The sequence below is a fragment of the Paramacrobiotus metropolitanus genome, unplaced genomic scaffold (genome assembly GCF_019649055.1).
Source record: "Paramacrobiotus metropolitanus isolate TYO unplaced genomic scaffold, Prichtersi_v1.0 Parri_scaffold0000052, whole genome shotgun sequence".
Classification (NCBI taxonomy): Eukaryota; Metazoa; Tardigrada; class Eutardigrada; order Parachela; family Macrobiotidae; genus Paramacrobiotus; species Paramacrobiotus metropolitanus.
Genome location: NW_026570272.1, coordinates 492,259 through 631,315, shown reverse-complemented (window position 1 = coordinate 631,315; position 139,057 = coordinate 492,259). Strand labels below are relative to the sequence as shown.

The 139,057-nt window shown below is 44.2% G+C and overlaps 17 protein-coding genes and 1 long non-coding RNA gene across 32 annotated transcripts; 10 read left to right on the top strand and 8 right to left on the bottom strand.

Moving 5' to 3' along the window:
• The first annotated feature begins 1,101 nt into the window (after positions 1-1,101).
• On the top strand, positions 1,102-4,637 carry LOC129592386 (thyrotropin-releasing hormone receptor-like). Its single transcript, XM_055488405.1, has 4 exons — positions 1,102-1,410; positions 2,191-2,345; positions 2,615-3,137; positions 4,593-4,637. Exons 1-4 carry the CDS (start codon positions 1,102-1,104, stop codon positions 4,635-4,637), a joined length of 1,032 nt encoding a protein of 343 aa, XP_055344380.1.
• A 5,462-nt stretch (positions 4,638-10,099) lies between these two features.
• LOC129592484 (uncharacterized) lies at positions 10,100-11,929 on the top strand. The gene is made up of 4 exons (XM_055488530.1): positions 10,100-10,227; positions 10,445-10,579; positions 11,436-11,530; positions 11,746-11,929. The coding sequence occupies exons 1-4, from the start codon at positions 10,182-10,184 to the stop codon at positions 11,848-11,850; spliced, it is 381 nt and encodes a 126-aa protein (XP_055344505.1). The 5' UTR covers positions 10,100-10,181; the 3' UTR covers positions 11,851-11,929.
• An 11,585-nt stretch (positions 11,930-23,514) lies between these two features.
• Positions 23,515-27,439, bottom strand: LOC129592437 (kelch-like protein diablo). Its single transcript, XM_055488477.1, has 7 exons — positions 27,106-27,439; positions 26,685-26,961; positions 26,305-26,605; positions 25,193-25,804; positions 24,687-24,755; positions 24,392-24,581; positions 23,515-24,320 (listed from the first exon to the last, which is right to left on the bottom strand). The coding sequence occupies exons 1-7, from the start codon at positions 27,327-27,329 to the stop codon at positions 24,308-24,310; spliced, it is 1,686 nt and encodes a 561-aa protein (XP_055344452.1). The 5' UTR covers positions 27,330-27,439; the 3' UTR covers positions 23,515-24,307.
• A 348-nt stretch (positions 27,440-27,787) lies between these two features.
• Positions 27,788-29,877, bottom strand: LOC129592444 (uncharacterized). Its single transcript, XM_055488484.1, has 2 exons — positions 29,565-29,877; positions 27,788-29,481 (listed from the first exon to the last, which is right to left on the bottom strand). Exon 2 carries the CDS (start codon positions 29,465-29,467, stop codon positions 27,968-27,970), a length of 1,500 nt encoding a protein of 499 aa, XP_055344459.1. The 5' UTR covers positions 29,468-29,481; positions 29,565-29,877; the 3' UTR covers positions 27,788-27,967.
• A 1,193-nt stretch (positions 29,878-31,070) lies between these two features.
• Positions 31,071-31,967, top strand: LOC129592449 (whey acidic protein-like). The gene is made up of 4 exons (XM_055488489.1): positions 31,071-31,231; positions 31,295-31,329; positions 31,474-31,576; positions 31,666-31,967. The coding sequence occupies exons 1-4, from the start codon at positions 31,168-31,170 to the stop codon at positions 31,815-31,817; spliced, it is 354 nt and encodes a 117-aa protein (XP_055344464.1). The 5' UTR covers positions 31,071-31,167; the 3' UTR covers positions 31,818-31,967.
• A 794-nt stretch (positions 31,968-32,761) lies between these two features.
• LOC129592492 (integrin beta-PS-like) lies at positions 32,762-50,920 on the bottom strand. Its single transcript, XM_055488537.1, has 21 exons — positions 50,665-50,920; positions 48,761-48,947; positions 47,928-48,025; positions 46,884-46,997; positions 46,379-46,442; positions 45,176-45,307; positions 44,631-44,727; positions 44,250-44,334; positions 43,848-43,934; positions 43,628-43,711; positions 42,868-42,954; positions 41,903-42,088; positions 41,199-41,333; positions 40,543-40,838; positions 39,781-39,850; positions 39,632-39,713; positions 38,012-38,121; positions 37,295-37,547; positions 36,099-36,221; positions 35,526-35,692; positions 32,762-33,388 (listed from the first exon to the last, which is right to left on the bottom strand). The coding sequence occupies exons 2-21, from the start codon at positions 48,852-48,854 to the stop codon at positions 33,323-33,325; spliced, it is 2,430 nt and encodes an 809-aa protein (XP_055344512.1). The 5' UTR covers positions 48,855-48,947; positions 50,665-50,920; the 3' UTR covers positions 32,762-33,322.
• A 623-nt stretch (positions 50,921-51,543) lies between these two features.
• LOC129592419 (uncharacterized) lies at positions 51,544-54,441 on the bottom strand. Its single transcript, XM_055488447.1, has 3 exons — positions 54,026-54,441; positions 52,500-53,627; positions 51,544-52,132 (listed from the first exon to the last, which is right to left on the bottom strand). The coding sequence occupies exons 1-3, from the start codon at positions 54,309-54,311 to the stop codon at positions 51,822-51,824; spliced, it is 1,725 nt and encodes a 574-aa protein (XP_055344422.1). The 5' UTR covers positions 54,312-54,441; the 3' UTR covers positions 51,544-51,821.
• A 740-nt stretch (positions 54,442-55,181) lies between these two features.
• On the bottom strand, positions 55,182-61,063 carry LOC129592425 (growth hormone secretagogue receptor type 1-like). Of its 2 annotated transcripts, XM_055488455.1 has the most exons (5): positions 61,036-61,063; positions 59,180-59,286; positions 56,491-58,516; positions 55,673-56,040; positions 55,182-55,599 (listed from the first exon to the last, which is right to left on the bottom strand). In XM_055488455.1, the coding sequence occupies exons 3-5, from the start codon at positions 56,990-56,992 to the stop codon at positions 55,411-55,413; spliced, it is 1,059 nt and encodes a 352-aa protein (XP_055344430.1). In that variant the 5' UTR covers positions 56,993-58,516; positions 59,180-59,286; positions 61,036-61,063; the 3' UTR covers positions 55,182-55,410. The 2 variants fall into 2 exon arrangements, with proteins under 2 accessions (XP_055344430.1, XP_055344431.1); XM_055488456.1 differs by lacking the exons at positions 59,180-59,286; positions 61,036-61,063 and having other exon boundaries at positions 56,491-57,635; positions 57,868-57,895.
• A 1,108-nt stretch (positions 61,064-62,171) lies between these two features.
• Positions 62,172-75,866, bottom strand: LOC129592421 (uncharacterized). Of its 6 annotated transcripts, none has more exons than XM_055488452.1 (9): positions 75,653-75,866; positions 75,390-75,496; positions 75,177-75,259; positions 74,698-74,757; positions 74,374-74,555; positions 63,324-64,194; positions 62,983-63,260; positions 62,800-62,916; positions 62,172-62,731 (listed from the first exon to the last, which is right to left on the bottom strand). In XM_055488452.1, the coding sequence occupies exons 6-9, from the start codon at positions 64,187-64,189 to the stop codon at positions 62,418-62,420; spliced, it is 1,575 nt and encodes a 524-aa protein (XP_055344427.1). In that variant the 5' UTR covers positions 64,190-64,194; positions 74,374-74,555; positions 74,698-74,757; positions 75,177-75,259; positions 75,390-75,496; positions 75,653-75,866; the 3' UTR covers positions 62,172-62,417. The 6 variants fall into 6 exon arrangements, 4 of the variants coding, with proteins under 4 accessions (XP_055344427.1, XP_055344426.1, XP_055344428.1 ...); XM_055488451.1 differs by having other exon boundaries at positions 75,329-75,486; XM_055488453.1 differs by having other exon boundaries at positions 74,664-74,757; positions 75,390-75,486.
• LOC129592424 (uncharacterized) lies at positions 66,862-73,498 on the bottom strand. The gene is made up of 2 exons (XM_055488454.1): positions 67,049-73,498; positions 66,862-66,988 (listed from the first exon to the last, which is right to left on the bottom strand). The coding sequence occupies exon 1, from the start codon at positions 71,427-71,429 to the stop codon at positions 70,356-70,358; it is 1,074 nt and encodes a 357-aa protein (XP_055344429.1). The 5' UTR covers positions 71,430-73,498; the 3' UTR covers positions 66,862-66,988; positions 67,049-70,355.
• A 940-nt stretch (positions 75,867-76,806) lies between the features above and the next one.
• Positions 76,807-79,181, top strand: LOC129592429 (uncharacterized). 5 transcript variants are annotated; one of them, XR_008690972.1, is made up of 4 exons: positions 76,807-77,063; positions 77,406-77,696; positions 77,758-78,270; positions 78,429-79,181. XR_008690972.1 is itself a non-coding variant. In XM_055488462.1 (4 exons), coding segments are annotated over exons 2-4 (870 nt in total). In that variant the 5' UTR covers positions 76,865-76,900; positions 76,968-77,062; the 3' UTR covers positions 78,490-79,181. The 5 variants fall into 5 exon arrangements, 4 of the variants coding, with proteins under 4 accessions (XP_055344439.1, XP_055344438.1, XP_055344437.1 ...); XM_055488462.1 differs by having other exon boundaries at positions 76,865-76,900; positions 76,968-77,063; positions 77,463-78,270; XM_055488464.1 differs by having other exon boundaries at positions 77,410-78,270.
• A 1,373-nt stretch (positions 79,182-80,554) lies between these two features.
• LOC129592362 (uncharacterized) lies at positions 80,555-83,129 on the top strand. 2 transcript variants are annotated; one of them, XM_055488376.1, is made up of 3 exons: positions 80,555-81,026; positions 81,095-82,187; positions 82,446-83,129. In XM_055488376.1, the coding sequence occupies exons 1-3, from the start codon at positions 80,627-80,629 to the stop codon at positions 82,939-82,941; spliced, it is 1,989 nt and encodes a 662-aa protein (XP_055344351.1). In that variant the 5' UTR covers positions 80,555-80,626; the 3' UTR covers positions 82,942-83,129. The 2 variants fall into 2 exon arrangements, with proteins under 2 accessions (XP_055344351.1, XP_055344352.1); XM_055488377.1 differs by having other exon boundaries at positions 81,085-82,187.
• A 1,934-nt stretch (positions 83,130-85,063) lies between these two features.
• On the bottom strand, positions 85,064-86,198 carry LOC129592363 (uncharacterized). Its single transcript, XM_055488378.1, has 3 exons — positions 86,069-86,198; positions 85,515-85,796; positions 85,064-85,443 (listed from the first exon to the last, which is right to left on the bottom strand). Exons 1-3 carry the CDS (start codon positions 86,129-86,131, stop codon positions 85,204-85,206), a joined length of 585 nt encoding a protein of 194 aa, XP_055344353.1. The 5' UTR covers positions 86,132-86,198; the 3' UTR covers positions 85,064-85,203.
• Positions 86,199-89,487: 3,289 nt separating this feature from the next.
• LOC129592427 (uncharacterized) lies at positions 89,488-92,797 on the top strand. The gene is made up of 4 exons (XR_008690971.1): positions 89,488-89,817; positions 90,085-90,198; positions 90,500-90,617; positions 90,695-92,797. It is a non-coding gene; the product is annotated as an uncharacterized LOC129592427 (long non-coding RNA).
• Positions 92,798-93,715: 918 nt separating this feature from the next.
• On the top strand, positions 93,716-99,198 carry LOC129592426 (uncharacterized). Of its 2 annotated transcripts, XM_055488459.1 has the most exons (8): positions 93,716-93,952; positions 94,008-94,061; positions 94,134-94,244; positions 94,462-94,513; positions 94,580-95,375; positions 96,808-96,921; positions 97,248-97,374; positions 97,463-99,198. In XM_055488459.1, the coding sequence occupies exons 5-8, from the start codon at positions 95,357-95,359 to the stop codon at positions 98,973-98,975; spliced, it is 1,773 nt and encodes a 590-aa protein (XP_055344434.1). In that variant the 5' UTR covers positions 93,716-93,952; positions 94,008-94,061; positions 94,134-94,244; positions 94,462-94,513; positions 94,580-95,356; the 3' UTR covers positions 98,976-99,198. The 2 variants fall into 2 exon arrangements, with proteins under 2 accessions (XP_055344434.1, XP_055344433.1); XM_055488458.1 differs by lacking the exons at positions 93,716-93,952; positions 94,008-94,061; positions 94,134-94,244; positions 94,462-94,513; positions 94,580-95,375 and adding an exon at positions 96,164-96,456.
• A 4,483-nt stretch (positions 99,199-103,681) lies between these two features.
• On the top strand, positions 103,682-105,349 carry LOC129592450 (uncharacterized). Of its 3 annotated transcripts, none has more exons than XM_055488490.1 (3): positions 103,682-104,013; positions 104,151-104,195; positions 104,535-105,349. In XM_055488490.1, exons 1-3 carry the CDS (start codon positions 103,776-103,778, stop codon positions 105,089-105,091), a joined length of 840 nt encoding a protein of 279 aa, XP_055344465.1. In that variant the 5' UTR covers positions 103,682-103,775; the 3' UTR covers positions 105,092-105,349. The 3 variants fall into 3 exon arrangements, with proteins under 3 accessions (XP_055344465.1, XP_055344469.1, XP_055344468.1); XM_055488494.1 differs by having other exon boundaries at positions 104,117-104,195; XM_055488493.1 differs by lacking the exon at positions 104,151-104,195.
• Positions 105,350-108,385: 3,036 nt separating this feature from the next.
• On the top strand, positions 108,386-134,530 carry LOC129592385 (uncharacterized). Its single transcript, XM_055488404.1, has 3 exons — positions 108,386-108,517; positions 132,854-133,856; positions 133,919-134,530. Exons 2-3 carry the CDS (start codon positions 132,954-132,956, stop codon positions 134,108-134,110), a joined length of 1,095 nt encoding a protein of 364 aa, XP_055344379.1. The 5' UTR covers positions 108,386-108,517; positions 132,854-132,953; the 3' UTR covers positions 134,111-134,530.
• Positions 134,531-135,087: 557 nt separating this feature from the next.
• Positions 135,088-136,123, top strand: LOC129592384 (12-(S)-hydroxy-5,8,10,14-eicosatetraenoic acid receptor-like). Its single transcript, XM_055488403.1, has 2 exons — positions 135,088-135,582; positions 135,941-136,123. The coding sequence occupies exons 1-2, from the start codon at positions 135,088-135,090 to the stop codon at positions 136,121-136,123; spliced, it is 678 nt and encodes a 225-aa protein (XP_055344378.1).
• Positions 136,124-139,057: the final 2,934 nt, after the last annotated feature.

Here is a 139,057-nt window from a genome sequence, read left to right as displayed (position 1 = left end):
ATTCGAAACAATTATAATACACAAACTGGGTAAGACATGCATTTTTTTGAGGGAGCATAACTGTGGGACGCCCGACGCCGAAACGACAGTTTTCGTAGTAAATGCAACACCTACTCGGTACTTCTAGCAATGGATACGAGTAAATTTGGCCGGTTGATATGCCGGTATGGTGTAATACTGTCCATAAGGAGATACTGTAACTTTTTGCAACAGAATAAAAAGGGGTACCGTGCTCAGGTACCCAGGATGAGGATACGCTTTGTGCCTTGCATGGTCGTTTTGTTAAAGAAGGTAAATAACATCCGTACGCAGTTCCAGAAATGCTGTACCCAGTTGATACTGCGGCAAATGCTATTCGACACAGACATATTTTTCTCGCAGTTTAACCTGCCTCATCAATGCCATGCTGTCAAAAGAAGGATAATTCACATGCAGCTCTTAAACTATACCCCCTAGGGCCTGATTCGGCAGTAATCGGAGGCGTAAAAGATGCTCATTCTGTGACCCCATGCGCGTCAAACATACTCTTAATCGGTTAATCGGTATGGTACGTCCATACCGATTAACGCGTCCAGGCTCTCCAACATAAACATGTGACTGTAGTATAGTCACATTAGTCAGTCATTTAGAAAAGAGCAATATTTGTATTGCGCACTATAATGTCTTATCCGACCGGGCGGGTATGCTTTGATGAACACGCGTAGGTACTTCATAAAAAATCAATGAATGAACTGGATACACTGGCGCATACTGCGCCCGTTGGAGCACGAAACGCCACTGTCTTTGTCTTACATTCCGGGTGGGCTCGTTTTATTTACAGTCTTATGCCTAGTCTGTTGCGTCGTGCATCCCAAACACTGCTCATTTCCGCGATTATACGTACGCCGACCCACGAACTAGAACGGCTTCTTGATCTACAGTATCTGTTTCCTTCGTACAGCTTGCCAGTTTTTTTCATACAAGTTGCAAGAGTGCAAGATAGAGCACTAATTCACTGACACCATGAGCTTTTCAGCGGCATTATGGCATTGTAGCGGCGGTTGTCGTTTATTGATAGTACTTTGTTTGCTGCCGGTATACCCGGCTAATCTCATACTACCAATGAGTGCAACATTCACCGAAGATGAGTTGGCCATCCTCTTACGAATTTACAACCAGCTGGCTAACAATACGAACGTCGACGAAAAGCTTTTGTTGGATTTTATGGCCCAAAACATGGATATGTTTTCTAATGTTTCTGCGGATGTGTTTCCGTTTGAGGAGCCAGTTAATGAGTTGACACTATCGTTTCGCATTACTGCAACAACGATGCATTCAGCCATTTTTTTACTGGGAGTGTCTGGTAACTCGCTGCTTGTCGCGGTGGCACATAGATCTGCTTTTCTCAAGCAGCCGATGTATATCTACTTGGTAAGCATATAGATTTGTGTTCCTGTTTGGTGAGCTGTTCAACATTTTTGATAAGTGATAATATGGAAAATCTTTTACTGATTTAAACTGGACAGGTACGTTCATGTAACAAGGGGTTCCTAAATGTTTCAAAAGATTAGAAAAATCGTTCCTCTTCAAAGCAAACGAAAAAAGCAGTTGTAGCCAGCTAAACATTGATAACTGGCAGTGAAAACTGGAACATCAAGGTTTAATAAAATTATAAAATGTATGTCACAGTTATGAGTCTGAGAAGCACCGCTGTGTGCACCGCTGCAACTGCGATAAAAGAAAGCCGTTGGCAAGTGCACACTTGCCAACGGCTTTCTTTTATCGCAGTTGCAGCCATTTTGTCAGATTGTAGGACCTGTTCTATTGCTTTGAGTAGATTTTTATAATTTTTATTGTTACGACACAAGAGCAGACAACACCGAAGGGACTTCAAGTATGGTCGAACCAAAAAATTACAGTTATATGTTAATGCAATCGCCTAAGACAGATCACCGGATTTGTGTAGAAATTTAAAAACAGGTACATACTGACATCCAGAACTGTAAGGTTAACAGCAAGAATGCATTTTCAAGACGACGCAATAACCGCATATCCATGGTCGGCTGTCCAATCACACTCTCTCCCTTGAAACTTCGATGTGAAAAACGTGGCCAGCACAATATTAAATTTCTTTTATAAGTAAGATGTTCTTTGAATATGAATAAAATTCTCCGTTTCCATTCTGTCGGTAATGCTGTACGGATTTCTTAGGTATCGATGGCCTATGCCGATCTACTGGTCTGTTTGACGGCCATTCCAGAAGCCATTGTGTCTTACCATTTTCAAAACCAGTGGTTTCTTGGCCAAGTGGGCTGTTCCGTATTTGTTTTCCTCAATTTTTTCGGGATTAATGCCGGGGTCGCCAGGTAATGTGGACATCAGAACTTCAACGTCTATCACATATTCGGAAATCGGACCGCAGTTAAACGCGTTGCCTTCCGGAAAACTTCGCTGTTCAAACGCATTTGATCTTTCTTTTATTTAAATCGAAAAATGTAGCACTTGCTTTGAATTTTATATTACAAGTTACCTTCCATTAACAATGCAATCTTGCACACATGTATGTCGACGTTGTTAACGTTATTGTGAAATAAATCTCACGTCTCTATTTTCTTCACGAGAATTTGTTTTACAGCATGACCATGATGACCTTTGAGCGCTACCTTGCCATTTGCCGTCCATTGCTAGCCCGCAAAATGTGCACCGTGGAGCGCACGCGCAAGATCATCATCTGCTTATGGATCGCCACCGCAGTCTACTGCTCACCCTGGCTCGGTCTCACCAAAACAAAAGCCATTGAAGACATAGACTGGGAGATCTGCGATTTTCGCTTAACGCAAGGATACTACATAATAATTTTTGGAGCGGATTTGTTGTTATTTTACTGCACTCCGCTGTTGGCAGCGCTAATAATCTACGTAAGGATCGACGAGACATTGCGCAAACGTGAAACGGCGATTAATGTTTTGATTAACACGGTGGAGGACTGGAAACTCTCAGGGGAGTCAACGATGCGGCATAATGATAAGCAAGAGCCCAGCAAGCCAATTTTGTCCACCTATGGCAGCGCTGTAATTAACGGCAAAGGTTATATCTGTGTTTTTAGTCGGATTGAATTAGTAATAGCTCAACGCAAGCGAATCAGAGCCCGTATACAGGTAAGCGTAAACATGTACGCAGCTCGCTACATAAATTTGAAAACGACAACGTATCAGCAAGCACTGGTGACCTTTTACACATGACCCGCAAAGACGTGACACTGACAAGGCACTTTCTAGGTCGTGCGAATGCTTTTTGCGACCGTATTAATATTTGCAATTGCCTGGCTGCCATTCCGTGGGCTGTTATGGTACAACACCTTTGCTGTCACACCCTGGATCAATGAATGGTACTCCTTGTTCGTCAAGACACTGATTTATCTCAACTCGGCGATAAATCCAGTTTTGTATAACATTATGAGTGCGAGGTTCCGGAGAGCATTTTATCAGATTATCACTTGCAAAAGTATGAGCATTCATAACAAAATTGTTGCTGGACTGAGTCTATAAGTACAACTAATCATCGAATTTCGTAGAAGCACGCCAATCGACCAAGAAAGCCAATGGCCATTGATTGAGTTGCGCGCTTTTCGCGTATCTTTGACAAGGTTCAGTTATTACTCGTAACACAGGTCTCCTTAGGTACGGTAAAGCAGTATGTTGACCATCAGTCATGATAATATTGGTGATATTTTCTACTTAAAAAACCTCATGTTGTCATACTGCTGCCCAAAGGGCTACCCGCACAATGTGCATTTTTGTGCCGCCGAAGACGTATAACTTATTAGTCCTATGCTTAAAGTGGGAAAATGAACACTCCCATATTACGAGCATAACTACAAACTTTTTTACTGAACGTTTCAATGTATACAGTGGTATTCATAGTCTTAAACGAAACCGTTAAGCGCACGAAAAACAACAAGTTCGTAAGGATTGTAAAAATACAGGGGCAGTAACATTACTTCCTGATTCCGGGATTTCTACTGCCGCTGCGCACCGTGGACTTTTAGTGAGAACCTTATCGGACAACTTCCACTATGCGCTTAAAATGTGTCCAGTTAGTCAAATTCGTCCATCAGTTTATTTACACAATATTTCCACAATATTTTTATTTGTTTTTATACTGTAAAATTGGTTTGCTTGTTATTCTACTATCTACGATTAATAATGAAATTTTATGACCTGATCATGAGCTATTACAGTTATGGCGATGCATGTGTGGCTGTCATTATCATTGGTTGCTTTAGAGTAAACTGAATGGAAAAACCGTATTAAATACGGGTATCACTATGCAGTTTCCTTCAGACTTGGACGACGGGTGACTCGCGTCGCACCTCTGGGTGACTTTCTTGCCGTGCTGCTCATTCTGCAACCGCTTACGCTGTTTAGCGGCGAAATGGTTTTCCAAGCAGGCAATACCACCATATCACCCAGCAATGCAACACTAAATTGGCCCTGGACGACATCGCTGTACCTTTTCGGCATTGCTTCCAAAACGACACTAACTTGATAATAATAAGGTGCGAAAAATTCAGGATATACGAAATCGAAATTTCATGTAAACTGTGAATGCAGCTGCAGGACTTCTACGGGAAGAAAATCGCACCATTCTACCAATGATAACTAAACTGCACCGTCCTGGCTGGACAATCGGTGAACCCGGGCTGAATGCAGAACTAAATTCTTTATTTTTGACATCCCCCGCCTTTATTTATGTTATTAGTTTGAAAACCCCATTCTACTTAGAAGAATTTTTATAAAATTAAGTGCCAGCCCATCAGATGAAGTGTAAAAATGAACTTTATGCGTAAAAATCGTGGCTGGTTTCATTCGTAGTTTTTAACCGCTAGTTTCATTCATTGAGCCGGATAATCAGCAAATCTGCATTTGACTTTATGCACTCCCGTTTTACAGGTTAGCATGCGAACAGTTTGGTAAACATCTGTTTATCTGTATGAATTAGTTTTGCGGCAGATTCCAGGCGATAGCCGAATCGTGACCAGCGTAACTATATGTGGTATACGACGGAGATCAGTCGTAGCATATACAAGCGCGTAGCTCCACTTTTCGCTTCAGCTTCGATTTTCCATTGGAAAAGAACTTGTAGCGGTGCCCCCGCCTAACTGGTCAGCTGAATGTACTTATACATTCCACTCAGCTTAGCCCATGCAAGCCAGTTTGGTAAGTGGTGTGTGACGGTGGACTTGTTTCCCTAGATTCACCATATGTGACACCACTGACATGTAAGAAAAATGTGTATAGACTGTAGAACGTAGACCATTTAACTCTAGAAAAATTGTTGAAAAAAAGGGGAAGGTTCCAGAACTTATTTCTGGCAGGGGAAACTGGGCAGAGAGGGAGTAGAATGTAGCCTTCCAAGGGCCGCACGACGTTCAGCGAGAAAGTTGCTGACTGCGTTGTCCACAAAGCTAAAGGCGTATATTTACTATGGCTTAAGATTGTCCCGTCACATCTTACTGCGCTGTGAGAATCGCAGATCGGTTGTATGGAAAACTGTTCTCTGCATTTCAGCGTAATAAACATTAAAACATTAATTCTGGATTGTATTAGTTCTACATTAATTTAATTATCTGTCGGAATCTGCCGCATTCCGCTCACACTGGTATGTTTAATCGTTGTTTGAAGTAATTCTTTTCTAGTTCAAATTTTGTAGTTATAAACATATTAATTTGAGATATCTGTTACCAATTCAATTTGATATTCATGTTCAAATGTCTGAGAGAACGTTGATTGTGGCAGAGAACTTCCAGTTTTCGAGCAACGTCAGAGGATCCTCTTACGTTGCTCGAAAACTGCCGTGCCGTTTGCTTGCTTCACGTACGCCGGACTTCTTTCGTTCTTTATCCCTCTGTTCTGAAACAGCGTTTCAACATCCTGGTTGATGTATTCAGTCCCGTTGTCCGTGCGCATCGACAACACCTTTCTACCAGTTTCTCTTTCTCCTGTGATAATGAGTTCTTTGAATGCATTAGCCACAGAGTGCTTACTTGGTAGTGTATGGACCATTCTGTATCCGCTGCTTCCATCTTTGAACATCAAGAGGTCCTTCCCAGGAGTCTGCGCCCATATGACACACATCACTATGACACGTCGCTGGCGTGTCCAAGTCGTTGGTGCCAAATTCCCACAGGCTGCGCCTTCAGCGCACCTCCATTTGGCGGCACCACACGTATGAAAGGTCGGTACGTTGCACGGTCACCTCGCACTCCACCCAGGAACGGCTTGCCATCTTTGCTGATTGTCATCTTGCCTTTAGCGTGGGAAAATGCGAACCCTTCTCGATCCAAGGTCACCGTGGACAGCAGCGTAGTGTCGCATGCATCTGGTGCATAGAAGACATTCTTCCAATCCACTTCGCGCCACTGCTTCCCATCGACGGACACTTCGACGTCAATCGTGCCAATATGGGTGGCCTTGATGCTCTGACTTTTTTCAACCACGAACGATTTGGGAACATCTAGCTTAACTAGAGTTTTAAATCAGTTGTATTTATTCGTGATATGGTCACTTGCCCCACTATCGGCGATGATCACATCCTCACTTCCAGTCGCATGCATGGCTGACACCATCATCGATTCTTTCTTGTAGGCGTGACCGGACTTGTCCTGTCGCTTGTTGGTGACTGTTTCCCTTTTGGCTTGGACCAACAATCTGCCTCCTTATGACCCGCATTGCCGCAGTTGTGGCAACTTCCGGTGAATTTCTTTTTCGCTCCAGTTGGTAGTCGCTTACCTTTTGCGTACAGCGACTCACCAGCTGGACTGGATCCGCTTCCTTCTCCCTGTCCCTTCATCATCTTTTCCGCTAGGAGCAACCTTTCCCGGAACTTGGACATCTCAGGATTAGGACCGGCCATCATGTTCCACGACGACACAAACGAGGCGTACAGTTTGGGCAAGCTGGCCAGCGTCTTACCGATCAACCAGGTGTCGGTAACCTTTTCCGGCTTCCAGCACGCGTCTATCTTTGCCGCTAGAACATACAATGATGCCATGAATGTATTTGCGTCGTCTACCTCCTTCCACTTGACTTCGAAAATCTCGGTCATCGCCGAAATCAAGTCGTTATCAGTCTTCGGCTCTTTCAGCTCTTGGATCCTCTTCAGAATCTCAGCGGACGTCTTGCAGTCCCGACACTGACTGAAGGTGGTATCATCCACAGTGGCACGCAAAATGCTTCTGGGTTTTCCATCGGCAGCTATCCACTTCAGGTGGTGCTCATGCGCTGCTTTATCCGTTGCCGAATCCTGGGGCATCGTTAGTGTCCCTTTCACAACGAACCACAAAGACTCACCAGTCAACACGTCCTCCACTTGAACCCTCCATCGCGAGTAATTGGAGTCGTTTAACTCGGTGACCTTTATACTCTTCAACTGCGCTATTGTAGTATCCACGCAACAATGATAAAACAAACTGAACACTGCTTAGAGACAAGCAGTCTCATAATCTGATACAATTAAGGTGGTTTTGGTAGTTTGCTTTAATGAAGAGTAATTCAAGTGTCGTTAACATTGTAATTGTAGCATCTTATATACTCAGTAAAACAGTCAGATTGACTAAACTTCTGAGTAACAACTTCGCCATTAAGGCCGGTGTATGACAAAGGGGCTGGGTGCCAACATGAGTAACAGACATTGGTAACGGTTACACTCATAAATTCTAACATCTATATTGATTATGTGCGCACTCTATACAGCTTTCTCACAAGCACTCTAGTACTGTCCAGTTTTTTGACATTTTCTGTCCGCATCGTTTTACAACTCGACGTTGTGTTGTACAATATATGAGGAAACAGGTGCACGCATAATAACAGTTTTCCATGACATTCTTATAAGAAGTTTGCAAACTGTGAATGTTCTGGTAGCCCCAGTTCAAATTTACGATGGCCAAGTAAGCAGATAGTTCTCAAAGGGACAGTTATGGTGGACAGGCAGCATTTGTGGTAATCCGTAATATTACATATTAAAGCTGCGAACTCCTTGCAGCATAAGCCGGCTCATGAACAGTTATCTTGAAGGCAACTTGACAACAGAATCCGTGGAGAATCTGGTAATCTCCACCCCACCAGCAGCTTAAAATCAGCTCATTATTGACTCCACGTGGTTACACTGTTACATGGACACTCTGGCAGGTAAGGTCTCTTACTATCACCAAAGCTGTCTGTATCCTGAACACTGGCCTGCTTATTTTCCACGCAGTGGACCACCCGTCCTACATGACCAACTTTACCGTCTCTATCTTGGCGTTATATTTTGCCGTCACTGCATCTATATGATCGGTGTGCAGCCGTGGCAGTTATACGCAGATCTGTTGGACGTCTGTGATCACAGACGTCGATACATCTATTTCTAGGTTTTTTTGGCTGGATCAAGTGCATACTGTATACGTACTGCTTGCGAGTGGTCAGCGTGATCCCGTTATGGGCACACGTTCAGATGGCCGTCAACCGGATGGTGGCGTTTCGTTTCCCACTTTCCAGTGTTCTACCGCAAACATAACACCAGGAAAACCGCGTTAATGATCTGGCATATGGATCATGCGTGGATGGATCATGCGTGGATGGATCATGCGTGGATCATGCGCACCATTACGCTGGCATATGGATCATGCGCTGATAATCTCGCGGCAATTTACCATTGGCGCTAAGTGGACAATGTCATCAATCGAATAATCCCAATGTGTCTGGTTGTTTATCTCTACGCATACGTTTTTGTTCGACATCTCCTTAAAAAATACAGATACACACCCGATTTAGGAGGCAATTTGTGACTCCGGAGACGCCGTTAAACAGTCGCTTATAACACGGAAGCACTCCCGGGTAACGATTGCGAGAGTCACATGACATCTACTGTAAATCGCCCCAGGCGAGAATTGTAGAACGGGCCAGAACCGCGCAGTTTCTCATCTCATCTTATGCTTCGGTAATTGTCTGTTGCGTTCCGGTCAGTATAACGTATTTTGTCCTTACGTTCTTTCATATCCGTGTTTCCACTTTCCAACTAATGGTACTTTGTCGGTCATGCATTTTTTAGCCTGCAGATCCTCTGCGATCCTGTAATCTGGGTATTGCATTCTCCCCCTTACGGTGCGACTGCCGAAAACAGCCAGAATAGCGGCAAATAAGAAAGATGTTTCTCTTATCATTTAAAAATAGTACTTACTGCTAACGATAAAATACAATAAAGTGGCAGTGATGGGTCACAGAAGGACAGAATACAATTTCGTTAGTAAGCGAAAAGCATCTCATCCATGTAATGATGAATCAAATCACCTATTTGTGTATATCATTCGCACGACGTTTTTCAGCATCGCTAAACATCGGTTTTTCCCATGAGGTTTTCCGAAAGGTTTTGATGAGAAGAAACGCTGAGATACACTTGTCTTTGTTTCTGAAATGCTAAAATATAATATTCAATAACGTTTAAGTATCCGTGCAATAAAACTCCTCAAAGAGCCTAAAATGCTTGCCACTAGTAATTATGGCAGATACTGCGGCGGTGTGTGTTACGCTGTTAGCACTTAAGGAAAATATTGAAAAAATTTTCAAAGCGCATTAATACGAGTATCAGCATGCACATGCATTGATTATGATATATGCAATAGCTAGCGCTCACGCACAGAAACACAGATTATCGTTAAATCACAACTGTTGTCCAAATGATAAACCGTATTACTAACCGTAAATTCACTAACTCTACCCTACTCGCAATTCTTCAAGCCACCAGAACGATGTACGAGCGACCTACCTGCAGAAAAAATGAGTTTGCTCTCATTGTGTTTGTTAAAAATGCCATATAATAAACTGTTTGGCTGCTGCTGTACACGGCTGTTCTCAAGTGATACTGCTGACTGCCAACATTCACAAAAGCAAACGAGCAACAGACAGTTATACTTGCAATTTTCTTTGAACTGCATGCCACGACTTCCATGAGAGTGCATTACCTCTAAAAGACAACGGACGCACAGTCGCACAGAAAACATACGCCATAGTAAACATCGCTCTACGCCACAATTATATCAACTTTAACGAAGCCAGCTCGAATTTTCTTCTGCAGGGGTCTGCAAGCAACGATCGTTTTCAACTCAGGCTTAAGACAACAAATTAATATTAGCACTGCGGACGAACTGACAGAGATTGCTTATAATGTTGTCTTTTCCAGTTTTAGTCAGTTGGATTGTTCTGATATCAGGTGTTTCCATCAAATTTTGCTTGGAGTAATATCATGTTTTGTGTAATTTGCTAGCGTTTCTGCAGTATGATTAGGGAATGTACTTTGTGCGGTTTATGGAATATACCTTGCAACTGCTAACGCACTAACAATCTCCCAGCCGCTCTGTTTTCCTAACATACGCAGATTCTATAATACAAAGACTACGAAAAGAATAAAGGTTGCATTTTCCTTTTAGTGTCTGTCACCCTGTTATGTCAGCCTCCCACCGATTACTCTCCGGCATCGACCGATGCACCGCTGACTACGACGCCAGCACAGTATCCTTGGAGTTGTGCCGCGGACACGCATCCGAGCTTGATCGCATGCGGCAGTAAGTGAGAAGTCACATCATTTGTTGATGAATTCCGTTGTAGCCAGTGTCCATGTCAGCCAGTCCAACAACAAAAATTTCTAAAACACCTCACATGAAAATTCAAATGAATAATTTTAGAGAGACAGCGAAACAGCCGACGCCATAACTATCAAAAAAGTTATTACAGAAAATTATGCGGACAATTAAGCATAAAGGCAGCATGCGATTCACGATATTATCGGCGCGCATCCAATGGTAAAACAACTGCACATTGTCTTCGCACACCCCGTTGTAGGGCGTTATAGGACGGTAACGATATGGTATGCTGCACACAAATCCCGGCAACGAGATAACATGGACAAATGCGACAGTGCCAAAGCAGATAGCCACAGCGGCTTTTCTGGTATGATGGGCGCGGTAGAAAACGGGATAACGAATGGCTATTAAACGGTTGACGGCCATCTGGACGTGCGCCCACACCGGTACTACGCTGATGATGCGTTGGCAGTAGTTGAGGAAGATACATACCGACCAGCCGTAGATTCCAATATTGATGTTGTAGAACTCGGCGTACAACAGCCACGACGGGACACCAATCATGTATATACAATTAGCGACAAACAGCGCCAAAACATATACGGTGAAGTTGGTTATACACGACCGTCGAATAGTGTGAAAGGTGATTAACGAGGCGTTTAAAGCGAAGGCCGCTAATGTGACTGATACTTTCAAACAGAGTGAGGCTGTCCAGCTCCCATTCAGAGCTGCACTGTTGGATAATGCTGTTGTGTTATTGCCTGTTTGAAGAATCATTTCTTTGCCAATTAAACTAGGTGATCGTTGGATAATAAAGCTAAAAGACCGATATTTGCAGACTTGTCCACATTATTGAAGAGAATGCAACGGCAAATTCAGTTCCAGTTTTGCGGTCGCAAATACGTCAATATCTTTGACATCTATGCACATGCAGTAAGTACATGCATCGGACGTACAGATACACCCCAACATTTTTTAATTATCCATAAATACTTCATCACTTACTTAAACAACTTTCCGAAAGCAATGCACGGAAGCGTTAAGAATTTTGTATGAAGTTTGGCAGGCCATAACCGACAACCGGAACACTTTAGCGCTAACTTACCAAGCGGAAACTTTTCTTAAGCCGCCTGTGTTGTGTATTGTAGAGCATAATGTTGATTTCCGCAAAATCCACTTTCTTCAGGGTGTGTTCGGGAGCGTTTTATCATGCCATCGAGGATGCTACGTCTTGCACTGCAGCGCACTGGTGAATATGTCATGATAGTGCATACACCCGTAACGCTCGTCCGGAGCAGAAGAGAAAATTTTTGGGATTAATCTTAGCATAGTACGCGCAGCAAACTGCAACTAAGTTGCCACGTGAACTGTATGCGTTTAATTTGCAACTTGGATTGTCGCGGAACGACGGAAACCTGCAGCATGCAGCGGGAAACAAGTACAACGTTCGGATTTCATACTTCGAGAGTATACGTATTCAGAAAATAAAATTTCGCGAGTGGAACGTATTACTTTTACGAGGTGCAACCGTGCAATGCACATTTCCTCGCTTCGGGTGATAGCAACTGTAACCACGTTAAGGGAATAGTACGTACAGATTTTTTCAGTGTCGGTGGGGCCTGGGACTAAACATTGACATTATTTGTATTTCTGCAGAAAGACCATATTAATGAGGTGCAGCCGAAGTATTATAATTATATTATTTCTGCTATATATTTTATAACAAAAACACTTGGCGATGCACTTCGAGCAATAAACTAACCCTCTACAATTACGTTATTTACGCACAAATTGAACTTTGATAGCTGAAAAAGGCTGCATGACATTAAATTGGCTATCTTGATAAAACCAACCTTTTCTGCCGACCACAGTAACGGCACGCGCAGATGAAAAGCACCTAAGCCAGATCACAGTCTAATAGTACTGTATACAACGCACTGGGCGAAAATTGTGCTTATAGGAAAGCGTAATTAGTGATCTTTATTGTGACTTCAGAAAAGCATTATAGTATCCGGAGAATTAACGCATTGGTGACGCAAGAACAGAGCACTGTATGGCACCGCTCTTTGCATTCAATAGACCTTCGATGCATCTTGTTAATTCTTTTCTTTCTAATGAAGTGATCGAAAACACAAAATGCGCCGGCACACTGCGTCAGTTGATAATTATTAGCAGTAGTACCACAGGTGGTGCATTACACGCGGTTTTTAATTATGTATCTATATTTGACCGAAATAATGCAGTGCATTGTCGGGATTCTGGCAGTAGTGTAATACTTCAATTAGAAGTAACAGCATTTAGCAATAACTTTTGCCCTGTACTGAAAGCCGCAAGTACTTAAACTACCCTAGCATCACTGACTAAAACGAAATTCTGTGAGACATAATAAAATAGTGGTTTCTTACCACTGGATTTGGAAACCGGTCAAACCACACAAACGACAAGTAACAACCTTGCCCTATCAATAAAAGCGACTTTAATGAGTTAGCAGACCTCAGTTGCTGGGAAGCTGTTGAACCGGACCCTGGTGGACATTTAATTTTGAGCTTTCTGCTGGTACTACTGCACAGTAGTACAGTAGATCGTTATAGGTGCGGTTTGTTAACAGTATCAACAAACCGCAGCTGTACCGATCCTGGAGTTTCGCTCAAAGCCTTAGTTATGTACTTCCCATTAAACGTTATATTTCCGCTCCGGAATCTTTTGGAACGTGCACGGCTTATTTGTTGTTTTTTGTCTGTCTTTAAATGTATACAGTAATTGAACCGTTCTTACCGATATTAGTAGCATTTCAAAGTTAAATTTACAGTGCTTAAAACAGTGCGAATACGTAAAACAAAAACACGAAAACGTCAGCTATGTTATCTGCTGTCAGCTGAGATGGCAATAACCAGCCTTAAATAACGCAATAAGCAGACATAGCAACAGCTGGCAGCAAGCTGAGAACTGTAGAACGGGTGCAAATAACCAAATCAGAAAAACTCAGTGTTACACTATAAGCAGTTGATTCAGCGATACTACATTCCATTGCTCATACAAGCGGAATAAAAGCCTTAATGGCGTAGGGCGGACGCAGAGTGCTTCAGACAGTGGCGCACCATCTTAACCGTTTGATTGCTCCTGAACCGGCAATCGGCACATGCCAGCTGGGCGTTGTGCGCCAGACATTGGTGCCCCTGGCTGAAAAGATGGGAGACCAGCTGCTGCTCGACATCCGACGTGAACTGGCAAGCGTCGCAGCGGTACCTGTGTCGATGTGTCGAGCCATGACAGTCAATGATGACCTCCTTGATTTTGGACTCCAGGTCCCCGGTAGAACGGCTGTCTGCTTCGCACCGGTGCGGGAGCGATCCTGTCGCACCATGGCCGTCGCTCGTGTTTTCCACTCGGGTGACGGATTCCGACCGGTCTTTTGTCCGAATATCTGGACCAATTAGAAGCGTTTCGACGGCAGCAGCATCTTCGATCGGCGAGGGGCACCTGTACAGTGGTGGGCCAGCTTCAAGGGTGGCTTTCGCGTGCTGACGAGACAGAGAATTCTGGGCCGCTCTCTTCGCCCTGCCTACTTTCCACGCGATCCGTAGTTCTGGAAAGCAGGGACCAATGCACTTTTCTGACTTCCGGAAAAGGCACACACAAAATTATACAGTCAGGGCTAAAGAGTGGAAATCGGCCAGTCGATTCACTGTTTCAAACTTGATAATAAAAAATCAAGAAAGGTTGAACGGAACACATCTAATGCGGTGAACGTGCTGGGTGATGATTTCGACCGCCAGTGTTGTGCGAATTGCAAGGGTGGTATAAGATATATTAAAACAGGGCGAGGGGGGGGGCGAAAATCTAAAACGTCATGAAAGAAGGTGAAAACAACAAAATCTCAAAGGTCGTGTCAGGATGGCACGAGCAGCCATTTCCAAATAGTTAAAATAATCGTAGAAAAGTGCTGACAACTGCTAAATTTTAACGAGAAATATTTAATTTCTTGCATTTATTTGCATAACTAACGTTCACTGCAGGCCAGGGCTGGCCCAACATCAATATTTAAAGGTTCGCCGGTTATTGCATCATATCTTGGTTACCGTTTGTCATGTTTTGCTGCAAAAAGGAAAAAAAGATAACAACGATATCACGGAATAACTCCCCAGCTTGGGGATGCTTTTCCGGTTTGAAAACATAACAATGCAAACGGCTGCGGTAACAAATAGATTATGCGTTACTGCTTACGCGGCTAATTGCATGAGACGGTAGTGAATTACGTAGTAGAGCAAACGTCGGTTCGGTTTGGCCGTTTGGGAAGGATCAGTCATGTTATTACCCAATAGCGAAAATTTTTCGTAAAATAATATTTGAAATAACTGTTTGCTCTTCTAGTGTCAACTTATGTTTCATTTAAATTGAAATGCCATCTCAAAATATTTTGAAAACGCCTCCAGTGAGTTTGAATTTCAACCCAACTCGGGTACAAATAACTGTTATTAAACTGCGGTTCTCACTCTGCAAATGGCGCTTGCGGACATCTTTGCCAGCTAAGTACAGTACATTGGACACCGTGGTAACTCCAAGGTGGACGCGAAGAGAAATCTCCTTGAGGTCCATGTTCTGGTCAAACAGCTTTATGATCATCCGTTGCTGTGCTGGGGTGACACGCAAAAGGCTCTTCCGGCCAGCTAATAAGGGAAGAAATATGATTCGGAGATTTTCGTATTAATGTTTTCGGTTGTGGTTCGCAAAAGATTAGTACCTCGCTGCGATAGTGTTTTACCGACCAGCACGAGCTCCCTATAAAGGTTTTGAAGCGTGATACCAGCGCGCTGGGCGATCGTTACCCCACTAAATCCCTGCTCGAACATGTTGTAGATCATCTGGCGTTGTTGATCAGTGGTTTTGCGTCGTATGTACTGTCGCTCGGCAGACTGGGTGTTTTTGGTCTTGGCTTTTGATTCGGGAAATTCCGGGGACTGACGATCGTCGCGCGGTGCTTCTGCTGCATGACGATTCATGACAGCTGACAATAACAAAACTTAAGTAGTATTTAACTTGCTGCAATTTAATTTAACAGCTAACAAGTTACATAACTTGTTAGCGGTTAAATTAAGCTAGCAATCCATGCTATTGCTAATAATTTTGATTCTACCGTTTAGTGTGAGGCGACTGGAACGCCGTAAGGATATCCCCACTTCCATAATTGAGAGCAGCAATTGGCAGTTAAAATCAAAAATGAGGCCAGATCCAAGCACCAATATCTCAGGCTCTCCAACCTAAATCGTTCCGTCAGATAGTTAAATAACAATATTTAAAGGTGTTCAACATGGCGCATAAAGAGACAGTTTTAGTTATGACTGATTAAAAGCATCGAAAGGAACTTTCAGGCACATTTACCTTGGAAACAAGCTCGGATGTGCAGACTGTAGGCCGCGCTGAGGAGCCACAAAAACCATACAAGAAATGGAAATCCAAGACAAATAGTCAAATACGCACACTCTTCGATCTCGAGGTATAACTGGCGTAACCGATTCAACCTGGCAGCGTGACTGGCGACTGCGCTGTTTCAGACAAATGCAGCTTCAAAAGCTTGATTTGAGGTCAGCCAAAAGAAAGAGAACACAGACGCAGAGAGTGGGGCAAACCAAACCCTACTTGTGCGGGCAGAGAATTGAGACTATGTTATGACTGGGTCATATCCCGAGAAGTGAGACACTCTGTTTCTCGCCTCGCCAATGAGTTTTTCTTCTACTTTTTTGCTTTGATAATTCATGTATGCTTAAATGACGTAACACGATATTTTCTTTCTCTGCACTTTACAGATACGGACTTCTGTAGTTCGGTACAGTACTACTAGTAATATCACAGCAAAAAATTGTTAGAAGAAATGCGCTTGATCTGCTGCAAATAAAGCAAAGAGTTTTCTGACACGCCAGTACTGTAGATTATGCAGTGCCATCCGGGACATTTACCGATTTGCCGTATTTGCAGAGTTCAGTGTTGGAGTAAGATTTTCTCTCCCATCTCCGGCACCCATTTGCGAAGCCCGAGGAACCGGCAAGTGACGATGACGTCGCATTTTATCGGTGGAAAAAGCCCGAAGAATACTACGAACGTGAAAACTTGCAGCATTTGCATTGTGACTCTTTATTCACGTGGCTGCGCATCCTGCTTCGAAAGAAGCCATATATCATATATATTCGATAAGGTGCACCATTATCAAAAGTGTGCTCCGACCATCATTACCGAAACATGGGCTCCGTCTCGGCTGAGTTTTGTCAACACCACGGAATTATACCTCACCTCTAAGACTTGATAATACAGTTGACCCACGCATTTTTTTCTTTTTTAATTGATTAATTTTTGATATTTGCAGCGTAACCGAATTCCATAATTTTATGCAGTTTATTTCGCATAAAGAATGCTTCCGTTAATTACATGCAACTGCTTCAGAAGAATATCAGCTTTTTCGGATGCGATATCATATACATAGGTATGGATTTATATTACATTTCATGAAGGGTATTCAAATACTTGCAGTAATAAATGGGCGTTACACTTTAAAAGGTCAACCCCAGCGTGCAGGATTTATCGTTTTCGTGAAGTGTTTGTGGCTGACCGTGATTCGGGTGTCACCAGCGCGTTACCCAGGTGCAGCAGACGATGAAAGAAGCCTTTCAATCCAATTCGGTAATCTTTTCAAATAAGAAAAAATATAACCTACAAATAAGGAACACGGCATATTACTGAATTAGTCGACTTTTCGGTAAGAACGGTGTGTTCTCAACACACACACAGTTAGGTTCTAATTCGCTGCGTGTTTAGGATTACTTACATTGCGCAAATCTGCTTAAAAAAAGGGCATTTCACTTCATTCATTTACCACTAAAATTTTTTTTCGTATTCTGCTAATTTTCCCCAACTAAGTTTTTGCAAAACCACTTTTGATTAAAATGAAAGGTCGCAAAATTTCAAAACCTTTTATACTGGAAGCCGATTCAGGCATGTACACCATGCGGTAGCCCCTGCGTCATGCGCAAAAGAATCCCGAAATTTCATAAGCAAATTGTGTGAGCGGCAATTAACGGGTAAGGTTAACCTACCGGTGTCCCGAGATAGCCGGAATAATAGAACGCCCGCAACCATATCTGCAGATATGGATTTCCCACAAGAAGGTAATAATGAAAGCTCGTAACAGCAATTATCGGTAAGTTGCAGGCCAAATACCACAACGACGACGCAAACAACATCCTTCCTAGCAAAATTCGCCGTTGTACTGTCAAACGAATTGTCCGGTCTGCGGGTTTGCGGTTGCGATGCTTAGATAGCTTCACTCGGAGTTGCGACAATAAAATCACCAGATAGCAGCAGTTTGTCCCGGTTAGCGGCAAATATACGCCTAGTATTCCGCTGGCACTGAAGATTCGCCTGGTCATTTGCGTGGCAGGACGAACCACGCAGATATTCCACGGCGGAATCAGTGCCGTCTCCCAGCCACTGCCCAGCACCATCGGCAGTAAACACGCCAGCAGAATGATCCATCCTATTAGCGTCGCCGCCATGGTGGCGCAGCGTTTCTTGAATTTCGCATAGTGATGCGGGAAAACAATCGCAATTACGCGGTTGATGGATAACATAAACGTCGCCCACCGTTCGCTATCGGCGCATATCAAGTAGGCGACGTAAAAATTACGACAACTAGTCAATGACTGTGCTATCGAAGGAAAATAGACAGGCAGTGTTAGAGCCGGTTTAATAACGGTAGTGATCAGCAGACTGACTATGAGTATGAGGAGAATTTGGGCTTGGGATTCCGATGGTTTCCAGTGCCGGTATAGACTTGCAATAATGAGGAGAATAATTAGTAATGACGTAAGGAACTCAATGAAGGTTGTCAAGATAAACCAAGCAGTCAGGGAAGCGGTGCCGGCTTCCAGCGATTTATTAGAATATGCTGTATAGTTCAAGGATACATTCATCGTGTCCGATACAAACACACATATTGGATACTAATCAATGCTGTTCCCGAAAAACACAGTTGGAAAAATATCGTCAGCAGCACGCAACGATTCATTAATAAAACAATGTACATTCAACGTTTCAAGACAGTTTGAGGATGCTGAGCGATGAAGTTGCGGGGTGGTGGAAAATAAATCCATGCACGAAAGAAGGTAAATCCATGCACGATTAGTACTGCGGCAGAAGGTCGATTTTTATGGGCTCCCTTGTTAAAGCCGTGTGTGTCAAGCTAAACGGCTTCCTTAAAAACGCATTTGCTACTGATGGGGCGAATATTCTGTGAATGACACGCCTGTTGCTTGTTCAGTAAGAAGCTTATCTCCACGTGACTACGGCAGGGCCTAAAAACTTGTGCTCACATAGCACAAAATGTGCTCACATAAAGGTGCGTGTGCTCACATAGATTAGAACTTGTGCTTAAAAATTGCCAATACTCCCCCCTTCTGGGTAGTTAACCGGCTTCTAAATTGATTTTTTACTTTTTAAGGAAGCAAAATCTTTCACAAACAAACAAGAAAAAGCTATAAGCCAATGCGTGCCACGTTAAATTTCAGTGGGAGATGTGGCAGTGGGCATGTTTTATAGTAATCACACTTCTGTCGCTGCAGAACGTACGTGCACAATAGTGCACTTGTTGACCGTAGTAAAATCACCCGCGCTGTTTACGTTAGCACGTGTATACAGTAAATGTCTTTCGTACGCACTTTGCAGCGTGCATAGGCTCGTATAACACTGAAAAGCAATCTTTAATCAGCAAACTCAGAGAAACGGTTACGTTCTCTTAGTTGACTTCAGTTGGCAGAGTGGGGTGGAAAATCTAAAATTTATGCAAGCCACGCATTTGCTCGCGGTGACAGTGCCATATCCTGGACAAGTATCGCATGCTTCAGCTTTCACGGGGATGATCATGTAGTCATCTCAGAGAACGACCTTTCTTGCCAGACATGCGGTATTCTAATTTCTAAGGGTTGTTCCAGCAACAAAGTGTTCATTTACAGAGAGAGTTAAAGAGGGAATGCCACCTGCGTAATGGAAACTATAGTGACATACTACACGCACCGCGTGTATTACTACCAACCTGACGCAGTCAGCAGAGAAGGAACTCTGGGGATTGGTTTTGTTTCTGTTGCCTACTTCAGCAGACAACAGGTGCCACAAACACATTCTCACCACACTACAGGAATACCACACAGTAACTTCCGCCTACGTACACACTACTGCTTTCCCTAAACGAAGGTCACTCACAGCACTAACACCAACTAACCAATGATGTTACTCACTTTAAATCTTGTTGATGTTCACTCAACACAAGTCACACACACACTACTGAATGCTAACCGATGACGAAGCGCAGCTTCTGATCGGTGGCTACCGATAAGAACACGGATCATACGTCATCGCTAGTACAACAGGGAACACACGTACATGCGCACCGTAAAGTCATACAGCATAATACCAATTATGTCAATAGGGATCTTGTTATAGCCACATTTATTACTAAATTTTTCGAAATTGCTAACCTACGGTTTTCTCATTTCCGCTGTTGGATTTACCCTTCGAAACAGCATTATTACTATGTTCAACAAATGCACAATAGTGCATTTGAGTTATACAGCCAGAGCCAGAAGTATGGTAACTTTAAAACTTGCCCAGTGTCTACTGTAAATGATAACGTTTAAACGTGGTGGGTAGTGGCGCATATATACAGATATCCACCTGTCGATAGTTTTACAGCTGCTAGTTGCACTGTTAGTCAACCATTAGAATATCTTAACGATCAAGCTCGAGGTTATTTTAGTTTACTTCCTCTTTATCAAAGACCAGTTCGCCTGGTCCAAAACGGACACCATTGCCGAATGTCAACCGTAAGGTCATCAATGCAGCCTAGCCCCTGCCATGTTTAGAGTACGGGATAAAACGAATCGCAACACAGAACCTTCGCCAGTTTTATATATATTATATACATCTATTCAACAAATTTGACAAACCGAAATATTTCTGAAAAAATAACGTAAATTTATTGAATATCTTGTATTTTCTTGCCAAAAAGCACCGTCGGCTTCGCGCTTCGCGCGAGGCTTCAATGCTCAAAGAATTCACGGAAAAGATCCATTGTAGTACTGACCAACCATTTGCACAAGAAAAAACGAACAACTTCAGCCATTTCACAGCTCATGTTTTTTGTAATAAATGCCAGTTTTACTAGATACGCATGTCCCTAAAATTTTTTGTGAATTTGCCAACGCGAATTCTATCTGCATACATACTCAATATGAAGTCAGTCAGTATGAAAATACACAGCAAATAATCAATACCACCCTCTTTGCGAACTTAAGTGTGCTCACATAGATTTTGAAGATTTTAGGCTCTGGGTCACTACGGTTTAGCAGATACAGGGGATTTGCACGTCATTTGTTCTAATAAGCGTCCCTTGCGGCATTTTACTAATGAAGTCGCACTTCTGCAGATACAATCAGTGAATGCCAGTTACTATGCCATCAAATGCTTGTGTGGCGTTCTCAAGCCTTTCGTAAGCAACGCACACCAGGGACCCATTGATAGCTGCTTATTATTGTGCGCAGTGCAAAACGACACTGGGAAGATCGAAGTAGCATGGCGATGCGTAATATGTTTCCTTGGCTTCTCGGCGCTTTAGGGGGTGGGAAGAATACGTCGACGTATGGCAGCTAAAGTGGGGCGGCACAGTCTAATAATTGTTCGCAACGCGGTTAGTTTCTGTTTTATATTTAGCTCCTCAAGAAAACGATGATAGCAAAGCGATTTCTACGACCATTCATAGCTGCGTTCTTTGAAATGTGTGCCGACTCATCGCCACGATCGGCGGGCTAGTTGAAAAAGTGAGGAGGCTCGTGCGAACAGGGATGTCCCGGGTGTACAGATGTGCAGCTGTAACATTTGGCAAATATATCACGACTACTTGCAAGTAATTTGTTTTTATATTATAAGAATGCACTCAATGCAGGTAAAAAGAAGGGATAGATAAAAAATGTGTAGTATGTGGAGAGGGTGTTTCAGCCAAGTGTGTCCACTTTTTGAAAAATTTACATTTAGTCAACCCAAGCGCATATTGCTTTCTAAAAATTTTTTTCAGAAGGTACAACACCCTGTCGTATTGCTAATGCGACCGAAGCCTTAGGATGCCTTAGCACAACAGGCAATGAAGGAAGCATCCTGCTCTGGATTCTCACCAAAATTTGTAAAAACCGTTCTTAAGATTATGTTTTCGGTACGCTTACTTCGATATTCTTTACTATCGAACCCGAAACAATGTACCTTGATAAACGTATCAGACCACGCTAGTGTTTAAAATAAATAAATGTGCAGTAAGGCTTATATATAACGTATGTGAGCTTCGCAGTAACTGCTTGGTCATATGATTCATATCTAAAAAGTAATAATAGCTGGTACAGGTGTAGAACGGTGAATAATTTAAATTTCCCGGCCTAGAGTAAATAGTTAGTATTAGTTACTGACAAAAAAGCTGTTGTCTACGTAGGCTGTATCTGTTTCATCGGGCGACACAACCTGTACGTAACCGGTACTTCTCCATAATGATTTTTCCCGGTTATACTTTTAAGTTTTCATTACCGAGATAAACCGGTAAGCCGCTGATCTGCGTGGTAGGGACACGGTAATTCCTATTCATACCGGCCTAGCGCTCTGCAGCTGACGTGGGATAGGTACATCACAGCTTCATTTAGACGACAGGGCAGGCGATGCAGTTCCGCCTCTCCTTAAAGACCAAGACACCCGGCTTCCGGTTGAGATACTTAAGGGGGTCACTAGTAATAGAAAAAGGGTTGGAAACATGATAACGGTTTGAAATCGGTGGCCAAATAGATGTTTACACGACTTTGCCAGAACGCAGAAAGGATTTAGCTACAATGGTGTGCTGCGATGCTGTCTGCGTTCAGTCAAAGTTGTGAAAACACATATCTGCCATCGTTTTCGAACCATTCTTGTTCTTCCAAACCCGCTTTCTACTGCCAATAGTCCCCTTAAGAGTTCAGACCACGGCTCAAAAGTCGTTGTTTGTATGCGGTTGTCTTTGCACTGGGAAAGGTTTCTTTCCGCTTGCTGGCTCGGAATTTTTTTCCTGCTTATTCAGAATGATTGTACAAAAAATTAATGATATACCATCGTATGCTGCAATGGGACCCGCTGAATGTCAAATTTCCCTGCAATGCGCGAAAGTGTTGCCGTAACTTATAATTTTTCTCTGATGCATTTCACAAGCTTCTTTTAATATCATGCAACGGACAGCCATAAAGTACGTGCAGTTACGCACGACAGTAGCTGCAAAATTTGTTTTAACATATCTTCTGTCCATATAGGAGGCCATAAGAGTCATAAGACGAGTAAGGTGCGAGATATAAGTACGTGTACTGCATCACGATATACTGCAAATGTGTAAATCAGTACTTTTAATCTGTATATACATTATACCACTATACTTCGATATTCTCAATAAATTGCTCAACTCCGCTGTATTGGTTGATGAAGATGCCTAAACTCAACCGAAAATATTGCATTTTTTAGTACTGATGTTAAGCTACCCTAGAATATTTTGTAAATTTAATAGATACCACTATGAACAGCTTTTTCTAACTCTGCTGAAGCAATCACGACGGCCCCTTGTGGCAGTCTAACGCGGTTTTTATCGTGCCAGTTTCCTTAAAATTCCCATTCTGCTCCTGGTTTTGTTTTTGTCACGATAAGTCGCGTTTTTCTGAATTGCTTCTGTTAAAAAAATTAAACTTACGGAATAGTTATAAGTTCATAACGAACAATTTAACTTTGGTATTGTTTGGAAGCACACTTTGCAAAATCAATCGATCTTCCTTTACGACATACAGAAATATTCGACGTAAATCGATCGTGAAATAGTTCGAGTGTTACAATAATGCAGTCCCTTAATTCTCGAACAAATCAAATACTGTACCGACTGGGCAAACCATCATTAAACACGCTAACTTATCGTCATAAACTCATCTGTTTCCCATCGTACTATGCCAAAAAACAAAACAAACAGACTCCCAAAAAGGCATCTGCCACGTGGTGCGGCAACAGAACATAACAGAACAGTGGTGGAGGTCAATTACATTTGGGTAAGCGTTGCGCGTCGGGTAACGGGAAAACGCGAAAAAAATGTGACGTAACAGCGCGTAACCAAGCAAACATTCTGATTCGCAGTCACAAAATCTGGGATGGGTTTTCAGCTTACTTGTCCGCGTAAGCGTTTCGCTTCGACGTCGAAGCGCAACCATTACCCAAACTACGAGTAACTCGTAACTCTCCTGCACAGATCAACAAAATTTGTATGTGTTTGGACCATAAGTAAATCCAACGACCCAGAGTCGCAATCCAAAACTCATAATAACTTTTTTGACGTAATACCACATTACAGCATTAAAAATGAGTTTTTCAGTTTCACTTCGGTGTTCAATTTCTTTCTTGGCACGGAAGCGTACTTGACTGACGATTGGACGATTGTTTTCTGCTGAGTCATGGCTAATTTTTTACGCGTTCTCTCCATTACCCGACGCGCAACAGTTACCCAAATGTAATTGACCTCCACCAGTGTACCATGAACCCGTATCAGAACGCCATGGTACTCTTGTAAGTTGCGCGGAAAATATCTCGCAGGTGATGTCGGCTATTCGTCCACATTACTGGTCAGATGCGCACCTACGTGGCCTGCCTATAATACAGGAAAGGGGATGTCGGTAAGTTAGCCATCCGTACGGCTGCATCGTTGTTCGGTTGCTTTACCCAGCCGACTTCATTGTCATCACAGCGCCACCGCTAAGGAATTTTGAATGCGGCAGCTGACAGCTGTGCAGCGTCCACACGTCGGTGTCTTCGTTATAGTATTCGATCGACTTATCCATCCCGCCCATGACAAAAATCCTTCCGCCCAAGCACGCACTGACAGCTGAATCCCGATGTCCGATTGTACCGCCTGAATCAATAAAAAAAATGAACACGAGTACGACCGAAGGCGGAATGATGCAATAATACAGGGTCAAAACCAAGACAACTTTAAGGCATGCTTTGTCATACGTACGTCTTTTCTGCCATTGGTCGGTAGCGGTGTTATAGACCTCCACGCAACGCCCGTCTTCGGCCTCTCCACCTATATGTCCAGTAAATACGTAAACGTGATACAACCGACAAGTACTATTTGAATCAAAACTATAAGGGTTTATGCAAAGCTATGAGGAGGCACATAGTAGAGTCTATAGCAGTTTATGTGGTTCCTCAAATGGAGGAAGAGACAACTCCGCCTCGCCGTATCTAAATAAGAAGTCTACGGGTGCTTGGCGAAGGCCTAATTCTGCTTTCCTGGACATTTATTCGAGCCTGTATTTCATTACAGGAAAATTCGGTTTGTGTATAGTTGAGCAGATGGTTTTGTATGTTCTTGTACGGTTGACGGTGTTTAGAGTTACGCCCAATGTTTTTACTGTTATCTGGAACATAATAAAAATATTGTCAAGTTGGTCTTCCTGGATTACAGGAAAATGTTATCATTTACTTCTTACGCCAAACAGGTCATCTCGTACTTCTTACCGATCACGTAAACTATTCCGCTATTATCCACGCAAGCAGAGCAGGCGCATCGCGCCGTCGGCATGTCGGCCAACTTGGTCCACATATTCGCTACAGGATCGTAGGAGTAGGCGCTGTTAACAGACTGCAGATGCGAATTCGTCCCACCGAACACGAAGAGCCGATTGTCAAACACCACCATGGCGAACTCGGTCAATGCCTCTGGCAGATCAGCCACGAACTGCCAACGATTTTCCTGTGGGTTGTACGACTCCACTGATGACAAATTCTGAGCTTGCAAATCAGCACCCCCAACGGCATAGATGCAACCGTTCCACGTAGCCACGCCCATCCCATAACGAGGCTGTCGCATTGGTGAGACTTCAGTCCACCCGTTGCGAGCCTGTTCATAACGCCAAACTCGTCCTTCGGATTGGAGCTCGGCGTCGGGACCGGAACGTCCACCACACGCTAAAAGCGACCCATCTTCCAGCACCGCCAAGCCGGGAGCATTAATGTGGTCTGGAAGACTGGCGATGCATAAAACACTGGAAGACGATGGTATGAAAACGTCCACGGAAGGAGCATCCGCATCTTCCCACTCGCCAGCGCAAACAACCGCTTTCCGCAAACCTGCCAAGAAAAATTCAAGGGTTACTGGCAATGTGAGCAACAGAATAATTTAAACTTTAAATGAATTCAGGTCTACCAAAAGTATCATTATGGACCGATTTTGCAGATAAAAGCCGGATAAAATTACCGCTTTTATACTGAATCCAGTTAAACGAGCATTTTTACGTTTTAAAATGAATTTTAAGGATCTAAAAATTCACTTCAAAAGACAAAATGCAAAAAAAATATTAGAACTGTGATTTGGCGTAAAAACCACCTTTACGCATAGAATTATGTGCGTTCACATCATCAATAAACTAAAATCACTCAACGCATTCATGATTGTGTTTAAGAAACGATCAGCCGATTGCAGCGCCTTCTCACGCGCGGCTACTTGAACGCGCCGAAGGGATACGTACACCAAACGAAGAACTTCTGCTTTTAGGTCGCACAAATACACAATAATACAGCATCCCTCTGCGCTCCATATAAATGCTGGAATGGAGCTCGCAATGACCTACCGTACGATTCCCGGGGGCGACAACGAGCCTCGACGGCCTCTGCCAGACGGTTTGGCAAGGCATCTGTAATCCGCGACGGTGTAGAATCGACAGCCGCTGTGCTAAGAAACCCATTAAAGAGTGCCAAGAAATACTTCTCCAGGGCGTTAGGGCCGAGGAAGACCACCCGCACAAACTGCAACATGAGAGACAGGTGCGCTTGCCGTTCGGCTGGATCGTGATGCAGCCAGCGCAAAACTGCTTCCAGCACGTCATCCTCTTTGTCCACACGCAAATTATCCGACGCGATCAGCTCGGTTACCTACACACATCACTGCTTACAAGTCTATCGTTAGTTTTTCGGCTGTTCTGCAATGAATTTTGATAATTCACTGGCAAACCTTTTCTCCATCGATGAGCAGAAAATCAGCTAACTGGGAAATCAGGGCAAAATTACGAAGAACCATGGCTTTGGCTTTCGCGGCCAATCGGGTATTATGATGCCGATCGGCCAAGCAGTGAACCATCAGACAATTGCCAACATCCATGTGCTTCTCCACAAACGTCCAGCACAAATCCACGACGGCCACAAGGTCCAGAAACAGCGCTGCTGTCAAAAGCGGCTCCACGTTGTGCGCATCGATCTTGATTTCCATTGTGTAGGCATAATCAACCAGACTAGACAATGCAATCGTTTTCACGCTAGCTGTTATAACTGATTTTTTTTAGAAGTATAATAAATCCACCAGGTATACAGCAGTAAAAAGGCACAGAAACAACGAACCATTCTGTGCCACTTTCTGTGTGCTAGTAAACACTTACTCTTTCAGCGTGCTCGTGGAGATGTTCTTTAATCGGATGCTGGATTCGGACCTCTCTTTCAGATCAGTCGTAAACATTGTGCGGAAATACGAGCTGTGCGCGCTAAGGATGTTGCGATGACAAGGTATGCCAGCTGAAGAATCCTCCGCACCTTTCAGCGTAACATCACACAGGGTTCCTGTGGCCTGCATGTCCCGTAGTTCCCGAAAAGCTTTCTCGGCCATGATATTGACAAGTTCAATCGGGGTTTACTAAATACTAACAAGTAAAACAGATATAGCGCGGTGAACTTTACTTCTGTACTTCTACTGAATTTGAGAGTCAAAAACGCAACTGCAAGGCCAAGTCAGCCACAGAAAATCCTACCAGTACTTACAGTTACAGCGCTACAGCTCAGCGCTAAATGCCAGTGTCGGATGTTGCCTCAGGATGTTACCTGAGGCATTTAGGGTGGCTGCCAGAAACACACCCGCTACAATAGATCTGCACTTGTGCCACACAACTGTGCTAAATAGAGTTATGTATTTAATACAGTAGCGTTTGCAAATCTATCAGCTTATAATATTCTTTGGCTGTTGTGAGTGTTTTCGCAGTTTCTCGCGTTGATCAGCGAATTGTTCGTAGTTCGTACTCTGAAGTACTTCTTTCAGAAATATTTCATTATTTTTATGCAGCTGCCTTAGTGCCTGTCTTCCGATAATGGCAAAACACACATTAATTATCACATTCAACAGCATTTCTTCGCAAGAAACTGAACATCCTGAGCTAACCATGGCAGTATAAAAGCTGTAGCACCGAAAAATAATACTCGAATTAAGAGTACAAAAAAGCGCAACTGTCTGTCACTGAAATTCAAGAAAAATTACTCCAAGCTGGGAAGCAAAGCCATGGACATGGCCTTCAAGCCTTTGAACAGCGTAGACTTGTTAACTCGGTACTCCAGTGTTGCCGGCGAAGCTTCACACAACCACAGTAATATATGTCCGCTCTTGTTTTCCACATGCTGTAGCCATCCGTTACGACTACTGTACACACCCAACTCCCCGCCGGTTCGCGACTGCTGCAGTCCCATGCACACGACATAATCCACATTCATTCCGAACACCGCATCCTCCAGATGATCCTGCGCTGGACTCCGTACAGTGTTGCGGTTATTCACGCATTCTTCGGAAACTGATACGAGGTCGCGGACATCCACTTTACTCAACACTTCCCGAGCTTCCGGCGCGAGATCAAAATTCTGGTCCCTTAATTTCTTCCAGAAGACCGTGATACGGCGCTGATGTGCTTCCATTCCCACCGCGACCTTTTTCGCAACGGTCACGACGCCGCACTCAGTTCCTTGGGAATAAGCTTCATGACGCGGCGCTTGCATTTGCGTTATCAGGGGAACGGTTTGCCAGTGGATCGATTCTTGGAGAAAAAGTGCTTGGGCGTGGTCATCAGAATAGATCATAGTGTTGCGCATTTTTGAAGTATCTTCGGCTACGACAACGCACCAAGCATAATCGGGGGAAATCTCATTTAATTTCGCTCCGATTTTGTCGGCGATCTCGCGGTTATGGCTCATGGGTTCGCGATCAAATTCCGTTATATATCCGTCAATCAGCTCCATAATTTCCGTTCGTTGAATATTGTTGGGAGTGAAGAATCGCTTGGTACCCTGCTGCATGGCGGTATGAAGCCTATCCATAATGTCTGCGAATTTAGCGATCATGGCATCATAATCAACTGGAATTTGCGGGAAATCCATTTCTTGGATTTGGTTAAGATAAACCATGTAGAACAGATGGATTCGGAAGCACGTCAAAATAGCGAATTCGCACCATTCCTTGAAACAGGCTGACGACACAGAATTGGACTGTTCATAGAGGACTTCGAAATTACTTTCCGCTTCTGCGCCAGTGATAATCACCTTGTAGAGATCATCCAGCATTTTTATCGGTTGAAGTTGTTTGAAAGCGTCCTTGAACGATTTCATAATTAAAGAATGGCAGGAGCTGCGGGATTCCGGGCACTGCAGGCATTTACGCAATTCCCCCGCTAAATTGTTTAAATGACCATGGATACGCCGGGAGGTCTCCACAATTTTGTTGGTTTGAGGGATATCGGTTTCGCAGGAAGCGAATAAATGTGCAGTGTGTTGCGATACATTTTGTAAATACCGAAGCACTTGAAGACGATCATCACAGGTAAACCAATGCTCGGCATCCGGATGATCCGAACTGGAGAAAACTGTAGAAAAATCCTCAACGCATTTTACCGAGTCGATACTTGACAGCGTGGATGTTAGTTGATCCAAAAACGGTGCGTAAATGTAAATCGCCATATTCGACGGAAGTACTGCTTTGCTGTAAACCATGAAAATTTGTCGAGCTACGAGAGAAACACATTTAAGTATGTAATGGGTTGAATGAGCTTTTATATGCCAACAGAATCAGCTGTAATTAAATTTTCACCAAACCGTTATAAACCGGCATCACGCGTATGGTCGATGTCAATCTTCGCTGGTTCCGGTTCGGTACTGCTTCCAGTCAAACAACGTGCTTGGCTTTAACATAAGCAGTCGCGTCATATGGGCTTGTTTTTTGATGAATGATCACCCGCAGCGCAATATACGGCTGTTACTGTCGCACCGACAGACCGGTTAGCTAATGTAATGCACCTATCGTACAAAAGAAGCTTTTGCCGTTGCTATCGTACAAAAGAAGCTTTTGCTCGTCTTGGCTTCCGTGTTTGAACTGTTGCGCCGAACGAAAAAATTCTAATACAATAATGTTCTGCTGTGGCCGCGGGCCGGGAAACGTGATGCTATCAGTAATCGGTATTGTGATGTTGAAAATGGCTGTGGTGTGTATTTTACATACGTCACTTTAACAGTTGCTGATGTTCATTATTTTTTGATTGGTTCCGCATCCGCCAGCAATAACCACATCCCATCGATATTACCAATTACAACAGCCCACAATACTTACAATACAGGAATGGTATTAAGTTACCGTTGGCGATACACGAATACGTGTATTAAGTGAATGTACGCTTTGTATATGTAAATATTATTAATAAATACGCGTATGCACAACAGTTTGTACGGGGATTTTAAACTTTCGCAATATATTTCGGTTGCCTGAGAAAACGCGTATAAACAAAGTCGTTGGAAGACGTTTAGTTCTTAATGCATACGAGCGGCTTCCCTGTTGCTAGCTTCCATTCATGTGGAAACTATTTTCCTGTCTTACGTAACTATTTATGATTTCCCGGAAAACTCTAATTTGTGAAAACGTAAAATGCAGTACATGGAAAAAAATTTCGAACTTCCGGTACTGGAAGAAATGAAAATCGTGTGTGGCAGACTCAGGAAGAGTAATGGAGTTATTGTTTTACAAGTTTTTAAAAATCTGATTTTCTTCTTTTTTTGATTTTCTTTACGAAACGAGACTTATTATGCAGTATATCTTTATATAAAAATTATTGAGAGCGATATAATATGCAAAATGCAAATGCGTTGTTTGTTGCAGACTCATGCAAAATCACCACACATTCGGAAGAGACAATACTATACTGAGATGGTAATAATATTGTTATGTAGTGCAGTTACATGCGGCGTTCCAGATGCCTTATCGCAAAGCAATAATATATTATATGGCAGATAATGGCATAGATTTGCCCAACTTTGCCACATTAAAAAAGAACTTTGGCTGTTGCACTAAAAAGTTGCAGTAGCTTATCGTTTCCCCATATTTCACTATTTGAACAGTACAGAAAACAATTAGCCATAAATCCTCAATCTCGACCCAGGCCCCACGTGAATTCTGTGTTTTCAGCGCAGCTGATAAAACGCATTCTTTAACAGTAAAGGTGTTATCAGTACAAAAAGTGCCGCTCATTTCCACAACAATAGCTACTGGAGCAGGTTAACTTGCAACCTGGTTGAATGCTATCGCTCCGATATAAACTGCTTCCGCTCTGCTTTTACCTTTCACACTACACATTTCGGACACTTCGTACAACTAGATTTGCGCTGGAACCGGTTACTCTCGGTATTCTACCCACGGCTTCATCATGAACTCCATTGTATGCGTCTGCCTCGTCCTGGCGGTGGCGTCCCTCAGCGCTGCCATTGTCCGTAAGTAACCGCAACCCAGAGTTATTTTCTTCTAAGCTAATATAAATGATTTATTCTCTGCAGTTCCCGAAGGATTCCAGTTCCCCAACGTTTGCGAGGTACTGCTTGAATTACATATGTACCTATAAGCGAAAAAAATAATTGCAAAGTGCTCTGTGTTTTCTTTAAGTAACGCGAAATTATCTTATCATTCAATTCAACGCAAAATAAATTAGATAGTCTGCAATGTCCTGTTTGCACAGGGAGTTCGATGCCGTCAAGAGGGCTACCAGTGCGTCCAGCACATGAACCCTAGCATCTTCTGCACCGTCGGCACCCCGTGCCCTCGCATCCCCAAATGTGTCCGTAAGTGACCCCGGCGTTTTGTTCCATTCAACTGCAAGGCGTGGCGGTTTAGGAAATTACGTTAACAAACGCGTTTCTTCTTTCGGTAGGTGTCCCGAAATCCGGCTTGTGCCCCCGCCTGGTCGATATGCCTATGGGTACCTGCGCCCAGATGTGCGGTGGGGATCATCATTGCCTGGATGACCAGAAGTGTTGCAGCAACGGCTGCGGTATGCAGTGTGTGGATCCTCTGTGGTTGTAGGCGGAACGAGACTCTGTTGTTGTTTTCTCTACTTTAAAATATGCTGAACATCGCTTATATATGTACGCAAAAGTGTTGAAGAGCTTTGTTGGTATCGAAAATAATATGTCGCCCACTTTGAAAAACAACGAATAAACGCGATACATACTGCATCCGAAATGTAGCGCTAAAGTTCGGGACGATAGCGTGCAGTTTTTCATGGAGCTTGTATGGTATTTCCGGTTTCGCAAAACAAAGACATACGTATAACAGTATGTACTGAGTACATAATTTTGCAATTATGTTTGCAGTTATTTTGAGGTTTATGTACCAGTATTTTGAGATTCTCGTACTATACCGGCCCAGCCGTCTTTTGCGACTTTTAGCGCGGCTCGGCCAGACGTCCCATTTTCTCGTATCCAGGTGGATCCAACAGCAGGCTTATTCTTGGTGCGAATGCTGCGTATTGTGCTGTGATTGCCTTTTATTTTATCACGCATGTTTATGTGTAGCACTGCGGTAATTAGCAGTCATCAGAAATTCAGAATCCATATAAAAAAGGCTTATATGGCAATGATAACTCGAAAATAATAATTTGCTGCAAGTAAATGCAAGTTCGTCTATTGTGCTTTGATTTCCTTGTTTATGGAGATCGTGATCTGTGAACATCGGTTACGTGCATTTTTATGTATTAGTTCAAATAACAAACACGAAGGCGGTTGAATTACTGTATAATGTACAATGTATATGAATTTCATTTTCTCCTTACAATTAGACCGCACAATTCGCACTAAACCCAAGATGATAAACGCGTTAAGACATTTGAATTAGCTGTGTGCAGCATAGTGTATAATATAGTGCAAAGTAAGCATCTGTTTGTCGAATAATTTATCTGAAGTTTTTTTATGACTTTTATTTAATTATTAGAAGTAGGCATAATTACCACTTATCTGTACTTTCGCGACTCATAATTCGGCTTTTTATTTTTTTGTAACATCGTTACCATGATCCTGAGGGGGCGTACACGTTAAAATCACAAAAGGAGACAGAAAATGCCATGCACAAAGGTCACCAGGAGACGGACAACCTCCCACCAAAACACAAACTACAACAAAAACACACAAACCACCAATGCAAAACCAACCCCAACTCTCCAGTATTGGTCCAGTTTCCCCGCAGAAAAACAACCATGAACGTCCAGTCAAAGTTAGAAATTCTTCAAACAGATCAAAAAGGTTAGAAAACAACCACGCCCCGTGTCAGATCCCGCTTTAACGATTAACATCCCCAATAAAACCGCGTAAAAATTAAAATTACAAATTCAGGCACATGTTAAGAATACAGAAAATTCCAGATTCGGGTTCGCGCTGCAGCAGCTGCCATGGCGAAGGGGGGAAGTGGTCATCATTATGCCGCTTCCCAAGCGGAAGATTATCGGGCAAAAAAAACACAAAAACCATCTCAGATTTAGGAACAGGAAGAACCGACTGAATTAAGGCCAATTTTTTCTCCGTTTTTTTTGCGATTTATTTGTTGCCGTACACCGGGTTGCGGTATGTGTTGGTGGCCGGCCGGAAAATGGGGTTTCCACTCTGCAAACAAATTCCAGTAAAACTACCGGCCAAGTGATTAAGGGATTAAATTACTGAGCAAATAAATAGATTAATAACAAATAATAACTAAAATAACTTAATTAGGCGAGTCTACGCAATAATAAATAATAATAATTTTCCTAAAATATACCGTAATCTAATAAAAGTTTTTACCGAACTGCATAAGCACACATTTTTAGGAGAAAGCTGCACACACCACGTTTACCACCAAAGTCCCCGCACACCACCTTTGACCACCACCAGGCTCACCGCGAGACAAAAACTATCTTTTTTGCGCCCGTGATAGCCATAAACTAATTTTTCAAAGTAATGGTGTCAAGAGACTATGGTGGTGCACAATCTGTTCTCGGTGGTGTTAGGAGATTTCGGTGGTTTCTGTAAAAAAAGTAAAAAATAATAAAAAGTGGTGTGCGTAGCCTTCCCCATATTTTTATTACAATTGCCAGCGCAATAATTTAAAAAATTATTGCTGAGTAATAAATACGCCAATAGCCGGGTAAATGGAATAAACACTTCTTCAAACGATCCCATAATTTTATTACAAATTATAAATGCAGATTATAATTACGTCCAGTGAATAAAATCGGAATAAAGTAGAGTAACGTTATCAGGAAAAACGTCAAGTTATTTAATTAAAGGACTGAACAAATCAACCATTCATAGCCGGGTTAATAAAGTCGCTCACCCGACTCTTTCAAATACAGCTTCAAAAAATGAAATGCTTTCTGCAGCTAACACTTGAAGATTAACGCGAGACGACCTTTCATTTACTACATGTACTTCCCATGTGGGCACCTTGAGCCGCTGTAATACGTTTTTCCGTGTACACTTGAAGATTAACGCGAGACGACCTTTCATTTACTACATGTACTTCCCATGTGGGCACCTTGAGCCGCTGTAATACGTTTTTCCGTGTACACTTGAAGATTAACGCGAGACGACCTTTCATTTACTACATGTACTTCCCATGTGGGCACCTTGAGCCGCTGTAATACGTTTTTCCGTGTACACTTGAAGATTAACGCGAGACGACCTTTCATTTACTACATGTACTTCCCATGTGGGCACCTTGAGCCGCTGTAATACGTTTTTCCGTGTACACTTGAAGATTAACGCGAGACGACCTTTCATTTACTACATGTACTTCCCATGTGGGCACCTTGAGCCGCTGTAATACGTTTTTCCGTGTACACTTGAAAATTAACGCGAGACGACCTTTCATTTACTACATGTACTTCCCATGTGGGCACCTTGAGCCGCTGTAATACGTTTTTCCGTGTACACTTGAAGATTAACGCGAGACGACCTTTCATTTACTACATGTACTTCCCATGTGGGCACCTTGAGCCGCTGTAATACGTTTTTCCGTGTACACTTGAAGATTAACGCGAGACGACCTTTCATTTACTACATGTACTTCCCATGTGGGCACCTTGAGCCGCTGTAATACGTTTTTCCGTGTACACTTGAAGATTAACGCGAGACGACCTTTCATTTACTACATGTACTTCCCATGTGGGCACCTTGAGCCGCTGTAATACGTTTTTCCGTGTACACTTGAAGATTAACGCGAGACGACCTTTCATTTACTACATGTACTTCCCATGTGGGCACCTTGAGCCGCTGTAATACGTTTTTCCGTGTACACTTGAAGATTAACGCGAGACGACCTTTCATTTACTACATGTACTTCCCATGTGGGCACCTTGAGCCGCTGTAATACGTTTTTCCGTGTACACTTGAAGATTAACGCGAGACGACCTTTCATTTACTACATGTACTTCCCATGTGGGCACCTTGAGCCGCTGTAATACGTTTTTCCGTGTACTTCCGAGAAACGAGCCACGAACCAGTAGAATTCCTGGCGCAGTTTTTAACAATAAATTTTCGATTATCGAATATTTTAAAACGTTTTAAAGGATGCCAACTCAGAAAAAACAAATGTTCATACCGTCTGAAAGAAAAAAATCACTACGTAAATTAAAATCTTGTGCTTCAAAATAACACTGGAAATTGGTAAAACAAACTGTTAGCTGACTGAATCCAAATAATTATTTATCATCAACGATTAGCCGGAAAAATGTTAAGAAAAACACGCAGATATACAAATACATACCGTGTCCCATTTGGCGTTCTGCACTTCGGCGTTGAATTTGGCCACTTGGCGGCGGTCGTGTATAACGGTAAGGATCTTCCAGATAAGCAGCAGCGCCAATCCCACCGCCAAAATGCCCAGTATTACGCCGATGATAATAGGTAAGGCGCGCACTTCCTCCGGACACACTGCACAAATTGCGCGCAAAAATGTCAGCGTTAAGAAAATAGAAAATGTCGCAAAATTAATACAATAAATTAATTCATAAGTTTAATAAATTCCGATTAAACACATTTAACAATTCCTTAGATACAATTATACAGGGTGATCAATATTGTGATACAGGGTGATTAATATTGTGATCAGGGTGATTAATATTAAGAGCTAATCAAAAATAAGTAAATATTAAAATGCAGCAAATTATTGCGTTTTAAAAAAAAATGTAGAAATAAAGTAACAATAATTCCGATAGCAAACGTAAATGGCCTCCCTAAAAAGTTAATATTTAAATACTATTACGCAGCAGTTAAGTATTAATTTTTAGAAAAGTGTACAATTAAAGTAATAACAATGCCGATAGAGTCAAGGGCGCACCTTTGGTTTTCTGCACTTCCACGACCAATTTGCCGGTATCGGGGTGGTCGTAATAGGAAAAGAAGAAGGTACAAAAATCGCGTTCATCACGGAACTGGCAGATCTCTTCACCCGGCATATCCTCTGCAGACAAACACAAATTAATCTTAAACTGTAAAAATAGTTTTTTAGTAACCGGCTTCGTCCGCTAAAGAAAGAACAAGGCCAACCAAACCCATACAGACTCGGACGCGGTTATTTACTCCGAAACCAATTTAACCTGATAAAAAAATTGCGAGTATTTGTTTTAATAAAAAAATCAAAACGCTGCAGATGTGTAAAAATTGCACGTTCTAAATTATTCTTTAATATTAAATTATTATTAAAAAATTCTCAATTATTTTTTACTGTCTTAATTTGACACAGCATTTCCTATTTCTTGTACCACATTTTACTTCTCAAAATCCAGCGCATTTCCGTGGCGGACAGAGATTAAGCTTCCTCACAAAAAAAATAAATAAGAAATAACAAACTACAACCGATACGGCGTCAGCGGTAACATGTGTCAAATACCCGAAAACATTTTATCCTCACGGCCGCCGTTCTACAATAATCCTCAACCACACCACAAAATCTCAAACATGAATTTTACAACGATAATATATATGTCGATATTTTGACGATTGCATTGCGGATCGGATCCAGCAATAATTTACAGTAATTTAGCGATAATACGAGTAATATATTTGTATTAATTTCTGAATTTTCTGTGAATGTTATTTTAACAATAATATGGTTGATAATATTTATTTTATATTGAAATATTCAGTAATATGGTTGATACTATTTTAAATGTTTTAATGTTATGGTATTTTATCATTTTAAGCTAACATAGTTCTTTACGGTAATTTCTGAATTTTTTAACGGCATTTTCTAATAATATTTTTGAATTAATATCTGCGGATGATATTTGAACAATAATACTGCTGATAATATTGAATAATATACTGCGTAATTCAATAATCAATAATATCGTTTATAATACAAATATAAATACCAATACAAATATACAAATAACTATAACACAAATACAAATTTAAATAAATACAAATATCGTTTATAATACCTTGTATTTTAAATGCTGCAGCCTGCAGTTTATGATATTTTATTAATTCAATCTGACAACTTTTATTAACGGTACTTTGTGTAGCACGTACTGTGCACGGCGTCGACGTGGGTGGCGTTGAAGAGCGTGCAGTTCTTGAGGCAGCGCGAGCCGTCCTCCTCGTCCTCCAGCTCGCCGGTCCCGAAGGCCTGGCACTGGGCGCAGGGCTTGAGGGTGTGGCACATCCCCGGACAGGTGGGGCAGTTCTCGCAGGTGGGCCCGTAGAACAGCTGCGTGTTGGTCACCGGGTCCACGTCGCACACACAGTGCCCGCAGTCGCAGTGCCCGTGCCCGTTGCATTCCAGCTGCCCACGCAAACATGTCCAAATTTAATGGATTTCTCCTTACAGATTTTCTCTCATTTATGTATCTTTAATTTTTTATTTAATTTTTTTTGTTCTACTTTCATGACCAGGCCCGTTTAATTTTTTTAAATCTCGATTTAATTTACTTCTTATTCGCTCCGTTTTTAACATAAATTGTTTTTTCCAGTTACCCTTTTTTTTTATAGTGAGAATGTGAACGCAACAGTTACTGTTAAGTATTAAGTGACTTTTTAAGAATAAATAATAAGCTCAGGCTGAAAAAATCTATTGAGATATTGAGACAAATTCAGGACGCCCAAGAAGTATTTATTTTTATTTTGACTTTCATGAGTGCCGCAAAAAAAATCCTTTTTTTAACCGGGTAAACAATTCTGAAGTTTCGTAAAAATACGATAATATTTTACCACAATCACGAACGTTTCAAAAAAAACAAATAATTTTACCCCATTTTTGGAGATGCAGGTGCTGTTGTCGGTGGAGCAGCCGCAGTTGGGCCCGGTCCAGCCCGGTTTGCAGATGCAGAATTTACAGTCGCAATGCCCGTGCGTCGGTCCTGACAAATAACACCATTTTTATTTTTTATACCATTAATCATTTATTAATTTTTTATACCCTTATCAATAGATTCATATATCCTTACGTCCTTATTTTTTGGAAATTATCTCCTAAATCAAGATTGGTTTTTTCAATAAGTTGATAATTTTATAAAATAGAGCATCGCGCAAAAGCTCCTACCTTCATCTTTAAAAAAATCTCAAGTTTTGGAGAAGGTCTAAAAAAAGTTTTAGAAGTTGTAGTACTTAAAGCTTGTTAGTACTTAAAGGTTGTTAGTTTTGGAAATTATCTCCTAATTCGAGATTCCATTTGTGAAGCTTTTGATTATTTTATAAAATCCAGCATCTTCTAAAGCTTCCTACCTGCTGCTTCGAAAAAAATTTTGGTTTCCGGAACGGTTTCAAAAACCCTTTCAAACTTTCAGTACTTAAACGTTTAAAGTTCATAGAAATTTCCGGTAAATTCTAGAAACGTCTCGAATGAGCAAATACAAGTTTCGCAACTTAGCAACCTAAACTATAGTTATTTAAAACTGTCAATCCCATCAGACTTATAATTTTTTTTTAATTCTTGAAACCATTAGGATGTTTTTAAATCTGTTTGAGTACCTCAAAATAACTATAAATTTTTCGAAAGTCGGCTCCAAAGCATTTACATTTCAAGAATTTCTAAATATTTCGACTCGGCCCCGCGAAGCGGGGCCGTTACCTCTAATTTTTTGAGCCTCCAAAGTTTCGAAATTTAAAAATATCTAGAAATCTGAGTACCTCAATATCTCACGGTCTAAATTGTCTAATTTATATGTAATTTTTAAATACCTAAAAGCCAGCCCGAAGCCCGTTTACCCTATTCCACATAGCGGCTCTGTAATATTGGCGGTAGCTTGGGTATTCACTAACCTCAAAATCTAATGAATATGTATTTATTTTATTTTTATAAATACTCAAGAGCTTGACTGAATTGCTGAAAATATTATAATTAGTAGCTAAAGATGCAGCCTCCCAGGTCACTTTGGCAACCGTTAATTGTTTCTCACAAGTTTCCATTAATCTGCGCTAAAATATCGCCTGAATGGTTGTTGTGGGTCACCGTTTAAACATTATCGGTCGTACAAAAAAATTCAAGTTTTCAGTTCGTTAGATCGGCAATATAAAGTTACATTAAAACCGTGAAAAATGCAAACAAAAAGAAAAATTGCGGAGGCTTTCACAGTTTTTATAACACTGGTCGAATTTAACCGGAAAGCTCGAAAATTGTCCGCATTTCTACATGTTAAAATATTTTCGTAGCTGGCCTCGCTGGGGTTTCATATTTGAAATATTTCTCAAAAGGATTTTTATTGCTGTACGAAGTATATTTTGTATTTTTTTCATTCTTCCATACCTCGAACACAACTGGTCGCGCGCTAGCGCGACCAATACTTGTATCATTTATTATTAGTCCAATTATTATATTAATTTATTATTAATTGTTAATTATCATTAAGTTAGTTTTTCATCTGCTCTTACCGCCGCAGGGAAGGCCGTTGAAGTGGGGACAATCGAAATCGTCACACTCACAATATTTCCCATACACGCTGTGCCCATCATCCTGAATTTAGGGGGAAAAATACTCCATTAGCGCCACATAAAAAAAACAGGGAAAAAAGGGGATTTACCCGTGGAAAGCACACGCATTCCCCGCACACACAGTTGCCACGCCCGCTGCAGACGATTGTCGTGTTGGGTCTGTAAAACAGCGTTGAAAAAATTAATTACTACCGATGGTTCAATTCTACTGCAGTAATAAACTGAAAAGAATTTTCAGTTAGCTCAGTTTATTAGATAATATTTGATCACATTACTAAATTCCATAAATTTCAAATAATTCTACCGCAAACAAAATAAATCATCAAATTATAATTACTCGCATAATATTGGGCAATAAATTCAAGAAATCAATTAATAACTGAACGCACAACAAAATAATCAAAAAGTAACAAATAAATATTAAGAATAAAAAATGATAACAAAAACTAATAGCAAACGACCGCTAATACTATATAAATGTAAGTGATAATGTTAATAAGCAAAATTATAAAAAGAAAACAATAACAATAAATAATAGTAATAAATAAAAACTAATCAATCAATCAGTTATTCGTACGTATAATAGATAGCAATAACTTGAAAAGGAGGGAAACAGCAGATGAAAATTGAGTTCAGCAAATTGAGTACTGTAACAATATTATAAAAAATACTAATATGAAAAACTATGTCATAAAAAAACAATAAACATCAATAGTAAATAATAATAATAAATACAGAAACTATTTATTATTTAGATATTTATTTGTAACAGATTTATCAGTTATTCGCATAATAATAATAACTGGAAAAATAGTGAAAGAGCAGGCGACAACTGATTGTGCGCCACGTACGCCATACAGCCGAAGAGTTCATTCTCTTCCTGGATGGAGTCGGAGGTGCATTCGCAGAAGCGGCCGAAGGTGCCGGGCGGACAGCGGCAGATGCCGCACTCGAAGGTGCCCTTGCCGCTGCACTTGGTGGAGTTGTACAGCGCGTACTCGGGCTGCTCGCAGTCGCAGCCGCAGATCACCTCCAGATCCACCAGCAGCTCATCGTCCAGCCCCACCGGCCGGATCTTGAAGGGGATGCGGTGGGGAGGCGGCCCGGCCGGGCATTTGATCACCTCCACCACAATCTCCCAGCGCACCTAGGGAACACGCAGAAATCCCATTATAGAAAAATCCACCAAGTGTGTGCTACATTTAGAATTAATCGCATCAATAAATCTGGATTAAAAAATTCCGGATTACTAAGATATTTGTTAACTGAAATTCTGCTAAAATGCATTACGAGTAAACTAAGTAAATATCAACTGCATTCCAGCTAATTAAATTCAAGAGTATTTATTAATAAATTTCCTGTGAAATTCAATTATTTTGTTTCATAAATTTATATTTATTTCATATATTTAGATTTATTTTGTTATTTTATTTACTAGCATATATTTCATGTTCCAATATATGTGTATAAGCGTATTTATTTCATATATTTCCTTCTGCCGACTCACCTCCGAGCCGACGCGCAGTCCGGAGCAGACGTTGGTGCGCTTGCGCTCACCGCTGCCCATGCAGGAGGAGAAGTAGCTGACTTTGACCAGATCCGAGGGGGCGTTGTCTTTCAACTCCACGGTGGACGTGATATTCTATACAATACGTAATTTCCGCTAAATAATCATCACATTCATCCATTTTACGTATGGGCATAAAACAGTAAATAAAGTTACTTAATAAAATAGAAATTAACTCAGAAAAACCGAAGAAATAAAAATAATTAAAATAATAAAAAAACTAAAATAAATTTACGTTTTACAATTAATTTTTTCACAGAACGCGCGCGCCGCTTCGTGTGCTGGTAAAATAATGAAAACGAACAAAGGGAAATTTGTATATTTATATTACTAAACGTCTTTCGAAGTGTGCAAATAAAGGAAAATTAAAATCGGCCGAATAACAAATCTGAGCAATAAACAATTTCCAAGTTAAATTATCCATAATATTATTAACATGTAATATTCAGAATTAATTGGACTCATTGAGCAAATCCATTAAACATAAGAAAAAAAGAAAAAAATTCATCAGCGAATTTGAATAATTTCCAAGTTAAATTATCCATAAAATTATTAACATAAAATATTCAGAATCAACTGAATTCATTACACCAACCCAATAAATATAAGAAAATAATACAGCGAATTTTAATAAGTGTCCGTACCATGTAGGTGGTCTTGACGAGGTCGACCACGTTGGAGGAGTCGTTGGCCAGTTTGCCGGCGGCGGAGGCCTCCACGAAGTACTTGAGGCGCTCGTACGTGGGCAGCTGGTCCTCGGTGACGGCGAAGATCATGGTGATTTTGTTCTCCTTCACAGCGCGGTTGATCTGACTCAGTGACGGATAATCCTGTTCAACAGCGGTGACGGTTAAGGAAAGTAATAATATATTAACGACGGCATATTCAACGCCGTTGACACGACCTAGTTGCATTCGGCAAGCGCTCTGACTGTGCAAACACAATCATCGCAACAGCTGCTATACCATCAAAATAACGGAGTACAGCGTCACGAAAATTGAACAGATTAATCAAACAAATACACAACCGAGCAAGTGGTGCCCAGAAGAAATACGACAAAAATTATAGCAAAATCACAGCAAAACGCTCTAGTGTAAATAATATTCAGTAAATAATATTACGTGTAAATAATAAAATAATATTCAGTGTAAATAATAATGTATAATATTCTTCAGTGTACTGTGTAATTAAAAAATCCCATTAAAATATTAGTTCATAATATCAAAATAATTCTCAGAAAATTATATGGGAAAGATTAAAATATTTCATTAAACTGGAATAATAATTCCACGTATTTGTGAGAAATTTATAACAAAAAAAACAAGCAAAAATACGAAATTTATTACGAACATTATATCACAAACTAACAGCAAACGGCTCTTTGTAATTAAAAATCTCATTAAAAATAATATTTTCTAATAAAATCATTCTTAGAAAAATATATGAGAGAGAATATACACGAAATATGGTTTTCCAAAGCGGAATAATATTCCCCATTTTTTGAAAATAAATTGTTTTATAGAATAAATAATTTGTACTGCAGTCACAGTGCATCGTTTTCTTGCACTGAGAGAATTTCCCAATTTTAGGAAAATAATTAGTGGCATACCTGGGTTAAACTCTCCGTGTACTGCAGTTCCCCGTCCCGATATCCCAAATGACACGCGCCATCGTTGGGTGTGATAATGCCGCCCAACTGTCAAAATAAATTACTCACTAAAGTAAAGACCACAAAGACACAATGTTACATACTTAGGCAGTGTACAATTAGGTTTAAACGAGAATTATTAATCAAACATCGCAACAGGTAGTACATTACAGAATAAAACCGTAAAAAAAATAATGCTACCTCCAAAAATTTATTGGCATTTAATTTCATAACTTGAGAAAGCCATCGAAACGAAACCTTCATCTAGGCTCAACAATCAAATCAACGACTTTCTAATACCTGCCACTGCACTACATTACACCATGTTGTAACCATTGATCGGGTACCTTTGAGGAGAGCGGAAATGATTAATGAACTTTTGTTTCTTTAATGTTCTTAACACGCGCACAAGTGAAGTTTGAAATAAAAAGCGAGTGTATTTACGTTTAAACGTCATAGAGGTTGAGCTAAGAAAAAACTTTTTTCTCACCTACAAAAAGCTACAGAAATGTTAAAGAAACGCACTAATAATTCGGTCGAACCACCACAACACTTCATAACGGAAAAAATTATAAATTCTGAATTTGAGTTAAATGTTTTGATTTTTTTTTTCGAATTCCCATTAAAATTTTAACTATTTAAATATTAAAAAATTTCATTTTTATACTGTATAATTATGGTTAGTTTTTTTTTCTTTCAGAAAACCACGCGGTAACCTTACCTTGCCATCGCCGGCATAATGGAAACTGGCATCCGTCGACAGAACCAGCAGTTTTCGGGCCTTCTCCCGCCAGCCGATTTCATCCTAAGAAAACCATTCAAACACTGCGGAAACTGTGGTTAGATTATAAGTAAAAAATTAATTTCTGGATGTGGATTTCTGGATTAAAATAATTTCTGGGTTAAATTAATTGCTGGTTAGAATTAATTTCTTCCATTACCTTGCAGGCAATGGCCTGCATAACGGCATCAAAGCCCCCTTCCGGTGCATCCAGATTCCCGGATATGGCGGCTTGTTCCACACGTTGCTGTAACATAGTCCACAGTGAGTCCTTCTTTTAGATTACTAACATTTTTTTATCGCAGTTATAATTTTTTAGAATCTCCCAAAAAGCTTTTATCGAAACAAAATCTCTACTAATAAAATTAAAATTAATTGTTTATTTTGATTTTAAGTTTATACAATTAGAGTTTGTAAATTAATACCTAATTCTATCAAAATAACGTCAAATAAAATCTCTGTCGCGAATCCGGTCAGGAATCATGCAGGACCAGTTGTTTAAATAATCTTGCATTTCATTACGTTTTGTGTGGAACACAAATTAGAGAAACAATCGGCCAACCTTGAAAATAACGTCGTCTTCGCTGAGCGTCATATGATGCTTGAAACCATAGGGTGTTGTGCAGTTATCACAGGGACTAACCAATCTGCCGGCAAAAACATACGGCAATTAAAACAAAAATCTATGCCAAATAACCAACAAATTAAAAAATCAATGAATGAAAAAATTCCTGCCCGAAAAAAAATTCACCGGAACTTCGAGATACTTCAGTTCATCTTAACCTTTTCCGTAAAACCAGAATGATCTGTTAGATCGATTATCTTTTAAAATATTGAAAAAAAACAGTCGGGCACCAACAGAAAAATGATCAAATTTGATTTGACCGAAATAAATTATAGTTATTCAGTCTGATTTATTTTTCTGCACTCTTGGCTAACATACTTCTTTGGCACAGTACTGACGTATGGCATCACCACTTTATCCACGAAGGAACCGAAACCCAGCCGGAAGTTGCTGGTCATTTTCCGCATTTCCGCCGCTGAAAAAAACAAACAAAAAAGAGGCATACAAATTATGTTAGGTTCAGAAAATTCGGTCAAGAACAACAGAAAAACACCCAGAACCTCTTTAAGCATCTGTAATAATATCAGACCACAAATCGAAGACCAAACAAATTCGTTCTAGGCTTTCATAAACGAAATCCGGGAAAATACGAACACAATATGTGAGAAGAAAAGCATATAACGCATTTTAACAAAATTTAAGACTAATTCATCATCTAAAAGTCAGAAGTCTACAAATCCAGCTAAACTAAACATTTTCAGGACATTATTATCAAAATAATAAAGCCGGTAAATATTAACAATAATAATAAAAACATGTTATGAAAAACGAAAATATATCAGAGTTCGTTTATTAATTGAATTGTAAGAAAATTGTACACTTCCGTAATAATAAATTACGGTCAGCAGGAAATTCAGACCAACCTAGAATGCGGCCCAATGATGCCAGTTTGGCTTTATCATCCAGCATAGAATAGGATAAATCCATGAGATAATACAGATCCACCGGATAATCCTTGGCCTGCTTGAATTTCGCTTCCAGTGGAAACGGCTTTCCTACAACGGCCACCGGAAAATTACTCTCTTACTGCGATTTCGCGTCATGACCTTTTCACCATAAATGAACAAATTTCACTAGGAAAATCAAAGTTAATTTTAATATGAATAACATTAACTGAAAAAATAAAATTCGAGGAAGGAATAAAAAAATAGTAGGAATACAAGTAGGAATAAAAATTTCATAAACGTTTTATCTTTCGAATTTTGATATTTTACATAAAGTCTAATTTAAAGTGAATAACATATGTCATAAATCTAATAAAAAAATCAATGGGAAAAAAAGTTTCATAAATGTTTTATCATACGAAATTTGAATTCCAAAACTTTCGGGGAAAGCCAGTTAAATGATGTCGTACTTCGAAGAATTTTCCCAAGAGCCTCTACACTACAATTCCCATGCGTTTATCATCGGTTTATGACAGAAAGCAGCAATTATAATCCCACTAAAATTAATTTCAAAAGTAACACACACAAATGAAACGAATAAAATACGATCAAACGAAAAAACCTAAATAAAAACTCAAATAATAAAAATAAAACACACATAAAATGAAAAATAAATATACACTCAACCAGCACATTACCGGAAAAATATACGGATTAAATTTTTATTACAAATCAATATGATGGTTTTTTCTGCAGCAACGAGACTAACTTCACCGTTGAAATTTTTGCTAAAATCGCGAGCCACATATGTTCACCGTCAGTTTTTTCAATACAGATAAAACAGACTAAATATTCAGAAATCCATATTAATAAAAAAAATTCAGAACATCTATGCATTTCATCTCTATGAAAATTGTCAGAAATATTCATGAATACCAAATGCAGACAGCGAACGTCACAGAACTCCGTTAAAAGCCTCTGCACTACAATTTTCAGTTATTTCCATATTACAACAGCGACATGAAAAGATGTGGAATTACATAGAAAATTCTCAGTTTAATCCCCAAAATCAAATCCAACAAAATAATCAAATAAAAAAACAGGAATAAACGGTATAAATAAAATCAGATTAAAACCATCACAGCCGTGCTGCTGTTGTCGGCAGTTCGCTGGTGCACTTACGTGGACGCAGCCTTAAGGAAATGTGCTGCGGATAGAACTGGATTTCACTGCTCAAGCTCTCATTCTGCGAAATAAGAATCGGTTAAGCCGGATCATAGTGTATCCTTGCGCAAAAATAAAAATACTACGAGTAATTCAACCAAGCGATTAATTAATTAAAATTAGCGATTAAATTAATGGAGGCAGAAACCAACGATATGCGGACAAAATTGCCAAAGTACCGCTGATTTTTTCCATATAAAACGTAATACACATAAAAAATGGCAAATAAGGAATTCTCTATAAAACTAGTTAAAACTTAAATTATTTTATTTTCGAAAAACAGTCGGGATGATACTATGCACACGGTCTCAAGCATTACTAAAAACTTCAATAAGAAAATCGAAAAAAAATCAAAAATTATGAAAAAGTCTGAGTCAACGGAAAACTAGATCTATTGAAATTTATTTTGAAAAAGTGATTAGAAACATATTAGCCAAAAATGGTACAAAGCCAAGAATCTCACCTTGATGTATATGAGCTGGCTCTCCGGATTGACGATATTCTCAAACCGGCAGTCCCGGGCCAGCAGGTTCGGTACATAATCACAGCGTGGCGCTAAAGTGTTCTCACCATAATTCTGCAACAATAACGCCATCAGTTACAGCCAGTAATAAAAAAAGTACTCCCTTTCACTACTATAACAAATTACAAGTACCCGGTTTTAAAATTTGCAAAGCATGAAATCAGCAGTTTAACGGCGTTAACATCTGTGGAGACTGCCACTGCACTACAAAACGTCAGCCATATACAGTATATCAATCTTTTGTGCAGATCATTTTGAGCATTTCTTTCTGATAATTTATTTCAGTTCAATTTATTTATTTCAGCAATATTTTTTACGGTAAAATACATTATTAATGGTGATTTCGTGCAGTCCCATAATAAGAATGTTAAGTGAACACTCAACGCCGAGATCTTATCAGTATTTTAAATATTAAATTACTTCGCACGGCAACGTCTAGTACTTTATTGCTATACAAATTATTTCGTTTTACTCATTTCATCTAACTACCAATTTTTATGCGGACAATTAGTGACCAAAAACCTTTAAATATATTTAGTTCGAATTTATTTTAGTAATACAATCTGCACAAATTTCGTTCATTACCGTAAAATTTTACATTATTACACATTTCAAAAATATTTTTTTATTATTAAGGAATTTCTGGTTTAATTATGAATTTTCAGTAACACATTTTTTTCGCTTGAATTTAAACGATAAAGATGGAAACCGGTTTTTACGGGCCGTTATGAAAAGGACGATATTTCCGGTTGATTGCGTAAGGCAGCCAAGCGGCAAAATCGATCGGTGTGTGGAAGTATTTTGGACACCGCTTCTGCCACACACGCAGCACACACGGCGGCTGTTGCGTGGATTTTTTATGCTAAAAATATTGATTTATTTATTTAGATGTCGCTGATGTCGGTCGAGAGGGAAGCAAAATGTGCTGGTCACAGCGGAAACGAGATCAACATCACCGGCCAAAATACTGGACTATTTCCCCACCTCTTGTTGACACCAGGCGCAATTGGGATTGGCCTGTATACAGGCGCTGCATGTCTGCTGTACCACGCAGGGATTCGCGACGATTTCTTCCGAAAGACCTGCAAAAAATTTTATTTCGATTATTCAAATATTTTTTATCCATTATGACTTCATGTTGTGACCAACACCAACCCAGGCCGTAGTGACAGTGCCACTGTTCTACGAATCCCTATGCAGATGGACTGGTTTTCACAAATATTCTGATACATACAATATCTCCTGTTACTCTGCGCCAAAATTAATTAATTAAATTTAGTAATAAATTAAAAGAATGTCGCACCGCGATGAAAGTAAAAACAGGAAAAAAATATTTCTTAAACCAAAATTTAAAAAAGCACATAAGACCCATCCTGTGTTGTCAGCGCAAAACATTAAAGATGAAAAATAAAATTTTTTTAAAAAAATATATATATGTAAATGCGAAAAAATATAAGGATACAGAAGCTTTAGAAACACAGATTACTAAAAAATACTGTATACGGAATAAACGATTATCAAAAGCCAGCACGATAATTTTATCTGCATTAATGACAACAACTAATCCATTTGAATTTAAAAACAACAACCGCGGAGCTGCATGGTTCAAACAAAACCACTTACCGTATGTCTTTATTAAAAAATACAGAAGCTATAAACTATAATTTAACAGACGAAAACGGCGCTACTATAATTTGACAAACGGACACTATTTTGAAAAACGCCGGAAAATTTCCGGCGAATATTATATTTCAATATTTAGTTGGTGAAATGAGGGGATCGGGTGTGGCCCCGGCTGTAATACAGCGATATCGCACCTTGAGCAGAAACGGAACGGAGAGCGCAGAAGAGATTGATGAGCAAGAAGAACATGTGCAGCATCTGCACACCACGCAACTTCCGGTCCGGCATCGCTCCGACGCAGCGCGATGGCCGCTCTCACAGATGTCCGATGATGGCCCGGCAATTTATACCATGCAAAACATCAATCCACAACCGGCAACGCTGCAATACATAACCAACAATTTGTAATACGAAGTACTGCTCAATTTCAGCGCAGCGATAATTCTTACAAATTCCGCCGCTGCAATAACTTGTCCAACCGTCAGAAAATTCTATAATTTTAGTTATTCCAGGATTTTCCAGTTTAAGCAAATTACACCGTAACAATTAATTCAAAAATCATTAATGTGAAAAAAGTCACTAACAAAATGTATTACTTAATTTCACTCAACGCTTAATTTTAAGTAGCTAATGTTATCCTGAATTTAAAAAAGGAGAACACATACTGTGAATTACTCTGGAAAATAACTACGAAAAATTTTAATTTAATTTTGCTAATATTTCTGAAGCCGCAATTCCTTCATAAATCAATAAAATAATGTAAAAAAATTTAGAATAACAAATTACTGTCTTCATTTCATTTTTGTTTAATTTAGAAAAATTTCAGTTTAATTTTATTTAGAACCTAAAAATGGGAACGAATAAGAAAACTCTGAAATTTACCAGAAAATTAATGAATTTTTGCTAATTTTCGCAAAGCTAGTGGTGAGGGTGCGCGCGCTAAAAATGGGAACGAATAAGAAAACTCTGAAATTTACCAGAAAATTAATGAATTTTTGCTAATTTTCGCAAAGCTAGTGGTGAGGGTGCGCGCAATTACGAGTACAGAGTTCCAAACGCATCTGCATTTTGGCCTTTCGTGCGGAACACTGCTCTATACATAAGTCATAAGAATATGACAGAAATCTAAAAATAGCCGCGCTTAATGCGGAACACAATAACAGCTCCTTTATATTGGAAACCGTGTCATCTCGTTAGATTTGTGTTCAAACTTCGCATATTCAGACCGTCCACACTTGGCACGTCTGTCTGCCCGACATTCTCCAACAATTATTCAAACCCCGAAATTTCCCCAAAATCTCTGCGTCATCCAAGCCGACTCACGACTACAGTAATTAAATATTCAAAAATACAAAATATTATTCATTCAGAAATAATGAAGAAAATGTTCTACATTACTCATCGCCACGAAACAGATGTTTTTTATATCAACTAAATCAACCAAAAATCTCTGCGTCATCAGCGCCAATTAAAAGCCGAATCCTAAAAAAAAATAAAATGAAAATTGTTGCAGAAAAACTGGAAAAGTATAAAATGATGATTCGCCAGCAAAAAACACACGGAAAATTCTCTGCTACGTTCACTATATTTAGAAATTCTTCTGCAAATATTTCAACGAACAAAGTAAAATCTCTGCGTTATCAGCGCCGATTTGATGGCCAATTACTGAGTAAAAAATTATGAAAAAAATAATAAATTAATAAACATTCAGAAAACTTAAGAAAAAATTCCTGAATTTATGCTTCATCGACAGCAATTACTGGCAAAATAAGGTTTAAATTCGTTTAAAACGCTGTACGCGTGATCCGTAGAATAACTGCAAGTGCTGGCTGACCAAGTATGGAAAATGATAAATCACACATAATTCAAAGTCCATCAAAGTTCGTTACCGACGTTACAGCGTTTGCGCCAGATTACTTAACGAGCCCAATTGGCGCAGAACAAACCGGCTTTTCTGCATCAATTAACCACTGTCTAGGAATTTTTAATATCCTCTCATAAAATTATAATGCCGTCTCGAAACAAGCTAGTAAAAATTTTCAAAAAATTCTTCAACCCCGAACTGACAAACAGAACGCAGTGCATCTTCAGTCTTCACCTGATAAAGCGATTATTCAGCATCCCCCCATCCACAGGGCAGTAGTCAATCCTCGCCCAAATTAAATAATCCCAACACAATCAGCCAAAATATATTCCTCCAGAATCTAGTCCATGATAACAATCATCTATCGGGGTTTTGAATCTTTTAGGTGGAATTTAAAATCGCACGATGCACGGACACGAATCCCTGCAGAATGGCGGAATGCAGCAGAGGCAGGCAGACACGCTGTGCTGTACGAAATATCCGCACTGAAGGTGAATGAGAGAGAGAGAAAGGACAGAGAGAGAGCCAAAGCACACACTACAGTGTGTGTGTGTGTTTCACAGGCTGAGTCAGACAGAGAGACACAGCAACAGAGAGATGCCGTATAAGGAAAGGCTGTTACACTCATCCGATCGTATCGCTGCCAAGCCGCATACAAACTGCTACACAGCCGGATGCGCATATTTTGCGTGTAGAAAAAAAGCAGGATGCGTTAATGTAAGTGCCGTCTGTTGGGGCCTAGCAAAGCAAAATCAAAAAGACGCCGGTTGCGGGCGGTCGACTTGAGCGGCATGAAATTCCCAAGGAAGCGACAGCGTGGGAAAACGGGTGTTCATATTTTATTGTTTATCAAAACTGGACGAAATGAAAACCATAGTTTCTTGTTGTTTTTGTTGTTTTCCGATTCGTGATTTTTGCCCAAAATGGTAAGCCGATGTTGTAAAAAAAGTTATAGAAAATGTAAATCGGTTTATTTTCGTGACTGCAAAGCAGCCAAACTCCGGTTTACTGATTTAGTAAAAAAGCTTTACTGATTTGGTAAATGTGTTTTAAATTTGCCTAACGGCGCAGTACTGAAACATGTACAAAACCCCGAACCAGCAAATCAATGGTTAATTTCCGTGAAATCGAATTTAAATACTAGGGTAGAGTACGGCCGGGTACGTGATCCGCAGACCGCAGCCACAAAGCGTTAATTGCAAACGGATTTCAGCACATATTGTGATGATATAATTCTGTAGACAGAAAGTCGCGGAATGCAAAAACATCATAAACCATCGGAAAAATAAAGAACAAAATCCGAAGAACAATAATACATTTCAAATGCAATACTTTTGCCATTTGCAATTTACAGCAACTTTCGCAGTGCAAGCATATGGTTATCCTGAAAGCTACTTGGGAGCTTTTGAAAACTGGTAGGCTTGCACATTCGGTCGGCGCTCGAAGAAATCAACACGGCTCCGAACGGTGCCGCCGGAAACCAGGTCATCCGGAGAGATCCTGTCGGCAGGACTAGCGATGCCGGCAGACGCATTAGACGCCGAATCGTCCGCCAGTTCTATGAGGATATCATCCCTATTACCCGCCTTCGTGCCGACGCTGCTGTCCGTCAAGGCATTGGCCATGGGTACCAAACCGGAAATTAAGCTGTACAGGGACATGCAGGACCGGCGAGCGCGAAATTCCAGACCCTTCGAGGTCACTGCAAGAACAAGTCAAACAAAATAAAACACATATTAGGTCGAGTTAACTTTTTAAATATTAATCTACAGAATGTCTAATAATTAATCTATCTGTACTCTGTAGTTATGTACTGTAAATACTGTACATAAAATTTACAAGACTACACATTTTTCTAAGCTATTTCACTATTAAAACTACTTTATGTATTTGTGAAGATACATATAACATCTTATTAAGAAATTTCTTATTAAATAAATGTATTTTGAAAACAATTATGTTTAATTCAAGCATAATTAGGAGAATTTTCTTTTAAAGCATAGCAAAAGTAACTTAATTATTTTTTTGAAAACTGTCTTAAGTGTTGATTTAGGAAGAATTCTAGTTACCTTTTGTAGCCCAGAGAAAGAGTTGTCCGGTTTTATTTTGAACGCGCTCTGGCCAACTGCTCACCCCGTCCGCACTCGCTTTAACGAACACACCGAGTTCCCCCTGCGGCCGCTCCCCGGCGATCCCGATACAAGCAACATACTGCATCTGATCCTCATACAGAATATTCTCCATTACGCTCTGTTTAACATCCCACGCTTTCTTTTGCTCCCGAATACAGTCTTCCTTGGATCCCGGCAACAGATCTTTCACATCGACATCCTGCAGCAGTTCCTTAGCATCCGAACCAAGAAACACCACGTCCTCCGGTTTTGTCCACAACACAATCAAGCGACGCCGCGAGGCCATCTTCCCGGCGACATGCACCCGCTTCTTCACGACCATCATCCCGAATTTCTTCCCGTTGAGGATAATATCGTGCTGCGGCCGATTCGCCACACTGGAAGCAATGTACGGGAAGATCTGCGAGTGGAGAGAACGTTGGATGAACAGGTCATCCTGGAAATCATCCGAGTACATGATGAAATTGGGGCGTCTGGAGCTGTCCTCCGCCAGGATCACCGCCCAGGAATACCACGGATACTTTTCCGATAATTCTTCTCCTAACTTCTCTGCACAGTGCTGGTTATGACTCATCGGCTCTTCTTCACAGTGCAGCATGAACTTGTCAACCAAATCCATGAGTTCTGATTGGTTGTTCTCCGCGCCGTGAAAAATCCGCCCCCTGGATCCATCTTTCGATTCCTGCAAGGTTTTCAAGATCTCCTCCACTTGGTTGACCATAATGTTGACTTTCATCTGCACGGTCTGCGGACGCATTAGGACTTGACTCATCAGGTCATCGTGGATGATATTCAATTGGTGCATGCAGCTGAGGTAGGCGCGCAGTGCAGTGATGGCGATGTGGTCGCACCAGTGTTCATAAGCATGATAGTTGCAGCTCTTCATCAGTGTGTGGAGAAACTGCCCTGCAGCATCGTTGACTGTGACGTGCTTGTGCAGAAGCGTTAATAGATCTTTGGGGTCTTGGCGCTCGAAGACGCGGAGAAAGTCGTTTTTCTGGTGATCGCGTGACGCCGGGTCGGCTTGGAAATAGGCTTGAAGGGCGTGGCAAACCAGGTAAATACCTTTAAAATAATATTCCAATAATATTTTCATTACATATCTACCATTTACAATAAATTCGACCGGTGTAAAAAAATTAAGACGTCAGAATCAAAGCCAAATGCAACACAAATTAACGTAATATGTACTTATTTTTACTAAGCATTATAATTATAACATACAAAAACCAAACAATTTAGCAACCTTCAAGATAAACCTTTGGAGAATACGAAAACGAGAGAAACAAAAAACCAGTTATTTCATGTACAATATTATTGCAATATTGCAATACGATTCATAAAGAAATTTCTTATGAAAAGCTATTAAGATCATTCGAAAATATTTTGAAAACCATAAAAAATTCTCATATTCAGGTTTGTTGTATTTATGTGGTTGTTTAGAAAGGTGATTCTGGCCGCACCTTCGTCGATTTTGCGGTACGTTAATGCCGTATCCAGTTGCGCAATACCGGCACCAAACTGTGTTTCCAGATGCTGAACCGCCTTATCCAGTGCTAGCTGGATTTTCAGCAACTGGTATTCCTGATCATAATGGAACCAGTATTCGATCATAGCATTGCGCTCTTCATGGGATACTAAATGCTTCTTATCCAGTACTTTCCCCAACTCTTGCAGTGCCTGCATGGTGACATGGGAGACAACGGTCTTCTTGAACAGATCCAGAAATGGTACAAACATCATTGCCATTTTCACACCGGCTTAGCAAACGAAACAGGAACAGTAATAAAATAAAAATAACGTAGCAAGAAGCCGATGTTAATCCACAAGAAGCACTCAAGGTTTAGCTGGTTGCTCTCGTTGTAGCTTTAAATGATGCGAATGCATGAAAACAAAACGTGAGCGCCGGTTGTTTAAGTAGTCGGAAAAGATCAAGGCGCCTGCAGCAGCTTGTCAGTTCCGTTTGCCGGCTTAAGAATACCGTAGTTGGGCTTCGTAATTATAAGATCGAACACGTTATAACGCCCGCCGGTAAATTATGTCGCGTAAATACACCGGTATAACACGGATTACCGGCAAGCGAACTTGACAGAACAAGCGTTCAAAAGCGGCTAAGATCGTGTAAAAACGAAAGAGATATGGCGTACTTTTGAGCGATAGCAGCCGGATATGGTATTGCCGTAAGAAAAAGCGCACCTTTAGTTGCGGAAATCACTGCACTGTACTCCGTCTTTTTTTTGAAAGCACAGCGACAGCAAAACTGCCCAAGTACATTATGAGGCAAACGCAAAGTCTCGGTAATGTGCCAAGTGCCGCTAGATAGGCGTGCAAGAATTGATTAAGCATAATATAACTAATGTATTTTACATAATTAGTGCCGAAAATTTTACATGAATTTTCATGATTGCCCATCGGCATTTTCTGATCGCATGCGTGTTTTTGTATGGTTTTATCAGCAGAGTAAAAAAAGATGCGATATCGTTACTGTCGGTGTTCAACTGGAAACGAGAACCGGCGCGGATATGTGCATCACAATTAAGAAGCATTATCATTCATATGCGTATCCCTACAAGTCGAAAACTGAGAAGAATGACAAAGTAAATGCATAACACAGCCTGAAACAGCGAAACATAGATGTTTGCAAGAAAAATTTGCGTGCAAATACTGTATGTTCAACGATCTTTGTAAGTGCCGTCGCCCAACGAAACTTCCAGAACTCGTGTTAGTAAAATGAATGGCAAATCATCGAAAAAGTCTAAGCCACTGTTACGGCAGTGTACGAGTATATAACAGCAGCACTTTGCAAACCGGGTAAATTTCACAGGGTTCCCCTGTATTGTATAGCGATCTACACTGATGGCATGGGTACATCTGTTGACTGGTGTGAACGGTTGTGCAGTGTTGACAGCTTCAATGAAGTCGAGTGTCCCGACGGGTCTGTTGCTCTAGCGAAGCACGGTAACACCGCGTGCGCAACGCTCCGCAGGATACGCCGCAACTCCGTTCGGTACTCCGCGCTCATGGAAAAGAGTATCAGCTAAAAATGTTCAACATCTTCATTAAATTTTAACGTTAATTAATCGATTAATGGAAAGCACAACGTTCTGTACCGGATTGATCACATATCCCAGTAGCTGCACCGTCCCCAAGAGCAGGATGAACGGACTTTGAATGACCTGTGGCGCTAAGACGATGGTCACCGGCAAAACCAGATAGCAGATGAGGTTCCAGAAGAAAGACACGAACATCATATTGGCTTTGCTGAGGCGTTTCTTCTCGATGGTCTTCTCCACGCGCTCTTTACCTTCCCCTGCTGTCGCCCGGCGGCGGATGGCCAGCATGCGTAGGTAGATTAGGGCGTAACCGGTGCCGGCACAGGCCAATGGAAAGTAGAACCCCGCGATAAAGGTCAACAGGCCGCCCACGTCTTTCTGTCCAATGCTGCATGCTCCGATAGGCAAGACGAAGTAGAATGTGCCTGAACGAACGCATAAAAAAACTTTTGTTTAGAACCGCTCCATAAAATTACTAATTCAAAATACAGTTGTGTAGTTGCTTGCGACATGCAACCATTTTTGTAAAATCCATAATAAATATTTCTAGTAATACCGGTAATTTATTACCAAACGAACAACAGATAAACAAAGTAGTAGTTAAACACTAAATACAGCTATAAGACCAAAAAAAATAATTTGGCATATATTAAAATAAAATATTACTGATTAGATGGAAACATTAATCAGTATTTGATTGTAATTTTCATGACAATTTCTTAAATAATTTCTTAAATATCAGCAGACAACTTGGGGAACCGACAGAAAATTATGCGTTTTTGGCACCGTCTCTGTAGTAGTGAGAATGTACAGTCCAGATAAAATTGAAAATTGGAATACTTATACTTGCATAAGTAAAAAAGCAGTTTGTTTACCAAGATCAAATAAACCGAGACATCCCAGCACAAACGAACAAATCCATATGGCCACGATGACAACACGCTCCAGTTTTTCTTGGGAATACGCTTTATACTTATACGGAAAGCACAATGCCACAACGCGGTTGGATGCAATGTACGCTTCCATGGTATTACTGGCGTATTGGCAGCTCTGCTGAATCCACATAAATGTACTGCAGTAACTATAGCTAATATTCCAGTTGTTGATAAGCTTCCAGTAGATGCTGACCACTGTCTGCGGATAGCAGACAATGCATAGAAGGGTGTTCGCTACGACGCAGTGACCAATGAGCAAGCCACACCCACTGCGTAATTTTCGATTACACAGGATCAGACCGGCGACGACGAGGTTGCCCACACCACCGAAGTAGCACAAACTTAAATAAGTCGCTGTCCAGGGGACGATAATCGAGGCGGGGATAAGCGAGCTTGGCGGTGTGCTGTTGTTGAGAACGGAAAAGTTGCTGGATGCATTCATTTGTATTGTACGAGTATAACGGTAAGTAATCTACCGTGCAAGGAGCGTAGAGTAATTCAGTACGTGTAAAAGAAAAATGGCATTGCCTGGAAGATTTGTAGACTATTGTGCTGGGCGATGACTTAACAATGAGTGCTGATTTTCCATGGGAAAATATACGTATGAAGAAACCACCGTATACCTTCTTCAATAAGAGCAATAATAGTTTCCGGTTTCAGATTTTCTGTTTTGCTGCCAGAAAACTTATACCAGTTCATCGGAAATCAGCTTTTTTCCAAATTGGAGTGCCACAAATCGGGAGAGTATGAGACGTATGCTGGAGATGACTTTGCAATGAGTTCTGATTTTCCCTGGGAAGACATACATGAGTAAACAACCGTATACCTCCTCCAGTAAGGGTACCAGCAGTTTCCGGTTTCGGATTTTTCTTTTTGCTGCGAGAAAACTGTCAGATCATCGGAAATCAGCTGCCTCTCAAACTGGAGAGTTACAAATCGAGAGGGTGCGAGACGGAAAGTGCAGCGCAATTAATGCAGTATTTAGACGACCCGGAAATTATTGCAGCTCAGCAGGGTATACGCGTTGCAATTAGTGTAACACGAGTCCTGGATTCCTGGTCAACGGCACTGACAATCATGAAGCGCTGCAGTAAAGGATTAAATAACCAACAAATTACTGTAGTATTACATCTTCCGCGTTGAACTGCAGTAAATTTAAAATTAAATGTTGCAGAAACTTTCACCCATTGAAAAATGCGCAAAATCAAGCCCAAACAGATGTAATTATGAATCTTCGTAGCCCTGAAGCAAGATTCGCAATAACGAACATCCTTATAATGTTCCTGGATAACAGAGACCATGCCGCACTATTCCTACCTACGACATGTAGCCGAACGCTTGGTGCAATGCAGTTCGACATAATAAGCTAAATATTCTGCTTATTCACAACGCTGTATACGTATAAATCGCTTTAGCCACGATGGAGCGGCGTTAAAATGATTATTCGAGACACGTAGCCGGGCCAACGCTGTTTAGCTTCTTTAAGCCGGTGCCGCTCATGTTACATTAATCAGATTCAATGGAGAATCAAAAGCCGATCGCAAAAGAGCAGCCGCCGCTGGAAGACGTTCAGTGATTATTATCCGTACGGTCTCCCGAGATATCGACTCCCTTATGGCCGTGTCGAGACTTTTACAAGCCGATAAAGGAAGTCACCATCAAGAAAACGCTCGTGTTACGCATTCAACTGACCGTGACATTGTACTTAGCACACGGGTCTTTCCTTGAAAGTTGAATCCACTTTTTTATACGGAGAAGACGCAAAAACTTCGTATGCGCAGAAAATGCGAAGTAACTAATCCCTGAATAATCCGTTGCAGAGACTCTGTATTTTGCCGCTTTCCGCAGATCGATTGTGATTTGTACAGATCCCTCATGGAATCGGTGTTGGCATGTGGACTTCCGTCTTGGGACTTCAGCATATTGGATAAGGATATAATTTGAGACTGTCCGTTGGTGCGCTTGGCTACTCTAGTCAATGAAGCAGGCAGAATTGAAATTTTAATACCTACAGTAGACGACAAAATTGTCCTGCTTAATAAGCGGATACAGCAATGGATATGCAACGCTCATCCATCGTATGCGCTCATTGCGCTGTAAGCCGACAGCGGCTAACGGTCCTAAGTTGAGACAATTTTGTCGTCGATTGTAACTTTATTAATGGATCGATCGTACGACTTGCTTGCCGATCCAGAATAATTATGCGTTCAGGATTGCCTGGAATGTGCGCAGTAATAGCTGATATTAAATGCAAGGCCGTTAGTAATTGTTTTTTTTCCAGTTAGCCTGGAGCCGATGATTTGCACCAGCTGTTTACCAGAAAGAAAAAAGTTGCCAGCACTTCTAAGATGTCGCATTCTTCCTTAGCGCGTTTAGCCAATTTTTAACTTTTTCATATCTTGGTAATCTTGAAATATCTGTTCTATAATCAAGGTGGTCTACATAGATTATAGATGATGGATTATGCAGTAACAGCAGAAGGTGTTTAAATTGCGACATAACAAAACATACTTGTACTGTTGTACATGTATTTTAGGAATGCCTTTTGTACAACAAAATGCTCGTTTTAGTCGATTGCGTTTTGTAATCGCAAAAGCTACGACATGCAAATTTACAAGTGCACACTCACCAGTCACCACTCATTCTATGGTTGCGAGCAGGGAGCGCAAAAAACCGAAGCGGTGACCAGTGTCAAAGCGTGATCAGTGCAGGCTTGGTGTTTGGGGTAATGCAGTTCTGCAGAAATGGTTTTTTATAATACACATTACACATGTTAATATCCTTCGCAGTTAATTCGCTTTCTAAACCTGCTATTCGGCATATAATTCTTCAGTGACCAACTGTAATGGAGACAAATGTGTCCATCAAATCCGAAGAACACGAGATCGAAAATATCGGCAGAAGCTGCCGGTATCAATACTCAACAACTACTGACTTCCTTGGGAGAGGAACATTCGGTATGGTTTATAAAGCTAAAATTTTGGAACGCGGTGACTTTGTGGGAGAGGATATTGCGGCTGTCAAAGTTATTCACATTGCTGCTCCATCTGAAATTACTGCTAATCCAGAAACCTGGAATAAAACACTCACTAGATTGAGGAACCTTCCTGAACTGGCGCACAAGAACCTGATACCGTATCACCAAATTCGCATTACGAAGTTATCTGACAAAGCGACAGTGGAAATAATGATGGAGTGTTGCAATGGTGAGTTGCATGATTTTCTTTGAAGTTATTGATGCAATCGTTATACGCATTACGCGGGCCCTGAATTCAGGTGATTTGACATCACTTCTTAAGGAAGCAAGAAAAGACAACACCCTCCTCAGCAGATATGAAATTGTTGAGCGCCACTGCCAAGACATTACAACCGGACTGAATTTCTTACACCAGCAGGTAATAATACACGGCGATCTGAAACCCGCGAATATCTTGGTGAAAATCCTGTCGAACGGCAGGAGAGTTTTGCTCATCGGTGACTTGGATGACCTAGTACAAATGCAGGAAACGGTTACCTGCTCCGGTGATATATCGCAGTTGCGCGGAACGGTACGCTACATGTCGCCGGAAATGTTGAGAAAGTTCTGCGTATTCCAAGGCGAAAGTCCAGGACGGAAGACCGATATTTGGACCTTGGGCTGCATAATACTCGAGATTGCAGAATGTTATGTAGGCAAAGAAACTGAGCAGTTGTATATAAAGGAAGGAAAAATTGTCAGCCTGAAGAGCGGTGTTTCGAAAATCCGCTTTGCAGATTCTATAATGGATGGCTACGTGCCCTTTGTAAGCGAAGACATACCGGCACGTTTGGCGGCTTTTGCTCGGCTGTGCTTGCAGCAGAGCTCGATAGAGAGAATATCTGCCAAAAAGCTGTTGGAAGAATTTACCGTTGGGAACGCCATTGTATTCAGTAGCCACATATCTGGTGGCAATATCCGGGTTGTGAGTTTTGATCCAGTGACTCACCAATTGCAAACTCCTGAACTGCGTATACCCGCCACGTTATCAGTAGAAATATGGCCGTTCCAGTTAAGTATTCCGAGAGGAAAACTGCTCTTTGAGTCTGTCGAAAAGGATCTCAGAAGGAAATTTTATCTGTGGAATGTGCCTCAGGGAACGTGGCGTTCATTTACGCCGAATAAAAGCAAAAAAGTTTTCACCGGCTGTCATATTCCCGTTGTGATCAGTGACGAGATCTATTATTTCCATTACGATTATGGTCCGGATTATGAGTTTATCGCAGAGAACATACGCAATGGCAGTACTAAGGTGTTGCGGCTTCCCCGAGTTAAATGGTAAGCTTGCGTATTTCAGTACAATTTTCGCCCCATATTTACCATGGTCAATATGTCGCCACATCAGCTCACGGCACGATGTAAATTTAATTGAACTACTTAAATGCATTGTTAACACGGACTTGGGTATCTGTTGTAGGCTAGACGTATCAGCAGTGGCTGCGTATAAACAGCAGATATTATACGCCTACCGCCACTTGGGTGCTTCATGGACCGGACTGGAACTGTACGATCCGCTATCGGACGATTGGACCTCCTTACCAAATCTGCGGCAAGCACGCAGCGGGTTCAGTATGACCGTACTGAACGGATACGTGTACATCCTGGGTGGCATGATCATGGAACCGCCGTTTTCTTGTTCGTCGACTGCCACTGCGGCCTGTCTTCGCTTGAACGTCACAACATCCACCTGGGAGGACATACACCCACTTCAAGAACCGCGATACTGGCATTCCGCATGCGTTGTTCACGACAGGATATATGTATGCGGCGGCAGGACAGCTTTGAATGATCATGCACTTTCTATAGAAGTTTACGATAGTAATGGAGGCGGGCCGTGGTCGACTGTCGCCTTGAGCGTACAAGATTAGCAGCAAATGGGGGAGACGACAATAGATCATCCTTGCAGTGTAAAAATATCAGCCAACCCGAGGAGCGCCACCGGCTCACCTCTAAGAAAAATTTAATTTTTTTGTATAATTGCACCGTTCGCCACGATATTACTTAAAAAATGGTTTTGACGATACGATACGCCACGATATTACTTAAAAAATGGTTTTGACTGCCAAGGTCACCAGGACGTGGCCAACAAATTTAAATAAAAAGTGCTATATGGTAAGCGTGCCATTATACGAGGCCACCCCATAGGTGTGTACTGCATGTACAACAATAAAATAAATATCTGCAGTCGGTTTTCACAGATCACCCGTTTCTGAACGATCCTTTGGATGACTGAACGCTACGTATATTGTTTTTTTTTAGAGATAGATGGGTGCGTGCTTTTTACTTCGATTTCATGCTTTCGGTTGTATCACAGATATTGCTAACACTATAGGCTATAAGTAGTAATGCGATACGACATAAGTAGATATGACTCATCAATTATTTAAAAATGGCGGCGCTTACGTCATAAACTGGAGTTGGGAGCTACACCTTCCAGCTGTAATTCCCAGTTGGACTTTATAGCTTTAGTTCCCAGTTCTACTTTATGAACCAGTAAGTTTGTACACTGTATATACTGTACAACTATAGTTACAGTGTAATTTACATGGAACGTATTAGTATGCGTATTTATTCACACATCTTTAATTAGAGTTCAGCTGCGATTTTTAATGCAAATTTTCTATTGAAGTAACTATTAAAGATACAATGTGCAAAGAAAACAAACCCACTACCAGCACATAGTTATGCTAAGATGGCTCGCATTGTGTGCAAAAAGAACTTCTGCGAGGCAGCAGTAGGCTCCTGCATTGTCATCATGCTGATCTTAATAATATTACTGGAAGCATTTTTTGGAATTAGCCATAATATTAAAACTGTCATTAACAACTGTACGGTACTGGAAATTGAAGGTCTATTCTCTGGAAACATCACCCCAGGGACGAGTATGAAACTCGGTGTCGACAATTCGACGTTTTGAGTAGGTAAGTCTAAAGCGCTTATTCATTTCCGTAGACAGAACCTCCAACTTGCGCTTAATCCGCGTTATGTTGAACGGATAGTTAACCATAATATCGCTTGGTTCATCCGGCGGTGCAAGGCTTTCCAGTAGCAATTCCTTTAAACTTTCCAAATTCAGTTGTTTTCTAGCCTGCCGCGTTAACGTAAATCCCTTCACTTTTATTGTTTCGTGACCAGTGTTGGTACGATAAGCGTAGCTTTTAGGCCCTATAAAGAAAAGTAATACACATGCATAGTACTTGAGAATCAATAATTATTGGTAGTAAATAATTTACCAAGCGCCACAAATTCCTCTATGTGCTCGTTAGGTTCCAGCGATGATGACAAGTCGCCAAGACAAGTTCCCGTTGGTGTATCAGGCAGTTCCTCTTTGTGAACATAGAAAATGCTATCTGTAACGAATCAAAACCCAAAGAATAAAGAAGGCAAATAAAGAAAATTCTATTGTTACTGCATACCGGTATCATGATATAGCAGGCGGTCTCCTACCATCTCCATAAATTTGAGGAGGTGCAATCGTGCATACGAAGTAGTGAAAGCCGCAATGACAACATTGGTTTTCTTATTCGTTACTATATAATCCTTCTTCGAACGGTATTGTACTGCCATGACTTCATCCGTAACCAAGTCGAATCCGGCAACTTCATATTTATTTGAAAATAAAAAGTCATGAAAGACCCCTTTCTTCTCAACCATAGCCGTGTTAGAGCGGTCCTCCTGTTGCCCAAACTTTCCCCTGTAAAAAACAAATCATCCATAAATAAATAAGTTGGGTTTTTGACAGCTTTACGATTCTTACCAAAAACTATTCAACGTAAGCTTGCAGAGCGCTCTAAGCGGATCATTTTTAGCAATATTATCTTTATCCAGCTGAATGTTTTCTTTAACAAGGAATTCTTCAACATAAAAATCTTTCTCCTCGTTTGTTTGACAGGTTGAAGGATAACCAGACGCTTCAGTTTTCAGCTTCAAAAACAAGTCAATGTACTCCCTGAATAGATATTGCATTTGTTCGGGGTGGTGCCACACGGAATATATTTTATCGATGCGGTAGCCGACCTCTAATGCTCGATGAATTTCCGGTGTGCACCACGTTCCTTCCAGAGCCCTATCGCCATCCTCGTGATCACAGGGAGAATTAACACGCTCTTTCACGCATCTTGCGCATAACGGGAAGGTTAGCTTATCCGTTCGGTAGGGCAGCACTGGCAGAAATAAAGACGGTGGTGGAATAATGCGACATTTTATCACTCCAAATATTTTTTCCACTGGTGGAAAGTCGTTAGTAATAACAACCGGTGGTCCAACGGGGTATGGCAAATTTTTGTTGATGTATGGATATTCGCTAATAACGTCAAGTGAATAAATTTTCTCCCCCGGTCCGCATTTGTGGTAAAGCTTTATTGCATTTGTTTGGCCACCGGTAAATGCGTCCCGAGGATGCAACGGCTCGATCACGTTGGCGAGCTCAGTTAGCTTTCGAAACTCACTGTCAGACGCTAATTTCATATCGTAATCGTGCTCCCAAATCGATAGAATCGTGTATCCCAGAGTTTTTATTGCATCAAGGCGCAAAACAGTCGCTTTCTGAACTTCTTCCATTGGTTTACCAAGAAACGGGTGCGTTGTGCTTTTCGTGGTACAGTCGCTGCAGCCGTGCCACATACATCCTAGAGACAGAAATATTAAACCGGTGAATGTCAAAGGTCAAAGCTAATAAAACGTATTATTATGTGACAGACCTAAAAATTCCTAAACTGTTTTGGTTTCTGCATGAAAACCATCAACGGTCCAGTGCCCGAGTCGAAATTCTCTTTCCAATTTTATATCGTTATCCAGTTCTATCGATCCTAGCCAACGTTCTGCTTTTACAGATGATTTCTTTCCTTGTCCTCGTGGACTGATTAAAGCAATTTGGTTCTTTTTCAGCATTCGCGCTCTCCAAAAATAATTGCACATTCCAGGCATTGTTAGACCCGAAGCAAATGGGCACAATCCACCAGATACTTGTTGGAAAAGCATTCGAAATTTCTCACGTGCTTGTTGTAGTATGAGAACGTCCTGAGAACAGTACCTGTGAAATAACCGAATATGACGAATGTGTTATTAATAAAAAAAGATCGGACATACTTGATGAAGTGTGCATTAAAATCAAACTGATTGTGATGACGGCGTCGTTCCTTGCGAAACCATTTTATGAAACGCTTCCGCTCGCATCTTTTCATGGATTGGTAACCATAGTCATGCCGATCTGGCCAAGGGATGATCTTGTTCCAATTTTCAGGTGTATTCAGTTTGTGTGGAAAATCTCCTTTAGTTTCTTGCAAACCAAACGCCTTCGCGAAATTCTTTAGTGACGATGGCACGTAGTTCATGGAATCTCGAAATTTTATTTTTAGTTTACTGAAATCCATTTGCATAATTTTACTTCCATTGAAAATCTGTGGGTGTGGAATAACGCCATTTTTTACTAAGTAGTTTAACAGGAAATACCCGTCGAACCCCTGAAATACAAACCACATCAACATTAGTTATGAATGGGCTGTTGCTGCTGTTGATTTCGATATTTTTTACCTTTAAATTATGCGCAATAAAAGTGTATCCGCGAAAACGTTCGCTGAAAATGAAATTCCCAAGAGCATCTGCGATGTCGCCATTAATGTTTCCATCCTCAGGGAGCACAAACTTCTCATCCTTTGTTGCGATGACTGCTAGATTCACTCGGAATTCGCCTGTCTCATCTTGATAGGTTTCGAGGTCAAAGTATGCAAATTTTTCGTTTAGATGTTTCGCTTTTTCGTTATCCGTAAGTTCGATGGGCTGCATATAGCAGACATGGTTTTCTTCCGGCATGTGAAAAAGTGAAGTACACTTCTCCGCAACGATGTTGCTGATCGTCAATGTCCAGTTCGATTTCTGGTTCGTCCTCGTCGTCATCGCGGTTGTCAGCATCTCTTGTGTTGTCTTGAAGTGCGTCGTAATTTGTCCGCATTCGACGTTTTACAAGAGAAACGAAAGATTTGCATATTTCACATACAAAAACTTTGAACAGATTGGACTGGTTCCAGACTTGTGCCTTTCAAAACACTCTTGACCATAGAAGTGGCGATTACGTTCCGAACAATGTATTTTTGAATCTTTTTGCATCTTGCACGCTGCAGACAGACATTGGTGACATTTGAACTCACACCGGTGGTCTTCCCGATGATTGTAGCCTTTCATGCAGCGGTAACAGTAGTAGTGATGCTCGAAGTAAGCCGGCAAAGATGTCAGAACATCAAAATGCCGGTCATGATGGAGCAGCATAATTCGCTTTTCAGCATAAGCCCCACAGTAACCAACTGAGTTTCCGTGGTTGACAGATACTACAATAATCTGATAATTTGGTAAAACTTCTTCAAACCGAGGAATGTCTTCCAGGCTGTATTCTCTGCTTGGCAACTGGGCGGCCCGCAGTAAATCTTTGGTTTTTTTCATCCTGCAGTTTTTTGGTTCGGTAAAGCTTTGTATAAAATTCTTTATCGCCATTCGCATGCGCTTTAGCGACCACAATTGCTCTAGCCATACATAAACTGTCCGAGTTTCGAATCTGGGTGATGCAACGTTTTCTGTCCAAAATTTCCCGCAACAACTGGGAGACGTTTTTTCTGCATGAGCCAATCGGTGTATCTGCATGCTGTACTGAGAGTTCAAAAGATTCGTCCAATAAAAACGCTTGATTCGAATTCAAAATCCTTCTAATTGTTGTCATCCATCGCTCGATAGTCATCTGATCGCGTTTAATAGGTGGCATCCCAATAGGGTACTGCAATGACGCCTGGTATATGCGAATTCTCACCAAGTTGTGCGCAGGAATTTTGGAAATCACCGTTTCGAGAATATCTTTCAACAAAAGAGTTATGGTTTTTACTGCGTACTTGAACGATAAATTTTCAAGGCCGTTTATCTGACATTTATAAGTCTCAAATAAAACTGAAAACTTTTGCGAATATTTGGCTCCAGTTTTTTCCAACTCATAATGTTCTTTAATATCATACAAATCTGGATCAAGCTCCTCTAAACGCTGCACAGGTACACGAGCCGGAGCTGCAGAATAATTATGATCAAGAAGCGCGTAGTTATGATTAAATAGAGCACTTCTCCGCAAATTCAGTTTCCGCGTCGGTCTCAAGGGCAGTTGACGGTATTGACGGATCAGGAAATGGTGCCATGGTGCAGAAAAAACAATCTGATGGCAGTACTTTGCTATTCGCATAAATGCAGCATCATATAAGCAGTTTATTTGTTTGTGGATGCAAAATTCCGTAATGCATTTTATAGTTACAACGGCCAACAAAATCTGATGGCTCATTGGGTGAAACTTGCTGTGTGCGATAATATTCGCAACGTGTTTTCTTCAGTCACAATCAACGTTCGAGGGAAACGCAGCGCCACAGCGGATGCAACATCTGTTCCCTTCATCATCTGCAATAATATAGACCTCCTTGCAATCTTTCTAAAATAGCGAGATATATTTGCGCATACCTCAGTAAGAATTCTTATCCGGTCTTCTGTTGCGGCAGTATCGTTGCCGTTGATGGTGAGCTCTTTCTTCAGGAATCGGCATACGGCAAAGCAGGCATTTTGTACGGCTTTTTAAATAGTGGTCCAACATCCAATTAGAGTAAGTTTGCGCTTTGTTAGGACTGTAGCACTTGTCGCTACATAGGGCAGCAAAACGCGGACAGCCAAGTGTATCAAGATTAATGACATCAGACGTTAGCAGTTGTTGAAGAATGAGACACTTTTGTCCCGCTTTTGCATAGAAAACGACATCAGCAGGATCATCAACATAGCGGAGATAATGTTTAAACGCTCGACTTAACTGCTGTTCTAACTCAGAGAAAGCTTTATCGAGCACAGCTTCAATATCCGAAGAACAAATGCCATATTTATTAACAATGTAATTGTTTGGCGCTAGCGCAAATGTCGTATAATAAAGGCAATAAAATTCCACAGAACTTATTGCAAGTGACGTAATAACTGCCTTGCCATTAAGCGTATACCACTTAATGTCCACAACAATATGGTAAACCATTCTTTGAACAGAACAGAATCAGAAATCGTTAGTTTTCGCTGCGCAATGGATAAAATTACACACTGACAAAGTATTTTCTTTGCATCAAAACAGATGCAGCGCAACGTCACGTTGTGGTTACAAAATACTTTGGTGCACAGCATATTATTTTTACTCGTATACAAACAGTACGTGAAAACACTGGCGTTGATGACGTGACTTTATTGCATTAACTGACGGAAAACAGACTGAATAAGCAGAGAGTTATCACGGACTACAGTTTTCAAAATAAAATAATAATTAACATAAGCGCAAACCATTCGATCGTTCGAAGATTTGCTATTCGTCAATAAATGAATAAGAGACGTGAACGATTCGCCGGAGCATCGTTTTAAAATAACAAAGCAGCAGTACTGTCCACAAACGGTACTCCATTCCATCTGTACGCGATGCGCTTGCGAAATAATTATGCCCGCGTTCTTGCAAAAATTTTTAATGTGGCGGCTGTAGTAATGCGGTTCATGTCCGTAGGAGTCAAAATATTCCAGCTGTCTCGGTATAGCCTGGTAGAACGCCAGCCAATGCGAGCCAGATTTCGCAGCTTCGTCAGTATTAACAACGCATGCCCATGGCAGCTTGGCTGGCAGCGACGATGGTAACATGTCCGCAGCAAAAACTCCAATAAAAACGTCTCGTGTCACGGCACTTGAACGTAACACATGACTAATTTCAGCAGTGTCCATTGTAGTGCCAGTCTGCATATTATATCAAATTTAAAAATGCTTTTTTGATTTTGTCCTGTAAACAACGGGCGACCGAGAGCGCGAAGCGCTCCGGTCGCCCATTGTTTACCATTTCTGTAACGATTCACTTCAGCGTCAATAGGGGCAGACAGCGCGCCCACCCCCGCTGGCGACCCTGAAGCTTACTGCGCAGGCAACAACACGACATTTTTAAGGCTTACAACACTTACGATAGGTTTTTAAGCCGTAAAATCCACAATGAGCTGGCGATGTGAATTGACTTCAATAATAGTATCCCACACCATCATCGTAATGGCCATAATTGGTTCAGTTAATTGGGCGGCGAACTGCAGGCGGATTGATAGATTTCCCTGGCGCACGGTGCTCATCGGTCCGAGGCCTGTCCGTGAAGGTGTCAGATCGAATCCCCAAATAGCAAATCCTTCCGCAAATGCTTTACGGTCGAAAGGCAACGCCCCGTCCGGTGCAAGCGGCCAAGCGTCTCCAACAGACCGTCATATGATTGCAAATAGTCACCCGTGGCGAAATTTGGTCGGTAGGCTTGTGCGGGGTACGATTGTCCGTCGACTTCGACACTTATATAGTTGAGGTTGAAATGTTCAAAGTTAAATGGATTACCTCGGCGCAGCCCGTGAAAACTCGAGCTTTTCACAAATCCCACAAAAACACATTTTGGTACTGCTCCAATATGTAAATTAGCCAGCACTGTGCTTTGAATCGTACCAATATCATTAACACGCATACACACTCGCTCAATAGGGTATTTCACAGTTTTTGTTGATAATTGGGCAGTAAGCGCAGACAAATATGCCGGATTAGGCACGAAGCGTTTGACCTACAGCCGCGGATTGCGAATGTATGCTTTAAAAGTATCCACTGGAAGATTGGCATATGAACGCAGGTAGAATTCCGGCTTATTCAAAATGAGGCGCACATGTAGCGGTACACCGGTGATCAAATTTTTTCCCTGCTGAAAAATGTCCGTACATAATTTGGCGCTGAATGGGACGTACTCGTTGGTCACAAACATGGCTTTGCGCGTTACTTCTCCAGCGTTATTGGTATGATCCTCTAGGTACCCGGGGGTGTCTATATAAAATCCAGCACTTGTTGCCTGGCTTTTTAGAGCAGCCGGTGTGTATCCCAACAAATTTTCCAAGTAAGCTCGGTAGGCATACAATGGGGTCGAATTAGTTATCAGGCGGTTGGCCATTGTTACCTCTACCGAGCTGAATATAGAATGCGCTATTAGGTTCACTGGTGCTACCAGATCCGTGTTTTCAATATGCGTGGCCGCACCAAGTCCTTTTTGATTGCAATATCCATTTCTAGCGTAATTTCTGGTAGCACTAGCAGCGCCGACGTTGAAGGGGGAATGTAAAAGGAAATTTCTCCAGAACTAATTTCTTTTGTTTGGCCAGAGGTCGGTAGAATGCGTTCTTCTTCTGTCCGCACAAAATCCGCTAAAGTGGCCGGAACGGAGAATAAATCCGACTCGATCTGCATAGCTGGTACACTTCCTTCCAAAATAAAAGCCATTTTAAAATTCGTCCTCAAATTCTCTTGGGGGAATCCGCTTAAGCCGTTTAAGTCGGAAACAAGGTTTCTTTATCTTCTTAGTCCTCTTGTGCTGCTGCTTGAGCCGCTTAATGCCTCCTTGCTGTTGGGGTTGCGCAGTTAACGCTTCCAAAATTTTCTCTTCTACCTTCCTGGATGTCTCACTAAGAACTGTTTTCGCTGCGTCGCGTAAGTGAGGCTTTGCTGCTTCCATTGCTGCTCTGGCATGTGGTGCCGCTGCTTTAATAACCGGGGCAGCAAAATGCGCTAATTTACTAAACATTGCGCGCAGAAAATTGGGCAACATAAATCCACTGCCATTTTGCATTAAACTCCCGCGATAGCGTGTCATGACGGCTCCATAGCCGTGCTGGCTACCAGCACCCGTGGCGGCCCCCGCAAATAAATCCAGGTAGAACGAAGGTGACGGCCCAAAGAGGATTACGGGCATTTTTTAGCGATAGTAATACTGAATGGGCCAGAAATGTAGCTTTACCATTGACTTTCCAGTCTGAAAAATTGCCGCTTCTCCGAGATCAGTTGCAATGTTGATATCGATAGTGTCCAGTCTATCGTATAGAACAGGTAGATAATGTGGATCCTTAAACCTTTCCGAAACAATTTCGAAGCGAGGAACACTTGCTTTAATGGGGAAAGCGCGCAAAAGCTGCATAGTTTTATCGCCCACAATATTGTAGTCGCACTTGTTGCAGTAGACAAAAATTGATTGGTTCCCAATGTGCATATTTACGGGCTTATCTGCTGTCATTGTTATAGACGTCTCCAACAGCTGCAACTCTGGCAAGGCTTTCAGCTGGTCGGACAGTGTTGTAGCTGCGGAAGCAAAATTCGTTTTTTCCATCAAAAAATTCTCATATTGTTCAGACTGTGCAGCAGAAAATCGTCGTTCCTTAAATCCAAGCATACGGGATAGATGCAAAGATGAGGGAGGAAAATCCAGAAAAACACGTACGCTGGGAAATTTCACTTTGAGCTTGGGCTCTGTTGCTAATAATTCTAGTTGGAAAGCCGCCTGTTCTTCCGCTGCAGAATCGCGAAATGGCTTTAACCGTGGTACTTTACCGTTGATAAAATTAATGATGTCACTTTTCTCATAGATTCCTGCAGGTACCGTAATTGTATTCCGCTCCATAACAAAAACACCGTTGCTATCCGTAGAAGTAATTTGGTCTACGTCCAGTGTTTGGGGACTGGGTAAATTGTACATTGAATTAGGATACTGTATTTCCACCAATGCCATTTCCCATTGTCCCGGTAGGGGTATCACGCTCTTTAACTTTGTTGTCCATTCAGCTGCATTATTCTTTGGAAACTGTTGCATACAGGCATCAGATAGAAGCGTGACATAAAAACTATTATGAGCCATTTCTGACACGACTGAGTTCGGCTTCGTAATATTTCCCGCGAAGTAAGTCCCCGTCTTCATCCAGTAATACGTAGAGGGGCTCTGGCTGTTGTGGTAATACTTGGTGTATCTTGTAAATTTCCTCCTTAAATGTTGACTCATATCCTTTTTCAAAAAGTGTTTTGTCGATGGCTACTCGTACTGTGTCACCTACGCTGTACTTTGGCTTTTTCTGTTTTCCCAATAATAATTCTGCATATAGTCGATTGAATATTTGCAGAGAACTGGACTGGGTAACCTCATTAGGCGTGACTTTATGCGAAGAATGAATTGCGTTGTTGTAACTGTTTACCAAATCGCCTAAAACGTCCCAGTACACTTTAGACTGTCGGTGTTGAAATAATTTCCATATGCGTTTCTTGAGATTGCGTATGCCATTTTCAGCTAGAGATGCTTTGATTGCTTTATTTTCAGAAGAGAACAAGAAAACCTTTTGGGCCGTCAAAAAATTCTTAACATCCTTATTGTAAAATTCAAGACCTTTGTCAGTTTGTAATTTAATTGGAGCTCCGAGTTCTGCAAACACTTTTTCCAGACCAAGTTTTACTTCTGGACCGCTTTTATTCTTTAGTAGTTGACAGCTAACTTTCTTGCTGAAGACGTCGATCACAAACAATATCCAACGGTATCCTTTGTTCTGCTTCGCATATTTTGACATGTCTGCCAGATCGGCTTGATATTGCTCCAGTAGGTTTGAGACAACTACGGGGTTTCTTTTGAATTTTTTGCGTCGAGATTTGTGGACTGTATATGGATCCAGATGTTCCAGCTGTTCCCGCGTTTGTTGATAGTTTGGTGCTTGTGGAAAGTGGTTGCGAAACTCTTGAATCCCCGCTAAGCTGCCCGGGTGCAGAGGGTTCAGGTACGCTTGTCGTAGCAGTAGATTGGCCATCGTGTTCGTCGTCGCTACTGCTTGATCCATCGCAACAGCTAGATGTGCAGTTCCATGTCATACCTTCACCCCAAGACAAAGAAAAGGGAACGCATCCACCACTCATTTGTTATTTATAGTCATCCAGTTGAGCTGAGATTTGGTTCTTGAACCGATGGGACCTTCGATTTGTAAAGTGTTTTCATCAAATACTTCTCGCTTTGCACGCTTGCGTTTTGCCGGGGGTGCAGGTGGAATAGGAGGGAAAGCATCTAACATACGATCAGGCATATTAGGGGGTACCCACGGCTTCTTTAATAGTTGTACTGGAATTGGGGGCACAAATGCTGGAGGCGGAATAACCATTTGGTCAGGGCCAAACGCCGACTTTTTCAGCGCCAAAAAGCGAGCCAAGTTTCTTGATAACAGTTCCGCTTTCTCCCATTCGCTGAGCGTATTCCGTGAAATTATATCTCTCATCAAATCATCCAGTTTTACAATATCTACAACTTCAGTAGGCTGCTGTTGTAATTGGACATCCGTTACAATACGACCAACCGTGTCACTTGCAAGTCTTTTCATTTCGCTCGCGGGAACAATATAATGCACTTCCGGTTTCATTTCAGTAAAGCAGTTCCCAAAACAGCTGCCAATACAGGTAGAACCGCAGGTAAGAATCCTCCGCGCTGTAATAAAATTTCCCTCTTGCTTCGTAAAGGATATTTTTTGAGGGCAATCAGCTTTAATGGTCGACGCCAACGCTGACACACCTTGAGCTGATCGGTGGTAAGAGGCACTGAATTCTTCACCAAATTCAAACAAATTTCTTCAAAACAGCGAAGTTGTCGTTTCGAAATATTTTCCAAAAGAAAACGACGCTGCTTGGGTTTCAGCGATCGCAGGGTAAGGAGAAACGGTGCAAAGTCTTTTAAAATCTGATCACACATTCTTGGGCAAGTTTGTCGTATGTGGATTGATGTAAATTTTAGTCAACTCTCCCGGTAATATTGCTGAACGAATCCTTAAATAGGCAGGTGTGTCCGGTTTCATATCCAAAATGAGAGGTTGAAATGGTTCCTGGCCGATTTCTTCGTAAGCCCCGCTGAGATGTTTTAAACCAGTCTGCCTTTCTAGAATCTTGATTTGGTTCACATCACGATTATTTTTAAACAGTATAAGATACTGCGCATTAAGATGCACGTCTCGCATAGCAGACCCTTGTTTATATAGGTTATTGAATAATAAAAATACACAAAGCCGTTTATGGTGTACTTTTTGAGTGAAGAGTTTAGATAAATGCTTGTTTTTCACCAAACCGCTTGCCACGTCATCCAGTATCAACAAAATATTTTGTTTACCATCAAAATAAATTTCATCCTCCACAATTTGTTGAATATTTTTTGTCAGTTCAATCCCAGGTACTCTGCGCTGAAGCATTTCGTAGGCTGGCTGCATTTCTCCGTACACCAAAATAATTCTTCCAAATGGTTGGTCAAATAATTTATCGCGCTCCATAATTAATTTTGACACATACGTCGTTTTCCCCGAAGTCGTTGGCCCCACAACAAGGACCGAAGCGGGTAGTCGGAATCTCAAATCAGCTGTCGTGCGCGGATACCTATTTAAGGAATCCATTTCCAAAGGGCGGAGCTATTGCTAGCGTACCGATAACAGAATGGAGACTTCAAAGCGGAGGGTTGTCTTGGATATTGATTGGTTTATCGCTGGCTCCCAACGGCTTATAAAACAGCTGGCATTTTGTGATTGCCCAACTGGTGTTAGCAGGTGCTACACATTCACCATTCCATCCCACTTTAATCATTACCGCGTTGAATTTCGTAGCCAATCGCGTCACTCGCACGGACTTGTCTGGCATAATCGTGGAGATTATTTATACTTAGACATCGCTAGTGCCATTCAGGATATGCTGGAGCTTATTGGTGAACGACCTGCGCGTTTGACGTTTTTTGCCAAAGGATTGGAAAAGCAAAAGATTTTGGAAAATTATCTGCCTGAAGTGTTTAATCTTGAAGACATTGGGTGCCCGAAGTTTAAGGAGATAACTTCATTACTAAAAACAACGCTTTCAAAAGCGGAGACATTTGCAAATTGGCTGAATGGCGAAAATAACTAACGTTGTTGCAACTGCTGACCTTGGCTGCGCAATTGACTTACCCAGCTTATCCGAACGCGCTCCGCTTTCTCATTATGCACCGCATAAATTTTCCGGGCTTCTTCTCCGTTCCGTTCGTCCTTACAAATCGCACTGCCAAGTGTACCGCAACGGCAAGATCACAGTTAATGGTGCAAAGTCCATCAGTGATGCTCTCGCGTTATTGGATCACTATTACCGGAAACTGCAAAAATATGGCTATCAAAAAGCATCGTTAAAGAATCCACGAATTGTTAACATTGTCGCCACTTTTAATTTTGGGAAATTTCTTAGTTTAGAGAAATTGTACAACCCAATAAGAGCAAAAGCTGATGCCATGTTTGAACCTGAAATATTTCCGGCCATGCGAGTCCGGCTTCAAGGTTGTACGGCGATGATTTTCCATTCTGGAAAAATTAATTTATTAAATGCAAAGGATGCTAATACTCTTCAAACTGCTGAAAACGAATTGCGCTTGTTATTAGGAAACTAAATGCAGAAATAAATAAAATTACAAAAAAGCTATCGTTGCATATTTCTATTACCTGGCATTAAAAAGCAGCAGTGCTTAATTTATTAAGAAATGTAAAGAACGTTTAGCCTTAAAAGTACATGGTACACACTACATATACAGTGCAATACTGTACAGTATTGCACTGTACAGTATATACAGTGCAATACTGTACAGTACATTGATCATTAATTATGATACCTAGGGTTCATTACGAAATGTATTTTTTGTTATAAAAGCATTGATCTAACATACAAGCATATAATAATAATTTCTGTAATATAAAAACTGCGAAATCAGCAAATTACGCCATACCGTTGACAAGGTGGAAAAAATCTTTGAGAAGTTCAGGCCAACTTTTTCTACTCGAGCCCTCGTTGCTTGTAGCATCCCCGAAACTATGTACACATAAAAAATATACCATGTGTTCCAACACAGTATGAACTAAAAACCTTAGCTTCAATTACTTCGTGTACAAGAAATTCATAAATTCTGCAATTAGCGGAGTAATCGTTAATAGAAATGCACCTTTAGCTCCAGTGGAAAAAAATTTGCGGCGACCCTGGCGGACTTTTTCCAGTTGATCTGTACGTACGCATAAGCATGCACGCAATAGACCATAAGACTGCAAATAACTGTCAAAATTGATTACACACTACAGTCATAATGTACAGTGATAAAGAAAATAATATTCCATCGTACCTGTTAGTTTTTATGATTATTTATGTATAAATAAGCTGAGAATAGAGGAACTAGTAATATCCACTAAAAAGCAATTATTTTTAACTTACTGTACGTTGAAAGGCTTTGACGAGCCTGATGCGTTAAAGTGCTCCTCCATAGTGTAAAAAAATGTAAACAACTTGTTGAACCAAACAGTGAAAGTGAACCAATATAACTGTGCAGTGTACAGTAGTATCCATACAGTACACTGGGCACATGTCGAGTTTCGCAGTTATATCCAAGTCGTGCACAATCCAGATAAGCAATTAAACTACTCGGTAAGTTGGCAAATAATTATGTATATTACAAGTGCACAGCATTACTACAAGTGTTTTCAATAATTAAGAGACGCGCATAGTATGCAGCACCATCGCTGGCGAGCCAGTTGCGTTAATATGCTAGTGCCGCTCCACGCGGTAAAAGAATGTAAACAACTTGTGTGTGAATATCAGGAAGTGTGTAAATTAGGTAGTGCACTTCTATACAGTATACATATGCAGTAATCATATGCTGCAGTTGTGCTGAATCATATGCTACAGTTGGGAGCTGTAGTCATAAAGTCCAACCGGGAATTGTAACTAGAAAGTCCAGTTCCCAACTCCAGTTTTTGACGTAACCGACGCCATTTTTAATATTTGATGAGTCATATCTACTTATGTAGTATCGCATTACTACTGCTATATATAGTGGAAACTGTCTGTTCGTGTTACGTACCGATATTTTTCTATTAAAACAATCAGAAATTTTTGTTTTAACCTCGTTTCACATGCACACTAAAAAGAAAATACTTATCGACCGCACATTAGTCTCCTAAAGTAGCATATTACAGCGCATTGGCTACAGACTACAGTGTAGTGTCTTCTACCTTAAATTTGTTTGGCCGCACCCTATTCCCATGGTAGCTGCTAATCCTTTGCTTTTACGAATCAAATTAATTCAATTATTGTTATTTCGTTTACAATTTGCATTCCAAGAGCAAACGATTTTCTAATCTGGTACTTCAAATACCTGTAGACTTTACAGCTAATACCTGAAGAATAACAAACATGCGGTTATGTGAGATAAACAAGCCTTAACTTCTGGATTATTCTTCGTACAATAATTATAATGTTTGTTCTACCTGATTGGACTATCTAATCGCAAATGCTCTACACTCTCTGTTACTGCGAACAGTGAGTGCAACGACCGAAAAGCCAGATCACTGTAGGAGCGGGACGACTGCCTTTGAGCTTTCGGCTGGGTATCATTGGACTGCGTGCGATGAGAAGCTGCCGGCCGTGCCGAATTGAAGATGCCTGGCGAAAATTCTCCGATTGGTCGGTTTTTTTGAAAATTAAATAAACCGACCAATCGAAACATTTTCGCCAGGCAGCTTCATTTTAGCACGGCCCGGCAGCTTGTTTTCGCACTCAGTCCATTATGTAGAAATGGTCTTCTACGCTGAAAAGTGAAAACAGAAGTATACAGTTGTTGGCAACAGTAAGTACGAGGCAAGCGACAACTCTTTCCCATCGCTTTAGCAAATTTTATCACTTTCCCTGCTGCATCTTACCCGTGTGCAGGCGCTCACGTGATACTGATATCGTATCCATTGTAATCAGCGCTTACTGAGCCGGCGATAAAATCTCGCCTGCCGTGCTCTTCTCTGTATTCTTTATCAGTTTTCACAATCAACTATAGCTGCAAACCGACGTGAAATGGCTGAAATCAAGTATCACGTGAGCGCCTGCACACGGGTAAGATGCAGCAGGAAAAGTGATACAATTTACTAAAGCGATGGGAAAGAGTTCCATGGCGATTTAAAACCCGGCAATGTTCTAGTAAGATGCCTGCCAAATGGGAGGAAAAGATTGCTAACCGGTGACTTGGATGATTTAGTGCAAATGCAGGAAAGCGTCACCCGCTCCGGTGATATATCCCAACTTCGTGGAACTGTACGCTACATGTCACCGGAGATGTTGAGAAAGTTCTGTCACTTCCACGCTGAATTTCCAGGAAGAAAAACCGATATGTGGAGTTTGGGATGCATCATACTAGAGATAGCCGAATATTATGTGTACAAAAAGGCTGGGCAACTATACGAAAAAGATGGAAAAATCCTTAACGTTAGAAGTATTGCTACTGAAGTGTATTTTGCCTCGTTAATAATATATAACTATGTACCCTTCATCAGTTCGGACATACCAGCACGTTTGGCGGCGTATGCCCGCTTGTGCTTGAAGCAAAATCCCAAAAAGCGGATATCTGCCAAAGGTCTGCTGCAAGAGTTTGCAGTTTCTAGCCTCGATATATTTGCAAGCAACACCTTAATCGGCAATATCCGCATGTTAAGTTTTGACCCAGTAACAAGCCAAATGCAAGCTCGTGAACTCGGAGTACCACGGGATTTGCCACTGAGGTTATGCGACTTTCAGCTAAGCATTCCGAAAAGGGAACTGATATCCCGAACTATCACTAGCGACAGGAAAAACGAATTTTTTCTATGCGATCTATCTCGGGGAAGGTGGCGTTCGATGCGGTTAAATAACGATATCAAAGGGGCTCCTTCACGCTTCCGCATTCCCGTAGTAATCGACGACATGATCTATTATTTTCGGGATATCGACCTTAAACATGGCCATGAACTTGTGGCAAAAAATATGCGCAACGGCAGCGTCAAGCTTATGCGCAAGCCCGTTGTTCAATGGTAAGTGGTATCACTGGTCCGTGATATACGAGGTACGAAGCATTTATATAATAGTTGATTGTACCGTATAACGTTTTATGCTTACGTTGCGCGGTCGACAGCGAGTGCATACACAAAATATTTCCGATACGTGAAACTTATTCAGTGTCCCTCTGCAGGTTTAACGTTTCGGCAGTAGCTGAGTTTGGGCAGAAAATATTATACGCTCACAACAAATAAATGTCTGACCGGGCTGGAGCTGTACGATCCTCTGTCCGACGAATGGACGTTTTTATCACATCTCCCACAACGCTGCCAGCTTAGTATGGCTGTTGTGAACGGCTACGTGTACATCTTGGGTGGCACGATTAAAGAAGGCTCGTCCCCATGGTCGTGGGACGCTACAGCCGGCTGTATCCGCTTGAACGTCAAGACTGCCACCTGGGAGAATATACATTTATTTCAACAACCAAGATACGGACATTCCGCTCGTGTTGTGAACGACAGGATATACGTATGCGGCGGCAGAAATGACGCCGGTAATCGTAATCACGCACTTTCCCTAGAAGTTTACGATAGTGTTCGAGCGGAAGCCTGGACGACTGTCGTATTATCGGCACAAGACCAGAAATTACTGCGGAACATGACACAATTTGGAGTGTCCATCGGAATGAAATAGCCAGCCAGTTCAACTGAATTACCTAGCAAATATACATAGCATTTTTTGGAACTTCAGGAAAATTCTGCTCAGTACTTCGATGGTTTCCTCAGTAGACACGCTACTGTATGCTAGATGGCTGTTTTGATTTTGCTAAAAGCCCTAGTAAAAGGCACCCACCACATAAAATTCTTGCAATGTACACAGAAAACAAAGTGTCCATTTGAATGCATATATTAGATTTTAATTGCTGAGAATGCTCTTCTAGAACACAATCAGTGCACGACGCGTATGTGAAAAACGGTTCAGTGAACTCATGAAAAGTTGTGCAATTGAATTATGAGGGAGCGGAGAAAGAGAACGAAGAGAAATAGAAATAGAACCCGTTGCTAAAAATCAGTAGTTAAAATAACCGGTTGTTGACAAATCCTTAGTACAGTCTGTACATATACAGACATTTCTATCATAAATTTCTGTACATAAATTTCTATCATAAAGGTACAAATAACATATATTCAGTGTGAAATTGCGCAATGAGCGAATGCCACTACACTACAGAGGCACGTCTACAACAATGTGGAATTTGCTCCTCAGAAGATTCAGAATAATTATAAAGGATTAAAGACAAGTAATTCATAATTTATATCGATAATTTACAATTTTAGATCGATAATTGGCATGCATCAGCCATGCCAAATGCATGCAAAGCGTAACTAAGGTTGCGTGGGGCGCATTTGCATGGATTTTGTCGTAATCCGTGAATTTGTTGTAGCTGTGTCGATGCGATGGAAATTACGTGGTAAGCTTGCACTAGCAGCCTCTAGTACTAGCAGCGTTATTGGCATCCTGGGAAAGGCAAAAAGTTCTGACAAACAATAAATGATGGAAAAAATGTAATTCCATGAGATTTTTAAGAATAAGTCAGCAAAGCCCTCCCTTTCGGCTTTTTTCAGTTAATAACTGATTTTTATCAATGGAGCTCAATATTAACCTTGCTGCTAGTCTTATGCGCTCGCTCCAGCTTAGAAAATAATGTCTTCACGAACTGTCCGTAGGCTGGAGAAACCATAAAATATTCTTGAAAGCTGTCTAAATATTTGCCGATTTGTACGCACACACTATCCTGCCTAGTTATGTCGTAAAACGGTAAAAATTTTAATTTGGCGTTAATCCGCATAACAATAGCGAAAAACATTCAGGTGGAGAATTTAAAGCTGACGCGAATAACAAAGCGCTTACCATAAAATTGCACCATGTCAGAAATCTTGACAGTGCTTTATTTTATATTTATAGAGATTAATATTGTCTGGTCGAGGATAATTTTGTTGCAGTGTACTTTAATTTGGAGTTCCGAGTTAGAATCCGTAGCCGAAGCGCCCTACCTATTCAAGTTTACTCACTACTGTACGGCTTTCTGCTTCGGATAAGAGCGTATTTACAAACTAGACAGTAATATATGTGTTTGTAGGGTGTGATGTGATAAAGAGGTTTTAGTACTTTTAGAATGCTGTTTGTACAGTGTATAAAAGCTCGGATTAACCGATTATGATATCTAATCGTAAAATACTACAAAGTAGTAATTAGTACACACTCTAAGACCGCATTTAAAGCAGTGACTGAAATTATTTAACAACATGAAAGAAATATCTGTGCTGTTGTAGCCTTTTTCGCTTTTGCTGGGCACAGATATGTAGAATAAATTTTCTGTAAATTAATCTTATGCAGATAATTCGCTTTTTGGTTTGTTATGTTGCAACAATAATGGGAAATATTTGGTACAAGGCGCCCGACAACCGCGACGCTGAAATCGTAGGGAGAAATTGCCGGTATAATTATTCAACTACTGATTTCATTGCAAAAGGAGCATTTGGCGCAGTTTATAAAGCTACAATTACGGAACGTGGCAATTATGCGGGAGAGGATGTTGTTGCCGCTAAAGTTGTTCATCTTGAAGCTCAGTCCGAAATTATTGTTAATCCGACAACCTGGGCGGAAAGGCTTGCCAGGTTACGGAAACTCCCGAATTTAGTGCACGAAAACCTAGTACCGCATCATCAAGTTTGCATAACGAGATCTTCTAACGGAGTGACATTACAGATACTGATGGAGCTTTGTAGCAGTGAGTTACGTAATTTTCTTGACATATATGCAGTCACTCACATGTCGAGGCAAGACAGTATGTTGCAGGTGATTTATCATTTTTCCTCAAAGAAGCAAAGAAGGACACAACTCTCTTTAGCAGCTACCAAGTCGTTGAACGTTACTGTCGCGACATCACAGTTGGACTGCATTTCTTGCATGCGCAGGGAATCATACATGGGGATCTGAAGCCTGGAAACGTCCTAGTGAAACGCCTGCCAAACGGAAGCAGGATGTTGCTAATCGGTGACTTGGACGATTTAGTTCAAATGCAAGAAGCCGTTACTTGCTCCGGGGATATATCACAACTGCGGGGAACCGTACGCTACATGTCACCCGAAATGCTAAGAAAGTTTTGTACATCAAGCGATGAAACTCCCGGCCGAAAAACCGATATATGGAGCTTGGGTTGCGTAATACTGGAGATGGCCGAATGCCATGTAGGCAAAGAAGCTGCACAGCTGCATGTAAAAGATGGAGAAACTGACAACCTTTGCAGTATTACCCCGGCCAAATTCGCCTCGAAAATAATCGACGGCTACGTACCATTTATCAGGGAGGACATACCGGTACGTTTAGCGGCTTGTGCACGGCTTTGCTTGCAGCAGGACCCAACAAGCAGAATATCTGCCATAGAAATGCTGCATGAATTACCGGTGGTGACCGTCACGGTGTTTGCTAGCAACGCAGCTCTCGGCTGTATCCAGGTTTTAAATTTCGACCCAGCAACAAATAAAATCCATGCTCACGAACTGCGTACACCTGGAGACTTGGAAATACAAATAAGATCCTTTCAGCTTAGCATCCCGAAAAGAGAGATTGTATTCCAAACCATCACAAACGATAGTAGAACGAAACTGTATGTCTGGAATATGAACACGAATGATTGGAAGAAATCCTTCACGCCTCATCATTATGATCCAGTTACCTCTGACTGTCATTTTCCGGTGGTGGTCAATGACATGATTTGTTATTTTCGCTTTGATCATGGCCGTGAGGCCCGTGAATATGATTTTGTGCAAGAGGAAGTATGCAGTTATTTTCGCTATGATCATGGCCATGTGACCCGTGAATATGATTTCGTGCAAGAGGACGTATGCAATGCCAATGCTAAGGTTATGCGGCTGTTCCAGTGTAACGGGTAAGCATAGTGTAACGGGTAAGCCCGTTACATTACCCGTTACATTACCCGTGTAACGGGTAATGTAACGGGTACGTATTATAGTCGCACGAAATAGCGACTTGTTTGGTATTTCGACGAATTCCATATTCGGGCTCCCCTTTAGCTTCGAAAATAACGCGGAGCCGGCCTTGCTTGTAATACAGCTAGAAAAATTAGGAGCAACAAATGTCGCACTTCAAATGTGCTATGTAACACGAGTTCGGTCTTTCGTCGTAGGTTAAACATACACATATCGGCGGTTGCTGAGTTTGAGCAGAAACTGCTATATGCTTACAACTATTTTTTGGACGATCTCTCCACCGGGCTGGCACTGTACGATTCCCTATCTGGCGAATGGACTCATTTACGAGATCTCCCGCAAGCGCGCAGTCGGTTTAGTATGGCAGTCGTCAACGGTTACGTGTACATTCTGGGTGGCAAGGTCAGAGAAAAACCGTCTTCATATTTGTGGATTGCTACAACGACCTGCATTCGCTTGAACATCAGAACAGCGGAATGGGAGAGTATTCATCATCTTCGAAAACCGAGATGCCGGCACTTGACTGGATTTTTCAACGACAGAATATACGTATGCGGAGGCCGAAATGACGCAAACGAACATGCACTGGAAATTGAAGTTTACGATACTGCCCGAGAGGAACCCTGGTCTACCGTCGCACTATCGGCACAAGATCAGCAGCTACTGCGGAAAATAATCCTTGGGGAGGAATAATAATCATTTCAGCTAGTTGATGATACAAAAATACGTCTGTTCTTGGATATGCCAAGCAATTTCTTTGAAATGCAGCCTTCGATCATTTTCACAGAGCGGTTAATACAAAAACCATTATTTAAACTACCACTAATTTTGGTATTGATTAAATATTAAAGTATGCATTTGCTTCATTGAAACAGCTTGCTTCGCGGAAAATTTAATTGGTTGAAAAATTGAAATGTAATATACTGGTAGCACGATAGCGATACTGTATTTCATTGCAATTGACGTACTAAAGGCAGCCACGTAACTCGCGCATCCAGCGGTCGCTAGCACCTGTGTTGCAGAGGAAATTTAACCCTACAGGACATAATATGTAGTGCAAAGAATAAGTCTTTGACAAGGTTCAACAGAGTTTTCGTACTGCCGGCCGCGTTACATTTGTTGCGGGCAAATCGTAAACGAATTAACTTACTAATCAAGCATTTCCCGGTCTGCACCTCTTACTTTTGCAGAGTTTTACTTCATATTTACTTTCTCGACGCGGCTACTCTTACTTTTACTTTACTACTATTTAGTTTTCCGTTTTGCGGCTTTTTCCTTTTTACTTAATGAGTAAAACACAAAAACGGCTTACTAAGTAAGGTAATAACTAAAACAAGAAAAACGGCCTACTAAATAGGTTTACTATTTACTTTTTGCTAAGTAAAATAACACTACGAGGAGGAGCTACCTTGGCCCGATCAAAGGCAAATGCGCGACCATGAACCGATCACCCTGCCCGAGCATGTTAACACTGGGCCACTTGGGTGTGCAATACGGCTAGCCACCCAGCGATGGCGGCGCAAAATGGTCAGCAGTCTCAGCTTTCAGCACAAAAATCTAAACACTTCTGCTTCTGCACTCTTTTTCGAAACTTTCTTATTTTAAAAGATGAAAAGAAAAATAAAAATTCTGAAGATAAATAACAGAGCCATTCATAGTAAAAGAAGAAAATCATAGGTGATGAAATTTCTCGTAGGCAGAAATAGAATAAACGGTCCCAAGCAAGAACAAAAAACCAGGCAGTTATGACTAACTTAGTTCAAGAGAGGTAGTTTTTTTTTATAGAAAAAGAACTGTCTGCTTTTTTCTCGAATTTTTGGAATATTACATACTTCACAAGCTTTAAAAAGGGGGGGATGGCACAGGAAAGTGAAAAAACGCTTGTTTGAACTGGAAAGCTCACTGGCGCTTAAGTTCTGCTTCTTGCAGTTGCCGTCGCGGGGTGGTAAGACGTGTTGCACACATATGGAAACAGTGATCAGTTTATGGTCGCGCATATGCCTTTGATCGGGCCAAGGTAGCTTGTCCTCGTACTTATAGGCCGATGGTGGCCGCAGCAGGCTGTTTTCGCTTGAAGGTCAGAACTGCCACCTGGGAAAATATTCATTTACTTCTAAAGCATGCGTGGCATTCGGCTTGCGTCGTTAACGACATGGTATACGTACGGCGGCAGAAATGATATACAGTACTCTGAGAGATAATCATGCACCTTTAACAGCAGTTTACGATACTTTTTGGGAGGAAACCTGGTCGATTGTCGATTACCAACCTGCCAATTTAGATGAACTACAATACATTACACGAATTTTTGCTGTTTTCCGCCACTATTCTATCTGGCGAACCTTTGTGTTTTCGGTTTTGTAAACCGTCGCAGATCGAAAACCACATGGAAAAAGAATAGCAAAGGATTTCTACAAGCAACTAACCAAACGACGCTGAACGAGAAGACCAGCCATCGTCAGACAGTCACCGCAGGTGACATGTCACGCTCTCTGAGGATAAAATATCATACATCCTTAAACAGCGAAGGCGTTTTTCATGCAGAAATCATCGAAAGGGCATCCTAAAATGTTTTACTTTTAAATTCAAGGAAAGTCGACTTTTTTGGTTTGCTCGACTGAGTGGCAAAGAAGTTACTTACAAGATCTTTCGTTACAAAAACTGCTTCACTGACTGAGGTATATAACTGTCCGGTCATTACCCTTTGCGCTTGGAAATTTTGCCTTTTCCTAATTTTTAAAATTTGAAAGATAAATACCGCCACAGACTCCGAACCTCATGGTCCGCTACTCGCTTTTTTCCCCGTCTTCGAGCTTTCTTTTATAGTCTGTTAATTGGTTTTGTTCACATGATCACATGCGGTAATTACTTCACATTCGCCTTTACTACAACAGGTTGTGTGTCAAAGTTACTGCGTTTCATAATCCGAAAATCGCGATCCAAGAAAAATGTGCATCAGGAACGAAATTTTCTTTTAGCCTTTTTATTTCCGTTTTTAGCAGGTTTGGGCGCCGGTAGCTGCGCCGCTTTCTTTGCATCCACAGCGCCTGACGCGGCGATGACCTCCTGATTATCCAGCAGCATAACATCCGCTCCTTGGTATAATCGGCTGTTGGAGTAATCCGCAAAATTTTTGGCCTGACTGCAGTCCACGTTGAACCACCAATCACAGACCAGCGTGATTTGGTTAAACAACTGCCAAAATAACAATGTGATTAGGCATGCACTTCATAAATAATCCAAATAAAAATGACAGCCTTTTTTACCGTCATATTAGGACAAAGGTAGCTTGTCAGATTCCCGCTGATATCACATCGATGAAACACCTGACATTTGCCGGCGTCCACGTCAGCATAAAATCCGGGTTGATGGAATTTTAGACAGTCGATGTTTGTAGCGGGAATACTGGCTAGTGCGGGATAATCCTGGTTGGGACGGGCGGAACGCAATAGCTCCTGCATCTCAGTTGCGTGGAGTGCGCGATTGGCGCCTTTCAATTGGTCCAACGCGTCCCAGACTTTCGGTGTTTGGCCAGAAGCGCGCTTCACCTGTTCAACAAAAAGTGCAATTCTTCGAATTAAATAAACAGGAGTCTAACAAAAGTTTAGGTACTCGTTCTCAAATTAGCTAAAAAGGCGTAAAAAACGAAAAACTGGTTGTCGAGTCTTCGCAGCAAAAAACACAATATCAAAAAGTTAAAAAAGTTATTTATATACATACCAAGATTATCAAATTATAAATTAAAAAGATTATTATTACTGTAATCGTTTAGTAAAGTAATTACTAAGAGCTTTCTGTGACGCCTGATTTTCCGACTTACCAATAAGGAAGCATCGCAAGCACTGGCAACGAAAGCCACTATGACGCCAATAATAACAGTCATTTTGCAGATGAAAAACAAGAAAAAAAACTGTAGTGAAAGTGAAACGGATACGTGAGATTAATCACAAAATCACTGACAAGAATTTTCAATCAACTTCTATATACCGCATACTTTTCCGCAACGATCAGTGACAGGCCCCGCCCAGCGAACAAAACCCACCGACTGCTAACGGATTGATGGCTGCCAGTAAAAGTGTGATAATTAAATCTCGCTGTCCGAGTTGCATGCTGCGCGGTGTGTGTTTATGGCTCGTATAATCCGTGGTGGGTTAATTGATAGATTGTTTGGACATGACAGGCTTTGTTGCGGCGCCACGCTTGTCTGATTGATGGTAGACTGCATACGTCCGATCTATCTGACATTCACTTTCACAGCGGAAACGTGATTGTTTTTTATTTGAGGACACGCGTGGTAGTATCCGGAAAACGAAGAACATGGTGATGGAAATGCGTATATTGGCCGCGTTTGTCGGCGCTTTATGAATTTTATTAAGGATTAACGGGATTTTCATTGTCTTTAGATTCCACGTTCTGCGCAGAAGAGAATGATGCGGCAGTCGCCGACGCTGTCACAAAGGGCGAAGAAATTAAAAATTGTTATAGTCCTAATTTTGCGATTGCACTTAATAAAATAATAATTAATACGTAATTGTACGAAAACAGTAAAATTTAGGATAATTTTAATACGTATATAACTACGAATTTTTTTGCAACCCAACGATTCTTCACTCATTCAAACTTTGACCTACGCACAATCGCTGGGCTGCAAAAGAATGCGCACTGTTTGAACTTCGAACCGTGCGCAACGCTTTTGTTATGTGATATAAATTCCCGCAAGCTTTAAAAAATGTTTTAAATATCTTGCATTGCTAGTTATTTTGTTAACTTACTATACGCAATGGTACTTCCATGGAAATGCCCTAACACTACGATTTCCGCAATCTTCAGTACCTTTCGTCCTTTCCACATCTTTGGCTGCACCTGCACCTGCACGGTGCAGGTGCAGGTAGGGTTGAAATTCACGAGGCTTAGACCCATTTGTGAAAAGAAGTGAAATGAAAGTGAAAGGAAGTGAATTGAAATGAAACGTGAAATAAAAAATAAAATTTAAATTGATTATTTTAGCTTTTATTAGGGTTGCAAACAGCCGAAAGCAATTAAAACACTACGTAATACTGCAACTGCACGGTACTAGTAGAAGTTTAATATTTCAAAAATATTCGTTGTACTCTGTAAATGGATTACTAAATTTATTATTCAGTACAGACTATACAGTAAGTGCAAGAAGATTGTTCAATTTGCTTTTATTTTTACTACAGAATAAGATAAAACTATTTAAAACTAAAATTAGGAGTAGAAGTTTGAAAATGGTAATCGGTTTATAAGAACAAGGCGTACAAAGAAAATGTTCGTTTCTATTCAAGAAATCAGCGCAGTAGCGTACTGCGGCACGGAATTTCCTTCGACTTTGATACTAGTCGTATTTGGACGCGCGGCGCTCCTTTTGAGCTTGTCCGCGCGAGGTCCAACTGTAAGTAGCCGAGCAATTTCGTTATTTGCATTTGATCTTAATTGCACTCTAAACACCTCTAAAAAATTATTTCTTTCTTATCCGCTGTACGATATCCCAGTTTGCAAACCGAGTTCTTCTACCTTGGCACGGGTAGTTTTCTTTAATAAGCCGAATTCTCAGTATTAATGGGAAGAACAGTAGAAATAAATCTTACTCTAGGCGTTTTGGCTACCTATGCATTTAGATATCTGAATTCTGAAATTACCTGCACTAAAAGCGTACGAAAAACGTTTTCTTCTCTTCCAGTTGCAACATTAATGCTTACGCGCAGTGTTGCTTAAAGCAGGGAATCGAATTAGAAGGGGTCACACAAAAAATACAACGGAGTGAACATTTTCGTTGCAAGAAATATAGTGAATCGCTCTAATTTCGTCCGCTTTTGATGCATTTCAAGCGATTTCACGATTTCACCATTTCATGCATTTCACGTTTCATTTCATTTCACTTTCACGTTTCACGCGAGGGTCCGCGTGATTATGAAATGAAAGTGAAATGAAAAGTGAAATGTGAAATGGTGAAAGCGTGATTTCAACCCTACCTGGCTGCACGAATCAGCAAACCTAGCACCTTCCACACACGCTGGTCCGTGTGGACCTACACTTGTTGGACCGCAAGATTAATACGACTTTCTTATCCATGAAATAATTAAATAACTAATACTGTAAAGCAGACAATGCTGTACAACAACACTTTTGTTATGTGGCGTGCGGTCACGTACGTATACTTTTGCGTTCACCGGTAAACAAGCGCTTATGCATTTATTGTGAACTATCTTCGCGTAATTTATATAATATCTGTGTCTTAAGTCGTCTCTTTTCTCAGTTTTCTGCTGAAGTTATGTTTGAGAGATTCAGTATCCATCATGAGCGTGTACAGTAAAGATCGTGCATAGGTTTCGGCAGTATTCTCCGCTAGGTATAATGTAGGGGAAACGTGCATTTATCCCTTTTCTATACAGTAGACGTCTGGACAAAATAAACACTAGTAAGTGTCTTCGGCTATTTTTTCAAGGTTTCCAATCTTCATAATTTTAATAGCTAGTGTATCAGTGCAGGCATTCTGTTATGTGAAGCGGCCAAATAGGCAAAGAACAATTCGTGAAGAAACCAACCTCTGCGGATAAGTAACAGAAGGCGGAAGGACAAATCCTTAACACAGTTTCCCTTTACTGCAGCCGTCGCCCGGCTCGAGTGCGGCTGAAAATGACGTTTATGACCCGCGTCGAATTTAGCTATGTACTGTATATGTATTTCAACAGTTTCCCTTTACTGCAGCCGGGTTACAGCAGCAGAGCAGGGAAACAGTGTTGGAGATTCGGGTTTCCTTCCTTCTTCTATTACTGCTTTCACAATGGCGAATTTCTGGCGTAACTTTGAATAACTTTGGGTGTGAAGTTACTTCTGATACAGTAAACAAACTTTTTAAAACCACTTTACTTACGTAAAAAAGTCAAGTTATGAAGACATATTCAGCTGTATATAGCAGTTTGCTGGGGATGCGTTAATGAGGTTACTGAGGTATGTATGTTTTCTGCGACATATTTTTTGAGTTGTTTCTGGAAGGCAGACGGTGCCTGGTTCGGACTATCTAAAGTAGCCGACAATGATGAGAAGTGTCGTCAGTTCCGGTAGATGAAAAATTAACCGCTACCCTTGAGGTTATTTGCAACATCGCCAACGTATTGCATCAGGCAAATAAAGCATGATCGCTGGCAAAATACATGTACATATACATAATTTTGCAATGTGGCACAATACTGTAGCATTCACTCTGCGCTAGCCGCACGTAACCGGCGTATTTTATAAAAACCGGATAGAGTCTATTACGAGCACGGCTCGGATTTATGTTTTCTACCTGCAATTTTTTACTTAATGTTTTATCTAGTTGACGTCTTTACTTGACGTTTTATCTACGATTTTTACTTGACGCTTTATCTCTATCTCTGTAATATAAAGTATAGTAGCAAGTCTTTACCGGCACCGTTTCCAGGTGTGCAGGCATTAGACCTTGCAATGGGAACAACATACTACGGTTTATTCCTTTTGTTCGTTGCTGCAGCGTTTCTCAGCCCAGCTGCAGCGATAGCGGAAATCAAGACGTTGAGATAACGGAAGGTAGGCTTTGTTAACAGACTCGTTACTAGACTTGGTTGAAAACATTTCCAGGACAGGTCTTCCTTATTAAACAAAAGCATAACCAATAAACTGCACACCGGTGTACACTAATGGAAGACCGGAGCGCAGCTTTTAAATTAGTTGGGCAGCCTGCTATGAGTTGGTACAGAGTATTTAAGTACCAGGAACACAGCCAGATCCGTGACGTTTTTGCTTCGAAAATTTGAAAAAAATTAATTATTCCAGTAACCATTTTTTTATTTTCAGATCTTTTCAACAAACCACTCAATTTTTCGGACGTAAATGCTGTTGCTAAAACCGGACCTAAACTCTGGCCGAATCCTGCCGCGATCCCTTACTACATAAGCCCATATTACCTTAGTGAGAATGCAGAAATTAATTGCGACTTACCGTGCCTCTAATTCGTTCTTATATTTATTCGTTCGTATAAAGAGTCGTTTTATATTCAAGTATATACAGTAATACTACAGAAACACAAATCCATAGAGGGATGCGTTGCAATGCCGCCAAGTTATTTTTATGTCAACATCAGTACTCGTATAGTGTTAATGTTATGTGATTTCACTGGCCATAGCGGGCGAATAAGGTAATGCACAGCTACTGAAGCGGACTCCTTTACGGTATTTTTTTATATTATTTTTACAAGAATTTATTTGCGTAGATCAATCGGAGCAGCAAACTCTTCGCACAATGGAGAGACTGACGAAAGGTTGCATCATGTTAAAACCCAGAACATATGAAACGGATTACCTGTATATCCAAGGCACCAGCTCCGACAAGTAAGTCACGATCCTTATCAATAATAAGTAATTTAGAAACTATCAACGTCATTATTTCTTCGCGTTGTTCTCCTTAGATGCACTGCGGACCTTGGACGCATCGGCGGCTTACAAGATATCTACCTGGGAAGTCCATCATATCTGTCGGCGTTTTCGTACTCAGCCCCTTGATTCAATCAAGGTGAAATGGAATCATGACAGCTCTCATGCGCTCACTGGGCTTTGACTACGAACACAAGCGCCCCGATCGCGACCAGTACATTGAAGTGCGCAATGACAGCATTGACAGCGACTATTATTCGATTTATCGGATCAATCCATCCATGTACACGTTTGGAACCAAGTACGACTACCATTCCATTCTGCATTACTTCACGTGGGCTTACTCGCTAAGCCGAAATCCTGCCATGGTGTCGAAAACTCCAATCGTATGGGACGGAGGAAAACCCTTAGTCCAACCGATGTCGCCAAAATTATGATTGCCTATAACTGTCCGCTAAACGTTACCCGGGGCAGTAAACAACGCGACGCCGACGAGGATTTTCCCAAATTCTCCCTTGAGAAAATGACGGATGAGGAGTGTGGTGCACAGTTCAATCGCTATTGCAAGTCCGATGTCACAACAACTGATAACTGCACTTCGCGAACTGACTTCCGGATTGTTTGCCGGTCAAATGCATCGCTCACCATATTGGCGCGAATGGCGGTGGATATGGCAGAACCACCATTGCGAGTTGTTTCCATGGACGTGGAAGAGCAGCTTATCGCCAAGTATTCTTTCGCCCCAATACAACGCCAAGTCGTCAAGCTACAACTACGCAACTGCACAACAGAGCGCGTGACCTCCAGGTTGATCGATCTTAATTTCACGAGCATGTTGGACTTTCAACTGTACAACGCTCGGGGTCTGGTCATTGAAAAGAAAGATTTCGCCGTCTCGAAGCGGCTGCTTATGGTTGTTTTTTACAACACTACAATCAAAACCATGCAGCACGGCACCTTTACCGATTTGCCAGACCTGCAAATATTGTCACTGGAAGCGCTGTTTGAAGACCAGAAATACTAGAATTTCGACCATCCGTTCCGAAGCTTCTTGCGCAGTCTTCACTGCCGCTGCGAGTTTGCTTGGTATCGTTCGTGGTTTCGAGCCAGTAAAAGGCTGCGAATTCGGACTGAAGTCGGCGATGTTTATTCGTTCGATGGACGTTCTACTGGAGAACTTCTCGAAAACTCTGGATTTGACAAGGAGGATCTTTATCATCCAGTGAACTGTCGCGCCGATCCGTTTCCCTTCGGCACGGAGTGGATTAATTACTATACACAGATCGATTACTCAATCTACGAACCACCCTGCGATGCGTCAGTGATGCAGGGGAGCAACGCAGTCACCAAGATAAAAATTACCACGGTTACGAAATCGCCACAAACTGCAAAAACCACAACATCCGTCATCGTTTCTTCGACCAGTTAACCCGTTCCCGCGGATGCCGTAGACAGCTGTACTTCTGCAAGTGAACCAATTCCCACGGAAAACAAAACGCCAGTAACCTCTTATTCCACTAGCGAAGCAATTCCAGAAGAAACCGTGGCACAAGTAAATTCCGCTTCCTCAAGCGGCTGACAATAAATTTTATTTCTCTCGTTGTTTTAATTCATGGGAACAGCTGAATATTTAGTTCACTTAGCTGCATAGTTAATTTAATAGCTTTTGTGTAATTTTGTGTCCATTTCACTGGCAGACTGAGATGGACGGACTTCGACAGAAATGTGGCAATTTACTTTTGGCAAGCTCGTGTACGACTGATCTACCTTTCTGCCCACCTTCGAGAGAAAGGTGGATGCGATTTTATTGAACCATGAACATCCACTGGTCCACTTTCCTGTCGGCTACATGGGCAGGCCCGTCGCGAGACCCCCGTTAATTTTTCAAAGAGCTACTCCTCCCGAGCGCCCATTTTTTCTGAACATATAATTAGACTCGCTGTAAAATTATGAACAAAATGGTTGAGGCCGATTTTCAAAATTTGTTTCCCCCAAAAACTTGACGTTCACGGGCCGCCGATGCGACAACTTCCTTTTCGGGTGTTTCCCCTTACATGTTCGGGTGCCCCTTCCCCCCCCTCCCCATGTAACATGGGTATGCGCCGATTCGGTATAATAAACCAACGCTACGCCACACTGATCTGAACTAGTGATTCACGATTACTGTGTAGATAGATGGAAAAAGAGGTATCCCCGGGACAGACCAGCCAAAAATAAACGGTGAGAGCTCAGGACGCATAGGAACACTCAAGCACATACGTAACTAACGTAAGTACAGAGATCGAGATTACGCGTAGGCTCCAGGCCCGTCCTTAAGGGGGGGGCGCACTGGCGCACGCCCTCCCCCCCCCCACCCTTCCGAAAACGAACTGGCGCAACTGGCGTCGGACCTTACATGTTAAAAAAAGGGAGATTCGGAACTGGCGCAACTGGCGCCATTGTTCTTTTTTGAGAACAATGGTGCGCCCCCTCCCAAAAACCTAAGGACGGGCCTGCGCGTAGCCCAAGAAAATATGATACGGTACGTATGTAACCGTCCAAAACGTCCGGCTATGAATTAACAGTCAAGCTCAATCGTCCGGCTACGAAATGACGGTTGGGCAGAGACGTCCGGCTACGAATTAAAGGTCAGGCTGAAACGTCCGGCTACGAAATGACGGTTGGGCAGAGACGTCCGGCTACGAATTAAAGGTCAGGCTGAAACGTTCGGCTACGAATTGACGATCAGGCTGAAACGTTCGGCTACGAATTGACGGTCAGGCACAAACGTCCGGCTGCGAACCAACGAAAAAACCAAAAAACATGGTGGGCAAAATTTACGCCGGACGTTTTGGCGGCCCCCGGACGTTTTGGACGGTTTAGGCTCCAAAAGATCCGCCGGACGTCTCAGACGTCCGGACGTTTTGGACGGTTACATACGTACGACATACGTAATATTGGTTGCCATTTGGTAAAAAGAGCATTAAGTTTGTCTGACAGAAGAAATCTACGAAACCAGACAAACTGTCCACGACGCATTGCCTTACAATCGGAATTTCTTCTGATTACAGCTGTAATTAAACGTACTTAAATTTGTCATGCATAGCAGTGAACCCGTTGTTGTCAATTTGACACCGTTCTGTTGCAGCTGAACTATAGTCAGCAAAATACTGAACAAAAATTTGCTTTCTTAATTGAATTATTTTGCCGACGTTCCTAGTTTTCCCGGTCTACTGTAATTCACACGCGATCCGGTACCGGGAAATTCTGGGTGAAGTAGAACTGCAAGGCCCGAGAACGTTTAATCAGTTCAGGTAGTATGACCTTCCTCTAGCCTAAAATATTATAGACTGTAGTCTGATCCCGCAGCAACGAAGGAACACCACTGGCAGCCGGCAGTGATGGGAAATGTCGTCATATCCGGTACATAAACAGCTAAAAGTTCTGCCAGAAGCTGTTTGCCACATTTACTATGTGTTTTATTTGCAACCGAAGATCCGTCGTGGCATGCAGTACTTCGAATATGGCAAACAACCGATACAACGTTATAAACGGCACCGACACAACGTTATAACCGACATCAACCTTAAGGAATCAAAATTGCAAGTAAGAGTTTCATTTCAGTTCAAGAATTTTATTTCGTCGACGGTGTTCTGTTGTGGTCATTCTCGAGTCGTTACTCTGTATGTGCGGTGGTTAGATAACTTAAGCGATAAAGATCCGGACCCCAAGGAGGGCATTTTTCCGTTTACTTCCTTGGTTTCTGAACTGTAAACTATTTTACAAGTATGGCCTCTCATTGTAACGAACGATGTAATTGTAGGATATGCGTGCTTTACTGGTGGATCGAAGCTCCACCCGACAGCCTAGATGAGGTCAAACGAGATATTTCCTGCCTGTTCTGACCAAAGAGTTTAATGACGCAATCGCTCGCTTTGCAGGTACCCACTACCCACCGCCTCGTCAAGTAGGGCGGTGTTGGAAATGCGTTCAAAGCCGGTTTGTAACCAAGCTCGCGGTTTGAAAACAGTTCCGAGGAAAAGTGCATAAGCTCTAAATCTGATGATTAGGGCATTAATATTAAATTTTAGCGCTCACAGTCTGGGCGTGAAGTGCGGTATTGTATATTTATTCAATTCCTTCTTTTCTTCTGAACCTTTTCGATTTAAAACAGAAAACAACGATTTTTCTACGATGCAGTAACACAAGCAGTGGATTCTGCGTTCATTTCCGGTTTAGCCATTTGGTGGCATCACTTGTGCCCAATCCTAACGAAGATACCGTTTTTGTCTTTACCTTCCTGTGTTAGAACGAAGCTATGGGATTGTCAAGTACAGACATTGCATAATCAAACGGCAGGACCTTACTTACCTTCCTGTGCGAGACGGTAAAGCAATCGTACGAGATGCCACGTGTTGGGACACTGTTTCCCACGTTAAAGAACGCTCGTAGAAATCTGGCATTTAACTCAGCTGGCAGAAAATAGCAAAGAGTGCAGATGTGCGTACCTAGAAACAGTGGAGATCGGATATATCTTCTTTGCATTGGCGATCCAGACACTTGCAACGTTTGGAACGGTCACTGCGGAAACGAAGCGATTTGTGAACCGAAGGATTTCCGATGCGACCGGCGAACCTGGATCCATGGCTTTTGAGGGACAAGGGTTAAGTTTGGCGGTTGTAAAATAAAATGCTGCTGCTGCTTCGGGAACACTGAATATGCGGCCTAAGACGTTAGGTGAGCAACTTTGATAACTTGGGCTAGTTTTTTAATGTTTCAAATCTGCATAACTTTAGTGGTCACTTTGCTATGTAAAGTGGCTATAGCTGAATAGAAAAGGAACAAGCCGTGAAGAAAATAGTTTTAGTGGATAAGTATCAGAAGGTGGAAGACCAAATCCCTAATACCGTTCCTTGTACTGCGGCCGTCACGCGGCTTGAGTGCGATATTATTGGCTGGAAAACGGCGCTTGAGACCCGCGACGGATTTAGCCATATGCACACTACTGCCGTAGCGGCATACTCCAGCCGGGTAATAGCAGCAGAACAGGCGAACGGTATAGATGATTTAGGATCGCCCTTCAATTACTGCTTTCATAATAGCGAATTTCTTGAAAGTGCGCGCATAATCTTACGTTTCCATTTCTAAAATTGCGGGAATGACCTTTGGCTAGTGTGAAATTACTTCTCGTACAGTTAACTAGCTGTTTAAAACTACGTCATGCATGGTACGTACGTAGAAATGCCGGGGAAGGACAACTTACCCAACTGCATCCAACAGTTGGCTCAGATACGTTAATAAGGTTTTTTGAGGCATATTTGTATGTTTGATTTGTTTCCGGAAGGCAAGCGGTGCCTGTTTTGACTAACATAGCTAGCCGACAATGGTGAGAAATGTCGTCAGTTCCGGTAGATAAAAAATTAACCGCTACGCTTTAGGTTATTTGCAACATCTTCCACGTATTGCATCATGCAGGGAAAGCATGATCGGTGCAAAATACATGTATAGATATAATTTTGCTATGTGGCACATTAATGTACCTTGCACTCAACGCTAACGGCACCATACCGGCGTATTTTATAAGAACTAGAAAAAGCTTTTTACTGAGCACGGTTTGCATTTTGATTTTTCTACCTGTACTTTATTTATCTGCCTGTTTATCTATCTATATCTTTACGGTCACCGTTTTATGGTGAACTGGGTCTAAACCTTTCAATGGGAACAAAGTACCACCTTTTGTTTCATCTGCTCGTTGCTGCAGCATTTCTCAATGCTGTAGCAGCGATTGCGGATGATCAAGACGTTGAGATAACGGAAGGTAAGTGTTGTTAACGTGGCCGAAAACATTTCCAGGGCGTGCACTGGGCGCGTTCAACTTTGATCTGATAAAAGAGAACGAATTGTTTTGATTATGTGCTGTCAGGCTTAATGCTATGAACCCGCAACTTCAAGATACCGGCGTACCGTACAACATTGTAGCAAACCTTTAATAAATTTTTAGCGCGCTACTGGGTAGGTTACTGGTTGAACAAACTAGCACCATTACTCAGTGCATGCGTGCTGTTAGTTGGTAATTAAGGACCAGGAAGACTGTCAGATTTCGGTTAAGTTTGTTTTTTGCGTCGAAGATTTACCAAACATTTATTGATTTCGCTAACCATTTTTCCAGATCTTTTCAGCAAGCCACTCAACTTTTCGGACATAAATGCCATTGCCAAAACCGGACCTAAGCTCTGGCCTAATCCTACCGCGATCCCTTATTACTTAAGCCCATATTACCTTAGTGAGTATGCAGAAATTATTTATTGCCTCGTACCGGCTTCTGATATGTTCTTATAATCATTCGTTCGTTTACAGATTCGTTTAACATTCAAGTACATATGTATTAATATTATACGAATCCATAAAAGGATTCGATATCTTTAAGTCAACACCGTTACACCAGTACTATTATGTTAATGTTACATGGCTTTACTGGCTTCAGCGCGCGAATAAGAGAAAGCACAGTTACTGAAATACTGTAGACTTATTTACGGTATTTTACTGTAGACTTATTTACGGCATTCTGATATGATTTATACTAAATTACAAGTACATTTATTTGCATAGATCAATCGGAACAGCAAACTGTCTTGAAAGCTCTTCGCACAATGGAGAGAATGACGAAAGGCTGCATTTTGTTCAAGCCTAGAACATACGAAACTGATTACCTGTATATTCAAGGCAGCTACGACAAGTACGTCAGGATCCTTTTCAAAGTTATCGGTCAATCATATTTAAAAAAAAACTATCAACACCTTATTTCTTCGCGTTGTTCTCCTTAGATGCACTGCGGATCTTGGACGCACCGGCGGCTTGCAGGATATCTACCTGCAAAGTCCATCGTATTCGTATTCAAGCGGTTGCTTCGATCAAGGTGAAATCATGAAGGCTCTCATGCGATCGCTGGGCTTTGATTACGAACACAAGCGCACCGATCGCGACCAGTACGTTGAAGTGCGCAATGACAGCATTGCCGGCGACTATTATTACTCGGTTTATCGGATCAATCCGTCCATGTACACGTTTGGAACCAAATATGACTACCAGTCCATTCAGCATTATTACACGTGGGCGTATTCACTAAGCCGAAATCCTGCCATGGTGCCGAAAACTGGCCTTACAAAACGTATAGGACGCAGGAAAACCCTTAGTCCAACCGACGTCGCCAAAATTATGATTGCCTATAACTGTCCGATAAACGTCACCAGGGGCAGTAAGCAAATCGAGGCCGACGACAATTTTCCCAAGTTTTCCCTGCAAGAAATGACAGATGAGGAGTGTGGTGCACAGTTCAATCGCTACTGCAAATCTGATATCACAACAACGGACAACTGCACTTCGCGAACTGATTTCCGGATTGTCTGCCGGTCAAACGCATCGCTCACCATACTGGCCCGAATGGCGGTGGATATGGCAGAACCACCGTTGCGAGTGGTTTCCATGGATGTGGAAGAGCAACTCATTGCCAAGTATTCTTTCGCGCCAATACAACGCCAAGTCGTCAAGCTCCAGCTACGCAACTGTACAACAGAGCGCGTAACCTCTAGGTTGATCGATCTTAATTTTACCAGCATGCTGGACTTTCAGTTATACGACGCTCGCAATTTGGTCATTGAAAAGAAGGATTTTGCCGCCTCGAAGCGGCTGCGTATAGTTGTTTTTTACAACACTACAATCAAAACCATGCAGCACGGCACCTTTACCGATTTGCCAAACCTGCAAATATTGTCACTGGAAGCGCTTTTTGAAGACCAGAAATACTACAATTTCGACCAGTCATTCCGAAGCTTCTTGCGCAATCTGCACTGCAGCTGCGAGTTTGCTTGGTATCGTTCGTGGTGGCGAGCCAATAAAAAGCTGCGAATTCGGACTGAAGTCGGCGATGTGTATTCGTTCGATGGACGTTTCACTACAGAACTCCTCGAAAACTCTGGATTCGACAAGGAGGATCTGTATCATCCAGTGAACTGTCGCGCCGATCCGTTTCCTTTCGGCACGGAGTGGATCAATTACTATACACAGATCGATTATTCAACCAACGAGCCACCTTGCGATGCGTCAATGGCACACGAGACCAACGCAGCCTCTAAGACAAAAATTACCACGGTTACGAAATCGCCACTGACTTCAAAAACCACTGCATTCGTCACCGTTTCTGCGACCAGTGAACCAGCTCCTGGGGATACCGTAGAGAGCTTTACATCTATGAGCGAGCCAATTCGTGAAGAAACCGTGGTACCAATAAATTACACTTCCTCAAGCGAACTAACTGGTACTACATCAGCCGCGTTTTAATTGAATATCAAAGCTGACATCAATTTTATTTCCTCGCTGGTTAATTCATAGGAATCAGCCGAATAATTTTTATGTCATTGTTTTTTTAGTCAGTCTTAACACACAATTAATACCCACGAGGGTTTCTTCAGATCACAAAAATATGTCAAGTATTTCCTGATATGACAATGTGCAATATCATGGGCATTCACAGGCAAGCTAGGGCAATAAAACCGGGCAGACGTATTAATCTGTATATTATGGTGGAGGTCAATTACATTTGGGTAACTGTTGCACGACGGGTAATGGAGAACCGCGTAAAAAATTAGCCATGACTCAGCAGAAAAACAATCGTCCAATCGTGGGTCGAGTACGCTTCCGTGCGAAGAAAGAAATTGAACACCGTAGTGGAACTGAAAAACTCATTTTTAATGCTGTAATGTGGTAAATGTAGTATTACGTCAAAAAAGTTAATTATGAGTTTTGGATTGTGACTCTGGGTCGTTGGATTTACTTTTGGTCCAAACACACACAAATTTTGTTAATCTGTGCAGGAGAGTTACGAGTTACTCGTAGTTTGGGTAATGGTTGCGCTTCGACGTCGAAGCGCAACGCTTACGCGGACAAGCAAGCTTAAAACCCATCCCAGATTTTTGTGACTGCGAATCAGAATGTTTGCTTGGTTACGCGCTGTTACGTCACATTTTTTACGCGTTTTCCCGTTACCCGACGCGTAACGCTTACCCAAATGCAATGGTGGAGGTCAATTACAAATTATTTATTTGTACAAACGTACTAGGCAATACTCTGAAAAAGTAGTGTACGATAGCTTTGTGTATAATATTTTTTCGCACACTCAAACATCTAAATGGCTGGTGACGTGTCGCTGTGAGGTTTTATGAGTGTATGTATTAATGGTAATTAGGGAATTTGAGATTTCACATGGCTTAGGCTCCGTTCACTAGAAACTACCGCGTCAGATAAACAGTACGTTAGCAGACTAAACGGCGTTTAAAATGCTTGTACGGATGCCCACTAGCAGTGACGTACAGCTGGAAAAATAAATCGAATCGAGAGTGCCGAGGGCGTAACCAACCTTCTCGCGGGGAGGCGGTTAGAGCACACAAAAAAGATCCACAGACAGCATACGCTGACTTCTCGCTCAGTCATATGGCTGAGCCGTTGCACAGATCCACGTAAGGCCGACAGTTTTTACGCGTCAGCCGACGACGTTGGCTTACGGCGCCTTACGTCGCGAACGGACGTAAATCAACCCGTAACTCCAACTTCTACCCGAAAGTGGAACTGGACGGAACTTGTTTTGTGAAATCTAAAATTCGCTATTGAGTAGTTGCACGTACGCCATTTTTTCCGTACCACTCTCGCCGTCTTTGAGGGTTTGAAAAAGTTCGATATGCCGCTGCATTTCACTGTCCTCCGTGGATGCAGTCCCCAAAAACATTTCTTTCCTGTCTACGGCTTCCATCCGGCATATAAAAGTGGAAAACGTTTGGTAGATAAGCGGATAACCTTTAAGAAAAAAGAAGATTAACACCGGCAGAATAACAGATGAACTCCGGCAGAAATGTGGTTAACCTTCGGCAAGCTGGTGTATGACTGGTCCGCCTTTCTGCCCACCTTCAGCACAAAGGTGGATACAGTTTTACTATTACTAAACGTCCACTCGTCCACCTTCATTTCGGCTACATGTGTATGCGCCCAACACGGTATATTATGAATGCATAAAATAATTGAATAATGTGTGGTAACTGAATACTCTACCCAAAACGCATCATGCAGTGGCATGCACGTACCATATAAGACAAAAAATAATAAATAAAGTTATCGCGGGTATGCTTATCGGGTTTCAGTTATATATGCTTGGATGAAGTTGGATCTGCTGAAACACTTCGCATGAAGCGTAAGCACAAATATATTAATTTGTGATGCGTCTTCCTTAGGGAATTTGTTTATGATCCTCAGTTGAAGGGGAAATGCAACTGCTTTTGTGTTATTGGTGCAGATACCGCAGTTCATTTGCGATCTGCAGCAGCGAGTGCTGGCCATCTGAGTACACGTGAACATATTTTCCGCCAACTTTCGTTTTCTTTGTAACTGCAGCCAGCTGGACTAGCGGTCCGAAAACAAAACACTGCACCAAAGGCCGAATGGGTACAGTCTGTAGTTTCCATTTACATTAACGTCATTCTCCGGGTAGAAGGGGGTTATTTGGAGTTGTTTGCTTTGGCTTTACATTTAGAAAGCTGATCCACGGTTTACTAACTTTCGGTTAATCACGCGCATAAATCAGCGTATTTTAAAAAGCCAGAGCCAACAACAACATTATAATCCAGGCGTGGCCTTGCACAGCCGGCAACATACCGGGAATACCAATATTTTTGCCAGGAGAATCAGCGTTGTAAAGGATACCAGGAATAGTTTTTACAGGAAAATGCCGGTCGCGTGTATAAAGTTATTAATATCCCCAGAAAAATATGAGCACCAGCTCGTAAAAATTTAGTGTTTTATCACTACTTCAACCGGCTTTTCCCTGGAGACCGCGGGTACGAATGCGAAATGAATACTGGCAAACAGGATATAACAGCAATTCAGAAGTGCCATTATGTGGAAATAAATTACAAGCAAAAGCATGATCATAAGAGTTAATACGTTTTCCCGAGTGACGCAGCTGAAAGGAAGCGCTAAGTGGTTAAGCAGCAGTGTGCGCAGGCGGACAACAATCACGGGCGTCAAACATTGTGATATATCTCGTATATCAGCCAAAGTGGTATACCCTTCAGCATATGAACCATTTGGTAGATTAGGCTTGCAAACAGCAGTGAATTCCAGTAACGGGATTTACCGTTGGCGTCATAAGGTTAGCAATAAGACGTTCATACCTCGTGTTTCCTCACAAAAAGCATTTGAAAGCCTTTATTTTTTGGAGCAGTATTTTTAAAATTTTTTTCTTTCTTCTTCTTGGGACAACGCTTAAAATGAACTGTTCCATTAACCACACGCTTTCTCCCGGTAGCAACGCTACTTACCGGTTCAATATTCCTGCATGGATAATCGTGGATGAGATGGCCGTGTTTTTCACCCAGTGTTACGGTGGCGCTGCTTTCAACCTCTTCATCGTGTGTCTCATTATGAGCAACGCTCGGCTGAGACGCGGCTGCGGGGTAATTAATTGGACACTGTTTGATCGCGCACATGCTGCTGTGCTTAATTTACCCACTGACTTATATAATCAGTTATGGCCGTTTTGTGGCGCACTGGCAGCTCAACCCCCCGAAATACTGTCGTATCGTTATGTTCTTCCTGATTAGTTGTCGTCTAACTAGTCACTGGACATAGACATACATTGCTGTTAACCGGTTTGTGGCGATCTGTCATCCCTTCGCGTATCGTCGCTTTTGCCACACAAAACTGGAGAATTTGGTGGTATTTTTGATTTGGATAGGTGCGGTAATTTTTGCCCTTTTGGGCTGTTTCGAAGTGGGCGTGATGTATGCAGCGCTGCCAGTTGGAATATGCAGCATTGTCCCAAAAGACGCTAACGGATTTCCGATTTTAGTCGTCGGATACTATTTACCATTGGCCAGTGCGGCGTTCCTGTACGGTGTTATTTACACCAAGACCATGCATAGCAATTATCAGCGGCGACGAACGTTTGCCGTTGATCAGGAGCGTGATAACGCGGGTGGTGACAATCACGTACAAAAGCGGCGGTTAATTAAGGCGAACATGGTGTGCGTCGTGTTCGTTTACAATCTTTTCTGTTATCTGGTTTATCCCGTTGCATGACGGTGCAGCCGGATATTGTCATGCAGCCGTTGGCGCCGGTTATCTTCGGCCACATACAGGTGCTGGGTTACACGACCAATCCGGTAATTTCTTCTTATTTCCCATTTTCTAACACATTAATTAATAATACATGAATTGCTGCAGATTATTCTGTATCTCGTGACCTTTACAGTTTGTATTACTGGCAATGAGCAGCGCCTATCTTAGCGCGTTGCGACATATGTTCCACAAGATGAAACACCATCCAGGCTGGTTTAGCGCCTCGGGTGACCGAGAGAATCAGATTCTGCACCATGAAACAGCCTGAGAAATTTTGCAGAAACCTTGGAATTTCGGGAAATGTTTAATGGCACAAGATGGATAATCTGGGCGCCCACCTGTAACCGAGTTCATTAACGCAACAGCACTGGGCTTGAGTTTTTCTGTGTCACCTTAATTACATTACGTAGCGCTCTCGAAGGCTTCGGCATTGTCTGATTTGCCTGTTTTCCTTTCTAACAATTTACACAGAATGACTAGTACAAAATAAACTACTTGGGCGGCCGATTGTGAGAAAGAACCATGCAACTCGTTGCTGAGTACATAATTATCATCCATTAGAAAAATTTACGATGCTGTTGATATAATACGAGTACAACGACAGTACAAGTGGCACATTGCGACACATGTTGAACGGTAATGTTTATGTTGAGTCGGCAAACGCTTAAGACAATCTCACATTATTAAGCAGTTTTGCCGCCAGACTGTAATTATCATTATAATGCGTGCATTCACTGACTCAGAGTGCAAAAGCACGGTAATTAAATCACCGCCATTCAGCTAGGTAATGTTGCCGCGGATTATCCCTTTAAGCAGTAAACACCATCTGACTGTTGCAAATCACCCGCAGCTACACTGCAAGTTCTGCTGTGAAAGCGGAACGATAGTTTTCTTGTCTCAACAACATGAAAATTATTTGTTTTGCTGGCTCATAATTTAATTTTATGAAGAGCCTTACAATTCAGACAGACAGCAATGAAAAAGGCTTGCTCATCATACGCGAGATCGCAGCCGCTGTCGGTGTCCCAGAACGGAGCAGCGGAAAATGCCGCAAATCTGCGAGAGGTGACGGTAGAATGGTATCCGCAGCTTCAGCACGGTTGGGAAGATTTCCGTAAATATGCCCCAGAAATTCGCTGGCGACGGCTTATTGCCTTATTGGGTCTCACTGAAGTGCTCTTGGTATTCATCATGTTTGCCATTCAAATGTGCGGTAAGCACCGTTCAGATTTACTAATTTAGGCGGTTTTATGTACATATTTACGGCGACTGCAAGGCACAAAGTGTCGGATGAAAATACAAATAATTTTGTTTAGGCTTCTTTATGCATGGGTCTCTGTTGCTTTCCAGTTTCGCTGTACTTAGCCGATCAGAAAGATTTCGAGTCGATTTCAGGTGAGAGTACGAAACAGAGATAATAACCTTTAAAAATATTGAACAGTGAGCGTAAAGCACAGCAACAAAATTCTCATACGGCCAAAAATACATGTAAAAGACTGCAGATTTTAAATTTTGTCAGCTTCTTGGATGTGCTGGCAATGCATTCAAGTGTCTTGTGAGCAAAATCAGTACGAAGTGACGAAACTTCAAAGGCTTTTTGTGTGCGAAATATAACATCGAAGTAGGACAGTTATACCTTGTCATATTTAAGAATAATTGCAAATAATCCGGTGTCGGTATTTTTTTAACTAGTATTTGGACGAATGACGTTGTGATTATTGTACTTGATTTCAGGATGTGATTGGCCGTATTGTGATGTTAGTTTCCACATGCGCTTTGCCGTCGCCACGTACATCGTGTCGCTGTTAGCCGGTTCGACCGCTTTCCTGGTAGCCGGAGAACATCTAAAGCCCAAATCCCGCTTTCGGCTAAAGATTTTCGGCATTATTATCATTCTGGTCAATCTCGGACAGACCGTAATGTTAGGCATTTTGAAAACCCGCAATGTCATCATGGGAATCAACATCAGTAATCCACGAAATGATCCCTCGGCCACGACGCTCACGACTGACGAGATACGTCTGCTCGATGGATTGAAAAATTCCCTCATAGCCATGGTTGTCACCTCCGGCGTGCTGCTGTTAACGCTGGCATTACTGCTCTTGGTCAACGCGCTGCGCCACCACGCAAGGCATACCAAATGTGCAGTAATCGAGCGGCGCTATGAGAAAGTACCCGGCCACACATCTCCATCGGGACGGGAGTATTCCTACGCTGACATCCAAGAAATTAGAAAGTTAACCCGGTTAGAATCAAACGCGGCGCAACTGCTGACGGGCCCGGGTCCGTGAGAAAAAAATGCGCAGCATTTACCTGATGCTGTAATGCGCCGCTGCTCGCATTTTGGCTTTGTGCTTTATGCTGTTTCCTAAAAAGTGCGTCTTACTGTATTTCCCAGTGAATTTGCTGATGTTTCGTTTTAGATAAAATACGGATATTTTATACTGACGTCCATCGTGTTAACTATATTCACAGGCAGACGAAAGGACCAAACACGTGGCTAAATTTGTGCTCTTTTTTTAATAAATTAAGTACAATTTACGACCAGATGTGTTCACGATTACAAATACAGTGAGAACCGTACGCATGTTCGAGCGATGGCCCACTGCGAAATATGCGGCAATGAAAACGAACCGAATTTTGAACGACCGTAAAAACCCGTTCTTCTTCTGCTACTGAACTGGTCTGGCGACTCGACGGAAAGAATAAAAATATCTTAAAGTTTGTGTGTTTGTTTTCAAATTGTAGTGTTCCATCGTTGTGCTGCACCGCATTTTCATGGGTTTGACCGAAATAAACCCCTAAGTCTGTTTGCAGCGAAAAGATTTTAGGTTTTGCTGTACTACTGTACGTCTATCGATAATCGTTAATACACCGAACTAAGGATTTCGCAGTTTTTCAAAATCTGCGATTTCTTGCCAATACATTTCATTATTTCATTTTAGCTACAGAATGTTTTATTCCTGAGAATATTCATGAGTGCGCGAAAACGAAACGTTCCCGTGCAAGAACTCAAATTTGCTACCATGTATCGGCACGCTGTCCTTAAACACAACTGCTATTATTCCGCATTATCATAATGTGGAATAATAGCAGTGGGCATTCCAGTCCAATTCCACGTGGAATTTGATTCCACGGAATCCGCATATTCCAAAAGACCGTTGGAACGGAATGCGGATTTTGCGGAATCCACGTGGAATTTTGAAATTGTTTTCCTTGTTGGAATTAGCAAAAATAAGCCTTTTAAAAGCTTTTCTCCATTAATTTTAGCGAATTCGCGTAGAAAACTACAAAAATTAATAAGCCTTGCATAACCTGGCTCTGGGCTCTTAAGCTCCGTTTCTTACACAGCTTAGTGGCTCACCTTTTACGTTATGAAATTTTTGAAAGTTTAGCGTGAATGTCAGGTGACCTTTATAACTTGAATTTTTAATTAATTATATTACTCACTGCTCAGGCCGCGCAAAAACCTTCATACTGACATACATAAAGATTAAACGCTAACCCATATGATAGCTAGTCGTTACGTTATTTTAAAGCAGGGACTAACAAATAAGAAGCAGCGGCAATCTATAATTTGTAAAAAAAGTGTTAAGATTCGAAAGTCCGCTTTAAATCGCTAAACAATCTGAAAACTATTACAAGTACCGCACTTAAAGTTAAAAATGGACCACCCTGTTAGTTTTAAAAACAGTTATTACGGTAATAACCATTTCTTCCTACTATTAGGCAATGATAATATTTGCATATATTATGCTATGGTTCATGCTGTAATATGATTATGATGCAAGAGTAATAATTTAAAAGTAATGTAGATCTAAAAAAAATTTTGCAGTATCATACTGTGAGAGTAATCTGAAGCTTATGGCATACGCTATATGTTATGATACATCTGCAGATTTCGAGCCTCGGAGTTCAACTAAAAAGGTAGAAAGCTACTGAAACTAAAGGGGTTGGTTGAAAAATGAGAAATTCAACATCTGCAATTAATTATAATGCTTAATTATGGTAATTCCACTAATTTAATTATAGTAATTCCACTAATTTATTGCAATTTCGCGGATTGGAACGCATTCCAAGGAATCCATGGAATATTGTATCTTGAATTCCAAATTTTGGAATCCGCGTTCCAATCAAAATCCGTTCCAAAGGGACCTTTCCCTTGGAATGCCATCCATAATGCCATTATGGATGAAGGGAAGCCAATTTGCAGGCGTTAACAGTTGGACGGTTTCAGTGTAAAAAGGGAACAAAAAGGTATGACGCTATTCCAATCTGACTGGATTTTTCAGTCCGTTGCCGGTGAGTTAGCTACTCAACGAAATACTTGTCATGAGAACTGATTAAACTGTAGGGCTGTGATTTAAGAATAGTAAACCCAGATTAGAATTGATTACCACCATCTAAATAAAAATTCTGTGCTAGTAATTTACTCCTTACATTAAAATAGCGTAGCGGCATTCAACTACCACGAGTACAAAAACGGATTTGCATAAGCAACAAGGAATGTTTCTATAAACCACCCATTTCTAGATGATGGTCATGACACAACCACCGCCTTGGCATCCGAAATAATCACAGATATGATGGTCGCAAGTTATGCCGGATGCTACAGTGGTGCCCGTTTCAATTTCTTAATTTTTGTTTGATACGAGGACAATTGGGTGCTGTGAACATACCATTCACGATTAGGGTACAATGAACATCCGACTAATCTGCAGCTTGCAGCGCTACTGTCCTCGTACCACAGGAAGATGGAGATCTTGTCAGTATATCTGCTAACAAGATCGTTAGTCAGCATATCATACCATATCAAGAATTTCGTTCTATATGTGCAATAAATCTACCGTTGCGTTACGGTATTATACAGCGCGAGGTGGCCTTGTTAACACACAATTTATAAGAATTTTAGATATAGAGAAACACTCGATTGGTCCATTCGCCCGCACATGGCTACTCCATTCGTGTTGCGCTATTACGCTGCTCACTCAGCGTATACTTTGTCTACGCTGACCAATCAGCGCATTTATGCACTCTTGGGGGCGTAGCCCAGCGCCTACGAGCGATTCTATGCTTTACGGCATCAGCTGTTGCATACCTGCAGCACGCTGCATCATTAATCACGATACTGACTTGCGCGCTCACAGCTACTTTTTTCCACAGTGATACCGCATTGGTTTTCTGTGTTTGTTTGTGGTTGCTTTATTGTTACCAATAAAGGCGATATTTGCCCCATTTTCCATCTGCTTCTGTGTCATATCTGACATGGTAGCAGAATCATTCGGTTTTCCTTCCCGGAATCTCTGATCTCCCAGTGAAGGCATCATTTCTGGTCGAACTACGCTGATTGCCTATAAGTAGGCCAGCCAACCCGCGACCTTCATCTGTCTCCTGCATCATACAGGTTTCATTGGAAACCTGCAGCGCGACGGAATACTCATACGGGTCAGGTTCATAAGTGGACCTCCCGCAGCTTTGGCTCCCCGCGCAAAAACTGCGTTGGGTACGTTCCAGCTGACCAAATAAGCGCCCTACCGGGTTGCGTTGATACGGGTCAGGCTCATAAGTGGGCCTCCCGCAGCTTTGGCTCCCGGCGCAAAAACTGCGTTCGGTACGGTCCTGTCACATCTAACGCCCTATCGGGTGCGCTGCGGCCCTCACGGAAGAAGAGGGTGAAGGGGATCGACGGAGCAGCAGTTTGGACGAGGAAAAACTCGGTAAGACCAGACTGTGACGCGTAGGTTTTCGTAGAACTTTCGAAAATTTCGAGGTTTCCGCGTAGAACCGCACTTCAAAATTCTATAACTTTTGAACCTTTCATCCGATTTGCGTAAATCTAGCATTTTCGGATTCCTTGAGAAATTCTGCACTAGAAAAGTGTAACAGAACTCTCGAGAAAATTTTACCTAATTTTTGGTGAATTATCGGCGAAAAACAACCGCCATTTTGTCCAGCCGGAATTTTCGCGAAAAGTCGCGTGACGTCAGAGTGGTAACTTTCCATAAAATTTCGACCAATCAGAACACGTGGGAAACTTCCCGTGTTATAACAGTCGTAGTGACTCATATTATTTTTGCAATTTTGCTCACGGCACGCTACTCGTGACGTAGAGCTTTTTGCAAGACCATTTCGTACGTGACGTCACACTGGTCAGTAACGTAACATAGGGCCATAGGAAGCTAACGCTAAACCTGAGCTCTAGCGTACCTGACCAGCACCGACAGCGATCCAACCCAACGTTCCGGTCCGGACCAAGACCAAAGAAACCTTCTAAGTCCCAATACCATGGGCCAAACTGAAAGCGCCTTGGCCAAGGTGATGCCATACACCAGCCATGAGCAACTCCAACGGAGATTGCTCAGTCCTATGGACAGGCGCCAGCAAAATGATTACGCCAAGCCTCGCGGGAAGAACTACGCCACGCGAACCAACGGGACCCTACGGGTTCCGTAGCGCCAAAATACAACCAGTTCTGACCCGGACGAGCCAAACTCGGCCGGCTCTACGAGTTCGGTCGAGGCCCGAGCCAGGCGGGACAACCAAATCCTGCCGGCTGACCTGGATACCAGCGACGAAAGTCTGGACGCCACCCGGGACGACACATTCCTGGAGGCATCCGACGGGTTGTCCGAGGCCAACCAGCTTCAGGACAGCCAACCTGGCGCCGATAAACCGGCCCAGGCCAACAGTGTCCCTCGGGACTTGGCACAACAACCGGCCATACCTGGCTCGGGCCAAGTCCAACTTGAGGCGCCAACGGCGGCCACAAGTGAGGACAAGACACGCACCGATGGACCAGGGCCAAACAACTTGGCCCGGTCCAACCTTGACGTCCAGGGTCTGATAACAAGTCCAACCCTATCGGGCTCGGACCAGATCCAACCTGAGGCACCAACGGTGGCCAAAGGTGGACGCAAGGCAAAGGGCCAAGCCAAAAAGGCTGGTCCAAAGGCACATGAAAAGGGCCAACAGCCCGTGAGTCAGTCGCCAATCATGTTTGAAGACGATGGCTCAACTTATACAACGCCATCACCGACCAAGGACGTCATCGGCGCGCCTGGCCAGTCCAAACCGGACCAAGAGCCAATTGTGGACCTGGCCCAACTTAACAGGGCCACAGCCAGGATGGACCTTAACCAGTCCTCCTGGGACACAAGCCGCGCCAACGTCAGCCCGCCAAAGCTGATCCAGGCAACCCGGCCCGAGGAGATCGACGAAGTCGACCAACTCCGGACCACAGTAAGGGACCTGACCAAACAGCTGGCGGACATAGCAGAGGCAGCCCTGTCATCCGAACGTTGGATGCAGGACGAGATCTGCAAGCACACAGACCTCGCGTCCAAATCGGACGCAGAGGCTAAACGTGTCTCGGCCATACTGGCCCAGACCCAACTTGAGCTAACTCAGCTCAAGTTGTCACCATGTCCCAACGCCGAGCGAGACCAGCTCAAGAGGACAATCCACAGCCTAGAAATGGCAGTGGCGGGACTTGAAGCTTTGCTCACCTCTACGAGGACTGAGCTGGCCAAAGCCAAGGACGACTTGACTGCGGCCCGGACCACAATCGATGAAACCGATTCAGAGGCGGACCGCCTCTCGAATGAAAATGAGCGTCTCACCGACGACTTGGCCAACCTGCAGGACGAAATCAATCGCCTGCGCAACGGCTATAATCTTCTTTATGAGAGCCACCAAAATCTCATGAAGACGATTCAACAAGGAGGACTGTTGAGCCAAACGGTTCAACAGAAGGAGGCACAGAACGTGCAACTCCAGCAACAGATTGTTGCCCTCCAGAGCCAGCTCAAGACCGAATCAACCATTCGGGTCCAACTTGAGCAAAACAGCGCCATTGGACACCAAAACTTTGTCCAACTGGAGCAGGCCTTCAACCAAGCCAAACAGGTGATCCAGGGCCAACATGACCGGATCATCACATTGGAGGCCAATAATGCCGGCCTGGTCAAAGACTACCAGGCGGCCACCCAACGAATAACCGAACTTAACGAGGACCTGGAAAGGCTAAGCACGGAGAACGCCTGCTTAGATGCGGAAAAATCACACCTCGCAGACATAAACTCCGAGTTGTCCGCAGAACCACCGTCCTACCATACCTTTCCGGACTCGGATACACAGCGTCGACAAGAAAAAGTCGACGAGGCTTTGCGGCAGGGCCAACGCTTCTACCGCGAGCCAGTGTATCACCAGCAGAACTACCATGTTAATATGGCTGTGGAAGGACCATCGGTTGGACATCCCCCAACAGGGCCAACCATACCGACACCTCCCAGCCCGGTGAACCAGGGATCATCCACGGCGACAGTAACGCTGCCGCCACCACCAATCCCGGTCACCACAACAGCCACTATCGGTCCAACGACGATAGTGACACCCGCAACGCAGACTCATCCGTCTACGTCAAGCGGGCCAGGCTTTGACCCAAGCCAGGCAATACCCAGCCACAGCTACTTTGGGTCAAGGCCACCGTATCCGTCCTTGTATCCGTCCATATTCCCGAACATGGACTTCAGTTTTAGTCCACATCCGGCAACAAGCCAGGCTCACACCAGCGGCATGGATCCAAACCGGACCAACCCGCTGAGCCCAATGTTCGGACCACCGGCCACACAAGGACAGATGGGAGGCCAAAGTGGTACACCAACGGTGCAACAACCACTAGTAGGCCAACTAAGCCTATTTGGCCCTCCTATCTCGGCGGCAGCCCAAACGGGCCAAGCTCAGCCGCAGATGGGCCAGAATGTGCCCATGGGCCAAAGCGTGCCCCAACCACTAGGCGGACCGCCAACAGCGGTCACGCCACCAGGACCGGCAGCCCAACCAGGCCAGGGCCACAATGCGCCCATGTTGGTCCAACTCCCCAATGGAGCATATGGATGGATGGCGTCCAACGGGGCCATCCAGCTTATACCGGGACAGCCAATGTTGGCTCAACCCCAGCAGGTGCCGCAGATACCACTGCAGCTAACACCTGCCCCGTCGCCACCGGCCAGTCCTTCTCTCTCAACCAGAGAGCAAATCAAGAAGATGGCCCAAGAGATGGGAAAAGCAAATGCGAGAGCTCAAGTCCGCACCGTGTTGCCAAAATTTGACGGCAACAAAACAATGGTGAAAGGATGGCTTGCACAGGTCCGACGGATCTGTAAGCAGTCGTCCGATCTGAACAAACCAGATCTGGACTTCATGAGCCGAATTTACATGGCCCTATCGGACCCTGTAAAGGAATGGTACACTGGCCAAGCCAATCGTGAAGACGAAGACGGCTGGACAGTGGAAGAGTGGCTCCAGAAATTCGCCACTCGCTACGGCGATGACAATCAGCAGGCCACTGCCATGGGGGAAATTACGCACCGGTATTATCAGCACGGGTCTGAAACCCCAGAGCAGTATTATGACGCCATGCTGACTCTCCAGACGCGCGCTGGCCTAGACGACACGATGACCCTTCACTTTCTGAGGGAAAACGTGAAAGAGCCAGAACTGCGCCGCGCTCTGGATATCCGGATACCAAAGTCACCGGCAGATTTCCGGGACTATGTCCGGCAATACACTATGGGGAAGCCGGAGTACGAAGGGAAGGCGGGCCGCGGATACCCAATCATCCGATCGGCCATACAAACGCCACCAGCCCAAGTCGTACCACAACAACCGGCACTATATCCCCCACAAGCGACGCAAGCCCAAATCGAGGCAACATACGCCGCCATCGCAGCCTTGAACTTAGCCTCCCCACAACGTGGGCCCACACCGCCCAACGGCGGTAGTGGCGGCTATGGCCAGGCCCAAAACCAGCGCAACTTTGGCTACAGTCAGGGCAACAGTAGCGGAGGGCCAAAGGGCGAATTCTCCAAGGGCCAAAACGCCAGCTTTAGCGGAAGCCAAGGCGGCAATAGCCCTGGGGGACAGAACCGAAGCCCAGGAGGCAACGGAGGCCAGAGTGGCCAACGCCAAACTCTGAGCCCCGAAGAGGCCCGCAGACAAGAGGACATGTACATCGACCGAGTCGAGCGCATGTTCGAACGATGGGCCAAAGAGGGAATCATCACTTGCAGCCACTGCCTGTGGGGAAACCACACAACCGACGGCTGTGGCTATGCAAACAGGCCTCACTCCGAAAATCCAAACCGAAAGTGGTACTTGGATTGGCGGAGCCGTTACACAAAGGGCTACCCTACCGGGTCAGCAAACCCTAACCGCTTCGGCTTAGTGCCACCCAAACAACCCAGACCACAACGTGGCAATGGGGGGAATGGCAGCCGAAGGCAATCCACCGGCTCAGGAAATGGGTCCGGTGGCGGCAACCGGCAGAATGGTCCAAAGCAGGGATACCAAACGCCGGCCAATGAAAGGCCAGCGCTACCACCCATACCGGACCAGCTGGTGAAGCCAAATGGCAGCGGAGGCGGCCCCAACCGGGCCAGCCCAACCGCGGGAAACGCTTAAGTTCGGGGAGTATCGGCAACTCACCTGACCTGAGACCGGAACCTAAACCGCCGGACATAACCCCTGTACAGTTACTAACCCACATGGATCCCAAATCGATGGCTCAACAGCCTACCGGCGGATCCAGGTTTAGCGCCAAACCAGCGACTAAGCCACCTGGCTCTAAAAGTGATGCCAGACCGACAGTCGCACTGCAGGCGACCAAGTCGATTTTCGGAGCCCCAATCAACCCTAAGGCCAACCGACTACGTGGCAAAGCGAGACGTCGCACCACGAATATGACGTACCCTAAATCGGCGTCAGACACATCCTCCGACAGCGCAACGGAAGGATGGTCCGTACAAGATACGGACAGTGAGGTCGGATCCCTAAAAGAGTGGACAGCCGAACCTCTTGAGGCGTCAAGTCCCCGCACCTGCTGGCCCCAGACCGGTGGACGACCCCTCGGCACCACACCAACGGTGCGAACCATCAACAGCTCACGGACCTTCCTGAACACCAAAAATATGTTTTCGACCTTACGGGTAGCGGAAACATCACCGCAGGAAGAGTCTGTCCAACAGGAGTTAGCAGCACCCAAGTATGCTCCTGACGATCCAGGACCAGTGTCGCTAATCCCCATTGTACCGGTAATGCGGGAAGTGACAGTTGGTCTCGACGAAAACCGCAAACCAAAGACCGTAAGAGCATGGACACACAAAGTCCAGATTGGACCAGTCCAACACGCTCGCTATGCTGGACACTGGAGCGGAGACATCCCTCATCAGCGAGCAGTTTTGCACCGCCAATGGCATTAAAACGGAGCCATTAGGACGGAACACCAAAATCCTTGGTGTTGGCGGACAAACCGCCTTTGTGGTCTCCCACTGCTGCACCGTACCGGTGACACTGCAGGGATACAAGAGCCACCACACGTTCTTCGTCCAACCGACGTTAACGGACGTGCACGTATTACTTGGCTGTGACTATCTCCACTCCAAGTTTACTTTCATCCTCAAGCCAAACGAAGAAATCGTTTGGGACGGGGTAAAGTCAATCCCGATACCAGAGGCACCGGGACCCGATGATGAAGTGAGAGTTAATCGGCTTGATCACCCGACGAGTTCTCCTTCTACATGCTGGGAATGCCTGGATACCATTGAAAGCCTCATATGGGAGCTGCGCGTCCATAACGCAATCGAGCGTTACATGACCCAATTCCGTGCAGGCATACTCAAGCCAAATCACGGGATAGTAAAGACTATCCCGATACCAGAGGCACCGGGCCAACGGCCGGTGCCTGACAGAGAGATTAAGGAGAAACTGGTCCAGCGATACAAAACTTGGTTTACGGGGGTCAGAAACTTCCTCGAATACCGCGCTGGCCGGATCCTTGCCCTAGAAGAGGGCTGGCTTGAAGAAAAAGGCGCACCACTAACGTGGCCGCAGATTGCCGAACAATACGGACCATTCGCCCAAGAACTGGACGACTTGGTCCAAGAAGGAGCTTTATGGGAGGACGAACGTCTAGCCCTAGTGTGGGAATACAGAGAGTACCACATGGAAGCTCCGAAAGCACTCCAACAGATGTGCACGGATCTCTTCGATGACATAATAACACTTTGAAGAAAAGTGGCCCAACATCCTGGCTTAACCGTCAGCATATGGCCAAAGTATGACCTGAGCCTGACCAACGTCAGGACCATACCGGAACCATTGCCAGAAGCAGCACCGCATATAGCGACAAAAGTGCGCTTCAATGATGGCCCACACCCAGAACAGGGAGACCATCGAAAGGACACCAGCCAGAATGAGCAGGACCCTTCATCGGAGGAAGTCCAACTGACTTGTCCTCTATGTGGAGACGGCGTTGAAGCAGTAATACGGGCCATACAGACCCGTTCGGCTCAACGTTGGGCAGGAGGCCGACCAGCCTCGCCACTCCCTAACGGGAGCCGTCCAACCACTTTGGCGGAACCGGACGAACCTGAGAAACAGGAAATCGCAACCGGGACGCCAGAGATCCAAAAAGTGGATCTTATGACCACACCGGCACCAACGGTGACCGGCAGGCCGCCAACCTCTAACGAGGACAATGGCGAGCCAAAACCTGAGCAGGACGACAAACCCAAGTCTACCGATTCGGACGTCCAAAGCTCAAGTGACTCACCGGACACGGACTCCGATAACCAATCATCGGAGGAATCAAGTGACGACGAAGAGGACACAGAAATTCTCCAACTCCGAGCCAAGGCAACGGTAATCCGCAAACTGCGGACCGAACGTCCAACGGACTGCCTTAAGGAGGAGAGAGAAGTGGTCTTCGTCCACCTGCGGTACACTTTACCAGCCTACTCAACTTGCTGGATTAAGGTCCGGTCCTATCGGACTATGGACCCGGGACGGCCAATCCACTTTAAATCGCTGAGACGACCACACCGCTTGATCTTACCGATCGAAGCGGAGGACCAAACTCGAAATAGCGAACATGCGTGGATCCAGGTCCAAAACAAGTCCCGACGCGACCAAATCCTCCGCAAAGGTGCAAAGATTGTACTATAGCGACATTTATGAGCCAGACATCAAGGAGGATGGCGTAGATTGGTCAATTCCCAATGCCGACGCCTTACCATGGCCAAAAGTGGCAGGGAATAATCCAAATCGGTACCGCACCATTAATGACCATGCTATGGTCCGGGCAACTGTAAAAGTGGAACTCCCACCGGAGTCCATTACCCCGGTCCAAGTTAGCATTGACTACCCTGTCGACCCAAGACAGAAACTTATGTACCTCGGAAGCCAAGACACCAAACGGAGTCTGGCCATGCTCGACGGACCAGTCCAGCATGATGGCACTAGTTTCACCATACTGGTGTCAAACTACTCCAAAGAGCCCCATATACTCCGGAAAGGAGTCAACATGGGCCAAGTGGAGCCATACGAGGAAATCTCGGACGAAGATTACGCCAAGATCAACTCCCTCCAAACCGCAGAGGAAGATCCAGAAGTGGAGCGTGAAATCCGCGCCCACATCGCCAACGCACATTTTGGCGACCACCTGACCGAGGAGCAGACCGCTCTACTCCGTCAGGACTTATGGGAACTCAGGGCCATATTCCCGACGTCCAAAAAGCCTTACGGCGACGTCAAAGGAGTGACCCACGTCATAGAAGTTGGCGACGCTGCACCGATCAAAATGAACCCAACCCGAACGAGTTGGAAGGGACGAGAGTTCATTAATAAGCACGTCCAGGAAATGTTGGACCAAGGCGTGATTGAACCGTCCATGGCAGCGTGGAGTTTTCCAGTGGTCCTCGCTTCGAAGAAAAACAACGACGGGACCATGGGCACCAGGTTCTGCATAAACTATATAAAGCTGAACACGGTGACCAAGAAGAACAATTACCCATTGCCCAATCCAGACGAACTTCTGGATCAATGTGCAGGAAACGCCTACTACGGCAAGGTAGACTGTCAGTCCGGATTCTGGCAAATCCCTATGGACCCAGCGTCCATGGACTACACTACCTTCGTGACTCCAGAAGGGATGTTCCGGTTCAAACGAATGCCGTTTGGCGTCTGCAATGGGCCAGCCACATTCCAAATGACTATAGACAGGATTATGGCGCCGGCCCGCAAACAAGGCGGCGTCTTCGCATACATCGACGACGTGATATTCTTCGGCAAAACATTCGAGGAATTTAGGAAAGCGTTCAGAAACACGCTCCTCTGCCTCAGAGATGCCGGGTTCACGATAAAACCGTCGAAATGCGAATTTGGAATGGAAAAACTCCAATTCCTCGGACACATCCTCAGCAAGGACGGTGTCCATACTGACCCCGAGAAGGTAGCGGCCATCGCCGAGAAACTACCGCCCAAGACCGAGCGCCAACTTCGCTCGTTCCTTGGACTCGCTAATTACTACCGGACGTTCATCCAGGGCTACGCCCAGAAGACTTCCAAGATGTATGAACTCCTGCGGAAGGAAAGCTCGGTCAAGAACGACTGGACTGACGCCCACACCGCCGAGTTCAACGAAATCAAAAAGGCCTTAACGGAAGCCCCAATATTGGCCAAATTCGATGCGACCAAGCAGACCACCATCGAATGTGATGCAAGTGGCGCTGGCATCGGAGCCATACTCAGCCAGGACTCGAGGCCAATTGCCTACGCAAGCCGTGTCCTACATGGAGCTGAAAAGAACTACGGCGTGACCGAATGGGAATGCTTAGCCGTAGTATGGGCCGTCCAAAAGTTTAAGCATTACATTGACCACGGACCTTTCACAGTAAGGACGGACCATAGAGCCCTAACCAACCTGCTCAGATGCGAGTCTAACCGGCCCGGCATCAACCCTCGTCTTACTCGATGGGCCCTCGCCTTACAGGGACGGGACATCACCATTGAGTACAAACCAGGCACATTCTGTGACAATGCTGACGCTTTGTCCAGATGGCCACTCGAACGGGACGATGACAAAGGCCCACACGAAGAGTGGGACCAAGTCCCTAACTTCGAGGATTATAAAGACGAGATCCCAGCACGCATCATAAAGGTGCGCAGGCTGCAAGTAACCGACGAGGACCCCGCAAACGAATGGGACAAGCCTCTCCTTCCTGATTGTAACGCAATCAGTGATTGGAACGATTTTAGCACGGCGGACATACGGGTAATCAATGTACCGGCGCCCACACCGGGAGAGCCAGAGCCCGAAGTTCCACCGTGTCCAGAAAAAGTCATGGACCGCACCGCGCAAGAACTGCGACGGATGCAACATCGCGACCCAACTCTGGCCAAGAAAATCCACGAGTTGGAACATCAAAGCGAAATGGATCAGAGGTCCAAATTACCTGAACATTACCAGATGGACAAAGGTGTGCTCTACCGACTCACCGAAATCAATGCGAAACTCGAAAGGAGATTCGTTGTCCCTCTGTTCATGCGGAAAAATATTATCCAGTCCCTCCATGATGGAAAAACAGGGAACCATTTTGGATACCGCAAGACGAATGAATCAGCCAAACTCAGGTACTACTGGGACCGTATGAGCTGCGACATACACGACTACATCGACCGATGTCAGACGTGTATCTTCGGCAAAGTGCCGCGGCGAGCTACCTACGGTATGCTGCAGCCGACCGAAGCTGTAGCGCCTTGGTACCGCGTCTTCGCCGACTTCAAAGGACCTCTACCGGTAACCCAGACAAAGAAATACCGGTACATCGCTGTGGTGGTCGACCAAATGACGAAGTTCACCATAGCCCGGCCGACCAAGATAAACTCGGCCAAAGAATTTGAGAAGTTCTTTGTCGAAGAAGTTGTACTAAAGTACGGCATGCCACATACAATGCACTCCGACCGGGGCACGCATTTTACGGCGAAATCCTTCGCCAAAGTGGCGAAAATCTTCGGCATTGAGCAGACCTTCGGATCCGCTTATCACCCAGAGGGCCAAGGCCAAGTCGAACGCCAGATGCAAACGATCTGGGACGGAATTCGAAATTTTCGCGGCGCCGGCGACGAACATCGTTGGCACCGGGCCCTGCCTTACGTGATCTCCGGCATGAACCGTGCCGTTCACGCAACCACTGGATTCTCGCCATATCACATGCTATATGGACGAGAAATGACCATACCACAAGACGTCCTCGCTGGGACCAACGTCCCAGAAACATTTACGACTAACGAACGTTACGTCAAGAGGATGCAACAGCGCCTGAACCGGGCGCATGAAATTGCGAAAACGCGGATCGAAGAAGGATTCCTCAGGTACGCGGCCATCTACAACAAAAAGAAGTCGCAGGCCGAGTTCAAAAAGCGGGACTTGGTCACCCTGAAGAACATGGTAGACGACCCGACCAATCCAAACAAGTTCGAAGGCGTCTACATCGTCATCGGCATACCCAAGCCGAACACTTACTGGATCCGAGAGCGAGACACCGGTGTGGAACACACTGTATGTGTCGATCGCTTGAAGCCATACCTTAACCCGGAAGGTCCGAGTCGCAGAATAACTCGCTCAACTAAAAAGAAGGGCGGCGACGCGGAACCTCAACCCACGGAGTCGGAAAGGTGCAACAACAAGGCAGAGCCGGGACAAAACGCAGAGCTCCCACACACCCAGAATAAATTGGAGGAGCTGCTGAAGAAGCAGAAGCCTGGAAAGGGCCCGTCCAAGAAACTTGTGGCGGGGCAGCAAAAGACTTTGCAAATCTCAGGCTACGGCCCACTTGACCCGAAGACATCAGACCCAGCGCCACCAGTAAAGCGTGGCCCAGGCCGACCTCGAAAGGCCAAACCGGATTTCGAGACACCGGCCCTTCAAAAGCTCCAAAACCAGCCATTAACCGTCATTGACCCAACTTTGGCCCCGGCGGAACCAGAAAAAGGGACATCCGTCACGGATAAGCCAGTGGCGACCAAAGAGCCAAAAGTGGTCACGGCGCCCAAAGAGAAGCCCAAAAGACCAAAAACGCCTAAAAAGCCTAAGGCAACCCTTACGGCCCAGCAAGTCCTTGAAGAGGACGTAGTCGCTGATGATGAGGCAGATAAAGACTTACTCACCCGTATAACCACGGGACGGGAAAAATCTGAAAAAGTCTCAAAGGGCAAAAAGCAGAAGTCCAATACGGTCCTACCGGACGTATCGGATAAGTCCAGTACAGTCCCACCGGACGTACTGGACAAGGCGGTTGATAAGGCTGGACAGAATGACATAAAATAATATCTGACATGGTACACTTAGAATTAGTCTAACTAACCTTAAAATCCCACGATCGTATCTGTGAGCTGCTACCGAAATTAACTAACCTAAAATTAACTATCCTAACTCTAAATGACCAGTAGCTTAAAAGTAGCTTAACCTGGTCCGATAACGGATATGGTAGCTTAGAAGTAGCTAGCCGTACTTCGAACTAACAAAGTAGGTAGGAGTCTAACACCGCGTGATTCGTCTCATGACAGCGCCCCATTCAACGATGGAAGGACGCCGACGTACTGATCGCTCAGATGACTCCGACCGAAGTAACCGCACACATCCATATTCACGACCGGAATCCCGGTCGGGCGGATCTTCCACTCGGTCGTCTAACCGGCCTCCGAGTGTACAGGTACCTAACATTAGGGCCATTCTAACCGCCGAGCAGTTGGCTACTATGTCAGTCGGCCCCAGTTTTCGGGCCGACACACCGCTACCGCGGGCACAGCCTCTGCCACCTCGAGCCATTCCGCCACAACTTTGGCCGCCAGGTACATTCTCTGACGATACCGGACTCCTGGTGAACGCAGCAGTAGCTGGCAGCCAGCCAAGCTCTACATCGGGCCAAACGGTCCGACGTTACCCTCAGGGCCCAACCGGCCCACCTCAACCAATCCTGTATGGTGGCCTACCGACCACTTCGGCAAATCAGCCGGTTTTTACAACTGCGGCAGTCGGGCCAACGGTCATGACTACGCCGGTCCATACTGGACCGCGGCCACAGTTTACTCCGCCGCCATACTACAATCCACATTATGGATATCCACCGTATCCTGCGCCTGGACCTTCAAACCAGCCGCAGTCAGATCCAAACCAATGGCGATACCCACCACCGTGGATGTATCCGCCAGGACCTTATGGATATCCACCGCCTTACGGCGGATATGGAGCATACGGTCAACCGCCGTACAGCCCACCTTCAGCGGCACACCCTGACCCTACGGGCCAGGTGCCGTCTGACTCGTCCATCGAACCTCCACGAGCGGGACCGGAAGCGTATGCAACTCCAGCGCCGCCGGAAACCCAGCCAAGCATATCACGGCCCGACGGGTTACGTGATTACCCATTACGGGTATTCGTGGACGGACGATTAACAGTTTATAACCGGCCAGAAGAGGTTCCACCAGTATTGGCGGCCCAACTTGGCCTAGCCGAACCGGAACCAGTGGCAGGGCCAGCACTGAACCCAGTGTTGGCCGGGCGCAACCAGACTGTCCCACCGACAGAACCTGTGTCGTCGCCAATGCCAGACGAAGATGAAGATGAAGGGGACGTCCAGGTGGATCTAACCACCCCACCAATGAGGATAGAATCCCCCACCGAACTTTTGGCCGACGGCCGGACTCCACTTTACCAACTTCAGGACAACCTGAAGGATGTAGAGAATGCCATCCAAGAACTGGAGGCCATGATCCGAGAATTGGATAGGCGCAGCCCTCACTACCGTGAGTTGGTCCAGCGCATCCTCCTCGATCAAGAAGAGTTCCGGCGCCTCGCACACGAACTCAGCGAGGAAATTGCGACCCGCCAGGCTCAGCACGAGATATTTCCTTTGCATGACCAAACCGGTCAGGCATTGCTGGCGGCATCTCGCAGGCTGAGGGATCAGCTGGTACAGCACCGGACGGACAGACAGCTAAGGACAGAAGGATCCGCAGCACCAACACGTCCGCCACCAGCACCATCAGCATTGCCCCCACTGAACCCAACAGTCGTAGTTACCACTACGACAGGGGAATCTTCCGCGCCACCAGTGGCCCAGCCTACGTCTACCGACGAGGCAATGTTAACGGCCACTGGATTGGAACCGCGAGAACCAGCATCATCTCCGTACGACCTAAGGGCTTATCCAGACATACCGCCTCTGGAACGCGAACTTCACGCGGCGGAACTCCTAGAGGAGGAAATCCGCAAAGCCATCACCAGTCTGAAAGGCGTGGACATCGCCATTATGCGGAGAAAAGTCGCGCTAGACTTGGAATTCCAGCGCGTCCTGGAATACATAACCAGGATTCGAAGGGCCATGCTGCGGTTCATGGACAAGCCACTTAACACGGCCAACGACGCACCAGCGTTGCGCGATTTCCGTAACCGGCAATATCAGCTTGGCCTGATCGATGAAGCACTTAGGCGCGTGTTGCCTAAACCCCGACCGGGGCAGCCAACACGTGTCGGACAAACTGGACTTCTCACGCCGACACTTTCCTCAACACGCCAACCGGCGGAAGAATTGAGGATGCGGTTTTTGAGAATCATGCGGATCCCGGCTGAACGATTTGCAGCCGGACCAGCACTTAGTCGACCAGCCAGCGCGTCGGACACAGAAACCGACAGCGACATCGACTGGTTCGACATGCCAGATCCAATCCTACTACCAGGATTAACAGCTCCGCCTGATCATATGGTCGCGCCAGAACGACAGGTCCACCCTAGACCAGGTTCACTGGCGCCGCCACCAGAAATAGCGGAACGCCTGGAACTGATTATGAGGGCCAACGTCACGCAAGGCAGACCTGCTTATGCGGACGACTTCCCTGTCTTAAACCTACTGGTTAACAAAAATCAACCGGCCCTCCGTACCATACGTCAACAATGGAACGAAGAACAAGCAGCAGCGGACCAACGGTTACGCGATGCTGACACCGGACCCATTAGGATGACGATCCCTCAGGCAATGAGGAATAGAAACCTCATTAGAGATGCCGAGGACATCGAGCGTCGCCTAACTAACCGGATCCAAGATCTCAGCCCATTCGACCCAGAAGCGGTCAGGCTGACAGAACAGCAACAGAGCCTTACCCAACGGTTGGCTCTGCTCAGGGATCTTACTCCGAACAGTACGATGCCTACCGGCCAATCGTTAACTGTTTTGGACCACACAACAAGATGGATCCGTGAGTTCATCGAAGATTACTGGAAGGTCCAACGACCTGGCCCGTCAACGACGGCACGCCCCAGTGACTTCGATCCAGTAAACGAATGGCGACCATCACCAGTGTCTGCGCCAGCACCTTTGGCCCTGACATATGAACCGGCCGCCTTATCATCAGTTGGACAGCCAATTCCAGCTGAGTTGGCCCAGGCCCTAACGGTGCCTGGTCCAACATCAAGCCAACCCGTGGACACTGCTGGACCTGCCATAGCGGACAGCAGCATAGAAGTTCCACCGCAGGACGTCGAAATGGACGTGAACCTGCCTGATAAAACCTTCGAGCTTACGCCGGAGAAGCCGGTCGAAACGGAGTCGACACCAGTCCAACCGGCTGGTGAACCGACAAGCCCAATGGCTGTTGATGCGCCAACGGCGTCATCACCGCCCACGCCGAAACCAGTTGAAGGCGACATATCAGGTGGCACCCTCGTTGTCCGACCAACGGACAGGAAATCGACAGGAGGAAGGCCAGAACCAGCCACTCCTGCCACAACAAGTGGTCCACAGTCGCCCAGGTTCAAAAAGAAGAAGAGGACTCCTCCAGAAGCCGAAGAGCCTCCTTCGCAGCGGTCACTCCCACCTTGGAGAGGACCACGCGAGAACCCGGAACTTAACCGTCCAACTAGGCCCACTCTACCAGCGTGGAGTGGCCCGGCAAAGGACTTAGACGTTCCCGGCCCTACCAGGCCCGGCCCGTCCATACTTAAACCAAAGAAGGCGGAACCACCGACTTTGACGCTTCGTGGCCTACCGGCCAAGAAGAAGAAGTCGCCGCCGAAGAACTTTCCTGGCAAGGGACATGTGCTCTCCCCACCGGAAGCACCAGCGATTCCGTCAGGAACAACTCAGCCATTGCGGGACGAACCTCCAACGAGGCATCGCATCCGATTGACTCAAACGGTGTCATGGGATGACCCGCATAACCTGACTGTGGGCGAGATCATAGAAGTTGATCTTCGCCTGAACCTAACTGAGGAGGACATACGCCAGCGACTACGCGCCGGCGATCCCACATCAACGGACCGCGAGATTGACCGCATCAACCGAGGTTGTCAATTGATGGTCCAAGAACGGACAATCCTCATCAGGAGATTGATGGCCATGCGAAGCAGGTGCCAGGCCCTTCGCCAACGCAAGTTGCCTAGCGAATTAATTGAGCACGCCATCTATATACGAGGCTTGCATATTAACCCAAGGGCATGGACAGTAGAACCGCGCCCGCGACCAGGCCAGCCAGTGGAAGACGAACTTCCACCAGAAGAGGCAGAAAGTGAGGACGAACGTCCTCAACTGCCAGCGGCCTTCTGGGGCGTCTCGTCCAGCGAGGAGTCGGAGAACGAAGAAGACTTGGACGAACAGGTCCAAAGGGCGTTATATGAGACCAGTCAGGTCCGGCCACCTTCAACGAAGGAATCGCCACGCCGAAGTCGATCTCCATCAAAAAGGACTTCTCCTGGACGCGCCACATCAACCCCGGCGCGAATGCCTAGCATGCCGGCCATCGAACCGGCGCCTGCCAGGTTCACACCGAGCCGGCCAGGCAAATCCCCGACCAAAGAGAGGATGGACACCACACCTCCTCAGCAGCCAACCATGACTATTACTGTGGAACGAATCGCAGCACCTACGGTGTCTGCAGGTTCATCACTTGAGCCAGTAACGGTCACGGTCAGAACTCCTGCACCAGTGGTCACAGAATCGGCCAGAATGACGGTGCAGATAATTCCGGCTGTTTCGGACCAAGAAGCGGAAGCCGACACGGCCCTGACGCCCATGAGTGCTCTCACTCCTACCGAGCAGAGACACTTATACATCCACTCAGACCAAAATGAGCGACGGCGATACCGGTTCCTGCTCACAAAGAGACAGGAGGCGAAGGAGCAGAATAACATGGAAGAATATGACATGTTATCCGAGATGCTCGCGCCATTAATTTACCGGATGGTAAAAGATTACCGGACCCGTCGCAACCAAAGGGCCTTTCCCCCACCGGAGCAAGACCCAATGATGACTGAAGCCCTGCTGTCAAGTGCCAAACTGATTGTGGTACCGCCAAAGACGCAGCTAGCAGCAGCTTCAGAGCCAATGGATACTTCTCCGCCCGGACCTGTGGCCGCAGAGCCACAGCCAAAACCAGTCCAACCGGAGGAGTCACCGAAAGCCACTTCGTCGGCACAAGAATCGGCAGGCCAAAGCCAGTCCGGAACAGGGCCAACGGCCGCTGCTCCGACAATATTGACGAACATGCCCGCCAGTGTCGACGACATACCTTTTGGCCGTCCAGTAACTTTCCCCATAACCGGGACACTGGATAATTTGGCACTTGGCATGGGTGTGATCCACTCAGCTAACTCCCAACGGAGTAAGCAGCCAAGGAAGGCCAAAAACCCAGAGAGGGCCAGACCGGCCTCTCGTCCAGCTTCTCCTCAACCGAGGGCCAAACAGGCCACTCGTCCAAACTGCCCTCAACCGAGTGGAAGTCAGGCGGCCACACCTCGGCCAACACCTAACCCAGAGGCCGAAAGGAACCGCCAAAAGAAACAAGCGGCCAAGGACAAGAAAAGTCAAGAGGCCAAGATCGCCCAGCTCGAAAAGCAGCTGTCAGGCGATGAAGACGTTCAAGTCCTATCGGACAGTCCAGATAAACCAGCAGAGCCCACATTAAATCGCTCACGGCGGGACGAGGAGTATGAACCACGCTTCGTGACAGAACCACCCTCAGAAGAAGTCATGCTTCCCTCGCCCTGGGACGATGAGGCCGAGCTACCGGACCCTGGACCGGAGGCCACACACATAGAGGTCCCAGCGGATCACTATGTGCGATTAACCGTGGCAGCCGCCAGGGCTATGAGGCGCGCAACAGGACGAGACATGTACCAATGCCTCGTCTGCGTCCTCCGGTCTCGTATGAAATATAAGGAAGAATACCAAGGCCTACCGCCGGCGGACCGTGTACTAACGGCACCCTTTATGCGGCGGATGGTATCTCGGATTCTGGACATGGGACTTCTGGTTCGCACACACCGTGATTGGACCAGCATGATGGAACTACATGTGGCCCATCGGCCAGCAGGACTTTCCCGTAGCAGGGACTTTCCTTTCCATCAGATATGCAGGACCATCGCTTACCTGCACAACCCAAGAGGGTCTAACCTGACCGATATCGCCAGGACACTCAATGCCCTCTATTACCAGGGAGAAGAGAACCTGGATAAACTCATTACCAGACTGGCCGATGAGCTAATTGCGCTGGTCAGGGAAGGAACCCTGGAAACGACCAACGCACATAGGGCGGAGCCAATTCGCTCCACTATCCCGGGATTCATCCCACAGAAGACCCAACGGTCTCTGTACGTGTCGCATGACGTCGACACAAGATGGGACCCGGACCGGAAAAAAGCGGTTGGACCGCCAAAGGACAAGTTGACCGGCAGAGCCAAGGAGGCTTACTTAATCTCCCAAGAGGCCAAACTGCCAGGTCCAAAGAACTTGCCGGTCGAAAAGCCTCCTCGACCATCCGTCACAGAAGGGAGAAGGCTGCACGGCAAGAAGTTGAAGAAGAGATGCGCGCGGCCGGAATCCGACCCGTGCCAAGGGACACTGTGTCACTGCCTAACGCAGCTGGCCAGTCCAGACCTCCTTCACCGACTCCATCAGCCACATCAACTAAGAGTCGAAAGACTACGGCCACAAAGGCCACGGCTGCAAAGAGGAGCGGGAGGAAGGGCCCGCTACCACCGGGCCGAGATGTGTCGGACTCTGAGGACTCCGAACCGGAGGACTCGGAGGAGGAACAAGAAGAAGAGCCGGACCGGGACCAAACTATGGAATCCCAAAAGTCCGACTCGGATGACAATGATGACGATGATGACGATGACCAGAGCCCTGGTAAACTGACCATTAACGTCCCATCGGACCACGACATAGAAATCCCACCTGGTGATGAGAATCAGCCACCTAACGGTGACCAGGACATGGAGGACCAGGGCGGCGCAGACGGCGCCAGTCAGGACCAAAGTGGCGCAGAAGGCGCCGATCGGGAAAGTCAGGCCAGCGTAGAAGACGCTGAGCCAAGTGGAAGCGGTGCACAGCCCGAACGGGACAGAGTGCGAGACTCCACCTCACCAGAATCGAACGACGGTGAGATTCAATGGATTTTACCCGACCCATGCCCGGCCAAACCGCGCATTGATTATGTGCCGCCACCGAGAACCACGGTGGCGAGGAAATGGCCCGGCGGAGATCCATCAAAGAAGCCGAAGATCTCCAATACGGACGAGATGTGGGCATACATTAAGGCAGCCTTAAAGGCGTTGTCCCAAACGGGTACAACCCTTGCTACAGGAGGCTTGGCCTTCCAACTTATCCAGAAATGGAATGGCCCACCAATCACCAAGTCCAAGGTGATGAAATACATTCGAATGGCCTATGAAAAAGGAGCCATCCTTCGAACCCATCTGCCCAACATGCAGATGTTCTACACGTTCCCACCGGAAAGACGTGACGAAGCACCTCAAGGCTACTGGGAATGGCGAAATGCCATCTTGGCGGTACTGACCACCACGCAACATTCCTTGGGCCTAACAAGAGGCGAAATGGCCAATCAACTCCTTGGACGATACGACGTACAACTTTCGACGTACGACCCTCAGCTGAGTGACGGGAATGAATATCCCCCTAGTCGCCCCAACGGGTTGTACTACCTCAGCGAGGACGTGCGATACATCGTCAAAAAGATGCTGCGCGAAGGCTGGCTCGAGCAAACTGTCGACGAGCCAGAAGCCCAGCAGCGGTATCGGATGAAGAATAATCCACCGGATCGCTATGGCCCTCGTCCCACCGAACCCGCCTCCTTGGCCTCAACCAAGTCCAAGAAGAAGCGGCGCACTTACCATCAGTGACCTAGGCGTAGAATTCGCATAGGGTCTAGGGGGTGAACCCGATATAATTCACCGGGCAAGAAAAGCCTAGTTAACAAATCACACGTAAAATCATAGGGACGTAAAATATAGGGCGTAATTATCATAGGGACCCGTCATAGAAAGTGGACTTAACCTTATCCTGCAAGTTTCATTTCTGTTACCACAGAGAATGGGACTTACACCATAGCAGAAGTACGAACCGCGATGTTCGGACTGCAGGCGCAACAGCGGAGATCACTCAAACCGCCGGGACAACGCCCCACGGGAATTGTTCCCTTGCGCATATCACCTGCGGCCGGGCTTCCGCGACGAGAATGATAGAGCCTACTGCTTCTACTTGGAAGTGGTGAGAGGCAACATTGATGCATACTGCCACATGACCAGCCGCGATGGAAGCCACCTGTTTCCCCTACTGACGGACCACGAGCAGATAGAGATCTACGATCTCTACATGCAACGCAGTGGTGCCCGACAACCTGGCTGGAGCAGTACCGGAACCCAGATTCCTCCACTCAGCCAATCGGCTCGAGAACGGAAAGAGGAACGAGACCGGGAACGTCGAGCCCGTAACACGGGTTCTGACCAGTCTTCAGGACGCGGCCCAACGGCCGCCCCGAAAACATATGGACATCAGCAACGGCCATCGTCAGGCTCTTAATCCTACGGATATGAGATGTCTACACCGACGACATACAACCAGATCCTGGAAAACATCAACAAAGCTATGGTTGACCAGGTGGCCAAACAGCTGATGGAAGGTGGACTGTTGGATGCCTTGAAAGGCCAATATCAGCCAGCGCGTACAGAGCAACGCACGCCACTGGCACCGCTACCGCGGAACCCAGATGACTTACGTCATCAGATCCACAGCCGCAACCAGGACCAAACTGGCCGCCGTAGCCAGCCCGAGCAGCGCCAAACGCGCACATCACCCGGGAAACGGAGCGAGGCAGAGTCCAGTCTGGTTGTCGCTCAGTCCACCAAGCGACCAGAACGAAGTGTCAGCTCGGTGGCCCACAACATTAGCATTCAGATACCAATGGAGACTGAGTCCGCACCGCCGTCATCGGACCCACCGGCCCGACAAGACGCAAGCGTCAGTGCCACGGACTTCGACCCATATAAACATGCTGAGGACCAGGGCATCAATATCCGGTCACGTCCCCATCGGGAGGTGACGGATTACATTATGGGCGCTATTCCATACCCTAGGGATAGATGGGCCCAAGTTGACGCCATGGTCCAGAACCTGCAAACTTTCGTCGTCCGGTCCGGACTTGAGATGGAAATGCAGAAAAAGGAGTGGCCCCGTGCTTTTAGCATGGCGGAACATATCGACAACCGCGAGGGCTACCCAATGGTCCGTGATAATGCTCTATCGAGCATCACGGACGTGAACTTACTCGGACAGCCCGTTACCAGACCGGACTGGAACGACTTGTGCCAACTGCACATAAAGGACGACCAACTCGACGTCGTCAAATACCTGGCCCAGTTCGTCCTACCGGACGCGAACGCCAGTTTTATAATCGCAGCATCAAGAGCCGCCATGGAAATCCCATGCAGGCCGGCCGACCACAAGGATGTCCCGGGAACGTACGCTTATTCGTACAACGGCACGATGTTACGCATCTTCGCCGCTAGACTCGGACACCTACGGTGCCACTGGGAACTTGAAGTTGCCTATCGGCAGGGGACGATCATTCCTCGGTTACTGACCCAGGTGGCCCTCCTTGGAAACCAAATCCACGAAATCGAAGCGGGAGTCAAAATCCAAAGCGCCCTGAATGTTTTCAGGAGCCGCGCCAAAGACTACCGTTATCGCCATCCAACGGACTTCGACGACGGTGCGGAAGCATTCGTTAACCGAACGGCAGCGCGGAAACTTCCAACGAAGTTTCGCACTCAACGATCCTCAACAGGATCGTCCGCACACGTCCAGACCCAGGCCGAACAGTCTGGCCCAGAAGTCCAGCCGACCAGCACCTCCAGCCAACATCAACATAACCTGACTGAACAGGAATTGGCGGACATGGAGGAAAGCGTCGTTGACCCACTCAACCCAGGGTTGGGCGACGGCGACCAAGCCGGACAAGGAGGGCAGGAATAGGCCAACGGCCATTCCTGCATGTCGGCCCTAAAATTGAACCGGCACCGGCTGAACCGAACTTGAACACCATGGTGGGTACAATCCAACGGTTGTGACCCTCGCCCAACAAACGTGGCTTACAGCCATGTATCGTCTACCTCACCGGACCTTAATCCCTGGATCTTAACCGGATTCCCCGGATAGGCTCTGGCTTAGCGGCTGGGACCATGAATTTGGCTCGGCCATCTCAGACCATCCGACGGAGTCCATCGGACCGAACTTGGCACAAGGCCTGGTTCACCGGCATGGAAAGGATCCAGCGCCCAGAAGGCAGCGACGGCCCGCATAGAAGTTGCGACAAGCCGTGGATCGATCCTGGCCCGCATAGAAGTTGCGACAAGCCAAGGATCAGCCTGGCCCGCATAGAAGTTGCGACAAGCCAAGGCCAAGTCCTGGCCCATAGAAGTTGGACCAGGCCCGCTGTGTGTCCAACGGACCATATGCGGCTCACGAGTTTAGTTGCCATACCAGGCAACTGGGACAAGTGAGTTTGGGAGCCACATAGATGTTGTGGTACACCCACTTTGCATGCCACGTCCAACATCCTCACCACGGACCGCCCAGAGGCCCATCCAAAAGATGCACCGCCCCGAGGCCAAATGAGGATGCTTCTAGTCAGCAGACCGACTCCTTTGTGGAAAACGCCTACCGGCGCCCACAACTTAATTTTTTGGAGTTTGGCCCGGCTAACCTGATGTTTTCGTCAGGAGCCACTTAATTTTGTTATGGCCACGGTCTCAGGGAAAATTGCCTATCTGACTCATCGGACATGGTAGCTAACTCATGGCCCCCGGCCAATGAGACGGACCAGACTCAACGAGTCTGCAACTTTGGCCCGCCATACACTTTGGACCGTCGAAAAAACGACTAAGTCCTTTTGGCCCGCCATACACCTTGGACCGTCGAAAAAGCGACCAAGTCCATTTGGCCCGCCATCCATTTTGGACCGTCGAAAAAGACTAAGTCTTTTGGCCCGTCCAACGACGTGGCCCACCAAAAATCGACTAAGTCTTTTGGCCCGTCCAACGACGTGGCCCACCGAAAAATCGACTAAGTTTTTTGGCCCGTCCAACGACGTGGCTCATCAAAAAAACGACTAAGTCCACATCGGAGAGCCAAAACCTGTTATACAGGACCCCCACGTCCCACACCAGCCGGAGGCGAGCCACATCACAATGGAACCCCGTATCCCGGCCCAGAGCATGTCAGAGACCGAGTTTGGACCGCCCCAACGGGTTTGGTCCATCACACCACCTCGGTCCTGGGACTTAGAAAATTTTTCCATTATGGCCCTCCTGGACTTAGAAGATTTTTGGCCCGAGGTGCACGACCAAACCGGCATGAAGGGCCAAACCCGACCAAAATGGACCACCTTAACGGGACTGGTCCAAAGCACCAACTTTGGCCACGGGAAAGGAATCCGACAGGACTCCCACTCCCGCCACACCAGGGACAACCCTAACGGGTCAGGTCCAACAGAGGCATGTCTGACCAAAGCATGGCCATCCTAACGGAATTCGTCCAAGCATACTATTTTGGTCACAGGAGCACCTCTCCTGTCCAGAGGCATTACTCTGGCCCTATATGGACAGCCCAACCGGGCTTGGTCCACCATACTTAAACCAGGAAGGGGACAACCTGTCCTTGCGAATGCAATAGTGCCTTCCATATACCGCACCACGGGTCTGGAGCAACCGACCCTAACGGGTTTAGAGACAAAGTGGCATCCGGCCCTACCGGGTATCGGATCCTGGCACCCTACCGGGTTGGCCAGGGGCAGAGTCGGAAGGTGCTCGCAGGAGCTCCCACTCCCGCCCAGAGGCATGTCAGAGACCGCACACTCGAGGCGGTAGACACCTCTTGTGGCTTTGCTCTGTCGCCCGCCCGCACATGGCTACTCCATTCGTGCCGCGCTATTACGCTGCTCACTCAGCGTATACTTTGTCTACGCTGACCAATCAGCGCATTTCTGCACTCTTGGGGGCGTAGCCCAGCGCCTACGAGCGATTCCATGCTTTACGGCATCAGCTGTTGCATACCTGCAGCACGCTGCATCATTATCACGATTCTCACGAGCTCGCTGGCAGCTACTTTCCACAGCTTACGCCGCATTGGCTTTTCTGTGTTTGTTTGTGGTTGCTTTATTGTTACCAATAAAGGCGATATTTGCCCCATTTTCCATCTGCTTCTGTGTCATATCTGACACCGCCCACCGTGGACTGATTTTTTCGTGCATCATTCTGTTACTACTGAGTAGCTAATGGAGCGATGCACGAAAAAAGTTTTCTTTGCATATACAATACTTGCCGTGCTCCTCCTGTGCCGGTACTAGCTTCTGCCTCCACGCGCTAGGCTCTATAGCGCAAGTCGAGCACGGCTGCCAGCAGCGCGTGACCTTTCGCCTATTGTGCCGTTGCGCCGCACCGGAAGCTCCAAGGACGCCGGGAACAACAGTTTGATATCGTATTCTTCACACACAGCAGGTATCCAGGTGGGCGCTTTCTTCCAGCCTCGAGCATGCGACGCCATGCGTCGCCCATTGCGGTGTACATGCAAGCTGTACGTAATACGATTATTATACAGCCGGCGTAATTATAAGCTGCTTACGCGCTCTAACAATGCCAGTATTATTCCTGGATTAAATAACACGCACAATACCGAGATCGTAGTCAGAAATTGCGATCACCTGTCGGCAGGGTGCTGCAGGAAGTCCCGCATTTCCTCACTGTGAACTTGATTTTCGCTTTGCACATCAAGCATCCTTAATTCGCTCCGTAATTTTATTAGGAATTTTCCAAACGTTCTTTTATTATTATCCACCGTGTGTTTCATTTTTAAGTCTGCTTTTTTTAGATGCCTATATATTTAATAACTGATTAAGCAAGCAATATATGCCATTTCCGGTACATTCGCTTATACAATTCATAAGCGCATTTTTCCGCTTAATGCCGCGATGAACAACAGCTCGCGGATCCTGGTGAATGTCACCGACGGCGCCTCGTCCGTCTTCGCCGAGTATCAGACCGCCTTCGTCGCCTTCATGGCGGTGACCTTGGTCATCTGCGTAGCCGGCAGCCTGCTCTTCCTGCTCCCGATGGCGGTGGTGCTGCGACAGCGCCGGCTCTTCCGCAGCTCGCGCCTCCTCATCGCCAACCAATCTTTCATGGAATTCCAGCTGCTGGTCGTCCACCTCCCGCTGGCCGTCCTCGGCACGTACCTGGCCGAGACACGCAACAGCGCCCTCTTCTACAACGACCGTTTCTGCACCGTCCAGTTATTTATCAACCTCTCCACGGTGGTGGCTAGTTTATGGGGCCTGTTCATCCTGGCGGTGAACCGCTACATCGCCGTGACCTTTATCAACCCGGAGCGCTACCGCCGCTGGACGTCCAGCGGCGTCCAGCTGCTCCAGATCGCCTTCGTCTGGATCGTCGGTTTCAGCTGCCATTTGTACTTCTTGGCCGTGCCCCTCGGAGGCGCCGCCACCGCCGGCCGCTTCCCCTTCAAGGGGTGTATCGTGCGCAGCGGGACGGCGCTGCTGTTGAAGCAGATCTTTGGACACTACCTCCCGGTGGGGCTCACGGCGCTGACGTACCTGCTCTTGATGATGCGCTTCCTGTGGGCGCGCCACCAGCGCCGCGTTCATCCCGACACCGCCGGCGTGAAGGAACGCGAGGGCCGCGCCTTCCAGCGGCGCGTGCTGCTGTGGAAGATCTTTCTATTGGCCGCCGCGGTGCACTGCGTGACCTTTCTGCTGCAGCCGGTAGCTGTTTTTCTCTTCCCGTATTCCAGCCGGCATCCTATCGTCTCGCTGTGGACGCGGATCGTCTTCAACCTCGGTCAACTGTCCACGCCGGTTGGTATAAATATCAGCCGTGACCTTTGCCAATATTTAGTTAATTCCCGCGTTAATTGCAGATTATGCTGATAGCGTTAAGTAAAGATTGTCGGGCGGGGATCGCGGAGGTGTGTCAATGCAGCGCTAATATCCGGCGGAAGCGGCGGGAGACGGCCTTCTCCATGCGATCCACGGAGCGGTCCCGCGGGAATACGCTGACCAAGAACACCGATTCCTGGCCCACAGCACGGCGCAGCGTCACACGCCATTAACGCAGCCACCTTCCCGCAAAAGCGCCTCACACCTTAATGGCGCTGGCGGAGACATTTTCTACCTATCAAATTGTTGCCCGTTTCTGACTTACGCTGCTAGTGCCGCTTAGAATCACCGACATGGTTAACGATCCACAATAATTGCGCACTGCCACCCTGACCGGCTCTAGTACTAGACGTCATTCAGCGCCGGTTTAGATCGGCAACAGTTTGTCAAATCGAACCGGTATTAAACACGATATACGTGATCGATTCACAATAATTAGCATAGTTATAGCATAATCCCAGCCTAGCTAGCGCTCTTCTTCGGAGATCCCTTGGAAATTTGCAGTATCGGATCGGCCTTGTCGTACGTTTCAAACGTACGTATAATTACATGGGTTTCCGCTGCGATCATACTGCAGTATGATTATGATGGCATACTAAACGAACGGGCGCTAAAGCAGCAGCGGTAGTTCCTTATAATTACGATTATTATTATTCCCCAGTCGATCATGGAGCAAGTCGGAACCGCGATATGATAAACAGCCTTTCGTCTAAGTACTACGGTAGTATTGCAGAGGACTGACGCCGGCAACTGTTTTCCATCCGGGTTGATCAGCTACTTTTGTTCACTGCCTTCCGGCTGCAGTCACGCCAACCAGTTACACGTACACTGTCTTACAGTACCGAAAGATTACGGTACTGAGACCTCTACCAATGAGCATAAAGCTTGCTGGTATTCCCAGAATATTAGGTTTATTTCCTAATATAGATATATAATGCATACTGTAATTGTTATACGCATCACTTGGGCCTTAATATGTTAATGACAGTGGAGATTCTCGCTCTGCCTAGCTGACACGGTGCTGATGCGCTTGATATTTGTGAGAGATCCACTGTTTTATATTAAACTTGCTGCGGTTAAGAAACCTCATTAATAATTTTGTTATCCTAAACGCTTACTTCCATCCGGCTTCGGGGGATAACGAGCAGTCATGTCATCCAACAACAGCAGCGCCGCCACCGGCTGGAGCAACGCGGCGGCCGGCATCGCCACCGTCCAACTGCTCCTCATGTCGCTGTGCAACGGCCTCGTCCTGCTCCTCTTCTTCCGCTGCCGCCGGCTCTGGCACCCCTTCGACGCCTACCTCCTCAATCTGCTCATCTGCAACCTCCTGTACGCGGCCACGCCCTCCCTCCCCGGCCTCCTGACCGTCCTGCAGCCCCAGCGCTCCCTCCACCCCGTCGGCTGTTTCCTGTACCTCTTCGGGATGTGGGTGGTCAGTCTGCTGCAGATGTCGGCGCAGCCCCTCATCGCCGTCGTCCGCCTGTGGGCGCTGACCTTTCCCGCTTCCTTCCGCCGCCGCCATACATGGAGGCAGGCGATCATCCTGTGCGGCGGCGCTTGGTGTGTCGCCTATCTCCTAACTTTACCGGGATTGATCACCGAATTTCTCCTGTACCGTTCCGCCGGCGCCGACAGCTGCGAGGCATGTTTAATATACTTTTTCTTTATTCAGGCAATAGCCAATTAAAATAACAATACGCCTGCGCATATAGACACTAACGAGAAATTCCAGTTCACACATTAAAGAAATAACCAAAATCATTATATATATGTACAGCTGTGACTGTTCAAAGGCGGGCGGGCATATATTGCTGCTTTATAATTTAATGCAGCTTACCCAAAGTGCCCGCCTAGCTAGACGCTCGTATCCAACTCCTGAACTTCAGCTTCGCATTTAAACAAGCCGAACTTCTCACCCATATAAAGTTTGAGAATAGGTTAACGTACGGTATATGTAACGCTGATATATCGTCCACGTCATTTAACACCCGATATTCCAGGTGTCACTAAGCGGTAGTGAGGGAACCGCGTGGATGTTACTGATCCAGTGCGCCAGTCTGCTGTGTCTGCTCATCGTCCTACTGACCTACCCGGTGATCTATATAAAGGAGCGCCGACGCCGCCGCCTTCGGACCGTGGCGCTGCCGACGGTTACCCTGGAATCCGGGCCCAGTAGCAGTTAGCAGTAGTGTGTATTTTATTAGTATGCCTGTCTGACTGACACCTCTGCATGTCGGGAATGGGGACGTAGGCCGGGTGGCGGACACCCAGGTATCCGGGTGGCGGACACCTACGTCGCCTTCAACCGAGTCTGTTAATGTTAATTGCATTTGTGTATAATCTCTCTTTTGAAGTGTAGCAACAATGAGTTCTACCTGTAGTGCTGTGTGTATGAGCCCTATGGATCAGGTCAACGATGACCTTAACAATACCTATAACGATTAGGCAACGCACCGGTGTTTGACTGACCTTTAATGATAATCAATGTGCCCACTACAACAAAGCTATAAGCTAAACAAAAGGTCAAGCTAGTACAATCGCTGGATGGTCCGGTGCAGGGCTGGCTGTAGACTGCTGGTCGGTTGACTTCGCAGGGGAAAGCACACTGGCCTCCGGTGGTTGCAGCTGTGGTTTTATATACCCGCGCGGCGGAGTGGTGCCGCCAGCCGGAGGGTGTGGTCACTGGCGTTATCGCGTGGGAATGAGGCCGCATGATGCAAGGCTGAGCGAGTCTGATGCAAGGCTGATGTCATATGATGTAATCGTCGCTGACCTCGATGATGCTGATGACTAAGCCGTCCGTGACAGTCCTCCTTTTTGAGATTCGACGTCTCTGGCGAATCCAACAGGAACAGGAAGTAAAAAACAATTATATACGAAAATTTAAAAAATCAAAATACACAATTTCCACAGCAGAAAGAACCGTTGTAGTGGGCATTACAGTATCAAATAACTGTGAAAAAACAGGCATGAATTTTATATAAAAAAAACAATGTTAGTACAATATATTGCAACAACTTAACAAAACATACACAGTATAATGTATATATAACACGACACAAATGTAAATATTCTGTTTTTTATTTTATATTAATCGGTTTTATATTCAACAATTAATCATTAATAATTCTTCTTTTTGTATTTTAATATAAAAAGGAATAATAATAAAAATTAACTTCAGTACAAACTTATTGCTGGTCGGCAGCACTACGGTTCACAATCACGTAGCGAGGCATATCCTCGTCCGGACTTGCTGGTGTCTCCGCGCATTGCTGAATGTCATCATTGGCCATCGGGCTGGGGCTTCGTGGTGTTTCGACATAAGGCGGTGGTGAGCGCAACTGGGCAAAATACGCAGGCAAACAAAGCTCCCGGTTCGAGCGGATAATTCCCCTCGGATGAGGAGTAGGCTGCCGCTTGAATGGTCGTGGCTGCACCATCGCCATAGTCGGCGCCTTGGTTGCCGGTTTAGCGAAGGCCGGAAAAACGAAGGAACGTGGCGGTTGCTCTTCACGCTGAGGGCTGCTCCGCTGCACAGCTGATGGTCCCGCTACCATCTGATCGGTGTGCCCAGAACTGCACTGATTTTTTTCGGCGGCATCCCAAATCTTTCGGCACTTGGTAAGCGCGTCCCACAACAAATCGTTGTCTTTTGCAAGCGTCTCCAAGGCAGTCGTGGTCCGCTGTGCCATGTCCATCAGGATGTTCATAGCAGGCTGGTCATGCGGAAAACCTTGCTGGTTGACAACGGTATGCGTGAATTCCGTAAACTCATCCACCATGGCTTTGATGGCGTTGTCTCGGGTAATCTTCATACGGTGGAACGATTCAATACGCGCATTTCTGGCACTCTTGCGGCTTACCTTCTTGAACGTCATGACTATCCGCGGTGGTTGATATGGAATTTCTGGAGAGGCAATCCGGCCGCTGCGTGGGTGATCGTTAGCAATATCCATTGCAGGTAATAACAGGTTGACGGGCAAAGTCACTGTATCCACTACTGAAGTAGAATCGTCAGGAACTGTATGATCCGGTACACTAACAGCTAGTTCCGCATGAGTGGGCAACTGATGGTCTGTGCAGTGTTTTATATCCACTTCTGTCTTCCGTCTGCGGCTGAACAGTACTCGCATGCCTTTCCGATCGCGGGCAGTGCACCAGTTCCCAACGGTGCCGGCCCGACTCCCAGCGTCTGAGACGTTATTATTTTCGTTAAGCAGGCGCGTCCCGAGCAACCATCTTAGCAGTATTAACCCTACATAAATGCCAACTAACATAACTGTAATACTAACAACTGTACCAACTGTTTGCTTGATGCGCACGTCCATGCCCCAGTCATGGATGAGTGCTTTGTTAACGTGACAGGCGTTGAAAGACCACTGATGAAAAACTGTTGCAGATCTGTAGCACGTGCTGGCTGTTGCATGTACACGGAGTCAGCATGATAATATGTTGCCGATACATCCACAATCGGGTCAAAGCGGCTGTTAATGTGTAGATGTAGTGCTTGTTGCGTCACTTTGTATATCCTTTTCCACGTGTTATTTATGACCGCATAAATATTATTATTAAAAGAAACAAAAGGCATTGTATGTACACATTTGTACGGTAATAATGTAAGGCCATCCAATCCAATTGTATAATCATTATACCGCGGTTGTAGATATTGACAGGAACCATAAGAATTCTCCACCGTAAATGTAGCATTGATTTTTCCACATTTGAAAACGGCTGCTTTGTCAGTTGTTATCATGTGTACAGCAAAACATTTAGGGTATTTGAGCGCTTTTGCCGCTAATACCGGGCTAAATTGCGATAAAACGACTAAGTTCAACAAAACGTGTTATCGATCCGGCAATCAAGAGCAGCCACATTTGAAGAGATGTAATTAAGATTTTTGTATCAATATCTGAGAAATAGTTAAAATGTTGAGACAAGAAGTTTTCTTGAAATAATGCAAATTCTTGCATAGTTGCATTTTGTAACAGTTTTGTCATATTTTTATTCTCATTTTTTAAATTCAGCTTCGGTTTTTCGTAATAATTATTTACCGGTCCAAGCGTAATTTTCAGATTGGGATTTCCGATAACTTGATAAGCCTCCACTTCTTCACCGCA

Bases quoted from the DNA above. Each gene is read 5' to 3' on its own strand.
- LOC129592386 (XM_055488405.1), top strand. From the start codon at position 1,102: ATGAGTGCAACATTCACCGAAGATGAGTTGGCCATCCTCTTACGAATT. The intron at 1,411-2,190 runs GTAAGCATATAG...CGGATTTCTTAG, and splicing joins AGCCGATGTATATCTACTTG to GTATCGATGGCCTATGCCGA. The intron at 2,346-2,614 runs GTAATGTGGACA...TTTGTTTTACAG, and splicing joins ATTAATGCCGGGGTCGCCAG to CATGACCATGATGACCTTTG.
- LOC129592484 (XM_055488530.1), top strand. From the start codon at position 10,182: ATGTTGTCTTTTCCAGTTTTAGTCAGTTGGATTGTTCTGATATCAG. The intron at 10,228-10,444 runs GTGTTTCCATCA...TTTTCCTTTTAG, and splicing joins TTGGATTGTTCTGATATCAG to TGTCTGTCACCCTGTTATGT. The intron at 10,580-11,435 runs GTAAGTGAGAAG...CGATATTTGCAG, and splicing joins GAGCTTGATCGCATGCGGCA to ACTTGTCCACATTATTGAAG.
- LOC129592437 (XM_055488477.1), bottom strand. From the start codon at position 27,329: ATGGCCGAGAAAGCTTTTCGGGAACTACGGGACATGCAGGCCACAGGA. The intron at 25,805-26,304 runs GTAGGTCATTGC...TTTTCTTGGCAG, and splicing joins TCGCCCCCGGGAATCGTACG to GTTTGCGGAAAGCGGTTGTT. The intron at 24,582-24,686 runs GTACGTATGACA...TTATTGATTCAG, and splicing joins CGACCAATGGCAGAAAAGAC to GCGGTACAATCGGACATCGG.
- LOC129592444 (XM_055488484.1), bottom strand. From the start codon at position 29,467: ATGGTTTACAGCAAAGCAGTACTTCCGTCGAATATGGCGATTTACATT.
- LOC129592449 (XM_055488489.1), top strand. From the start codon at position 31,168: ATGAACTCCATTGTATGCGTCTGCCTCGTCCTGGCGGTGGCGTCCCTC. The intron at 31,232-31,294 runs GTAAGTAACCGC...TATTCTCTGCAG, and splicing joins CCTCAGCGCTGCCATTGTCC to TTCCCGAAGGATTCCAGTTC. The intron at 31,330-31,473 runs GTACTGCTTGAA...CTGTTTGCACAG, and splicing joins AGTTCCCCAACGTTTGCGAG to GGAGTTCGATGCCGTCAAGA.
- LOC129592492 (XM_055488537.1), bottom strand. From the start codon at position 48,854: ATGCCGGACCGGAAGTTGCGTGGTGTGCAGATGCTGCACATGTTCTTC. The intron at 44,728-45,175 runs GTTGGTCTGAAT...TGTTTTTTTCAG, and splicing joins ATCATTGGGCCGCATTCTAG to CGGCGGAAATGCGGAAAATG. The intron at 35,693-36,098 runs GTGCGCCCTTGA...CAATTTGTGCAG, and splicing joins GGAAGTGCAGAAAACCAAAG to TGTGTCCGGAGGAAGTGCGC.
- LOC129592419 (XM_055488447.1), bottom strand. From the start codon at position 54,311: ATGGCAATGATGTTTGTACCATTTCTGGATCTGTTCAAGAAGACCGTT. The intron at 53,628-54,025 runs GTGCGGCCAGAA...ATTATTTTAAAG, and splicing joins GTACCGCAAAATCGACGAAG to GTATTTACCTGGTTTGCCAC. The intron at 52,133-52,499 runs GTAACTAGAATT...TTGTTCTTGCAG, and splicing joins CTTTCTCTGGGCTACAAAAG to TGACCTCGAAGGGTCTGGAA.
- LOC129592425 (XM_055488455.1), bottom strand. From the start codon at position 56,992: ATGAATGCATCCAGCAACTTTTCCGTTCTCAACAACAGCACACCGCCA. The intron at 56,041-56,490 runs GTAAACAAACTG...GCGTTCGTTCAG, and splicing joins TCTCGGTTTATTTGATCTTG to GCACATTCTACTTCGTCTTG. The intron at 55,600-55,672 runs GTACAGAACGTT...GAACATTTTTAG, and splicing joins TGGGATATGTGATCAATCCG to CTGATACTCTTTTCCATGAG.
- LOC129592421 (XM_055488452.1), bottom strand. From the start codon at position 64,189: ATGTGGCACGGCTGCAGCGACTGTACCACGAAAAGCACAACGCACCCG. The intron at 62,917-62,982 runs GTATGCAGTAAC...GATTCGTTACAG, and splicing joins CCTGCTATATCATGATACCG to ATAGCATTTTCTATGTTCAC. The intron at 62,732-62,799 runs GTAAATTATTTA...TTTTCTTTATAG, and splicing joins AGAGGAATTTGTGGCGCTTG to GGCCTAAAAGCTACGCTTAT.
- LOC129592424 (XM_055488454.1), bottom strand. From the start codon at position 71,429: ATGAGTCAACATTTAAGGAGGAAATTTACAAGATACACCAAGTATTAC.
- LOC129592429 (XM_055488462.1), top strand. The intron at 78,271-78,428 runs GTAAGTGGTATC...GTCCCTCTGCAG, and splicing joins CGCAAGCCCGTTGTTCAATG to GTTTAACGTTTCGGCAGTAG.
- LOC129592362 (XM_055488376.1), top strand. From the start codon at position 80,627: ATGCAGATAATTCGCTTTTTGGTTTGTTATGTTGCAACAATAATGGGA. The intron at 81,027-81,094 runs GTGAGTTACGTA...AGTATGTTGCAG, and splicing joins ACTGATGGAGCTTTGTAGCA to GTGATTTATCATTTTTCCTC. The intron at 82,188-82,445 runs GTAAGCATAGTG...CTTTCGTCGTAG, and splicing joins CGGCTGTTCCAGTGTAACGG to GTTAAACATACACATATCGG.
- LOC129592363 (XM_055488378.1), bottom strand. From the start codon at position 86,131: ATGACTGTTATTATTGGCGTCATAGTGGCTTTCGTTGCCAGTGCTTGC. The intron at 85,797-86,068 runs GTAAGTCGGAAA...TTTGTTGAACAG, and splicing joins CTTGCGATGCTTCCTTATTG to GTGAAGCGCGCTTCTGGCCA. The intron at 85,444-85,514 runs GTAAAAAAGGCT...TTATTTTGGCAG, and splicing joins ACCTTTGTCCTAATATGACG to TTGTTTAACCAAATCACGCT.
- LOC129592426 (XM_055488458.1), top strand. From the start codon at position 96,354: ATGGGAACAAAGTACCACCTTTTGTTTCATCTGCTCGTTGCTGCAGCA. The intron at 96,922-97,247 runs GTGAGTATGCAG...TTATTTGCATAG, and splicing joins CTTAAGCCCATATTACCTTA to ATCAATCGGAACAGCAAACT. The intron at 97,375-97,462 runs GTACGTCAGGAT...TGTTCTCCTTAG, and splicing joins ATTCAAGGCAGCTACGACAA to ATGCACTGCGGATCTTGGAC.
- LOC129592450 (XM_055488490.1), top strand. From the start codon at position 103,776: ATGAAAAAGGCTTGCTCATCATACGCGAGATCGCAGCCGCTGTCGGTG. The intron at 104,014-104,150 runs GTAAGCACCGTT...GTTGCTTTCCAG, and splicing joins GTTTGCCATTCAAATGTGCG to TTTCGCTGTACTTAGCCGAT. The intron at 104,196-104,534 runs GTGAGAGTACGA...ACTTGATTTCAG, and splicing joins AGATTTCGAGTCGATTTCAG to GATGTGATTGGCCGTATTGT.
- LOC129592385 (XM_055488404.1), top strand. From the start codon at position 132,954: ATGAACAACAGCTCGCGGATCCTGGTGAATGTCACCGACGGCGCCTCG. The intron at 133,857-133,918 runs GTTGGTATAAAT...CGTTAATTGCAG, and splicing joins TCGGTCAACTGTCCACGCCG to ATTATGCTGATAGCGTTAAG.
- LOC129592384 (XM_055488403.1), top strand. From the start codon at position 135,088: ATGTCATCCAACAACAGCAGCGCCGCCACCGGCTGGAGCAACGCGGCG. The intron at 135,583-135,940 runs GCATGTTTAATA...CCGATATTCCAG, and splicing joins CCGGCGCCGACAGCTGCGAG to GTGTCACTAAGCGGTAGTGA.